General features: G+C 50.6%; 1 protein-coding gene across 2 annotated transcripts; it reads right to left on the reverse strand.

Moving 5' to 3' along the window:
• Positions 1 to 10,078: 10,078 nt before the first annotated feature.
• Positions 10,079 to 119,094, reverse strand: TET3 (tet methylcytosine dioxygenase 3). Of its 2 annotated transcripts, none has more exons than XM_056125718.1 (12): positions 118,903 to 119,094; positions 116,299 to 117,031; positions 99,752 to 99,811; positions 58,395 to 60,561; positions 39,761 to 39,851; positions 32,153 to 32,246; positions 24,865 to 25,073; positions 22,834 to 22,984; positions 20,487 to 20,576; positions 19,275 to 19,412; positions 12,798 to 13,134; positions 10,079 to 12,045 (listed from the first exon to the last, which is right to left on the reverse strand). In XM_056125718.1, the coding sequence occupies exons 2-12, from the start codon at positions 116,599 to 116,601 to the stop codon at positions 10,253 to 10,255; spliced, it is 5,433 nt and encodes a 1,810-aa protein (XP_055981693.1). In that variant the 5' UTR covers positions 116,602 to 117,031; positions 118,903 to 119,094; the 3' UTR covers positions 10,079 to 10,252. The 2 variants fall into 2 exon arrangements, with proteins under 2 accessions (XP_055981693.1, XP_055981703.1); XM_056125728.1 differs by lacking the exon at positions 118,903 to 119,094 and adding an exon at positions 118,025 to 118,073.
• Between the last annotated feature and the right edge of the window lie 9,255 nt (positions 119,095 to 128,349).

Consider the following 128,349-nt stretch of genomic DNA (forward strand, 5'->3'; position numbering starts at 1 on the left):
GATCCCTAAGCACAGACCCAGGAGTAAGCCCTGAGCCCTACTGGGTATGGCCCTCCTGGAATAAATACTCTAAAAACTGGGGCTGGTGAGATAGTACAGTGGATAAGCATGCTTGCCTTGAATGCTGCTGACTCAGGTTCAATTCCCAGCATCCTGGCCCTCAAACAAAAAACAAATCTTAAACTCTTCAAAAGCAAAAGTGAGGAGAGCATACGTTTTCACCTTGCTCATGTTCTTTGAGAGAAAGCTTTCAGTTTTTCCCAAATAAATATCATGTTAGCAATACGTTTGTCATATGCTCTTCATTCTGTTGAGTTCTTTTCCTATTGAGAGTTTTTAAAAAAAATCTCAAGTAGTTGTTCAATTTCTCAAATGCTTTTTGACTGAGATGGTCACATTGTTTTATCTTTTGTTAATATGGTTTCTCACATTGACCTCTGGGTACTTTACGAAACTATCCTTACGTACTTCAGATAAGTCCCATTTGATCTCAGTGCATTGGTCTTTGGCATATACTGCTGACAGGCTTGCTAACGTTTTATTTAGGAATTTTATTATATGTTTTTTTGGGGGGAGGGGCCAGGGGTACTTTAGGGATCACTCCAGATGTGGCTCAGGGGACCATAGGGGGTGCTGGAGATAGAATCCAGGTCGGCTACATGCAAAGGAAGCTCCCTACCCACTGTACTATCCCTCCGGCTCCTACCCCTATGCTCTTTGGGAACAGTGGCCAGTAATGTTCTTTGACCTTGATGTACGTGTCCCCCTCCATTCTTGTAATGGCTGGGCACTTGATGCTTGCACATCTGGTTCAGCACTCAGAGTGCTACACACTTTAGTTGTGCTACTTGCAGATCTTCCATCTTAGTGCTTGCACAGTTTGTGGTGGTATGTGAGACAGTATGCTTTGTTTTGGTCCTTGGACCCCCACTACCTGGGGTAGTGTCACCAGGGTCACAGTGAATCAAACTCCCAACCTCACTCCTCATGGCAAAAATTCTCTGAGTCTGCCCCAAAGCCCCCATAAATAAATTTGGAAATGTTCCTCTTACTCAATTTTTTTTTAATTAAGAAGCATGGGTATAAAATTCTGCTTTGAATTTTTGGTACATTTGAGAAGAAAAGCTGCTGGATGTGACCCCCTCAAAAAACCCCATTCCTGGTGGAGCTGGCCCTTACCCCCCCTCCCCCCGTCCCTATGAGATCCCGAGTTGCAGCCCATGAATGAGCCCTCTGACTGCTGATCGAGCTGCTTATCGGCAATGATTCCAGAGACTCAGAAACAAAGCTCAGAACACAGAGAGGCTTTTGGCTGAAATTCCTCCAGATTTAATGATTAAAACTTCAGAATTTCAAAGTCATCATATGCAATTTATCATCAGCAATAGAAAACAAATTGTCTAATGTTGCCTTTTTTGGCAGATCTGAGTGTTGGGGTAAAGTCCCAAATAATAATGGTGGGTCTGGTGTGGAAATATTGAATGTAATCAAAGTAGAGAGAGAGAGTAACGTGGAAATCGTCCGCCACCCAGGTAGGGGGAGGGTGTGGGATGAGGAGATACTGGTTTTTTTTTTTTAAATAATTTTTATTAGTGAAACACCATGAGGTACAGTTGTAGACTTACAAATTTTTGTGCTTGGGTTTCAATTATACAATGATCAAATACCCATCCCTCCACCAGTGCCCATTTTCCACCGCCACGGATCCCAGTATCCCTCCCACTCCCCGTTCCCCCATCCCACCCTGCCTCTGTGGCAGGGCATTCACTTTTGTTCTCTCTCTCCTTTTGGGTGTTGTGGTCTGCAAAAGAGGCATTTTGTGGCAATCACGTTCGGTCCATAGTCTACTTTCAACATGCATCTCCCCTCCTGGGAGGATCCTCCCAACACCCTTTATTTGGTGCTCCCTTCTCTATCTGAGCTGCCCTTTCCCCTAGAATGCCCGGCTGGCCTCTACGCCATGGGATACTGGGGTTTTTGATGGTGGAAAATGTGCACTGGTGAAGGGACAGGTGTTTCATCATTGTATGACCAAGACTTAAACCAAAAACTTTGTAACTGCCCTCACGGTATTTCAATAGCACTGCACTGTAGCACTGTCCTCCCATTGTTCATCGATTTGCTCAAGCGGGCACCAGTAATGTCTCCATTGTGAGATTTGTTGCTACTGTTTTTGGAATATAGAATATGACACAGGGAGCTTGCCAGGCTCTGCCGTGCGGGCGAGATACTCTCGGTAGTTTGCCGGGCTTCCCGAGAGGGATGGAAGAATCGAACCTGGGTCAGATGCATGCAAAGCAAACGCCCTACCCACTGTGCTATCACGTGCATTTATAGCAATATACAGAAAAAAAATTAAATAAAATTTTGGATTGTGAAATCTTACCGAAGAGGCTCTCTCAATCCTTCCCTGGGGACAGGCCCAGTATAGTGGCCATGGGGAAAGGACAGAAATTGTTCTCTTTTAACTCCAAGATGCTGTGGGGGGCCAGAGAGATATAGTATAGTGGGGACAGTGCTTTCCCTGAACATGGGCAACTGGGGTCCAATCTCTGGTACCCCATATGGACCCCCCAAGCCCAGAGCCAGGAGTAAGCCCTGAACACCATTGAATATGGGCAGAAGACCAACAGAAGGTGTCAAATAAGGGAAAAAATATACCCACTTACATAAAATGTATGTATAAGAATCTCTCCCTGTGCTGACACATTTCTAGAGAGTTTTAAATTATTTTTAAGCTTCTTTTTAGGGTCTAGAGTGAAAGTACAAAGTGTAGGGCATTTGCCTTGCATGTGGCCAACCCAGGTTCAATATGTATGGTCCCTCAAGCACCATCAGGAGTGATTCCTAAGTGCAGAGCCAGGAGTAATCCCTGAGCATCATCAGGCGGGGCCCTCAAAAACAAACAAAAAAAAATTTTTTTTCTAATAATTTCCCACTGGGCTGGAGCGGTAGCACGGCGGTAGGACGTCGGCCTTGTGCACAGCGTGCCCAGCCGAGCCGGGTTCTCTGCCCCTCTCAGAGAGCCTGGCAAGCTCCCGAGAGTATCTCGCTCTCACGGCAAAGCCTGGCAAGCTATCAGTGATGTACTGAATATGCCAAACACAGTAACAACAAGTCTCACAATGGAGACGTTACTGGGCCCGCTTGAGCAAATCGATGAACAATGGGAGGATAGTGCTACAGTGCATTTCCCACTGAGCTGCCAAGTGACATTTAGAAGCAGTAATTGGATTTCATTGACTTTTTGTTCGCTTTTTGTTTGGGGCCATACCTGGCAATGCTCAGGACTGACTCCTGGCTCTGCAGTCTGAGTTGGCAGACTTGGGAGATCCATAAGGGATGCCAGGGATCGGACCCAGGTTGGCTGCATGCAAGGCAAGCATCCTACCCACTGTGCTATCACTCTGGCCCCTCGAGAGAGTTCTTTTGCAAGTAGAAAATGAAGATGAAAACCTCCAAGCCTGTCATCCTGCACCCCGCTACAATTATGAAGTTGTCATTTGGTGGATGCGTTTCCATCAAGTGACCTGACAGGTGTCAGCATCAACTGGAGAGAGCACACAAATCTGGATTCCTAGCACAGAGCCAATTTCAATCAGACGTTTCAAGCAGAAGGAGGCACTGTCTCCTAGAATTACCACTGTATCCATGTCTCTTTTCCTTTCTTCAGCTCAAAATGCCCTTTTCAAGACCAGCCCCTCCCAGAACGGGATGATTCAAATGAAAAGAGACAACTCCAATTTGGACCACATGGAGGTGGTGGAGGGCAGTGGGATTGTGTCTCTATCACACCTAGAGCGGCGGAGGGAGGATGAAGGGGGGGAAAAAGGACCCACACTGAATTTTGAGTGCAAAAAATAAATATAAAATTTATTAAAACACCCACAATATTTTAAAGATACCAGGAGTAATACAGTTCACAAACCAGTTGTTTGTGTAAATTATAATAAAATACAAATCAAAAAAGGATACATACTTGCAATTTCTAGGCACCCTAAATTAAATTTACTGAAACACTGGGGGAGAAGGGAGGGTCAGGAGGGGTAGTTCAGGAGGCAAATCAATATAGTGGGAGAGAAAATATTAACAAAAAAAGGTAAAAATTATACAAAATAAAATTATCAGCATAAATTTACTGTACTAAGAATATCTACAGTTTAATAATACACATCCTATTGCCTTGAGACATTGCAAAAATCTACCATTCATCCATCAACCCCAGATAAACTTCATTTCAAGTAGCCACAGTTACAAAGTCAAGACGGAATATTCAAGTATGGTTGTGAAGTTCACCTCCATTGGAAGCCAAGTAACCAAACAGGAATTCAAAGAAGAAATGAAATACATCAGAAAGCTACAGGGGGTAAGTCTAAATGCATCAATATGCCACCAAATAACCTGCCCTTGTCTCTTTTAATTAGATTATGTGAAAAAGAAATGACACCACTCCTGTTTTTCTCCTCCTTTCCCCCCTCAAACGAAACAAAACCAAAACAAAAACCAAGTATCGGAATCAAGAAATTTTGGATGTTCAAAGGAGCCAAACAGTACTGTTTTCAATCCCCATGTGAATAGTGATGAGTTATCCCTGAATGATGGATGGTCAAAAATGAGGAGAGAGAGCAAACAACGTTACCACGAAAAGCATCCCTGATATCAGAAGAGAAGCAAGCGAGGAAGTAGGCCAAATCACTCACTGATTCTTAGGCAAAAGCAACTTTAACCTTGCATTTCTGTGCTCCAGTCTGCTCAGGGGAGAAGCCTATTGCTTTAGTCTTGTTGGAGGAACGGTGAGAGAAGGGGCTGGGATTGGGGGGAGGGGTGGCCACGACGGGGGCCGCACACACGGAAAACAACTCTGCACCCACCATGGGTGTGAGACTGTGTAACCTATGCTTGGGGTCTGCACCTCAAAAAAAATGTTCATTTTGGTCCAGGGTATGTTGAAGCTGGCCGTGTCCCCCAGCAGATGCAGCTGGTTCATGAAACGTAGGTTTTTGAGGGAGTCTTTCAAATGACAGCGACAATGACTGGAAAAGCTCAACAAGATGGGCACGAAGAAATTCACACTTCACTCTAAAGCAAAGCTTGAAAATGAAATAGAGTCAACCACATCCCTTCCTTTAGGCGCGCTGCCATTTGAAGTGCTGAAGAATGAGAATGCAAACGACCTTTGATTCCTCAAGGTCAACTACATCATCTGATGGATGGACAAAACCTTTGGGTTTCAATCAGACTCCCTGGGGGTGGGGGGTGTCTCCTGAAATTGTCATGATGTCCTGTTCTTGAGGTATTAAAAAAAAAAAAAGGTATCATTGTAACCGAGGATGACTCAAATGAAGTTTCCTGTTGCATTTTTGTTTTAAAATCAACTTTTGTGTGGACCCAAGAAGAAATGAGAGTAGCACCAACTAAAACAAAACAAAAACAACAAAAAAGCAGCCTCAGTGGCACCAAGTGAGCAAAAGCTCCTTTCTCTGAGTTGAACGTGAGGGGTTACCAGTGAGAGGCGGACAGAAGCAACACCGGCACCATGGCCGGGAGGGTCAGCGAGGCCCTGTCCACCACGGGCCCAGCCAGTGCCAGATGAGGAAGGAGAACAACTCCATCCACTGCGGCTAGCAAGCACCTTTGGGACTCTCAGACACCTACTTGCACCCTGGACTGCAGGAGGAAAAGCTGTGTCCTCAGCTCCGACAAGTGCAGCAGGACGGGAGAGGCAGGAGGACACCCTCCGCCCCTTTGTCCTTTCTTCTCTAGTAGGGCCGAGAGGACCAACACAGCACCCAAGCTCCTGCCAAGCCCGAGAGGCAGGCCTGTCCCCCACCCGCAGGAAGGGAGCCGGCTGCCTTTCTTGGTCTGGCCTCTGAGGGACGAACGATCAAGCACACTGCCAGAGCAGTTACAGTATGGTAAACAGAGGTCAAAGGAGACAGCACCAAAAAGGGGAAGGGGATGGGGTGTTGGGGCGAGGGGGGAGCCGAGAGAGACTGAGCCCACCTTGTTTTTGGTTGGTTGTGGTTTCAGAGCATGGATAGCACCTCAGCAAGACAGGATCAGGGACAGTCACATTAAAACGCCATAGCACCATTTTATTTAGACGATTTTTCAATTCATAAAAATGCTTCCTAGTCCATAAAACACACGTCAGTAACAAAAAGAAAAGTACTGGTTGAGGCACATCAGGGATATCATTTTCCACCAGCACTGCCTCGATATGAGATCTGGTGGGGTGGTCGGTTCAGCTCCACCACGGCTGCTGGACTTCTCTCCAGAAAATTAGGTTATCTACTCATCATCCATCCTCACACATCTCTGTTTGAGACAAAGCAATTGAGCACCACAACTTCTTCCCTTGCCTTTTGCATTTTAAACATCCCTTGCTCTGTTTCTGAAAGAGGCTGGTGGAAGGACCAAGGAGGGGCGGGATGCAGGGAGACACCTTTTCCCGACATCTGACATCTCGGTGAGGTCACACAGGACCCACAAAGCCAGGGTGTGGAGGAAAAGGCCCTGCTTAAAAATCAAAACAACCAAGTCAAACACCCACGAATTACCTCAAAATCCATGAAATACCTTCCGCCAAGATTTCTGATAATGGTTTCTTGAGCTAGCACCAGTTATTTTGTGAGAACCTGCCGGCAAAGCATTTTTTTGTTTGTTTTTTGTTTTTTGTTTTTTTAATTTTATTTCAAAAACTCCTTAGCACAAAACTTTGCAAGCACTTCCCTTGTGCACGAAAGGGAGGGGACAACAAAACAGAAGAGGAACCAAAGGTCTGCACTGCACGTGGATGGTGTCTGTGGACGGGGGGGGAACACCGGGAGGTGACTGAGACTCCATCGTTTTCTGTTGCTATGACTCTTAAAAACTTGGTCACGCTGTTAAGGTTCTTTAGTTGCCATGGCTTTATTTTATTATTATTATTTTTTTTCTTCTCATGATAGAAATGTCTGTTAATCATCTTTAGGACTTAAAAAAATGATAGTGCCAGTAAAAAATAAAAATTTGATTTTTCTCTTTAAGAAACCTTCAGCAGCAAGGGAGGGGGATAAAGAGCTGTGCATAGTTACTTCTTTTTTTTTTTTAAATATATGTCTAAAGCATGCTAATTTTAATGACTGAGATTTGAGGTAGGTTAGACGTGTAGTGTGTAAAGATCAGCACGGGCTACAGCGCGGCAACAGCACCACCTAATTTCTGGAACACCACTTGGAGGGGGTGGGGAACGTCCAATGGAGACCGGCTCTTGACTCACCTCTCAGCAGCCTGTTTGCTAATCTAGAAATTTATGAACCAAAGGCCATGTGAGCTGGGGGAGGAGGGGGGGAGTAGGGGTGGACAGACATCACATGCTTTTAGCGTGTACTGGTTTCTCCTGTTATTATCTAATGGCTTTTCTACCAAAGGGTGACGAGGGGGAAGGGGAGGGGGAGGGGGGTCTATTAGACACAGTCACAAAATTCACACGTGCCAGCTCTCAGAATCACCTGGGTTCCACTCGGGACCTTCCGAACCAACAGCCAACCTGGGGCTTTCACGGGCCAGACAGACGTCACATTCTCCAAATGTTTCGCAAAATATTGTATTTCTTGCTTAAGATCATTTAAAATGAAGTTTTCAAGGCACCCCCGCATCTACCTAAGCACGGAGTCAAATGAGACCTGCATAAAAGTACTGATGCGATAAGCAAAATAGCATTTAAAGGACCCAACTTTCCCTCAAAACTAGAAAATTTGCATGCTCATTAAAGTCTCTGCTCCCTTTAGCTTGTCACACTGAAGGTCAGAGGTTATCCTATAAATCTGAGTTCTGAATAATTCTAAATCCTGATAAGCTCTTGGGTATTTATTTCAAAAGCAATAATATTTCATTTTTTTTTGTCCTGTAAAATAAATGCAACTTTACAGAATATGGTAAAAGTGAAGGATAGACAAAGCACGTTAAATATTCAGCTACTATTTACAATTTCTCCCACAATTACATGTTAAAACATACTTTTTTTTTTTCAAGTTGCTGTTTAAATCTAGGCAAAAGTGCTTAAAAAAATCTTTCACTATTTACAGTTAAAACCAGACCACATAAATGCTCAGGACATCTTACAGCAATTCACCGCCAGTGCCTCTGGAAGAGTCACAGTAAACACCCAGCGCGTCAGTTCTCAGCTCTTACACAAGGCACCTGGAAGCTCAGGAACTTGCCTTTAGCATCATCATCTGATTGTTAAAACTCGTTTCACGAAGACCCACCTCTGAACAAAACTGCTCAATAAATATCTGATGTTCACCTCGGGGCTTGGCTGTCCTTCCCCCTGTGGCCACACGCCCCCTGTGCATCCTTGAAGAACAGCCTCCCAATTCACCACACACATCCACGTGGGTAGGGTAGCTCAGTAAGACCTTCTGCTAACACCACAGGGAAGGGGGAAAAAAAAAAACCACTCTAAGAAGTAGGACTTTTGCTGTCGACGAACGTCACTTCCACCTGTTGGGCCCAACCTCTCTCTCAACAACGTCGCAAAAAAAAAAAAAATGAAGCACCACATTCTATTTTCGAAGAACTGAACGAATGCACCAGAATTTTTAGAACAGGTGTGTTTACGTGGGTGGAGAGGGGGAGGAAGAAGGAAAGGAGAAGATGATCAAAGAGAGAAATGGCACCAGTTAAGGGGGGGTGGGGGCGTGTGGGGGCGGAAATCATAGCTACCTGTTGAAAATGACGCTTGCATCTTAAAATTGTTACATGGAGGCCCACAGCCCCAGAAAGGATATGGTGGAGGGGGTGGGCTTGGGCGTGAGGCATGCACCATTGTCCACTGTGGAAATCCAGGAATAAGGAGAGATGCGTTCACTGCTGTTACTCGGTTGTGCTGAGCTCCTGCAGGTGCCACCTGCCCGGAGTCAGAGAAGTCCCAGCACGATACTCACTACAGCACCAGGCTCTGCACAGCGCCAGGGCTGCCGCACACAGCCACAGCCACAGCCACAGCCGGCTGGCTTTTCACAGCTTGGGTTCAACTTCTTTTTAAAGTTACAGTAGCCCTTTTTTTTTTTTTCCGGTATCAGCATAGACTTTGGGGCATTTTCAAAAAACAAAACGAAACAAAACAAAAACAAAAAACTGTCACTCAGACAAAATTCCTTCAGCCCAAGTATTCATTGGCTTTGTCAACTCAGTGGAGGCGGCTCCCAAAGAGCCTCTCCCTCCTCCCGGTCCATGGGGAGGCGCGTTGCCGGGGGAACCGTGACATCGTGTGACTCGATAAATAAACGGACAGAGAGGATTCAGTGTGGAGACTAGCAAGCTCGAAGCTGTCTACTTCCAACCTGGTTTCTGGGGACATCAACACCAGCATCTCAGGTGCCTGGCCTGGGGCGCACCTGCCCCCCCTCACCCCCCGCCACCTCCCTGACTCCAAGCCAGCGCTGGCAAAGGGACCCCAGATGTCCTCGGACAGACGCTCCCATTCTGGAGAGGACATGAGCTGTCCTGAGGGCTCCCCTCCCTGAAGGGGAAGGCGGGTCAGCGAGGAAGAGGGACTGACCAGACGTTTATAACGTGCCCACGAGGGACGGACGGACGGTGGCGGGGACGGCTGTGAAAACCTCGTCAGCTCCCAAGCAGGCCAGCTGGAAAGGCCCGGCGCGATGGATGGGGCAGGAGCAGGCACCTCCGGCCCTTCCCGCCGATCCTTTTCCATTACTATTGTCGCTTAAAAAAAAAAAAAATTCCAAAAGAAAAAAAAAAAGAAAAAAAGAAAAACAAACAAAACCCCCAATAAATACACATTTTTAAATGGAATTTAAAACTACTCCTTTGTGAAAGGACACTATAAACTTTTCTTTCCATTATTGTGATATACAAGGATAGAGTTTTTAAAAACAAGAGAAAATAAAATCCTCTCCCTCCCCGGCCCCCCGCCTCCCCAAGAACAAGGAGGTGGGGTGAGGACCCCGATGTGGAGATATAAATATTAAGATCACAAGAAAAATCACCCGACAGCCGTAGTTTCTTCTTCAAAGTGCTGGGGGGGGGGATGGGGAGAAAGGAGTGGGGGGAGGTCTTGGGGGGAGGGGGGGCGGGTCAGTTCTGAGGTTTGGACCATAAATACATATATATGCTTATCTATATATGTAGATATAGATGAAGAGACTTCTGCACCCCCAACCCGCCCCCAGGTGTGAGGGCAAAAGCACCACAGAGCAGCTCGGGCCGGGCCCGACACTGAGGTACGCTGGCTCCCAGGCACCTAGATCCAGCGGCTGTAGGGGCCGGTGACCTTCGTATAGGCGTAGGAGGACACGGTGACCGCCGAGTCCGTGGGCACGGCCAGCGCCTGCCGCGTGGGCACCACCCCCTTCTTCTCCTTCTGCTGGGGCTCGCCCACCACGGCGCCACCCCACTTGCGCTTCTTGCCGTAGAGCTTGGCCTCCTGCTGGCCCAGGCCTAGGCGGGCCGCCTCCTCCTGCCGGGCCCGTGCCCGCTCCGCCAGCTGCTTCATCTTGGCCTCCCAGAGCGCCAGCCCGTGGTTGGGCTGGTTGAGGTTCTTGTGTTGGTAGAAGACCAGCGAGATGCGGGTGGGGTGGCAGCGGTTGGGCTTCTTGAGGGGTGTGGTGGCGTGCAGCTCCCGGCGGGCGCACTCGATGAGGATGGAGCCATGGGCCGGCGCCACCGCCACGCCGCCGATGTTCTCGTCCAGGAAGTTGTGTTCGCTGTCGGACCACAGCTCCTCTTCCTCCTCCTCTGCCCCGACGCCCCCCGCGTCCTTCTCCTCCTTCACCACCACCCCCTTGGTGGCGGGGGGCTCCTCGGCCGTGCCCTCCTCCAGGCTGAAGGGGTCCCACAGCTTCTCCTCGGACTTCAGGGCCCCGAACAGCTTGTCACCGGAGCCCAGGGGCATGCCGAAGGACTGCCAGGCTTTGTCCAGCTGGCTCGCCCCCGGCGTTGGAATCCGGCCCTCCTCGCCTTTCAGGGGGCTCCACAACTTGTCTTGGAACCCGGGACCGCCTTTCAGGGTGGCATTGAAGTCCCCTGCTCCTACCCCCCATGGCTTCTCCGTTAGATTGGGCCCTGCCAAGGCCGAGGTGCTGTTGCCAAACTTGCAAGGGCTCCACGCTTTGCCTCGCAGCCGCCCTCCGGCCTGGGCAGGTGGCTGCTGCCCCTCGCTGGGGAAGAGCCCCCACTGGCCATCTGCGAAGTGGGAGGGGGTCAGGCAGCTGGACCCAAAAGAACCGAGCTTCTCCGGGACGAGAGCCGAGCTCTCCCCGGAAGGGAAAACCCCCCAGCTGCCACTCACACTGTTAGTCCTTTTCGGGGACATGCTTGGTCCTCCTGAGTACTGTCCCCACAAGTGATTGGGTCCCCCGTTCTGGGAGGCCTCGGGCAAAGGCGTCTTGCCCATCTTTGCCGTGTCTCTGGGTGAAGGTTCGGCCTGGACCACGGGGTCCACTGGCTCTTGCTTGATGGATCTGTTGTAGCAGTTGGAGCTCTGCGCAAAGGGAGAGGGGTCCCTGGACGCTGGGTGGATCGAGGGGACCTTGGGAAGCAGGTACTCCTTGGGGCCTGGATAAGCAGGCTGCTGGTGGTGAGGAGTCGGGGGGTGGGTGTCTGTGGAAACAGCCTGGCCCGGCAGCTCGGCAAACTCAGCACCACCGTAGGCCGGGCTCAGGCTGTTGTGCAGAGCATGGAGGTCTGGCTTCTTCTCGAAACTGCCACTGCTGCCCCCGTGGCCCCAGGCCCCGGGCCCCAGGAACTGGGAGGGGAACACGGGGTTGCTGGAGGGAAAGCCGTAGTAGCCAAAGGACGGAAGTGCGTACTTGGAGTGGAAGCCGTTGACAGGCAGGCCAGGCTGTGCATAGTAGGAGTGATAGGAGTACACGCTGTTCATGCTGTAGGGGTCGGAGGGCCGGCAGTTGCCCAGCACCGAGTAGCTCTCCACCACCGCGTTGCCATTGTACTTGAAGGAGCTGAAGTGGTTTTGTGGCTCCACCTTGAGGGCCGGCTTCAAGCTTTGCTGGGACAATCCACCCTTGAGAGCCAGGCCTGGGAAAACAGGAGGGAGAGGAGTGAACCACGGTTGGCCAAGGTCTCCGGGCAGGAGGATGGTGATGGGGGTCGTCTCCTTTACCCAAGGAAAAGTGTCTGGTTGGATCCTCAGGAGAGGCAGCTCGGAGTCAAGGACACCTCCGTGCATATCTTTGCTGAATCAGCCTGCGAGGTACTGCCTGCCTCCTGCTCATGGATCACTCATGGGTCTTTATAAAGGCTTGGCCATGAGAGCTGTGCCATGCCCACCCATTCTGGCATCCTTGTTGCCCAACCCCCTCAAATGCCTGAAAAAGCCATGGCACCTCCCAGGCGAGCACAGAGCATGGGCCCATCGGGGAGAAGCCTAGCTCCTCATCACCAACCCAGCCCAGGGCTCTCAGTATCTGGGCAATGATACAAAACCAGAGGTTAACCAGATGGCTAAGAGGCCCTGGGATGTCTCTGTCTAGAATTTGTTCACAAAACAGGAAGGAGGGGCCAGGGTGATGGCACAGTGGGTAGGACGCTTGCCTTGCACATGCCTGACTTCGGTTTGGTATCCGGCATCCCATATGGTCCCCTGGGCACTGCCGCTGGGAGTTATTCTTGAGCACAGGGCCAGGAGTAAAGCCTGAACATCACCAGGTGTGGCCTGCCCCCACCACCACCCAAAAAAAAAAAAAATTAAAAACCTAGGCAGGAGTAGGAGGGGGGCTGTCTGTCCAGGGTCACCCAGCTTCAGGAAGGGGCCCCTTCCCGGCACATACCTGGGTCAGTAGGGACGCTGGCCAGCTCCAGGGCCTCCTGCTTGATCTTCTCGGGAGTGCTCAGCTTCTCCTTCTGAATCTTCTTCTTCTCGGCTGCCGCCTTTCTGGCTTCCAGCTGCCGCTGGCGGCATGACTTGGCCGGCTCGGGCAGGCGCCGGACCTCCCGGGGGAAGGCGGTGAGCACCTGGATGGCCCCGCTGCCCACCTTGGCATTCTGGTTCTCCTCGCTGCCGAACTCATCCGTGCTGGCCATCTTGTACAGGGGGAGCACGTGCAGCTGCTCATCCTCGGGGATCTTGCCCACACAGCGATTGTCTTCCTTGGTCAGGGTGCAGACCTGCCCCAAAAAGAGAGAGGGGAGTGCGTGGGGGGCGGGATGCTGAGCTTGGGTCCTCTGCCTTCTGCATACGGGCCCCCACATCAACACCTCGAAGCCCAAGGGTCCCTCCTGACTTCCTGGAGCATCTGGATAGTACATCATTCACATTTGGTGCCAGCTTGGGCAAACACCTCCTACTCTCTTTATTTTTTAAATTTTCTTAATTTTGTTTTCTTTTTGGGTCACACCCGGCAACGTACAGGGGTTACTCCTGGCTCTACACTCAGGGATTACTCCTGGGAGTGCTCGGGGGACCATATGGGATGCTGGGAATCGAACCCAGGTCGGCCACATGCAAGGCAAACGCCCTCCCCGCTGTGCTATTGCTCCAGCCCCACACCTACTACTCTCACTGCTGCCACGAGGGGATGAGAGCACGGGCCCAGGGTCCCTCATGGCTCAGGCTGGCTTGGGACGGGGTGGAGAGAGGCCTCCACAGAGCACAGTGCGTGGCACCCAACAGAACACCATAGCCCATGGGCAGCTCCCCCGCCATCGCCACCCTCCTGTTCTGAACACTTAGCCTCCATTTGCTGCTAAACATGTTTCCTCTTTATTAAAACTCTATGTGCCCGTTGCAAAGAACCTAGCCCAGCAAAAAAGGGGAAAAAATTACCTCCATAAATCCACCACCCAAAAATGATTACAGTGAACACTCTGCGCGCACACATACACACACCCTTACTCTTTGCTAATTAACTAGGATCATATTATACATTCAGTTTCATAACGACTTCACTTCTTTAACATACTATGAATATTTTCTTATGCACTAAATATTTTCTTGTGATTAAAAAGCTACATATTATTTTATTCTAAGAATGTTAATTAATTTAGCTAATTCCTCAATATTATTACCGTTTACACTTGTTTCCAATTTTTCTTTTAAACAGTACTATTATCCCTATATTATAGCTACAGTTTCTAATATACTTAACTCTTTAGAATAAACAGTGAAGCAGAATTGTAATATCCTACCAAACTCCCTTCCAACACCATTACATTTTCACTCATAATTGGCAGAATGGGAAAGCTTATTTTTCTGTACTTTTGCCAATACTTTTATCATTAATTTCTTAATCTTTTTTTTTTTTTGCTCATTATCATTGTTGAGCATACATCCTCTGACCACTAATGAGGTTCAGTTTTTTTTTTTCAGGTTTAGAAAATAAGTTTGTACTAACTTTTTCCCCTTCATCTCCTTCTTTCTAACCCAGCAGTACTTGGGTTGGAGGTCACTCCCGGAGGTACTCAGGGATTGAGCAAGGGCTTCTACGGGTAAAAGATGTGCTCCGTTTCCTCAGGCCTGACTGAGTTTCCTTCTATTGTATATTCTTGATACTCCGGGATTTGAAGCCTCGATCCTGACGGGACCATCTTCCCCAGAACAAGCTAATTCCTACAGAGAGTAAATCTCACACCTTCCAAAATAACTGTCCAATCCATAACTCACACCCAGTCATCTCTTTTATCCAGTTCTCATACAACAATCTTTCTCCTGCTGTAAGTCACCCCAGGGTTAGGCAGGGAGTTTGTTTTGGGGCCCACACCTGGTGATGCTTAGTTCTTTGCTCAGGAATCACTTCTGGCGGGGCTCAGGGGACTAGAAGGGGTGCCAGAGATTGAACCTGGGTCTGCTGTGTGCAAGGCAAACACCTGACCAGGTGTACTATGTCCTAGACCATATCCAACTCAGCTAATAGCTTTGACTTGCCCATCTCTTCTCTTCTCCTTCTCTCTCTCTCTCTCTCTCTCTCTCTCTCTCTGGTTTCGGTGTCATACCTGGTGGTGCTCTGGGCTTACTCCTGGCTCTGTGCTCAGGGATCCCCCTGGCAGGCTTGGGAGACCATATGGGGTGCTGGGGATCAAACCCGGGTCTGCTACATGCAAGGCAATTGCCCAACCCATTGTATATTGCTCAGCCCCCTAACCCATCTCTTCTTATGAAATTCCCAATAAAGATTCTGGGATTCTCTGCTCCCTTTCCCTCTCCAATTCTGACCATCCGTGCTCCCCAGCATCTGTGACTATCCCTTCATTTCTGACAGCCTTTTCTTCAATTAAACAAAGCCCAGTGATATTTAAGCACTGCTTTCTTCTCTTTTGTTGGGTACATTTTGCTCTTTTGCACATTTCTCTGCTAGTATTTCTTTAATCATCAGAAAGCAAGTGATCAAAAACCTTTGCATATTAAGGTTTAAATTTGTTAAGCAATACTGCTTTCTAGATTGTATTGGATTTTCTTTTCTTTTTTCTTTTTTAAATTTATTGGCTTTTGAGGTTATACCCAGCGATGCTCTGGGGTTACTCCAGGCGGTGCTCAGGGGACCATATCGGGTGCTGGGGATCAAACCTGGGGACAAGGCAAATGCCCTACCTGCTGAACTATCACTCCAGCCCCAGGTTTTTTTCATTTTGACTATGGCGTTTTAACAGAAACTCTACATTCTCAGGGAATTAACTGCAGGAAGTCTGTCATTTCTAGTTTCTCTTTGGGTGTTACTTCTACTGAGAGGATCCTTCCCAGAGTGCACACGGGTCTTACTCTGATTCAATCCTTGCTTAGTGTAGGGGTTCAACTACATAGGTCCATCAGCCCTGGTGCTTGTCATCTCAAAAACCCAATATAAACAGAGGAAAAGCCAAAAGCAAAGGATGAAAGGTGATAGATGTGTTTCTACTCCTAACTTCTAGAGACACCTTACCCATGTTAACAGATATACTTACCCCACTTAAAAATTAATAATGATGAATAAAGAACATCAGTTGGGGACTGACAAAAGGTGAAGTTTACATGGGCCAGAAAAACAGGAGAACTTCAACCTCTCTAGTAATGAAAGAAACATCAATTCAAAGGAGAATCTAGGTTTGTCACTCAGGCAAAAAGACTAAAAACGATGAAGAAAATGCAGTGCAGATGTGGAAAGGGGGGAGGTGTCAAGAAGCTGGGTGGCAAAAGGAGAAAGAGGGAATGTGCTTGCCTCAGAGGCAGGAGGTGGGAAGGGGTGGGGGTGGTGGGAGGGATACTGGGAACATTGGTGGTGGAGAATGGGCACTGGTGGAGGGATGGTGCTCTATCAGTGTGTGACTGAAACATAATCATGAAAGTTTGTAAGTCTGTAACTGTATCTCACGGTGATACAATAATAAAAAAAAAAGAAGCTGGGTGGTAGGTAGCATAATGGAACCTAACTCAGTCGTGAGAAATGGCAAAATCCTACCTTCTGCTCCAACATGGATGGAACTAGAGGGGGTCATGTTAAGTGAAGCGAGAGGGAGAAGGAAAATGGTTTATCAAGAGACAAAGGGAATGGACAATGGAGAGGGAAAAGAAAACTTTGGACTCTTACAATGAAAGTGAGGTACTGGGGCTGGAGTGTTAGCACAGAGGGTAGGGCATTTGCCTTGCACGCAGCTGACCTGGGTTCGACTCCCAGCATCCCATATGGTCCCCCAAGCACAGCCAGGAGTAATTCCTGAGTGCATGAACCAGGAGCAACCCCTGTGCATCACTGGGTATGACCCAAAAAGCAAACAACAACAACAAAAAACAAGTGAGGTACTGGGTGACAGCGGTGGGGATGGGATGGTGGGGGAGATGTGTGTGGGGGGGGGAGCAGCTGGGTCTGGCAACAGTATCACTATTGTAAACTATATGTATCTAATGTGGCTGTGATGGAGAATCCCGTGTGGTCAGGAGAGAGTAAGCACTTCCGGCCTCCCTGGCTTCACCTGGGACGTCAGGGATCCCAGACACTACAGGGTGTGCAGACAGTGAGCAGGGAGAAGACAGGAAAGTGCTGTCTGCAACAGAGCACAGGCCAAAGCCACGTATGAAAGCCAGAACCGGCTGAAAAAAACTTACAGCCTCACAAAGAGCTGTCCACCAGACCTCCTTGAGTTAAGAAAAGCAGGTCAGGGCCTGGAGCTACAGGACAGTGGATAGGGCACCTGCCTTGCACATAGCCGACCCAGGTTCAATCCCTGGCATCCTACTTGGTCCCTCGAGCAGCACTAGGAGTAATTCCAGAGCCCAGAGCCAGGTATAACCTCCCTCTTCCCAACACATACACACATGCACACACAAAGTAGGTCAGCAGACAGCATGTACTAAAACGTGTCCACACTGCTGTAAAATGTACAGAGCTGCCCACACACATGCGCGCACACACAGCTGTGAGAGTCCATTGTCTGCAGGGGCAGGTTTCAGAACGCAAACGATGCTGTGATTCCAAGGAGAACTCTCGGCCAGCTTCTTAGGTAGTTTCCCCACCAGGAATAGTCACTGACTTACAAGAAACAAAAGTGTACCCATTTTGGAAAACAAAACAAAAACAAAAACAAAAATACTACTTATTTCATTCCACACTTTAGCAGTTCTAGGACCCAGATCACCTCTGGGTGCCTCGAGTGTCCCATCTCTCAGGGTCTATCCTCGGGCCTTGCTCTCACCTTGCTCAGCCCATCTCCCCTTTCCGTCTCCCTGCTGGAAACCTTCACAAAGGCCGTGGGCAGGCGCCTGCCCACCTCAGTCCCGGTCATGGCAACGGGAAGGGGCCGGCGTGAGCAATAAATCCCAGGGTCAGGGTTCAAGCTGCAGGGACAGGCATGAGCCCTCCACACGCCAAAGCCTCCTCTCCAGGGGCATGTGCCATCCTGGGAGATGATGCCTGGTGCCCTCACCCCCCACATCCATCAGGACCTCCACCCCCACCCAGCCCTCTACACTGTCCCCTGGCTCCACCCACTCCAGGTTTCTCCAGTGCCACCTCTGGCCTTGCCACTCTGTCACTGCATGTGGAACAGGCTTCTTGGAGTGGCAGGCAAAACAGGGGAGTTTCACCCCCAAACTCACCTTCCCCTGTCATTCTACATCTCAGCCCGATGCTCACCTTCTCCCAGTTGCTCAGACTGTGAACCTTGGCTTGGTGCTCAAGGCCTCCCTCTCTCAACACCCCACACCCCATCTGCCCACTGAGAATAGGTGGACATTGAAAAGTATCCGAAATTCATCCCCACCCTCACTCCTGTCCTACCTTCCTCCTACCTTCAGTTTTCTTTCACTTACCCACGCTCCCAGCCACACTCTCTCATCAGAGAGACAGACTGACAGACAGATAGAGAGCTGCTAACCAGGTGTCCCCGGCAGGCTCCCTGCTCTTCTCTCCGACCCCCGCCCCGCTTTCCTGCTGCTTCTCAAACACACCCAGCGGCCCCCTCCCCCGAGCCTTTGCCTCTGCTGGTCCTTCTGCCTGCAGCAACTGTCCCCAGACCTCAGGTCCCCGCTTTGTCATCCGTGACTCAGCCCAGGTGGGCCCTCTAGCCACGTCACCCACAACAGCACTTACCGTGGCTCTCTCCTTTGCCCTGACTGCACTCACGGCTAGCAGACAGGAACACACTTGAAGCTGCCACGGCAATGTGCGCTAGTTAAACCACATCTGAGTGTGAGCCACTGGTGGTCTGGGCCTGCATCAGCCTTACAACACACACTCGTGGGCAGAATTTTGTTGCGTGTTTCCCAGAATCTACAGCAATACCTAAGGCACTATCAACATAGGATCAACCAAAAAAATCAGAAGGGTGAGGGGGTCATAACGATAGTACAATGGGGAGGGTGTTTGCCTTGCACAGAGCCAACCCAGGCTTGATTCCTAGCGTCCCATATGGTCCCCTGAGCACTGCTAAGAGTAATTCCTGAGTGCAGAGCCAGGGGTAACCCCTGAGCAATGTCAGGCGTGGCCCAAAAACAAAAAGCAAAGCAAATAAACAAAATCAGAAGGGTGTTTGGATTTAAGTGCAAAGGTTCCAAAAGAGCAGAAACTACACTGTGGAAATACTGGGGGTGGGGGCAGAAAGGGGGCACACTCCAGATGCCCAAGGAGACATATTCTGCAGCATCCACTTAGGGCAGAGAAACAAGGCCAGGCAAGCCTGGTCCACACATTCAGTGACATTTTCTAAGAAGTGGCCGGGAGCAGAGTGTGGCATGGTCCCCAGCCTTCCGAGAAGCCCACCTCAGCCCCTTCCAACTCCGAGACAGACCTCTGAACGCCCCCAGCAACACAGACCAGGAGAACACCCCCGAGTTTCCTTACCACTGTGCACCCATTGTAGAGGTTGTGCTGGTCCTTGTGGGCATGGGCACAGAAGTCCATGCAGGCTGTGACCCCCGAGAAGGGTCTCCCTTCCTTCAGTCCCAGGCGGCAGTCAATTGCAATTTCCTCATTGGTCACCTGCATGGATGCCAAGGAGAGCGGCAGGTGAGATGTAACAGTCCTGATTCTGGACCAGGGGCCTGAGTCTTGGGCAGAGTTCAAGATCAAACACAGGCTTCCTGAACTTGGGGTGCCAGTGTTCCCAGCCAAGGCACCCCAAGAACAACTTCCTTCTGGGCAGTTTCCTGTCTGTCCACCTTATCTGGGAGACCCAGCGGGCAGCGGACCAGGGAGGTAGGGGACTGGCAGGGAGGGGGGAGTGACGAGCAGGGATCGGAGACAGGGGCTGTAGGAAAGGGTATACCTGATGGCCTCTTGGTATCTGATTGTAAACCAGAATGCCCAAAAGGAGTGGGGGAGGGAAGGGGGGAGGGAGGAAAGGGAGAGGAAGGGAGGGAGAAAGAAGAAAAGTGCCTGCCATAGAGACAGGTTGGGGAGAAGGGCCCGGGAGGGTAACTGGGTCCATTGGTGGTGGGAAATGTACACTGGCGAAGGGACAGATGTTAGAACATTGTGTGATTGAAAACCAATCACGATCAACTTTGTAACTGTGTATCTCATGGTAATTCAATTTAAAAAAGAAGAAGTAGAAGAAGATAGGTGCAAGAATAAGAAAAGTTTGGGCCGGAGAGATAGTACAGTGGGTAAGGCCTTGTATGCAGCCAACCCGGGTTTAATCCCTAGCACCCCATATAGTGTCTCCCCATTAAGCTTACCAGGGGTCACCCCTGAGTGCAGAGCCAGGAGTAACCCCTGAGCACTGCCCAGTATGGTCCCCAAACAAAACAAAACAACAACAAGTAAGGAAGGGTTATTGTGGAGGGGAGAGTAGGAGAGGAAGAGGTGCTTGGAGCCACACCCAGCAGTGCTCAGGGCTTGCTCCTGGCTCTGGAATCACTCCTGGCAGTGCTCGAGGACCATATGTGGTACCAGTGATTCAACAGAGAGACTGGCTGCTCTCAGGACAAGCACCTCCCCCGTCCCCTATACTCTCTCTGAGACCCCCCGAAAAGGGGCTTGTATCAGAGACCATGAGTGCTCTCAGGAGCCCACTGTCCCGTCTTACAGAGAGGGAGGCCCAGGACACGGTACCTGGTTCTGGTAGGCCTGGGGGGCCAGCCGCTTGTAGAGGGGAGCGACCTCGGTGGCCAGGTCCTGGAAACTCTTCCGGAGTACTTCTTCCTGGAAAGAAGGGAGAGAGAAGCGGTTACCCGGCAGCCCGCCCTCGCAGGGGCTGGGGCAGGAGCGAGTCTGGAGTAAGGGCGGAGAGGTCAGAAAGGCCTGTGCTCTCTTGGCCTTTGTAATTCTGACAGGAGAACTCCCCTCCCGGGGGCCTTCACAGCAATGCACCTGTGTCTTGCAAGCCTGAGGTTGGGAGTTCAATCCCAGGGCGATGGAGGGAAGGGGAAGAAGACGAGGGTCAGGCCTGAAGCTCCTGGTTCCTACACTTCGAGCCCAGGATGCAGGGGCCCTACAGATGGGAAGAGGCTTTGGGTCTCCAGGCTGGGTTATGCAGGCATCACCCCAGTCACCAGGACCTGGCTAGGCTTGGAGTCTATCCCCAGGAGGAGACAGTGAGGGTCCACACGTGAGACAACGTATAGAGACACAGGCACACCCAGCACCAGGATGACAAGAGGTGCCTCAGAAAGTCCTGTAGAGGCCTCAAGGGACCAAGGCCAGAGCTTACTCTTCCTGCTACAGCTTCCACAGCCAGTAAGATGTCTCATGAGGCCTGAGGGGAAGAGAGGCCCTGAGACAGCCCAGTGGCAATGCACCTGCCTCGCCAGCCTGAGGCGGAGAGTTCGATCCCCAGCACCACCCCTACATGCCTGGGATTCTGGCACCACAACAAAATTAAGTATGCAAGGCTGAAGCGAGAGTACAGAGCACTTGACTTGCGTGCGGCCAACCCCTAGTTAGAATCTGATCCTTCCCCTCCAGGCACCGCCATCAGGAGGGATTCCTGAGCACTGAGTCAGGAATAAGCCCAGTGTGACCCCCATACAAAACAAAATGAAAATAAAAACGGGGTGAGGTCTCAGTGCCATGACCACCACGTGCGTGTGAACATCACAACTAAAGTGTGCTGTGAGGGGCCAGAGTGACAGCACAGCGGGTAGGGCGTTCGCCTTGCACATGGCTGACCTGGGTTTGATTCCCAGCAGCCCATATGGTCCCCCGAGCACCACCAGCTGTAATTCCTGAGTGCAGAGCCAGGAGTAATCCCTGTGCATCGCTGGGGGTGACCCAAAAAGCCAATAAATAAATAAAGTGTGCTGTGAACTGCACAACCAAGATCCTGCAGCCTACGGTCATGACAGTCCCCAAAGTGGGGAGAGTAGGAGAGGAGGGGCAAACTAAAGACTGGAGGGAAAGAAAAGATCCTCAAGAGGGGTCAAAGTTGGGGTCAGCGAGATAGTACAGTGGGGCAAGATGCTTGCCTGACCCAAGTTTAATCCCCAGCACCACATACAGTCCCTGGAGCCTTGCCAGGAAGAAGCCCTGAGTACCACCAGGTGTGGCTCAAAAACCAAAACCAAACCAATAAACCAAAAAAGAGAAAGAGAGAGAGAGAGAGAGAGAGAAATTTCTTTTCCTTTAGATGTTTGGGCTATATCTGGCGGTGCTCAGGGAACGAGAGGATGCCAGGGATCAAACCCAGGCTGGCCGCATGAAAGGCCAACATCCTACCGCTGTACCATCAATCCAGCCCTAAATTCTGATGAGGAGCTGGGGAGGCAGTGGGGTAGGGACGTGGGGAGGCGGGGAGTGTGTGTGTGCTGTGTCACTCCCATGGATCTCGGGACTCCCGGTACATTGCTCAGGGGTTGCCCCTCCAGTGCTGTTGGGACCATGTGGTGTGGAGATCAAACTAGGTCTCCCAGCCTTCAAAATACTGGTGAGGAAAAAAAATTTTTTTTTGGTCCCACCTGGCGATGTTCAGGAGTAACTCCTGGCTCTGTACTCAGAAATTACTCTGGCAGTGCTCAAGGGACCTTGTGGGCTGGCCGGGATCAAACCCAGGCCAGATGAATACAATGCCCTCCTTGCTCTCCTATCTCTCCAGCCCCCAAACACCCTACGTGCTGCATTATCTCTAGCCCCCAAATAATGCCCTGCCCACTGTATTATCTCTCCAGCGCCATCAATGAGGAATGTGAATTTTAACCTCAAAGGTACTCTTTCCAACTGGGAGAACCGAAGCTACCTGCAACTGATTAACCTTCCAGACCTCCAACTGATTAACCTTCCAGACCTCACACCCGTTCACTCGTACACCTCCACCCCCCTCCATAGCGAGGACAGTGACAAGCTCAGGGCAGGCCACAGACCACTTTCTGCACACCCACGTCGGGGTGGGCCAATCCCGCCTGGCCCCACCCCCCACTGCTCGGTGAACAGGAGGGCCCTGTTTCTTCCTTTGAGCTCTGCTCACCTCTTTGGGGTTGTCCCCTGTGAGGCGGAACTTGCGGGGGGTCTTGCTTCGAGCATATTTGCAGCCGTTGAAGTACATGCTCCAGGAGCAGCCGAAGGAGAAGGAGGCACCGCAGGTGTTGGGGTCTTTGCCTTGGCAAGCGCAGGTCCGGCTGCAACACACAGGCCACGTCAGACACGTGGACGCAATGTTCCTGCCATCTGGAGACGGCTTCCAGGGCAGCCCTCGGAGCGACTGGGGTATCCCTCCCAGTCCTCTCCCCCTTCCTCAGACATCCCTGGGCAGAGAGGAAAGTGCCCAGTCCTGAAATGCCTGCTCCGTTCCCATCCCCAAGCCTGAACATCCGACTGAGAGTCTGCTCTGGGGAGGGCCTATGGGTTGCTAGAGTGCAATGGGGAAGAACCCAGGGCCAGGAGACAGCTCGCCATGCAAAGGGGATGCTTGGCAGGCAGAAACCCCAAGTTTCATCCCTGGCACCCCCTGATCCCAAGCACTGCCAGGAGAAACCAACCTGGCCCAGGGCTGGGTGCAGCCCCTGATCTGTGTTGCATGCAGCCTCCTAACAACATCTAGTTGGAAATCCACTAAGGATTGTGCTGTGCCTTAACGCTAATGTCTTTATCACTCAGATGTGGAGTCCACACGCAAGGAAAGAAGGCAAGCCACAGGGCTGGAGCACGTCCACTTCCTGTCGGCCCAGGTGCGGACAGAACTTTAAGCAAATAAACATTGATATTAAAACTCAGTGGTCAGGCCAGCACGGCGCAGCACCAGTGGCTCACACCTGAATGTGGCTGAATTAACACAAGGTGCAGTGCTGGCATCAACGCATTAATAAACTCTGGAAACGTCCCAAATGCTATTGGCGAATAAACAAACTTTGACACATGCAATAGGTGAAGAGTGACAATGGAGCAGGTAGAAGGGAGGAATTGAGGTGCTCGGGAGAGGACCCAGAAGCTGGGTCCTCAGGGAAGAGCCAGACACAGAGCGTGTTTCCACTTATATGATGCTCGTGCAAAGGAATAGGAACAGGAAGCCCGGCTGGTGCTTGCTGCGGACTGGGGGATGGGGGAAGACGAGGCTGGTGGGGATGGTGAATAAAGGGACAAGAGAACATATGGGGGGATGATGGAACTGTTCTCTCTCGAGTGGTGACAGCTATAGAACCGCAAACATGTGAAACTCGTCACACTATAGACCTTAAAAGGATGAATTTTCAGAAAGAACAGAATCCTGCCCTTCGCAGTAACATGGATGGAACTAGAGGGCGTCAGACTTAGTGAAGTCAGAAGGAAAGGGACAGATACAGAATGATCTTCCTCATCTGGGGGAACGTTCAGATACACAGAGAGGCAGCAACAGAGACCCAAAGGCAGCAGAACGGGGCACTGACACACACAATTGAATTGGGGGCGGGTAGGGGCGCGAGTGAGAAGTGAGGTGGGTGAGAGGAAGGGGAGATGGCTACACTGGTGATGGGTATGGTGTTGAAATTATGTCCATGACAAATTATTAATAATGTTAATAGTATTATAAGCCAGAAATAAATGTCAAAAAAAACCCCTGCATTGTTTACCTTTTGAAAAAAATTTCAAAGGGTACATTTTAATTTCAAGGACATAGGTATTTCTTTTTTCGTGGGGGAAAACCTCCTGGGAACACCACTGCACTGTTGACATGAACTTGGGCATCTGTTGAGCACGGCTGAGCATCTCACAGAAAGATGCTCTGTCCTTGAGAGGCACTCAGGCTTTCCCATGCTGGCTCCCATCATTAGAACTCACGGCTGATCTGGTCCCAACAAAGCAAAGCCCAGCCAAGTCGATGGCCCGTTGTAGGCTGGTGGGAGCGCTGGAGAAGCTGCCTGTCCCACTATGGCTCTCTCACTCTCCAACAGGACAGTGGCGGGGGGGGGGGGGGGGACTGGACGGGTTGAGTATCTTCCCTGGGGTTGTTCAGAGCGCCCTATTTCTGCCCAGGGACCCGCTACTACCCCTCCCCCCCGTCCACAGAGACCCCACCACGTACTCATCGTTGAGGCCACATCTCCTGCTGGTGGGGTTCCCATACTTCCGGAGGGTGTCGGTGAGCTCCTGGTAGAGGGTGTCCCCGAGGCTGCGGGGAATGCCCTCCCAGGCCAGGATGAGGATGACGATGACAGCGTTCTGGCAGTGGTGGCCTGCCCGGTGCCTCACCAGGCAGAGCAGCTTCTCCTCCAGTGTGTGCCTACGAATCACCTGCAGGAAGGGGAGAGCAAGAGGGGTGAGGAGGGCTGCTGGGATGCTTAGGACCAGGTGCCTCACCCTGCTCCTGGGCACAGATGCCACATGCCCCTCAGCACTGCCACACAGACCTGGGCGTGCAATTCTGCAGGGACGTTTCCTGTGGTATCACCACCACACAGGCTAAGAGACAGTTAACAGGAGGAAAAAGCAGGGGGAAATGCAAATTGATTTTTCTAGGGCAAAATTTAAAACAGCAACAACATCTAATCTATCAATCATTTACATAGAAATAAGGAGTAATCAATATATAGATAAGAGTCGGCCAGAGGCTTGGAAATAGTACAGGAGTTAGGGCACGCGCCGATTATGCACCTGGCCCAGGTTCAACTCCTACTACCATGGGGGCCCCTAAGCATCACCAGATGCAGCTATGGAGGCCCCCAGGGATCCCCAGCACCTCAGGGTCCAAGCACATCAGCATCCTCAAGCTCTTGCATTGAACCACCATCCTAGTGGGCCAAGAATAGCTGGTGGGGTCCCCAGAGCTCCCAAGCACCACATGGGAGGGCAGAAAGAAAGAAAGAAAGAAAGAAAGAAAGAAAGAAAGAAAGAAAGGGAAGGAGAAGGAAGGAAGGAGAGAGAGAAAGAAAGAAAGAACAAAAGAGAGAAAGAGAGAGAAAAAGAGAGAGAAAAGGAAGAAAGGAAGGAGGAAATAAAGAGAGAAAAGAAAAAGAGAAAGAGAGAAAAGAAAGGAAGAGAAGAAGGAATGAAAGAAAGAAAGAGAGAAAAGGAAGAAGGAAAGAAAGAGAGAGAGAAAGAGAGAAAGAAAGAAAGAGAGAGAGAGAGAGAGAGAAAGAAAGAAAGAAAGAAAGAAAGAAAGAAAGAAAGAAAGAAAGAAGAGGCTAAAGCATCCTTGGAGCTTTTTCACACAATTGCAGAGAGGATGATGCACACATCTGTTTCTGATTAAGAGGGGGCATCAGTGTGATGGGAAAGTTTTGAGCAGCTCCTTAAAAAACTAAACAGATGCCCAGGATACTCTAGTGCAAGGACATCTACCCGTGGATGCAGAGAGCAGAAGGGCTCAGAGACACGTCGGCCAGTGTCCACTGCAACATTATTTGCCACAGCCAAGAGGGGGCAACAAACCCAGGGCCAATCAACTGCTCAGTGAATAAACAAATGCCGACGGCCTTACAATGACTCATTATTCAGTCTTAACATGGAATAAAATTATGACCTATTTGTCACATGGATAAACTCTGAGAATATGATGCTGAGTGAAGCAAGCCAGATGCTGAGCTGCAGCAACTTCAGAGGGACAGAGAGTCCATGGGGGTATCAGGGCCTGAGGGGGAGGAGGGAACGGAGAAAACGTAACTTAGTGGGAACAGAGTTTCAGTACCAATGGGAGGATGAGAAAGTTTTTAAAATACATTATGTCAATGACTGTAAAAAAAAAATGGAATATAGTAGAAACCTCTGGTATGCACATTTAAAAATGGCTAAAATGGCAAGTTTCATGTTGTGCACATTTTAACACAATTCTAACAAAGCAACAGTGTTCTCTAGGCCCACCCCCTCCCTGAACCATCGGATCATATAACTTTAAATGGGTGAATTGTCTGTTATGAATTATACCACAACACGGCTAGTGAAAAATAAAAGCCTTAGCCAGGAAACTGCTCTGCTCCTACTTCTCAACTCGCTCCAGAGCATAGTCCTGGCTTCAACTCACTCCCAAACTAGTCACAGCGCACAATAAAGATATGTGGGGGCCAGAGTGAATAGTACAGTGGGTATAGGTGCTTGCCTTGCGTGCAACTGACCAGGGTTTGATTCCCGGCACCCCATATGGTTCCCCAAGCACTGCTAGGAGTAATTCCGGAGAGTACAGAGCCAGGAGTAATCCCTGAGCACTGCCAGTGTGTGGGACCAAAATAAACAAACAAACAACAAAGGTATGTCAAAGCAGAGCATCTGGTGGCTGGTGAATGAGGTGGCTGAATCCGTCCTCAAAGAATCCCTAGTAATTCTGGGATGAGATGTGCCCGTGGAGAGCAGAGAGAAGGGCTGGGCTGGGAAGGGCTATGAGGAGCTGGCTGAGGATGGAGGGAGGTTGGGGAAGGTGTGTCCACAAAGGACTACAAGCAGGGGGCTTATGTACACAGTCTCTGGCTCTAGAAAAGGGGGGTAGCAGGTGGCTGGGAGAAGAGAGAGATGGGGAGAACACTGACTTGACAAGTGAAAATGGATCAAGTGCAGCCTGAGCCATAGCACAGTGGGTAGGACATCTGCCTTGCACGCAGCCAACCTGGGTTCATTCCCCAGCATCCCATATGGTCATCCTGAGCCCCACCAGGAGGAACCCCTGAGTACTGCTGGGTGTTATCCAGAAAGCCAAGTAATTGAGAGAAAGAAAAAAAAAAGGATCCAGACCAGACATGTTAGCACTGGGAAAGAAAGGGAAGTAATGGCATCCAAAGACATTTAGAGGAAGTTGCCTGACATCAGTGACAGGACAAGTCCTCAATGACCTCCACACTATGTGGCACTGGACAGTGAGTGGACACTGGCTGGGATGAGCAGGCTGGGATGCCAGGACACCACTCTCACTAGGGTGCCTTAGGGGAATCTGGAAAGAGACAACCACCAGGCTCTAGAAGTCAGGCAAATGGGAGTGGTGTGGACCCTGGCCGAGGGGGAAAGTCAGGCCTTTTCTCCGACCGCTGCCTGGGGCGGGGCTGGGGGCAGTCCACAGGATAGCCAATAGAGTGACTCCACTCAAGTTTGCAAAAAGAAATTGCAAAAAAAAAAAAAAAGAGAAATTCAGATTTTCACATGAAATACTTTCTTTAAAAGATGTAAGCACCAAACTCAATTTATTTTTACTGTAGCAGAACAGATCCAGAAGGTAAATCTTACCATTTTGCCCCCTTTTGAAATGTGTCATTTGTGGTACTAAGTACGTTGACATCACTGTGAAAGCACCTCCAGGACTTCCCCTCTTCCCATACAGAAACTACACCCTCAACCACACACGCGGGTCTGTGTCCCCTCTTCCCCAGCCCAGCCCTGGGCATCCATAATCTATCATGCTTCTATGACCCCGATGCATCCAGAGACCACCTGAAGTGGCACTGGACAACTGGTTCTGGGCCTGTCTCATTTCACTGAACACATATAATGTCCTCAAGGTTCGGCTCAGCATGTGATGAAATTTCCTTCAAAATGTGACAGGGTGCTTTGCAACTGAAACAAAACCCATCTCTGGAACACAGGTTCCTCTTCTGAGAGGTCGGAACGATAGTACAGCACGTAGAGTGTTTGCTTTGCATGTGGTTGATTCGGGTTTGATCCCTGGTGTCCCAAATGGTTCCCTGGGCCTGCCAGGAGAGATTCCTGAGTACAGAGCCAGGAATAAGCTTGAAGTACCACCGAGTGTGGCCCGGAAACAAAAACCAAAAACCAAGTTCCTATTCTGAGTCATAGCAAGAAAGGGGCCTCCCCAGGAAAGCAACCATTCTTTCGGTGTTTTGGGCGAGAGGGTGGGATGGGTAATCGGTAAGACAACAACATGCCAGTAACTCACGGGCCACACTAGAACTCCCGTGATTACCCAGCTGCCTACAGTCCAGGAATGTCACGGGCACAGCACTCATCGCTGGGACCAAGCCAGCAAGTTCAGCAATAGGCACTAGAGGCTCTAGTGCCAGCCTCTGTTCAGCCACTAACTGGGCTCAGACACAGCTGCCACTGAGGTCACATCCTCATAGTTTGTCTTTCTGAGTGACAAACATACAGACATGACCGGGAACAAGCAGACAGTTCTGCAGTTGCCCCTCAGAGGTCTGGAGAGGTGCTTACAGAAAAAACAACAGCAGGCTGGGGACAGGAGACAGGGCTCAGTGGGGGAGCACTTAGTGCGAGGTCCTGTGTTTGATCCCCGGCACCACTTGAAACGGACACAGGAGAGGAGTTGCCCACACCCCGTAAAGGAAGAAAGCGGGATGAAATGTACAAAGTGCAAAGGTCAAAGGCCAATGTTTGGCATGGACACCAATGCCTGAGTAGAGCACACACAGGGTTCAATCTCATCAAAGCATCCAACAGTTCACACTGAACCCAACAGAAACCAAAACCCATCCTCCCTGGGGACATCAGTGGCAGGAAATGTACAATGGTGAAGGGTTGGGTATTGCACATTGTATGACTGAAACTCAATCATGAACATATATGTAACTGTGTGATTGTCTCATGGTGCTTCAATTTTTTAAAAAATTTAAAAAAAAAAACAACCATCTTCCTATAATTCCCACTCTAGGTACTAAGTTCCAACTCCTGATCTCCCCACCAGACTTCAGAGGTTTCTGATACCTGCTTCTGATCTGTTACTGCCCCAAGCTCTTCTAACCGAAAGGTCATTTTTCCCATTTGCCTCTGGCACACCTCCATCCTGTCCAAGCCTTTGGGATGCTACCTGGGCCACACTCTCACCTTCATTCTTGACTTTCACACTCAACACAGGCTATCTTAGCCAGAGGTCAGTGAAGTGTCCTTGAGGTCACCTCATGGCTTTCCTAGGTCATTCTCCTGTCACACATTCACCAGCGCCCATGATATATCTCTACACAGTCATCAAAGAGCCTGGCTAATCGAACCTAGAATTTGGCACCGCCTTTGGTGGTAAAATTTGGCACTGGTCATCAGTTTGGACACTAACCCTGGTTGGAAAAGAAAACCCAAGCTCTAGACTAGGGGGTCTCAGACCCTTGCTGGTCCCACAGGTAATGGAAAGGCCAAGAACCACAGATCTACCAATGTGGTCATAACTGCTGGTCCATGGCCCCGAATGCAGCCCTGGTGCGACATGGTGACATAGGTCTCTGCCCACAAATACCACCCAGAATACTGTAATCCTGAACTCTCTGTGGGTCATTTGTGGGTCACTCTCCCACGGGGACAGGGAAAGGAAATACCTCTCCCTTCTCCAACTTCCAAGGAAGTAAGGCGCTTTTAGAAGAGCCTCAGCATCAAAGTACATCAAGTACTTTGGTTGGCAAAAACAAACAAAACCCAGAAAAGCAGAGTAGTCTGCCGCAGTAAGGGAAAGGGCAGAAAATAAACACCCACAAACTTGGCACTGCCTAGTTCTGAGTTCTGTGACAGAGGTCCCAAACTTACTTGACCTTTGCAGAAGAAAAAAATTATTCAGTGTGCCCAGAAAACCTACCTGTAAGGGGGCAGGAAGAAAGCACCCTTTCTTCCCCGCATTTGCACCCAAGGTCATTGCCACGCTTTGGATGGACTCAGAGTCCCCCAGAGGGCGACACTGCTCACTCTGGGAACCACTTCCAAGACCTACCACCATTTGCTCTTCTGAAAAATAATTTCTTGGTCCTTGGAGATGCTAGCTGGAGTCCCCAGCTTGACCCTCAGCGCCTCTTGGGCCCCTGAGCACCATCAGGAATAGTCCTGAGGTACCTCCTGGTACGTCCCAGAAAACAAGCAAAAATGAAATTTCCCAAACCCTTTCTTCTCGCCAGATGCAAATTTCCCCATCTCTGGGAATGCTAATGGTGCACTTCCATCTAGCTGGTCTTTTCCTTCCAAGCACGCATCACTCCCACGGCCTGGTGACACTCACCAGCTCTCCACTCCTGTCCTCTGGCCCGTCCTGGGTGCTCTGGGCTGTGTGCTTTGTTCAGGCAGCTGCCCGCAGGCCCTGGGAGCCAAGCAGAGAGCTCTTCCCCTTCGTCATCTGCCTCCCTCTCTTCCCTCTCCTGCTTTCCCACAGCACCTCCCTCCTCCCCTCTGCAGCTCAGCCACTGGAGCAGAGACACTCCGGGGTCTAGAGAAGGGTCACAGATCAATGCTTTTCCACGCAAATGCAGGAGATGAAAAGGCATGTTCTTTTTCTCAAAGCCATCCATGGAGCCTACTGCTTTCTTTCTTCGAGATGCCAACTTTTCCCTTGAAAACGCAAAAGTCCATCACCCCAGCTATGCTCAAGGATCTTGTTTCCTGCCCAAGACTGGGATTTTTTTCAGCAGTTACACGGTTAACAACGGACTGGGGGTGGGGGGTTAGGGGTGTATGACTGTCTTTTCCCAATGGCTGGTCTGAGGGTACAGTCCCACACCCCCACCCTGACCAGCCACAGGCCAACACCTTCTGCTTCAAGGACTATCTTGCAGAAAGGTGAGACAAGCTGTTTCCTCCTTACGTGAGTTCTTCCATGTGTACTCCCCCACCACTGTCCCCACTCAGCCCCCCCAGAGCCCTGAGCCGCTCCGTGCACTCAGCCAGCGGCAGTTCTAAGGATCCCCCCCCCCACCACACACACACACACACACACACACACACACACACACACACACACACACACACGAAAGGCAAGGTCAGAAGCCTCGTGCTGGCGCAGTCGGGGTTTGAGTCCCTGATGGTCTCTGTCCAAACACTCAGGCTGCTGATAAGAAACAGGCGCTCAGAAGCAAGGCAAAGGCAAGGCTGGTCTCCAAGCCTGCCCAGAGGCCTGGCCCCTTCCGGACTGGAGACAGAGACCCGGGCATCTCTATGGCATGCAGAGGGAAAGTGGCGTCGAGCTGTCTGCAGTGGGGCCCAGCACTGGGTAAGATAACATCTCCAGCTTCCCCCGGCCTTCCCCAGGCCTGACCCACGGGGACGGCAGGAGCCCTACACGGTGACTAGAGTGGTTCCCAGGGCAGGCCACCGAGATTGGCACGTAAACAAGATGAGGACGGGGCTGGAGCCATAGCACAGTGGGTAGGGTGTTTGTCTTGCACACGGCTGAGCCGGGTTCTAACCCTGACATCCCATATGGTCCCCTGAGCACCTCCAGGAGTAATTCCTGAGTGCATGAACCAGGAGTAACCCCTGTACATCGCCGGGCGTGACCCCCCCCCCAAAAAAAAACAACAAGACGAGGACAGATAACAGTGGAGGCAGATGAGTCTAAGTAAGTACTAGCTATGGGTGGCCACAGCATCCCGGGCAGTCAACACAGGGGTCTCCTCCGAGGCGGGGTCTGGGGGATGTGGGGAGATTGGCAGATACTGAGGAATACTTACCCACTTCGCAATGGGGCAGCCCCGTGAGCTCTTCCCCTCCTTCCCGGTGTAGATGACCTTCTCGATCCGGATGGCTTTTCCCTTCTCTCCATACCTGGAGATGGAGAAAGAAGGAGACCTTAGCCCAGGGGAAGCCTCAAGGAGAACAACTGGCAGGAAAAAGCCAATCCAGGGATGCTTAGTTTTGAGTTACTATGAGTGGAACAGAAAGGGCAGAGGGAAGGAAGGCTGCCTATTTTAGCTGGTGCTCAGAGTCCCTGGAGATACAGCGGTCACGTGCTAGTTTCCAGGCTCTCTGTGCCCCGTCTGCATCACCTCTGTTCCGGGGCAGAGGTGAGGTCAAGCAGAGTCGTCCCTGGTCCTCCCATCTACCGTTCAGGAAGTGGCTTCAACCAGAGGCTAGGGCAAGCACTTTATGTGCTGTCCTGCCACTGAGTAGCCCTCAGAGCTGGTTATTTATAAATTCAATAAACAAAAGAAATTAAGTGGGGGAAGCCCTTATTGTTCTCTTTCAACAATCCCCAGCTGACATTTGAACACAATCGGGACAAAGGCTGGCTCCCAGATTCCCGGGGAGTAAACACAACAGCACCCACACGCCAAATGCGCTCCAGCCCTGACCCACACACGCGTGCCGCCGTGTGGGGATTCTGAGACCCTCTACTCGCTGTGTCACCACCCCAAGGTGAGCGGTATTCCCCACAGTAGCTTCTGTGCAAACAGCCCGGGTTTGAGAAGCTGCCCGGCTACTTTCTCACTCCCAGACTTCTCTGAGCCCTAGTCTCCTCATCGTGGAGAGAGAAAATGGTTCCTACCTCCTGGACCTGGAAAAAGATCAAATGAGATAATCCACTGGGAGTGCATGATTTAAAGTGCTTTGAAGTTCCTGGCATGAAGGAGGAACCTAGTAATTATTCCTAATAACGTACATAGTCATCCGACGGAATTATTTTTAATAGCACAGAACCGTCTCATCTGCAAATCCTGACCCCTGGCCACTCCACTGGTAGCAGGCTCCATCCAGCTCTGCCCTGGCCGGTGCTGCCACAGTCCTGCAGGACCCTTCTCCTACCCTCTGACTTAACTGGAATCTGTCCAGCTGCTCATCACTGAGCATGAAACTCGCTGGCTTTGTGATCGATGCGGCAACTTCCTGATTGGAAGGGTTTTTCTAAGGAGCTCCTGTTCTAAGGACGCTTAAAAAAAAATTTTTTTTTAATGATTCTATTTTTCAAATACGTTTTTAGCATCAAAGGAGAGAGATGAATTACTGAATGGTTTTCCCCCTTGGCTCAATTATCATGGTATGCTTGCTTAACAGACTGTCAAACTATCTTTGTAGTTTTTAAATGAATCCAATTTGATCGTGGCATATTATTTTAACATAATGCTTAACTGAGAGTCATGTTATCCTACTTTTTGCAATTGCACAGGTTATCTCATTCACTCTACTTCGAGAAATTTCCACCTCAGAAATATACCAAGATTTAGTAACAAGAGAGTCATTGTTGCATTAACAAAAAGTTAGAAAAAATATCCAGGGACTGGAGCAATAGTACAGCACGTAGGGTGCTTGCTTTGCATGTGCCAGACCCAGACTCAATCTCTAGTATCCCATATCGTCTCCTGAGCTAGGAGTAATTACTAGGAGTAGTAACTAGTAACTAGAAGTAATTCTTGACCATACGGCCAGGAGTAATCCCTGAGCACACTGGGTATGGACCAAAAAATCAGAAAAAAAAAAAAAATAGCCTTAAATATCCAGTGCAGACAGGCTAAATACAGTGAATTTTCATATAAAACCATGTATTCATTAAAAAGGTGTTGGCAGGGCCTGCAGAGATAGCTCAAGGGCTGAAACCCACCCACTGCAGACAGAAGGTTTCATCTCTTGTGGGGATGGCCTTGCTGCTGGGTGAGACAGCTAACTAAGCTCCAAGCCAGGAGCAGCCCTTGACCACTGCTGGATGTGTCCCCCAAATAAAAGTATTTTAAAATTTAGAACAAGTTTTTTCTTTTTTTGGGGGGGGGTGTCACACCTGGTAATGCACAGGGGTTACTCCTGGTTCTGCACTCAGGAGTTACTTCTGGCTGTATTCAGGGGACCATATGGGATGCTGGGAATCGAACCCAGGTCGTCCACGCGCAAGACAAATGCCCTACCCGCTGTGCTATCTCTCCAGTCCCTGGAAAGTTTTTAAAAGATTTGATAGAAGATTATGTACCAACACGGTGGGTTTATGGCTAATGCCATCTAGCATGCATATTCCTTTATATGCATATGCATCTCTTTTTAAATGGGGGGTGGGGGATAAAAGGCAAGCATCAAACTTAAAAATGTTTCTTTTGGGGAGAATGACTGCTGGAGAGTCTTTTTTACTCACGCTCGTCTTTTGTAAAAGTTTTTTTAGGAGGTGGGTTTTGTTTCTGTTTTTGTTTTATAGATGTCTTATTTTTGTTAGGAGAAAAAAAATAGTATTTTTGAAATGCTGAGCTAAGGTTCTGTTGAGTGCAGTGTTCTCTCTTTCACTAGAAGGGAAGGGGAGGGAAGGGGCGAACTATCTGATAACTATTCAAATTCAAAGGCTGCATAGCAGCTTCCAGAATGCACCTAAGACTCGGAAGAGTTGGGAGTTGGTGCAGCATGAACTGGTGCAAGACGCAGACACCAGATAATGCTGCTTCTGGTTTTGCTCCTGGAAAACTTTCAATTCAACCGACAGCAGCAGGAAGTGAGCTGCCAATGTGGGCCTGGCTCTCAGTCGCTGTGCAAAGGCCTGGCTGCGGTGACCACATAGCTCTCACCCAGAAGGACAGGATATCATGTGATCCACAGCAGGGTGAGCTGAGGACACGGAGGCTTTCCAACCAGAACTGTTCCCCACCATCCTACCATTTAGAGAAAAGCTTCCTGCAAGTGAAGTTCCTACCTGAAAGCAAATAAAAGGGCAAACCCAGCACAGTCTCATGGGCTAGAACGTCTCTCTGTGTTAAAGACATCCAACCAACCACGAACTGAGCTCTTTTTTCTTTCTTTTTTCTTTTTTTGCTTGAGGGCCACACCCGGTGGTGCTCAGGGCTTACTTCTGGCTCTGAGCTCAGGAATTACTCCTGCCGGGGTTCAGGGAACTATAAGGGGTGCGCCAGGAATGGAATCTGGGTCGGCTATGTGCAAGGTAAGTGCCCTACTGCTATACTATCTCTCTAGCCCTTCTTTTTTTTTTTTTAAATTTAATGTCTTACTTCCTGGTGTTTCATGAAGGAACCCTTCTGGTACATAGTTAAAGTCATAGACTCTAAACTAAGCCTGCCAGGAGAGGCTAGAACTTTAATCTAACCTCAGGACTCTATCACCAGGGAACATGGGCAGGATCAGAGTCGTGGGGGTACCGGGTCAGATTCAATCCCTGGCACCCCATATCAGACTCATGGGCCACACCAGCAGCCGTCTAAACCATCATAAGCCCTCCGGGAGATTCACAAATTCAATGGAGTCTGAGAGTCACTGATTTATAGCTGTGCTTCCAGTCTGTACTCTATCACCAGAATGATATGACTTGCCTCAAATTTAGAATTTGCAAGCACATTCTTAGTGCTTTGTTTTGAAAAAGAAAATTTAGTGGGGTCGGGTACAGTAGGTAAGGTGTTTGCCTTGCATACAGCTGACCTGGGTTTGATCCCTTCCATACCATATAGTCCCCCAAGCATTGCCAGGAATAATTCCTGAGTAATGAGCCAAGAACAACCCCTGGACATTGCTGGATGTAGCCCCAAAAAAGAAAGAAAGAAAGAAAGAAAGAAAGAAAGAAAGAAAGAATGAAAGAGAGCATTTAAATTAACTCCTCCCTCCTGGGTAGAGAACGTGGCTCTCTATAGCCCACCGTCCACAAACAGGATTAAGCAACTGACTCAAGAATCTAAGGCAACTGGGGCTGGAGCAATAGCATAGTGGGTAGGGCATTTGCCTTGCACGAGGCCGACCTGGGTTCGATTCCCAGCATCCCATATGGTCCCCCGAGCACCACCAGGAGTGATTCCTGAGTGCAAAGCTGGGAGTAACCGCTGAGCATTGCCGGGTGTGACCCAAAAAGCAAAAAAAAAAAAAAAAAAAGAATCTAAGGCAACAAGGACCCCAGAAATCCAGGAGAGAAATGGGCATAATACATTAGGATTTGCTTTTCACCTCCCTCTCCTTCCTCCAAATCTTCCTCATTGAAGCTAAAATCCTAAAAGCACCAGCGACCTCAGTTTGCAAAGAGGCCCTCTGGAGAAGGAGAGGACAGTGGGAGTGGTCTAGGGGAAGACAAAGCTTGGGGCCCCGGCCGGTCACTAACCAGTCCAGCTGATCTTCATCACCTGTCTATTCTCTCCCTTGTTCCAGAAAAGAATGTAAAAAGATGTCTGAGGGATAAAAATAGCAGGTGATGAAATCAGAACAAACATGGGGAGAGGTGGGCATGATGGAGATCCACAGACTGCAGACTAGCAAGGCTGTGCTGCAGCTTTGGGAGAAGAACCGGGAGCATCTCTCGGTGCAGGGACACCCGGGAGCTTCTGAAGACGCCTTTAGGGCAGGGTCAGGAGGGGCCGGGGAGTAAACCCGAAGAGACTCCCACAGGCCAAAGATGGGAAATCACGTTCCTCCTAATGGGGTACACAAATCTGGCTCTGAGCTGACTGGCAGCCAGCATAAAGATGGAAACACAATCTGTTACATGATTTACAAGGTCCTTAAGATAAAAATAAACCAGTTGCTGAAGAGAAACACACAAGTATTCCTGGTCTTGGGAGGAATTCCTCCTTGGATCAGATTCTGAAGAACCTCCAGTAGCTGTTATTTTTAAAAGCAACGCGGGGGTGGAGAGGGGGCAGGAGAGGCGAGCCTCCACTTGATTACTATCTCAAATCCTTGTTTCAAAATACACTCCTCTATAATGAAAAGTTGAGGGAGCTGTCTGGATGGCTTACAAAACGGTGACCAAAAACTCATCTCGGATCAATCTGGACATCTGATTCTCCAGCAGTCCTCTGAACTTGTGTCAGGCTTCCTTTAAGAATCACCAGCCCCAGGACCCAGGAGAGGCAGCTTAGTGGCAGAGCGCCTGCCTTGCAAGCCGGAGGCCAGAGAGGCCATGGGTTCAATCGCCAGCACAGTCCCTCATCCCAGATTGAGATTCTGGAACTCTGCAGTTTGGAGCCACAAAGATGTGTGTGAAGTACCACCACCCCAAGGGTGTGTGACTCTGATCATCACAAGAAAAAGAAAAGGAATAGGGGGGAAAAATTTAAAGTTTTTGAAAAAACAATTGTTCAAAAAAAAAAGAAAGAGGGGCTGGAGCAATAGCACAGCGGGTAGGGCACTTGCCTTGCACGCGGCCAACCCAGGTTCGATTTCCAGAATCCCATATGGTCCCCTGAGCACCGCCAGGGGTGATTCCTGAGTGCAGAGCCAGGAGTAACCCCTGTGCATTGCTGGGTGTGACCCAAAAAGAAAAAAAAAAAGTTGGGGCCAGAGCCAACTAGTACAGTGGGTAGGGTATTTGCCTTGTACACTGTCATGGGATCCCATGTTTGATCCCCGGCATCCCATACGGTCCCCCAAGCACCACCAGGAATAATTCCTGAGTACAGAGCCAGGAGTAACCTCTAGGCAACAGCAGGTATGACAGAAAAAAAATCACCAGTATTTCTATTATTATTATTGGAAAACAATATTCCAATCATAGCTTGATACCACCACTCACATGCACATGCACAAACACACAAACACTCAAAGCAGGAGTGGGCACATGCAGCCCTCACCAAAGCACACATATATTGCACATATGCCACTGACACCTCCTCACAGGCTCATAGGCACTCATTCATTTCTAGAAGGCTTCCATTTATAGGCTGCATGCAACGCTGTTGGAGACGAGTTACTTAGAATGTCTGTATCTCCAGTGACGTTAACAGGGTCAGAGGAGCAGTTTAAGAAGGTCCCTGACCTCCACCATCTTAGCCTTTATTCACTCCGGCATGTTGATACTCATGTTCAAACCCATGTGCCATGTTATATTTAGTAACAACTGTTTAGGCTCCACTGTTCAGAAAAGATCTGGTTCCCAAGTTTGTGGACATTTTAAGGGGTGCCATATTCCATGCATCTGTATATGTTTAAGCAAACCTGTGTTTATGTCTACATGATATTTACCTTTTTGTTTTGTTGGAGGACATACGCATCTGTGCTCAGGGTTTACTACTGGCTCTGCACTCAGGGTTCACTCCTGAGGGGGTTCAGGGGACCATAGGTGATGCCAGGGTTTGAACCAGGTAAGTGCCTTAACTGCTATACTACCCCTACAGCCTCTGCCATTACTATTAATATATGAAATGAATGCTTTTATGAAAATGCCATCAGTAGGTATACATACACAGATATACACTACACACACACACACACACACACACACATATCCTTTCCAAATACTGGCACTTAGAGTATTTATTAACTTTCATACCTATACTCATTTGCATACTTTAAAATACACTGAAGTTAAAAATCCTTACAAATACAAATTTCTTTAAAAGAACCAAAACAGGAGCCAGAGAGACGATGTAATGAGCACATGCTTTGTATGTGGGAGACCCAGGTTCCATCCCCTGCACCATACGGTTCCCCAGGCAATGCCAGGAGTGACCCCTCCCACCCCACACACACCTGGGAGCACCTCCCAAGTACTGCTCAGTGTGGCCCAAAATTTTTTAAAAATAATTAAAGAATAAAAATTGTGGGGCCCTGGATGTGACTTAGTGGTAGAGCACATACTTTGCATGTGTGAGGTCTTAAGTTGGATCCCTATTGTCAAATAACCATCACCACCTAGAGTCTGAATTTTTGATGTACTGAGACACTAAACACTAACAAATTCAAAATCCCCAGATTCCTTGAAATGGCCTAGAAATAATAAAAATCCCTAGAACCCAGAATCTATTTTCTAAATGTTTCCCTCCATTTAATAAAGAGAAATCAGGACTTCTTGAGTAAATGCAGCATATAAGCCCAAACATCTGCCATACAAAACCAAAAAAAAAAAACAATGGATTTGTAGGATCATATTCGAAGAACTCAGGAGAGACCTGAATAGTGGCTGATAGGCCAAAGAAGAGACATTCCATTCCTCCAAGTGGAGGAACAAAACACCACCTGTGGTTTTGAAAGAAAGGAAAAAACAATCTGACTCCGACACACCTTTAGAGCTAATTGCTAGTTTGTCATATGTTAGAGTAGGTGGAACACGTTCAACAAAACCATAAAAAAAAAAATCTAGCAGCAAAATTCAGATTGTGGGAAACTCTATAGCACAAATAATCACTCAACACATTTTTCAATAAAACATATTTCAAGAGAGAAAGAATGGGGAGGGAAAATATAAAGGATGGACCTATAAATGGGAAAAAACCCAATGCTGGAAGCATAAGAACCCTCCTTCAATTGTACACTATCTCGTATGTGCCAGGCTTTCCTTTCTATAGGTTGTTCAGTAGGAGACAATACGAATGAGCAATCTTAGCTATATTCCACTAACGATTTGCCCATTTGCCCTGGAACATCTCAGCATCACTCACCGCTCTTCCATGAGTTCCCGGATGGAGGCAACTGTGGGTCCAGATCCCAGGTGAGTATAATATGGGCCTTCATCTTTTTCCACTATTTGTTCTGTAGGAATACAGAAGAAACATTATGTGGAGATGTCAATTTCCTAAAAGGTGGACCACCACAACAAAGCAATAATAGACATTATGAACTAGAAAGTCCAAATAGTTTGTAAATATGTAAAAATGTGCTCAAGTCCATAAGAATCCAGGAAATAGAAGCAAATACAATGAAATAGCATTACACACAGATTAGAGAAATCTGATAAAACCCAGTATTGTCAAGACTGGTCTTATCACTTTGGGATTTAAGTTTACAGTTATCCATATTCTAGGTGTACATATCCCAAGGAACTGAGTGCCAGGACACGGACAATGTCCAGTGTCCAAGCAGCAAAATCACAAGCGCCAAATGGTGAGAACAATGCAAGTATCCATTCCATAAAAAGATAAACAGAATAGGGCAGGTGTAAATTACTTTCCACCCTTTATACTGCACAGTCCTCCCGTTGCTCATTGATTTGCTTGGGTGGGCCCAGTAACATCTCCATTGTGAGACTTCTTGCTCCTGTGTTTGGCATATCGAATATGTCACGGGTAGCTTGCCAGGCTTTGCCGTACGGGTGAGATACTCTCAGTAGCTTGCCGGGCTCCCTGTCCACCCTTTACAATTACAAAAGAATTGCTTCCATGAGGATCTTTTAAATACCACACCATTTTCAAAACACATACAATTTACTCTTGTCCTGAAAATAAATGTACTTACTTAAAAAAAAAATCAGACATGACTAGTCCCTAAAAAATACTAATTGAGATTTTATTATAGTTTCTTTTTCTCCCAGTGCATCCTAGTACATAGCCTGCTTGCTTTCATTTTGGGTTTTGTTATTTTTTTCATGCCATACCCAGCTGTGTTCAAGACTAACTCCTGGCTCTGTGCTCAGGGATCACTCCTGGTGGGGCTTGGAGGACCATATGGGTTGCCGGGGATCAAATATGCACTGGCTGTGTGCAAGACAAGTGCCCTAACTGCTGTCTTATCTCTCCGGCCCTTTTTATTTCCTTTCCTTTTTATTTTTTTTATAATAGTACTACAGTACAATATGACTGACTGTTCTGTATGTGTTGTTCTGCTATACCAGACTACCAGTCACCTCCCCGCACCATTATCCCAGGTCCTCCCTATCCCTAGCATCCCTAGATCACAGTTTTGTTAATTATCTCGGGCATAGTCTCTTTTATTTTTTTTTAATTTATTTATTTTTTTGCTTTTTGGGTCACACCCGGCGATGCTCAGGGGTTACTCCTGGCTCATGCACTCAGGAATTGCTCCTGGCGGTGCTCAGGGGACCATATGGGATGCTGGGAATTGAACCTGTGTTGGCCATGTTGGCTGCGTGCAAGGCAAACGCCCTACCCACTGTGCTATTGCTCCAGCCCCCGGGCATAGTCTCTTTTAAATCCAATGCCCTGCTCTGCTTTCTGAAGACCCAAAGACTCCTATGAAACTTTGCACACTGTACCATTATACTACATAAAAAACCTGTTATCAATATAGTAAGTGTAATACATATATGCATATTGTGTATATAACATAATACACGCTATATAATATATAACATAATACAAAATATAGAATTATACATAAAATATAGAAGAATTCACGGTAAGAGTGGATTTGAGGCTGGAAGGAGTGGGAACTGGGGAACTATGGCTTAAGGGCTACAGAATTTCCACCAAGGGTGGTGAAAAAAGATGTCAAAGTAGAAGTGATGGTTGCAAAATACTGTGAGTGTAATTAATGCCACAAAACAGCACTCTTAAAATGGAAAATTTTCTGCTATATTTATACACTATTTTTTTTTGAGAAAAGAATTGCTTTTTCTAAAAATAAAAATGCTAAGGAAAAAAGTCTGTCACAGAAGAAAATATTTTGTCTGATTTCATTTATATGAAAGACCCAGAAAGGACTAACCACAAAAATGGAAACGTAGACAGACAGGTGATTCCCTGAGGCTGGGAGGAGGGGGAGTAAAGACCAACTGCTTACTTGGGTGCAGGTTTGATTTTGGGGTAATGAAATTCATAAGGAAACAAAGTAAATTAGAGGTGATCAGGAACTGGGAGGAGCAGGGAACAGGGGGTCCTTGCTTAAGGGATACAGAATTTCTGTCTTGGATAGAAAATTCTGGAACCAGAGGTGGTGGCTGCATGACACTGAATGGGCTACCCCATCTCTGGCGTGCTCATTTCACAGCAGTTAACTTTATGTCATTCCTTTTTTAAAAAAAGGAACAAACTTTCATTCACATGGATTAATTTTGTTTTTATTTTTTTTGCGTTTTGGATCATACCAAGCGATGCACAGGGGTTACTCCTGGCTCTGCACTCAGAAATTACCCCTGGCAGTGCTCAGGGGACCTTATGGGATACTGGGAATTGAACCCGGGTCAGCCACATGCAAGGCAAATGCCCTACCTGCTGTGTTATTGCTCCTGCCCCACATGGATTGATTTTAAATGATTTTTCCTAAGGAAAATAAAGACCCCAAAGAATTTTGTACTAGTCACTTGGAAAACAGTGTTTGATCAGATATTATAAGGCCAAATGAAAGCACTTTAGGTAAAGTACTACAAAACCATGGGCACATTTGTTTCAAGTATGAGACAGTGTGGTTTGGGGTCCAACAACAACATTAGCAATCACTGTCACTGTCCTCCCGTTGTTCATCAATTTGCTACAGCGGGCCCAGTAACGTCTCCATTGTGACAACTGTTACTGTGTTTGGCATATCGAATATGCCACGGGTAGCTTGCCAGGCTTTGCTGTGCAGGCAAGATATTCTTGGTAGCTTACTGGGCTCTCCGAGAGGGGCGGAGGATTCCAACTCGGGTTGGCCACGTTGGCCGCTTGCAAGGCAAATGCCCTACCCACTGTGCTACCGCTCCAGCCCAACATTAGCAATAAATTTAATAAATCTGTTTAATAGTATTATATATCAACATTAATTTCTTAGTTTTAAATTACCATAATTATGGAAGGCATATGCTTTTTTTTTTTCAAAAAAATACTGAGTTACAAAAGCTCCACCATTTTGTTTGATGTATTTTGATAGATTCTTACAGAATTTAGTAAACTCAGAGCATATATCATAAGCTGAATTTTTAACAAAAATTTTGCATTTTGGGGGGGTATAAATTTTATTTTTTTTTAAAGACCTAAGGTTAGGTAATAAATACACAAAACAATATGCTTGGGTGTGTGCTTTTCCACATAGGTATGTCCCCGAAATATGGTGGTGGGAAGGTGTAATTGTGGTGGGATTGGTGTTTGAATATTAAATGTAATAAAATATTGTGAACTACTTTATAAAATAAAAACATTATTAAAAATATGTGTCTAAAACACTTTCAACACTTCAAGACTAAGTATAAGGCATATACTTGAGGGGAAGCTGAGTAACAGGTATACAAAAAGTCAGTACAAACTTGGGAACTCTTCTATCAATGTAAAGTTATTTCAAAACATCACTTTTTTTTTCCTGGACCAGTGGTGCTCAGAACTAACTCCTAGCTCTGTGCTCAGGAATCACACCCAAGGGACTCAGAGAACTGTATCAGGTGCTAGGGACTGAACCTGGGTTGGCTACAAGTAAGACAAGACAATACCCACTATACTATCACTCCAAAAATCAACTTTTTTTTTTCTGAAAAAGAGGGGCAGAGAGATAGTATTGTGGGGAAAGGCTTGCTTTACCCATGGCTAAGCCAGGTTTGATCCTCAGCACCCCATACAGTCCCCTGATCCCAGGAGTGATCCCTGAGCACAGAGCCAGGAGAAGTCCTGAGCACCACCAGGTGTGGCCCAACAACCACCACCAAATAAAGAAAGACAAACAATACGCCCAAAACAAGCAGTGGGGTCCTAGTTTCTTTTCTTGCTGGAGAAAAATCTTGATCATTTATGTCAAAACACACACATAGGATTTGTATAACAAATCTTTGCAATAGTCAAAACCAGAAACCCATAAGTTAGGAACAGTAAATGAATGTATAAAACCTAAGTCAGAGGACCTATTCAGGAGAACTAACAACCTGCAAAAATTCCCTTGCACCAGTCTGTCCCTGGCACCTCCGTCCCACGATCCTTCCCTCCCACCGTTCCCCCGTTGCTTACGGGATTGACAACTATGGTTTTGGAGGATGCTGTTACTTGCCAAGCACCACCCAGGTGGTTGAGACTCTCCATCTATGTTCCCATGTGACTTCCAGTCAACCTATTCATTCCCTCTCCACCCCATTCCCCCAAACCTGGCACTCTCGGGACTGAACTCCATTATCAAAGGCTTAGTATCAATTGATATTGTTCATACCCTTGATTTATTTCTCTCTGTACCATAGACCAGTGAGATCATCCTGCATCTGTTCTTCTGCCTCTGGCTTCATTTGCTCACTGTGATATCCTCTAATCCCATCCAAGTTGCCAGAGATTGCATGACTTTATTTTTTGTTGGGGCTACAGAACACTCAGTGTATATATCAAAACTTCTTTATCCACTATCTGTTGTTGGACATCTGAGATTTTTGTTTTTTTAAACAAAGGTTCAGAAAGATGCACGCAGCCCAGATGAATGGATGAAAGGTGCCGACTTATAGAGCTCTTCCCTCCCACTTCAGGCACTTGCCTGAACTTTTGTCATCACCTCCTGACTGCTCTCAGCTCACCCCTGGGACACCCTCCCGGACCACAGACTTTGCTCAAGATACTGCTGCGGCTGATTCCATCTGGGGCGGCCGACTGGGTCCACAACGCTCGCAGGCGCTGGAGTCACCTGTACATGCACATTCCCTGCTTTGCATCTTGTGGCATACACAGAGATGCCTGCTACAACACTTCTGTGCACACTGCACGTCTGTAAATAAGTTTCCTTATGGAGCAACAGTGCCCTCCTTCAGCTCTTGCCTTGAAATTTTGATCTCTTTTGGTGGTGGAAGTGGTGGAAGTGGTTTCTGGGCCAAACCTGGCTGTGTTCAGGTCTTATTCTCAGCAGTTGTCTGGGGACCAGATACAGTACCAGAAATCAAACTGAAGTTCGCCATATGCAAGAGCTTATCCCTGTACTATCTCTCTGTCTCCTCATGACCCAAAAATTGATCCCTTATGGCCTGTATTTTAAATGCCACCTTCGCTGAAAAACCCTATTAGACTTCTAAGGCTCATTTTCTAATTCCCAGAGAATTTTGCATACAACACAGATATCAACACAAGTATCACAGTACATTTTTACAGTTAAAATGGCATAGAACTACGAAGATGGATTTTGCAAACAGAGACCCAGCCAACCATGAAGTTAAACTCCGAACCCTTCTAATCCTCATTCATGACTTTGCATATAAAATATATAAAGGGTTTCGTGCAGCGTCTGGTACCTAACATGAATTCAATACGTAGCAGTGATTCAGTCCCTTCAAACATATTGTATGATATGGTCAACTTAAAACTCTTACAGAGGTTTAAAACTACTAAAAAGCAAGTTTAAACTAGGTAAAGTGCAGAAATGTTGAAGATTAGATGAGACATCGGGCACAGTTCCCAACTTCAATGCTTAAATGTTTCATGAATGAACCAGTATTTTCCACTAGAGTATTAAGAACCACTGCTCCAAATATACATTTTCTTGAACCATCACAAAGATGATCACAGGAGAAACAGTGAGAAGGTGGGAAAGGGAGGAGAGGGAAGACAGAGAGGGAAAAAAATAAATAGGTAGTGGGTGTTGGAGGCAGTAGGAGAAAGCTCTTTATAGAAGCTCAGAGGCTACATGGTATACAGAAAATAGAACATAAGAATATGCCAAAACTTCTGGGCGCCAGTCCAGTTTCAACTGTCAGGAGAAAAGTTAAAGGAATGGTTTAAATGCAGTCTTACACTTAAACTGGAACATAATGCAGTGTTCTGCGACTACCTTTCCCCAAAATCAGAAAAATCCCAAACTTACATAGTAAAAGTGAACAAAAGGATTATCATTCATTTGTATTTGTTTTTGTGGAACCAGGGATTACTGAACCCAGGGCCTCACACACAAAGACCAGGTGCCTTGCTGTTGAAGCTACTCCCCTGGACAGAAAGATGGACTTAAAGAAGGCGCACACCAGATTTTGGCAACCTCATCCCAGCAGCTAAAGAAAAATGACATGAAAAGACCCAAGAGCATGTCAACCCGGACACTGGGTGTTGCGTTGCTGAGAAGTTCTGAAGCCACGATGGGCGGACACATCTCGAAGCATCAAAGAATCCACACTCAATGTCCTTTTAGCAAATTTCAAGGCAGCCCAAGGGGTCCTACAGAAGGTGTGCATACGTGCGTGTGTGTGTGTGTGTGTGTGTGTGTGTGTGTGTGTGTGTGTGTTAAGGGCGTCAGGGGTCCCTCCTGATGAGTGTTGAGACAACCAGGTGGCAGTTTGCATGTGAGGAGGCAACAGTGTGGTGCTGCTTGAATCTTGCAGTGTCAGATACTCCCCCTGACCTCAAGCCTCCCCACAGCTGCACCCAGCAATTCTCAGGGGTAATGGTGTTGGGGATCAAACCAGCCAGCCACAGGCTGAGCACGTGACTTACTCCCCCCTAGCCCCAGAAGTAGTGTTTCTTTTACGCATCCCTTGTCTTGATTATGACTGCAGGGGGAGAAGATACATTCTCTAAGAAGAAACTGAACACACCAACCATGCATACTTAGAAAACGAGCATATATTTAGAGCTGATAACTGGCCAGAGTTCAAAACTCGAGTCAGTTAATTATCTTCCTTCGGAAGTCTTTTGAAATGCTTTCTCATAAGTTTAGGGCCACCGCTGCTCCCTACATCTGTTCCTCTTTCTCCATGTCCTTGTCCTTTCCAACCAGCAGTAGCTGTGAGCACTTATGTTTTATGTGAGTTTTCCTTTGTTCTACATCCCTGATTTATGCATTCTTAATTTATCCCTTCTTTGGCTTAATTCTTGAGTCAAACTTTTTCACCTCAATTCTCTGAGAACTGTGATATCCGTATCCAACAACTCACATTCAGAATAAAGAATCCTTACCAATCAATAAAAAAAGGACAGTCCAGAGTGATAGTACAGCAGATATGTACATGGCCTCGCACAGGTAAACACAGATTTAATCCACAGCACCCTAAATGGTCTCCTAAACCCCGCCAAGAGAGATTGCCTAAACAATGAGCCAGGGATAAGCTCTGAGCACTGCTGGATGCAACTGATCCCTGGTTCAATCCCCAGGACCTCATATAGTTCCCTGAACTCCATCAGAACTGATCCCTAATCACAGAGTCACAAGTAATCCCTGAGCACTGCTAGGCTGTGGCTCAAAAGCCTAAATAAGATAAAGTATAAAGGAAGACAAATAATAATGGGCAAATGGCCAGAATAAGAACTCTACACAAGATGTCATGAGAAGTGCTTCATAGCAGCATTAGTCAGAGAAATGCAAACTGATGCCACAACAAGATACAATTATACAGCTAAGACAAAAGCAGAAAGACTCTTCCTCATGGTGAGGATGTGGAGGGCTGCCCCTACGGAGTTTAAACTGTTACAACCACCCTAGAGAATGGATAGTATCTAACTAAAGCTAAAGACACACAATTTCAGTCCTCTGTAGATAAGGAACAAGAAGTACTTATGTGTATACATAGGAGTAATAGCAAGTTGGTTTTGTATTTTTGCCACACCCGGGGGTGCTCAAGGGACTATGATGGAAGAGACACGTGGAGTCAGGAACTGTGCCCACATCTCCTGCATGCAAGGCATGTGCTCGGTCCTTTGCCTTATTTCTCCCGTTTAATTCCCAGTTAGAAACAATTTAAAAGACCATCCACAATCCAAGGGGAAAATTGTGGCACCTTCATAAGATGAAAACCCACGATAATGAGAATGAATGAACTACCAGCACTGCTAACACAGAGATGTCTCTACAAACATCCACTACACCAGAAAAGCGAGAACACAAAAAGATTATGATTAAGAAGGTCAATGGGAAAAAATGATCAGAGATGTTAGAAGTCAGAAAAACAGTTATCTTAGAGCAGTGGCTGGCTAATGTTGTATGCTAAGGATCATTAGTGTTTACATAAGGCCTAATAAAAGTATTTTTCAAAAAAGTAAAAAATAAAGGGGAGGCTGGACGGATCAATTTTAAGGGTCTGTGCCGGCAGGGTCCCCTCAAACACTGCCAGGAGTGACATCCAAGCAGAGTGGGGCTCAGCCCTAACCACCCCTGGGTGTGGCCCCCCAAAAAAAAACATGACTTTTTTTTCTAAGTCTGAAAAACCAAGAATGTGTGACTAATTTAATCCTTTGGTTAATATATTTGTAGGTAACAATTCATCCTCAAAATTAAGTTTATCAGGATCATTATTTGCCAATTTGTATTCTTTTAGATGCACTTCAGGAAAGGTTTCTGCTTGGCCCTTGACTTCTGCCTCTCTCTCTTTCTTCCCTTAGCTCCAGGCACTCTGCAGGAACACAGGGGAATGTTCCCAACCTTCCTAGAGGAAGCACCTCCAGTCTGTCCCTGTCTCCAGTGAGAACACTAACAGGTTTCTCTCTTCCTGTTTGGACAGTCATCTTTCCTCACTAGGTTTCTTTCCACCTCTCTGACTCTGCTTCTTGCAAGTACTTACGCAGTTGTATCTGCTTTGTGCATTGGCTGGCTTCTTCTGGAACCTAACCCATCATTCGTGGGAACATCTGTGCAACTGTACTCGAGCACCTCAGATTTTATTTCTGATTTCACAGCAAATATTTGACTTTCTTGAGGATGTATTAATCAGCTCCTTAAGCTCTACTAGTCTTACTGGTGTGCATAATGTTGGGTTTGTGCTTGTTAATGCATCTTCCATCAGAGGGAGCATTTATCTCCAGGGTTTCCCCCACCTCGATCCTGTCAACATTTTGGACCAGATAATTCTTCACTGCGGCAACTGTCCTGTGCATCCCAGAATGCTGAGCGGCAACTTGGCTTCTACCCACTAGATGCCAGTCGTACCACACTAGCCGTAAAGATAAAAAAAAAAACGTGTCCTACATTACCAGATGTCTGTCCCCTTGGGGTTCCAGGAAAAGAGCTCAAGCAGCCCTCAGCTGAAAGCCACTGGTCTATAATACCCAACTCCCCCAAAACAAGAGAAGAATATCCATACTTTTATTTACCTGGGCACCGCTCAAACAATTTTCTTAGGAATTAAACTAGAGATGTGGACACAGCCCACAGCAATTTCAGTTATTAATTCTAAAGTTCAGCAGCCTGACTGGGGAAGGGAGGAACTGGGACGGGTAGTAGACAGCTGGCACATTCTCTGTTCCCTCCCTTCTGGGGGCCTAAATGCCTCTGTGTGTGTGTGTGTGTGTGTGTGTGTGTGTGTGTGTGTGTGTGTGTGTGCGCGCGCGTGTGTGTGGTTGGCTCTATTGTGATGCTAGGATTTGGGTTTATTTCCTCACATGGACTGAGTTGGTCACTCTGAATAAGACATCAAGTTAAAATAAAATCAATCACAGTTGACAGGATTTTTGTTGGCGGTTCAGCAAATATTTTTCTTTGCATGATGGCCTTTGTTTGGTGCTGCCGGCCTTCAGCTAGGAGACTGGCTCCTTCCATTTCTTCAGGCAACTGTCCTTACCCCAGATCTTAACCCCATCAGAAGTTGGCGCAGGAAAGGAGGGCCTGTGCGCTCCCCAGAGAGCATGACTTTTGGATGCCTGGTCTCCAGCTCCATGGAAGAGGGGGCCCCAAACCTCCATTACTGGTTTCCCAACTCTGGGAATCCTATATCCCGATGTCATCCTTACTTTAATTTGAATTGGTTTTAAATTAGCAGACAGACTTGGAATTGTGGTTTAAGATTGGGGTGCTTCCCAAATTTAGTTGATGAAATTTTCTAGCTATTTGTCTTGGTTCCTTTACACCAATTTCAGAGACGGGGCATTTTTCTATCTTGCTGTTAAGTTCCATTTTTCCCTTTAGTTTTCTTTTCTTTTTTCTGTTCAATACTTTTTTTTAATTTCTTTTATTGAATCACTGTGAGATAAACCCTTACAAAGCTGTTCATGATTAGCAGGATTAGGTTTCAGTCACATCGTGTTCCAACACCTGTCTCTCCACCAGTGTACATTTCTCAGCACCAGTGTCCCCAGTTTCTCTCCCATCAACCCTCCCCCCCCCCCCATCATCCCCTCTCCCCCAGCCTGCCTCTATGGCAGGGGCTTCCCTTCCCCACCCTTTTCAGTTTTCAAGTCATAAGTCTTCCTTCTCTAAAGTGGTAAAGTGAGGAACCAACTTATTCAGGGAGAGTGGGGGCGGGGGACTCTCTTGTTTTGAAGCAACAGGAACAGAAATGAGAAGTGAAGATTTTTTGTTTGTTTTCTCACCTCATGCCCCCCCATGCCCCCATCCCTCCCAGCGCACCCCCCATCCCCACCCCCACACCCCCCAGGGTGTTTTTTGTTTTGTTTTTACCTCCCTAAAAGATGCAGTAGAAAGTTCTGGGGTTGACATCAGGAGAGCAAAATACAATTTTTAAGAAAATGCTAGTTATGTGGCTCTAGACGCTTTTTTCTTTTCCCTTTTTCACTTTCAGCAAGAGAACTGTCACTGTCCTGTCACTGTCCTCCCGTTGTTCATCGATTTGCTCGAGCGGGCCCAGTAACAACGTCTCCATTGGAGACTTTGTTGTTACTGTGTTTGGCATATCGAATATATCACGGGTGGCTTGCCAGGCTCTGCCGTGCGGGCGAGATACTCTCGGTAGCTTGCCGGGCTCTCCGAGAGGGGCGGAGGAATTGAACTCGGGTCGGCCATGTTGGCCGCTTGTAAGGCAAACGCCCTACCGCTGTGCTATCGCTCCAGCCCTAAACACAAGAAATCACTCCTTACTGTCTAAGGGGAAAAGGATGCTTCCTTTCTATTTTGTTTTTCGGTCACACCCCGTAGTGCTCAGGACTTACTCCTGGCTCTGTGTTCAGGGATCACTCCTGGCAGGGCTCAGGGGACCATACGGGGTTCCGAGGATCGAACCCAGGTCGGCCATAAGCAAGAGAAGCAACCTTGCCTGCTGTACTATCACTCAGGCCCCTGGATATTTCCTTTCCTAACGGAGCACCCACCTTACAGCTTCCTGCCCACCCACAATGGCATCCACACTTTCCCAAGGGGAACACCTCAAGGCCAGGTTCAGTCATAGGTGAAAGGATTTCTTCTCTTTCTGATTTGACAGAGATAAGGTTGCTAACTGGTATGCAATTAATGCATAGGTGTCAAGTTCACACGGAGGTTTCTTTTTTTATCGTACTATCTGCTTTTTTCCAAACAATCTTATATAATGCTTCCGTTTCCGGCTGTAATTTTAGTGGACTTGAAGCAGAACAGCTTAAGCTCATATGACTATTTGGACTCCACCTCCATGGCAACCAACCACTGACTACTAGCACAGCCCCTCCTGGCAGTCACAAATTCACAGAAGGCAGGTAGAGGTGAGGTCCCTCCCACCCTGGATCAGGTCTGCCAGATGAACTACTTCTTTCCCCCCCCCCTTTCTTTTAAAACTAAAATTTCAGGTCATTATCAGTGGCATGGGTGGTGGCATGGGGGGGCGGTGTGGCAGGCTGGGAGAATGAGCACCTTCACAGATGACAAAGACTACAGGTAAGGGCCAATCTGACATCTTAGTAGAGTTTTACAACAAGGAAGAATAAAGCTGACCAGTCAACCAAAAAGGCTGTACTAAACATATACTCAGCACCCAGTCTAGATACTTTTGAAATACAAACTTCAGCTCTTACTCTTTTGTGCTTGTTTTTTGAGCTACAACTGGTAGTGCTCGGGGGCCCATCCATATGCAGTGCCAGGGATCAAGTAAGTGCCTTACTACTGCCTCTGTACTATCTTTTTCTTTTGGTCACACCCGGCAATGCTCAGGGGTTACTCCTGGCTCTGCTCTCAGGGATCACTCCTGACAGACTCGAGGGACCATATGGGATGCTGAGGATCAAACCTGGGTTGGCCACATTCAAGGCAAGTAAGTACCCTACTTGCTGTTTTACTTCTGTTCTTAAACAACCTGGGACTTGACCGAAAAGACACATCCATGTAAAGCAGCAAGTAATGTAAGACAAAGAAAAACGCAGCCTGAATGAAGCCTGACTTTTCTTCAGTACTGAGCTCTTGGTTCTTGAGCCCTTTCTGTTTCTTTCCATATCATTATATTCACAGCCTGTTTGAGTTCTTCTCCCTTGTATATGAGCATGCCCCATTCTCAGGCCATTTCTTGATGCACATATTCAGCATGGTAAGGTGGCCAGTACAGAATTCCAACTGCCCTCACTTTGCCGAAGGTCCTCAGCTTTCAGAGCCATCCAGACACGCATGGACACCTCCAAGCCTAGAAGTCCAAACTTCTGAATCCTGGTAAATGGTTCCACCACCCACCTGGTCACCCACCCAACCTCTCACCTCAAGGGTCACCTGAGGTTGCATGTTCTCCCTGACTCCTACATCCAGCTGGTCATGGAACCAGTGTTTCCCACCCCCCCCTCAAATGCTCTGTTTTGTTTTGGGGCCACATCTGGTGGGGCTCAGGGATTACTGCTGGCTCTGCGCTCAGGGGACCAAATGTGATGCCAGGGATCAAACCAGGGTAGGTCACAAAGCCAGTGCCCTATGCCCTGTACTATCTCTCTAGCCTGGAACCATTAATTAAAAAAAAATTCTTTCTCACATCCGCCCTCTCCTCCCTCCTACTCAATGTCATTTTCTTAGTTTAAACACCTATTATTTCTTGTCTGTACTATGCCCAAGCCTGCAAACTGGTTTCTCCACTTTGGGTATCATCCTCTCTTCCTCTGAAACTCTCCTCTACAGCCACTCCCTGACTTTCGCCGAATACACTGATCACATCAGAAGTTACTTCTGTTTCTCCGTGTTTTCTCATCACCATGTCTTCACATGATTTTTCATCAGTTTTCCATCTCTATAACCTTCCTATTCGCTTGCTTGGAACCCTCCTCCTTCTATTACTCTGCTGAACTTCTACTTATCCCTGAAACTTAGATCAGATATCATCTCCTCGAGGAAGTTCTTTCTGACCCTCGTAGCAGATTCCCCACTCTTCGATCAGTGCCCAAATATTCTACTGTCTAAAAAGCATATGTAGAAGACAATGCTCCTCTTCATCTCAAACTGACTGCAAGCAGGAGAGAAATACATTCTCATGAAAACGATGAGATATAGAGGCTGGAGAGAGCGCTAAGGGCTGGAGCACGCGCTTTGCAGGCAAGAGGTTTAATTCCCAGCACTGGTTCCCGATTGCCCCCCCACCCCACCCCCCCCCCCCGGCCCCCAGCCACCATCATCACCAGAAGCAAATCCGTGAGCACAGAACTGGGAGCATTCCCCAAGCAGCTCCAATGTAGAGCTCAACAACTAAAACCAATAACAGGAAACGGACTCTACACGAAGTAAACAGAGCTAAGTCTTTGTGTTCTTATGCAGAATTGTGGTCTATACTGAAGTTACCAAAGCTTGGGGGAGGGGGACGGGAGAGGGGGGCACTTGCAACCAGTGATGTGCCAGGCAACATCTCTCACAGGGACTCTCAGCATGTTCTAGGCAAAGGTACCACTTTTCCTCATATCTCTGAATTTCTACGCCTTTGTTTGTTTGGCTTTTTGGGTCACACCCGGCAATGCTCAGGGGTTACTCCTGGATCTGCATTCAGGATTTTCTCCTGGCAGTGCTTAGGGGAACCATACGGGATGCTGGGGATGGAACCCAGATAGGAAAATGCTCTACCGGCTGTACTATTACTCTGGTCCCTGATTATTTCTTTAAGGCAGAATGATCAACTGTATTAAAAAAAAAAAGTCAGCATTTTTATGAACCCCGCCCCCCCCCCTCCTGCGAGCTGTTTCCTAATCTCCCTCTTTTGCTGTGGTTTACAGTCTCCAGCTGTGTGTGGACCCAACTGGCTCCTGAGAAACATCAGGACAAGCCCTAAAGTCAACAGGCCTGTTTCCTTATCTCTGGAATCGCAAGCACAGGATCTCAAAGGAGCTTTTCCCACTAAAAAGTCATCTATACCTCATGGTATTTCACTAATAAAAATTAAAAAAAAAAAAAGTCATCTGGACACAGTCTCTGTCCTGAACTGGCTCCCCTCCTCTTCTCTGAGAACAAATAAAATACAGACAGGGCGTGGCCAATAGTCATGGCAGCCTAGTATCCATCCTATTTCTGACAACGTAGGGTGGTTTTGGGGCAGTGAGGGAACCTTCAACATGTGCCTCAAAATATTCAGGAATATGCCAATACCCACAATACTGACAGAAACATATACAGATCTTTTTGGAGTGAGGCATTTCCTTCATGTCTTTTACATAGATAGTGGGAGGGGGGGCGGGGGGGGGTTGCCTTTTATTCTGCTGTTTCCAGATTCAGAAAACAAGTTTACAAGCTTAAGGAAGCTGAAGCCTTAGTACAAAGGCAAAACAATGCTCTTGGTGTCTGGGCCTTTGTCTGGTTAAAAAAAAAAAAAAAAAAGGACAACAAATCACCAGAAGTGGACTCTTGGGCTTTTCTTGCTATGCTGTATGACATTTTTAGGTTATTATAAAGTTGTTTTCAAAGTTTGTCAACAATGGTTTATTATGAACTCTCAATGACAACCTCAACGGAAAATTCTTCTGCATACCGACCTGCAATCTGCACCTCCGTGTCCACCAGGGATGGGTTTGAGTTTCTGGAACACGAGACGGCACCCGTCTGACATTAATCCCGGAGTGGGCAGCCTTTTATTCCTGCCCTGTGTCCTGAGCCTGAGTTCATGGGGACAAATTCTGCCATTCCAGCCCACGGAAAGTCTTTTCAGATAACACTTCTGGAGAAGACGGTGGCACTTTCCCGGTACCTCCATAGACTGTTTGCAAGCAAATCCTTTTCTTCACTGGCCCCACTCACTCCCAACACTACTGTTTCACTTAGGATTCACGTCCCCATTCAACATTCTCCAACACAATCTGGCACGGAGGTTTGGAAGAGCAACTGCGGAGGATTGCATCTCACATCCATCACCGCCAGCTCATTGGCGGATCGATCCTTGCTCTCTTTACCATTAAATGAAACTACTGGGTCAGGGAAATGGCTCATGTTTTTGCCTGTGGGGCCCCTGGGTTCAGTCCCAGGTCCCCCAAGCACTGCCAGGAGCAACCTCCCAAGCACCAAGGGATAGTCCTTGAGCACCCGCAGGTGACCCCCCCAAAATAAACGAAATCTAAACGCACTGCCTCATATAAACAGTTGGGAGGATTAAATGACTGGGTGACTATGACGCCCTTGGCCCTGGGCCCAGAACAGCGCAACTGCTACTATCACTGTTACTACTATTTGCAACAGCTTCCCCGGGGCTCTGCAGTCACAAAGTTAACACCCTTCATTGGTCCGTCTTCCACACTCTACTTCTCGGCCACACTTTCTTGACAACACAACTCACATCCCGTGATAGAAAACCCAATCGCCGTAGCCTGAACAGTCTACCACCATTCCTCCACGTCTCTTTCCTCTAACCTAGGGGCGATGACTGTGTACCATGCTTGTCCGTTCTCCCCGAAGCATTTCCCCACAAGTTACCACACAACTTACCCCTTGACAACACAGGCCGGTGTGATGCCAACTCCTGGTTCAGTCTTAGGGTCAACCACAGCACACAGTGAAGCCATCAGTGATTGGAGGGGGGTGTCAGGCCTGTCCTCCCGCTCACCTCTGCCCGCTGGCCACAGCGCAGAAGGCCTGCACAGCCCGGATGCCTTCCCTCACGCTGCCTGTCACTAACTGTGCTTCCTTCCGTTCACCAGCTCCCAGCTGACAGTTACTCTCTGCCCAGAGAACTCTTCAAATCGGAAGAATGCAGGCTGCGGAGGGCTGACGTCCACCCCTTAGGTCTTGCAAGCCTGCTCCTTGCTGCCCCTGAGACTATGCTCATGCATTCCTCAGACGGGAGTGTCCACCTTCTCTCTGTCCTGGCCCTACCCCCCACGCTCACTCTATTTCTCAGAGCCCTGCTAAAGCACCTCCTGCCATTCGGGTGACCAGCCTGATGGAGAGAGGGAGGGAGAGAGAGAGAGAGAGAGAGAGAGAGAGAGAGAGAGAAAGGGGTGAGAGGGAGGGAAGGAGGGAGGGAGAGAGAGAGAGGGGGAGAGAGGGGGAAGTGAGAAAGGGAGGAAGAAAGAGGGAGGGAGGAAGAAAGAGAGGGAGGGAGGGAGGGAGGGAGGGAGGGAGGGGAAGAGAGGAGAGGGAGGGAGAGACACAGAGAGAGAGACAGAGAGAGAAGGGTGAGAGGGAGGGAAGGAGGGAGGGAGAGAGAGAGAGAAAGGGAAGAAGAGAGAGAAGGAGGGAAAGGGGGAGAAAGGGAGGAAGAGAGAGAAAGAGGGAGGAGGGAGGGAGGGGGAGAGAGAGAGAGAGAGAGAGAGAGAGAGAGAGATCCCAAATGCGCGTCTGTCTCCAGTAAATCACAAATCTCCAGAGAGGGACACTTTCTCTTCATCTTCACTGGGATTCCTAGTTAGGACCAAACGAAGCAATCAATAACTGATGAGCAATTAGTAGCCAACACCTTTCTCCTTTTATAGTGGATGTTTTTACTTCTTTTTCTTGCCTGACTGCTTCTGAGAGGCGTGGTAACAGTCAACTCTCTGAGGGCTTCCTCAGTGCCAGACTAGGCTGGGGAGTGCTTTGACACGTGTTAATTCAGTCCTTACAAGCAGCCCTGCCTGAGGGGCATGCTATTACCATTTTCACTTAATAAATGAGGAAAGAAGTGATGGAATTAGAATGCAAATTAAAATCCACGTTTGTGGGCCGGGGAGATGGTTCAAAGGGCTGGGGCACAAGCTGTACAGACAGGCAGGTTCCATCCACGGCACCACATGGACCCCCGAGCACTGAACTGGGAGTAGCCCACAGCGTCACTGGGTGTGACCAAAAACCAAGCCTGACCAAATGTAACAGCTATATTGTTGAATCCGAAAAGTGGGTTATTTGCTCTGGATCAACACACAAGGTAAAGCTATTTCCTACTGCCTGGAGGGGAAGAGGAACCAGAGCCAAGGCAGACAGGACAGATAACCAACCGGAACCCTGGGGAACACAGGAGCCTCAGGAAGGACTGTCAGACACCGGGGAGGCAGCAAACCTTAGGAGAGCCACAAGCCGGCAGCAGGCCTATAAGCGTTTCCCAGGACAGACAAGTCAGTGGCGCCCAGACAGAAACACGTGCAGGGACCAACTTCTGCTTGTTCCCAACAAGGGGGGACGCCTCTGCCTCACACACCTCTGCTCTGTACCCCAGGAGTGTGTGGCTAGACAGCCTGGGCAGGACAGGCCCCAGCCCCTCCTGGAATGGTGGGAACACCCCAGCCCCCAGCAAGCACTCGCACCAGAACCCTACAATAACACTTTCTAGCAGGCAGAGGGGACAGCCTGCTTCTAAGACCTGTTTGTGTTCCCTCAAGTCACAAGAATTCCACGGGCTCGGTGCCAGCATCCATGTGGGCCTTTCTGTCCACATCTGACACACAGCGATCTTGTACACAAGGCTCCCTAGACAGCCGGCTGGAGCCTGGACTCAAGGCAGAGCCGACAGGGCCCAAGCACTGGTGACCCCCCCCCCCAACCCCGACCCCACCCCGCACCTCAGACTGCAGAGGGCTCAGCCAAGAGGGACCCGGAGCCTGCCTGTTCTTCCTGCAGAAACTGGGCCCACTGGGGCTGGAGCGATAGCACAGCAGGTAGGGCGTTTGCCTTGCTTGCGGCTGACGGGGTTCAATTCCCAGCATCCCATATATCCCCCCGAGCACCGCCAGGAGTAACCCCATTGTGGGGTGTGACCCAAAAAGCAATTAAAAAAAAAGGGCCCATCCCCTCCACGTCATCTACACGTGGATGCTGACAAGCCCAAAGCTCCCAGTCACTGTCTGACCGCCCGTGGGGCATGGGGGTCTTCTCTTGCTCCGCCCCCTCACGCCCCCATCAAGGGTTCACTCTTGGGTTCCCATGGCCCTAACCACATCTCTCTTCCCCTCAACATGCATCTTTCAGAAGCACCAAAAGACAGATGGTCACTGACATGAAAAGCCCCAGGTGCTCACTGGTACCTACAAGGTCAAGCCCAACTCCTGCGGCCACCCACGCTGCCTTTAGGTTTGTTCCCCACAGTCCTCCTCCCTCCCAACCACAGGCCAGCCACAGCAGGCCTGCCGCCTTCTCTTGAACCCCAAACCCTTCCCTTACTGCAGCAGGCTCCTTTCTACATTATAGCCCTGCAGCTCTCAGCGGGGCCACATTTCCCCCAAGCAGGCATTCCCACGGCAGCTGCCACCACCTCCGCACAACTGAACAGCCATCCACCGTCGTGGCCTTCACCGTAGAACATCACCATCGGCGTCCTTCCTGTCAGCCCGTGAGCTCGCTCCTGAGTTCTGCCCACCACAGCCACACGATAGAACCTTCTAGAAACCCCTGCCCTCCCGTTCCTTTCCCTGACCGCCCACCCCGCGGGTGACTTACCGACGCAGTCACAGGTGGGGAACTCTGCCTGCGCCCTCTTGGCCGGCGTGTCCAGCAGACTCTTGGTGGGCGTGTCCAGGTACTTCAGAGGTGACTCCAGGAAGCCGCTGAGTGTGGGTGTGAGCGGGTTCTCGGCCTTGGTGGGGGTGGCCTCCTGGCCTCCCTCCTCGGAATGGAAGCAAGTCGTGGACAGCACAGTCACGGCCCCTGAAGACTCTATCTTGATTTGCTTAGGGGAGCGGGTAGCAAACGGGCTCTCGGGGGGCGGGAGACACGTTGGCTGACTCTCGGGGTCCTGAACGGGCACAGACGGGGGGCCGGGAAGCCCAAAGCTATCCCCAAATTCGGCCTCAAACTGCCGGATGAGCTCCTCCAGCTTGTCGTCGGCAGGGGGGAGGGGGCCGGCGGAGCCTGACTGCAGGGCGGCCATGGGGCTGGGGGACCTCATTTCCTGAGTAGGGGGCAGCAGGCTGTCCCCGGAGGGACTAGGTGCAAATAGCGCAAGAGAAGGTTCTGGGGGCAGGGGGAGAGAAGGGCCCTGGGAGGCGGGGAGGGGGGCAGGCAGAGGCGCCTGAGCATCATCGGAGACAGGGGGCCGCAGCCCCTCCAGGACGATCTGCCGCACGGGCAGGAAGAGGGGCTGGGCCTCCCGACCCCTCGACTTCTTGATCTGCACGGGCTTGCGGACGCTGGGCTTGAGCCCCGGGGCGGCCTTCTCGGTGGTGCCCACGGGGCCGCCGGCCGGGGCCAGGGGCTTTTTCTTCTTCTCCTTGGGGGGTCTGTCTGGAGGCCGCGGGGCAGGGGAGCTGGGGGGTGCCCACCAGGCGGGGGCGGGGGTGGGGGACTCTGTGGGCGTGGGGGGCGGGAAGGAGGTGTCATGGGCTTGCTCCAGGAAGAGGCTGCGCTTATGGTGCAGGTGCTGCTGCAGCGCCGTCTGGGCCTTCTGGTGGGCGCTGGGCTCCGGGCCGCCCGGGGGGGTCTCTCGCGGCGGTGGGAGAGGGGTGGGGGCCGGGGCTGGGGCCGGGGCCGGGGCTGGGGCCGGCGAGGAAGAGGGAGCCTCCACCTTGACCTTGGGCTTGGCGGGCAGGGCCTCGGGCCGCTTGAATACTGACTGGATGTAATCGCTGGCGCTGCCCAGCAACTGCTCCAGCTCGGCCATGGGGTCGGGGCTCGGGCGGGGCGTGGGCCAAGAGTTGCGGGGGGTTGCTGGTGGGGTGTCGGTGCCCCAAGAGTCAGAGAACTCCGTCCTCGGAGGTGCGGGCGGGAAAGCGGGGCTCTCAGGAGCGAAGGGCGGGTGCTCTTCGGGGGGGACCACTGGCCATGAGGGAGCCCGGAGGTAGGACTGGGGGTTTCGGAAAGGGGCGGCGGGAGGGGACAGGGCCTCGGGCAGGGGTCCCGGGGCCTGGGAGGTGGAGTGGGAAGGCTGGGGCAGGGCCGAGGAGAGCTGGGTGAGGGCCTCGATGGCGATGGCGGTCTGCAGGCTAATGTTCTTCTCCTTGGCGATGCTCAGGGCGCTCTGGGACAGGGGCAGCCCCTCTGGGGGAGGGACCTGGGGGGCGGCGTCGGCGCTGAGCAGGGGCCGGGGCTGGGGGCTGGGGGCCGGGAGGCCAGCCTCCGCCGGAGGGAGCGGCGCCGGGAGCCGGGGCCGCTCCTGGCCCCCCTCCACGACCACGGACTTGATCTTCCCCTCCAGCCACTCGAGGTAGTCGGGACACTCCGGGCCATCGCAGTTGCAGTTGGGGGGCTTCATGCCATGGCGTGCGAGGGCCAGCGCCGTCTGCAGCGTGTCCAGGTCTTCGCTGCCGGCAGAGCAGCCCCTGCCGCCGTTGCCAGCCTCGCGACTCATCTCACGGTTGAAGGTTTCATAGAGCCGGGTGCTAAGGGCCCCGTACGAGGACACCGCTTCGGCCACCGCCGAGAAGGCCACCAGGTCGTGGGCATCTTCCAGGCGAGCAGTGTGAGCTGGGCCCGGGGCAGCGTCCCAGCTGGGCTTCTGGTCTACTCGCCACGGACCCCCGGCGCCCAGCAGACTGGGTCCGGCAGGTTCTCTAGCACCATTGACGGGCGCCCCGGAGGCGCTCAGCTGCAGCGAGTCCCCATGGAACACTGGCCCTGAGTCCATCTGACCTGGAACAGGTCCATCGACCGGGCTGAGCTCTGCACCTGTCTGAAGAGAGCAGAGGGGGAGAAACCAAGATGAGCTGCGACGTTCCACGAAGGCCACACCCCACCACTTTGCATGGCTCAGACACAACCCCCCAGACACACCCTGCTTTCCTGGGGAGACCTCTGCCGGCAGCTCTGCCTCCGCTGACCTCCAGCCCCTCCTCTGGGTTGGCTCTCCCAGCAGAAGGCAAGCCTTGAAGAGAGCCTCACACATAATTCTGAATGCAGCTCTGACTTTTTTTTTTTTAATTTTTATTAGTGAAACACCATGAGGTACAGTTGTAGACTTAAAAATTTTTGTGCTTGGGCCTCTTTTGCAAACCACAACACCCAAAAGGAGAGAGAGAACAAAAAGGAATGCCCTGCCACAGAGGAAGGGTGGGATGAGGGGATGGCGGGTGGGAGGGATTCTGGGATCCGTGGTGGTGGCAAATGGGCACTGGTGGAGGGATGGGTATTTGATCATTGCATAATTGAAACTCAAGCACAAAAATCTGTAAGTCTACAACTGTACCTCATGGTGTTTCGCTAATAAAAACTAAAAAAAAAATTTTTTGTGCTTGGGTTTCAGTTATACAATGATCGAGTACCCATCCCTCCACCAGTGCCCATTCTCCAGTACCACTAATCCCAGTATATTTACATACAAGTGGCACTACATGGAAAGTATCATGCTAAGCTCCTACTTTCTTAAGGCCTCCATTGATCTCACTAGAAGGCAGTTACCTCAAAGGCAAGCATGTGTTAAAACCATGCAAAAAAAAAAAAGTCTTTCCGAGGTGAAGACCAAAAAGGGACACGAGGACCCTGGTGATTTCCTGTTGATTTTGTATTTTGTCTGGAGAAAAAGAGTGAGCCGGGCACAGGACCACGAAGCCAAGGGTCGTGCCCAGGCAGAAGCAGCCCTGTCCCTGCACAGGGGGATGGGGAGGAAGGGGTACGAGGCAGCAAGAGACAGCCAGAGTGGCAAAGAGGCAAGGCACACAGTTCTTCCTCACTGAAGCCCAGCCCAAGCTCCGGGAGCTGGCCACAACCTAATGCTCCCACTCTCAGCCCTAGGGACCAGTGACCACAACGATGAGCTCCGGGAACATGTTGATGCTGGCTCACACTGGAATGTGGCCTTAAAAAAACTTCATAGAGGAAAAAGAAAAATCTTTATGAAAATACCCTATGTTACAATATTATCAACGGGCACTGCGAGTTACAATACTATGGATGACAGTTCCACAATGCGTACACCATTCTGCCACCACACCCTCCACCAGAGTCCTCACTTCCCTCCATCAAGGTCCCAAGGCCCCTCCCATTCACCCCCCCACTCGCCCCCACCAGCTCAACTCTCCAGTTCCCTAGCCCCTAGCCATTTGTTGCTCCTTTATTATGTAGCTTTAAAGCCCCCATAGGAGGGAGATCACTCTGAGGCTACCCCTTCCCTTCTGACTCACTTCACTCAGCATGATTCTCTCCAGTTCCAGCCATGCAGCAGCAAATTGCATGATTTTTGTTCTTTCTTACAGAGGCACAATATTCCATTGTGTGTACATAAATATTGAATGGGGTTTAATTAACACAAATTGCAGCACTGGTGTCAGCGTTAACCCTGCACAAAGCTGGCTGCTCCAGTGACAAGAAGAGCTAGGTTTCCCCCCAAGCCCGAAGCAACCAACACTGACAGGGAGCACACAGTTGAGAGTGCGAGGGGTCCAGGGGTGACCGAGAGCAAACGGCCAGGAGGGTCCAGCTCAACACATCAAAAGCCAAAACGGCAATGTGAAACTGAGGTTGCAAAAGTTCATCCCACTAGAAAGGAACTACTTTCCTTACAGTCGAATACTGATAAAAAAAAAAAATAGAGAGCGGCTGGAGAGATAGTATAGCAGATAGGGCGCTTGCCTCCTAAGTGGCTGACCCGAGTTCGATTCCCAGCATCCTATAGGATCCCTGAGTCTGCCAGGAATAATTCCTAAGTGCAGAGTCCTGAAGTAACCCTGAGTATTGCTGGATGTGACCAACCCAAAGTACAAACCAACCAGCCATAATTTAAAACACACACACACACACACACACACACACACACACGTGTGTGTGTGTGTGTGTGGAGAGAGGGAGAGAGAGAGAGAGAGAGAGAGAGAGAGAGAGAGAGAGAGAGAGAGAGAGAGAGAGGAGGATCCAGGGTCAATATTCAGTAGTGGAACAAGTGCCTTGCATATGTAAGGTCTGGGATTTGATTCCTGCGGAGCTGGAGCGATAGCACAGCGGGTAGGGCGTTCGCCTTACAAGCGGCCAACATGGCCGACCCGAGTTCGATTCCTCCGCCCCTCTCGGAGAGCCCGGCAAGCTACCGAGAGTATTCGATATGCCAAACACAGTAACAACAAAGTCTCCAATGGAGACGTTACTGGGCCCGCTCGAGCAAATCGACGATCAACGGGAGGGCCTTTACCTTTACCTTACCTTACCAACAAAGTATATTAATTAAAATCATACAAGAAATGGGCCCAAAAGGAAGTACAATGGGTAGGGTGCTTGAAATGCATGCAGTTGACCCAGGTTTGACATCACCCCCGCCCCCAGCATCACATATGGCCCCCCAAGCTCCTCTAGGAATGATCCTGAAGTAGTACAAAGCCAGGAGTAATACCTGAGCACCACTAGGTATGGTCCCAAATCAACAAAACAAAAAGTTGATATGAAATGTTGGATTTTGAAAGTCAATGAATGAGGCATGGGATGGACACACAGGCAGGCAGGGACACACACACACACACACACACACACACACCTCAAAACTATCTGTAGCACTGTTGTTCATCGATTTGCTTGAGCGGGCACCTATAATGTCTCACAACAAATTGTGAGGCTTGTTGTTACTGTTTTTGGCATATCAAATATGTCACGGGGAGCTTGCCAGGCTTTGCCGTGCAGGCAAGATACTCTCGGTAGCTTGCTGGGCTCTCCGAAAGGGGCAAAGGAATCGAACCTGGATCGGCCACGTGCAAGGCAAATGCCCTACCCACTGTGCTATTGCTCCAAAGAATGTGAGTTATTGTTAAACTGATTAACGCCTCAAAACACTGTCTCGAAAATTACAATAGTGACTTTATAGTGGTGAGGTCTGGTGGACATTCTCTTAGCAATCATCGATGTCACCATCAATGTCAATCAGGACAAACCATCACGTGCCGCTTTATATATAGTAATACACCAAAACAACATGACATCACTCACTCAGGCCTTCAGCCAAAACGCAGCCTGAATCTAGTCTCGCAAGGAAAGATCAGATAGACCCAAACAAAAGGGCATGCTAGAAAGCACACCAATTATTTTCTTCAAAAATCTCAAAAACAGGGGTCAAGGAGATTAAGGCACTTGCATGTGGCTGACCCTGGTTTGATTCCCAGCACCACCTTTGATTCCCGAAGCACTGCCTGAAGTAATCCCTGAGCACAGAATCAAGAGTTAGCCCTGAGCACCCCTGGCTGTGAAAAACAAAAACATTCAAAGACATTTCTTATAGATTATAAGAAACTAGAGGTAGAAGAGCCAGCAAAACACACAAGTTATATCTCAGAATAGAGGAAAAGAGTGATAAAATACATCATTAATGAAATGTATTTACATGGACAGGCTGGAGCGATAGCACAGCGGTAGGGCGTTTGCCTTGCATGCAGCCAGCACAGCCAAGCTGGGTTCGATTCCTCCGCCCCTCTTGGAGAGTCTGGCAAGCTACCAAGAGCAATCTCACCCGCAAGGCAAAGCCTGGCAAGCTACCCGTGACATAATCGATATGCCAAACACAACAACAAGTCTCAAAATGGAGACGTTACTGGGCCCGCTCTTGCAAATCGATGAACAACTGGAGAACCGTGACCATTTATATGGACAAAGATGATGTCCCAAATCAACTTTCTTGACTTTGGTCAAGATACCTAAAGTTAGGACACACAAACAGTACAGTACTAAGGTAAAGGGACAAGGCATTTTCAACTTAACCTTAAGTGGTTCCGAAAAAAATGCATATAAAAATGCACATAGAAGAATATAAGGTAACAAAATAGGAGACTAACACCCAAGAATAGTCAAGATCAGTACCAGGAGGTTCACTCCATGGCTTGGAGGCCAGCCGCACATGCTAGGGGAAAAGGCAGCTTAGATAGAGAAGGGAGCACCAAGTAAAGGGTGTTGGGAGGATCCTCCAAGGATGGGAGATACATGCTGAAAGTAGACTATAAAAACGAACATGATTGCCACTCAATGCCTCTTTTGCAAACCACGCACCCAAAAGGGGAGAGAGAACAAAAGGGAATGCCCTGCCAAAGAGGCAGGGTGGGATGGCGGGTGGATGAGGGGTGGGAGGGATACTGGGAGCACTGGAGGTAGAGAATGGGCACTGGTGGAGGGATGGGTACTCGATCATTGTATAACTGAAACCCAAGCACAAAAATTTGTAAGTCTACAACTGTACCTCATGGTGTTTCACTAATAATTTTTTTAAATGCACATAGAATAAAAAAGATAATAAGGCAAAATGTAAATGATTTAGGTAGGGGAAGTTCCAGGTACCATTTTTGTAACTTTTCTATCAGCCTTAAAATTCCACAGAATTAAAAGCTGAGGTCCAGGGAGATGGCTCAAAGGGCTGGAGCACTTTGCATGTGGAAGCCCTGGGTTCAATCTCTGGCATCTCTTGAGCACTATCAGGAAAAACCCCAGAGCAGTCAGTCAGGAGTAGCCTTTGTGCACCACCAGGCACGGCTCAAAAACCAAAAAATAGTAAAAGTGTTTATAAATGAAAAGTTAAGAGGTGAGAGAGTGTTTTGCTGTTGTTGTTTGGGGGTCAAACCCTGCAGTGTTCCGGGGTCACTCCTGGCTCTGTGCTCGGGGGACCATACAGGATGCTGGGGATCAAACCCAGGTGAGCTGTGTGCAAGGCAAACGCCTTATCTGCTGTACTATCTCTCTGACTCCCAAGAATCAGCATTTTATTCTATTTTATTTTATTTTATTTGCTTTTTGGGTCACACCCAGCAATGCACAGGGGTTACTCCTGGATCTGCACTCAGGAATTACCCCTGGCAGTGCTCGGGGGACCATATGGGATGCTGGGAATCGAATCCGCGTCGGCTGCGTGCAAGGCAAACGCCCTACCCACTGTCTTAACACTCAAGCCCGCTCAAGCCCCGAGTCAGTGTTTTAATAGGTAATTAGCCCGATGCTGCTCCCCAGGCGACTGTACATAGTCATCGCTGACTCCAAAGTGGTCCTGGCACTTGGGGTCACTCCGGGAGAGATGTCCAGGGCTCTCAGCCTGTGGCTCTGCCTCATCCCTTTCCACTGCCCCAGTTCTGCCACAGAGGACCCTCACTTCTCCAACAAGCCCTTCTGAACTTTGCACATGCAGTGCTCACTGCCCGGAACACCCTTCTGGCCCCTTCGCGAGGCCACTCTGGCTCATCCATCCAGCAGCAGCTCGGCGGTATCTCCTCCCCGACCTAGTTGGCAGAACTGCCCGTGGCTCCTTCCCCTGGTTCCCACGACACCTTGTACATGTCTTTATTTGCACTCATCACATGCCATTACGAGTATTTGTTTAAGCAGCTGCCTCCCCCACCAGATGGTAGTTCCTTCCACACAAGGTCCAAAATCTTAATGACTTTGGTGCCTCCCGCCCACAGCTGCTGCAGGATCACAACCCAGCCCAGCCCAGCGAGAGCCACCCCTCCCCCAGCCGCCCTCCAGAGAACAAGGAACACTGCTTCTCCCTCCCCCTCAGGGGGCCACCAGCATGCCTCTCCCACCTCCTGAGAAGCTGACTAGTGTGAATGCCACGGCTAGCCTGGCTAGCCAGCAAACCTGGGGGAGTGGTCAAACGTTTATGGGCTCATAGTACAAGAGACCAAAGGAGCAAGAGAGCCCAGAAGAAACAGGAACAAGCAGCACGAATTTATCTAACAGTGTCGGGAGCAGGACATCTGGGCTAAAGAGGGTGGGAGGGAGGCACTGAGTCAGAGTGTCAGAAAGAGGGATGTCAACTGAGCTGAGGTGTCCCCAAATGGTCAAGACCAAATGAAAACGGATTCTAAAAGTTACTTTTCGTGTGTGCTAAGAACAAGTAAAAGGCCAACGGCCAGGCCGACGCTTGGGTGTCTGGGTGCCCCAGAGAAGAAAGTGGTCTCAGACATCAGAAATGAGGACTGGGAAACCAACTGGTAGGGAGTTTTTTTTAAGAAACTCACTTCGACCTTCAGCACCCAGGGATGCGACTCTGGGGTTACAGTTATGGCAGGAAGCCCTGGAGGATACAGAATGTTCCACCAGGTGAGAAACAGTCCACAGTACTACCGTCCAGGTGAGATTCCCGAGGAGGGAAAGGAAGAGACTGAGAAAGTTAGATTCCACAAAAGCCATCAGCCATGGATGCCATCCCCTACTGCTTCTGTGACAGGATCTGAGAGGTCCTTCACTGGCCTGCCAGCTCCCAGACTCCAAACTGCACACAACGGCTCTGTTTGGCCTAGAAACAGTGAGATTTTTGTTTGACAACATTAAAAAATTTAAATCCACGTGATGTTCCCATATTCATGGAGAGCCACGCCACCGAAGTCAGCAGTACCATCCTGCTGCAGCTCACCCTGCCTTCACCATCTCTCCAGGACTGCTGCCTCACCCCGCTTCCTCCCTCGGCAATGCCTTCCTGAAAACATGGCCAGGTGGAGGGTGATTTATGAACTGCTTGAATCTGTCACTTCCTTCTTGTGCATTAACCTGCCCAGGCCCCTACCGACCTTTGGAGTTTCAACTCAGGCTGTAAGATGCTCAAGTTCCCTCAGGGTCTGCCAAGAGCGGTTTGAGGCCACAGGGCCAGAGCTACAGTACAGTGGATATGGTATGGGGCTTGCCGTGCGCACAGCTCAGCCAGGTTCGAACTCTGGCAGCACATATGGTCTCCCGAGCACCGCCAGGAGTGATCCCTGAGTGTGGAGCCAGAGGGTGTGGCCCCCAAACAGACAAAACACAGGGTCCTCTACCTGGTTTCCCAAATCCTCTGTGTACAAATTAAAAATGGGAGAAGCACAGAACAGTGGCAGCAATAAAGACGTCCTAGGAATGGGAAGAGTTAAAAAGACTGTTGGCACACTCATAGATTGTGATTTGGCAGCTTCAACTAGTCTTTTACAACCCAGGCTTTTTTTTTTTTTTGCTCCCCAAACTTCTTTACTATAATCCAAAATAAGCAATACATTTTGGTTGTGTAATGTATGTCTGCATTATTCGTGTCTGTGTGTGCTGTGTGTCTGTGTGTTGGTAACCGATTAGGTTTGCAAAATAGTTCCTTCCCCTCTGAATGTCCCCGCCTGAGTAGAACAAGGCCTGGAGCAGAGGCAGCAAAGACCAGGATTGTGCCCAGCTGAACATAAGCCTCCCTTTTGGGCTGCTCCTTCTCTGAGGACACAGAGGAGACCAACACAAAGAGAGAGACCGATCTCTTCTGACTCGGAGAAGACAAAACCCAGGATGGCCTCTGACCATAGGAAGGTCAGCTGTCGGGAGAAAGAACTAGACTTTCTTCCGGTGGTCCTAAGGAGTGCAATTAGAACACAGGTCAAGTTTGTGAGAGAAGAACTTAATGTATGAAGTTTTCATAAAACCTATGAGATACCATTTTAAAATGCAAAGAAGGGCCAGGGGGATGGCTCAAAGGAGGCCCCTGAGCACCACCCCAAAACCCAAACAAACAAAATGCACTAAACCTGGTCCCCCTAACACCCAGGAGGTGTTTTCAAAAGGTGACCAGACATACATCTCACAGGGAGGCAAGACCATGCGGGAGGGGCATGAAGGCTGTTCAGGTCCTTTCTGAAACCCTGCACACCCCATCTTCCTGGGCTTGCTCTCGGGGGGCGCTTCAGCATCTGCTGCTCTCTGACATCTTGACTGACTCAGCTCGGCTCCAGTCTCTGGAACCCACTGCAGCCCACTGAGAGTCAGCCTGTCTGACTGGAACTGAAAACCCTTCAGCCCGCCTCCCCCTCTCCAGCTCTGTTTTGGCCAGTGTTCCTGCTGGCTCCGATGTTCCCAACACAAACATCATCCGCTCTTCCAACACACTCAGTCCCCGGAGCTGAACAATCCTAAAATGAAGTGTTCCCTGTCTGGCTCCTCCCCTTCCTGCCTGTCTGCCCGATTCGGGCATCTGTGTTTGTGTACACTTTTCAACTGCACAACCTGACAGTGGTCCCTTAAAGCCACTCTTTGTACAACCCAAGTCCCTTTGCCAAACATAGACATAGAGACAGACACATACACACACACACACACACACACACACACACACACACACACACACAGAGTCTTCTTTCTAGTTGATAATCTGTTTCAAGCTTGAAGAGTGACTTCCAGCTATAACTCTTCTTCCTATTCCATGCTCGCTGCCTTCAGAATTAAAGAACAGCATCGGTGTATATCTCATGGTTAGCATGTGGGGCAGATTGCATTTTCCAAAGATGGTCACTATGATCCTTCCATCCAACATGCACTTTTTTGGAGGGGTGGGGGAAAGCTCCCAAGTGGTGTTGAGGGGGCCCTAGAGCCTCTCCCTGTGATTCTTGGCCAGCTAGACCAGTGATTCCATCGGAAGGTCTAAGGATGCAGTCCGCTTGGGTCTGTGCTGAAAATCACCCAGGCCACCTGGGGTGCTCAGGGACCTCCAGGGCCACTCCTTCCAGTGCTCAGGGGACCCTGTGTGCCAGGGATCACATGCTGGGAAAGCACCTTAATCTTTCTGGTCCCCAGCACTGTAGCACTGTCCTCCTGGTGTTCATCAATTTGCTCAAGCGGGCACCAGTAACATCTCCATTGTGAGACTTGTTGTTACTGTGTTTGGCATATCGAATACATCACAGGTAGCTTGCCAGGGTCTGCCGTGTGGGCGAGATACTCTCAGTAGCTTGCCGGGCTATCCGAGAGGGACGGAGGAATCAAACCTGGGTCCAGACCCTCTGGTCCCCTATATGTACTTATTAGCATCTGTCTCATGGAGAGGTGAACCCTCCATCTCTCCCCCCGCCACGCTGAGTCTGGGTGAGCCTGTGACAAATGCAGACACACACTGCAAAGCTCAATCACAGAAGGTAACAGAGCTTCTGCCTGGTTGTCTGGGGCCCCTAAGAGGTGGGGTCCAGCCACTACAGCATGAAGATGCCTACACTGCACTGTGGTGTTAAGGCTGACAGTCCCAGCCGCGGTTCCAGCCAACAGGTGGATCCCCTGTCAAACACGTGAGTAGAGTCCTCCAAGGACTCCAGCACAGCTGCTGAATTACCTCTAGCTTTTGGGCTTCCCCAGATGAGGCCCTGGACACCAAGAAACGGAGAGAAGCCAAATCACTCAATAATAAAATTACTAAATTTGGGGATGAATTTTTTTTTTTTTTTACCCAACAATAGCTTGAAACTACCTATTTCAGGAACCTCCACACATTTTTAAAGGCAAAATGGAAACACAGGTAGACAAACATGCACATCAGCCTGGAAGCAGGTTTTGCTGGGCCTGCGGGAAGAGGGCAGAGGGGAGGGATCACTTCCATTTTCCAGACAGGTGGACATGTACATCAAAGGTTTCCTCTCCATGTAAGCTTCGGGACGAGACTGACATTGACGGGTATTTTAAAGGCAGAGAGGAGAAAGAGAAATTCCAGATGGTGGGACTAGCATATACAGAAACCATTAGGCCTGGCAGCCTGAGCAGGGAGTGTGTGGCTCACAGCACATACCCAGAGCCACTTCCTCTGCAGGAGGGCACAAAGCACAGTCCACCAAGCACAAAATCAGTATCCTAAGGACCCACTAGGTGGATAATGCACAGTCCAGATCTGTGATCATAAACTTCATCATTGACTGAAACAGTTTCCAGAGTGACAGGGTGAGGAGTGGTGATGGAGATGAGGAAGGAAGCGTAGAGGGCAAGATGAGAAACAATGTGCCTGGCCCAACAGAGTCATCCTTTACCAACTCTGCACATTGGCCAGGCACAGCCTCCAGTTTTTTGTCTGTTTGGGGGTTAGGCCTTGCAGGGAACTCAATGGGTACTTCCACTGGAGTGACTTGGGTCCCCTCCAAGAGACCCCAGAGCACTAAGGTGGCTGTCAAGGCTGGAGCAATGTGGAACTCTACTCCTGCACCACACACCCCCCACCCCCGCCTCCTCACCTCCCAAATGCCTCACTGTGTCTGCACTGCCATCGAGCTAGAGACAGGAACACCAGATCAGCTCGGACTCTGCTATCAGAGTGTCAACACACTGGAAGGAAACCAGCGCCAGAGAGAGAGGGCAGTGGGAGGGGTTTGAGAGGACAGCAGGAGGGGCTTGCCTTGCACCTGGCCAATCTCAGTCTGAACCCCCAGCACCACATATGGTCCCTCGGGCCCTGCCAGGAGTGGTTCCTGAGCACCTGCAAGTGTGGAAGTCCTTGAGACCGCACCTTCTGGGGGAACTTCACTGGGGCCACTTGCTGCCAGCAGCAGTTACACGCGGAGGCAGGAGAAAGTTGTCCCTGAAAGAGCATGCCTCCGCCTGCCCTCCCCTCTGCTGGCTGTACTGGGCTGGGGAGTATCTTCGAGAATGGGAACCACAGAGGGACTCTCAGGGGACTCGGAGGTGGTGGTGACAGCTCATCAGCCAGAAACTCCTACCGGCTGCCCTCCACACCCACACCATTGGCTGGGCTTCGCAACCCTCCAGAGCAGGAGCCGTGGCCCCCACCTCTTCCCGGCTCCCCCTTCTCCACCTGCACACAAAGCCAATTCCTCCCTCCCCCAAAGAACACACGCTGAATTTATGGCCCTTTCTGTCTAAGAGTCGATCAATTATTCATCTCTGAAGAGGATTCTCCCCTCCTGGGATTTACTGATGAAATAAACCCAGGAGTGGGGAAGAGACTGCGTTCGAGGGATCCGTGCTCGCTCTCCTCAGGAGCGGTGAGAGTGCACGTCTGCTCTCTCCACAGCTCTCTGCAGACAATCTCGAGGTTCAGCTTAGTGCTGGGAAGTGTTCCTGTGTGAGGTCTGGGTCAGGGGGAACAGAGTTGGTTCTGGTGCTTACTGTGTATGTATCAATGAAACATTGCAGGGGGGCCTCCCAACGGGTGCTCAGGAGAATTGCCTCCTGGCAATTCTTGTCAACTGCATTGCAAGTGCAATGCTGGGCTGGAGAGAAGCTTCTATGACCACGCCTAATGCTCAACAGATCACACGGTCAGCCCCCGCAATGAAACCAGTTGTCAGCTGCATGCAAGGCATGCTCCTTGACCCCCCACAGTATCTCTCCAGTCCTTCAAGAAAACATGTTAATTTGTATTTGTTTTTTGTTTTTGTTTGGGGGCCACACCCAGCAGTGCTCAGTGTTTACTCCTGGCTCTGTATTCAGGAATCACTCCTGGCAGGGCTCTGGGGACCATATGGGATGCCAGGGATCGAACCCGGGTCAGCTGCATGCAAGGCAAGTGCCCCGCCTGCTGTATTACTGCTCCAGCCCCCGGTAAGACTTTTAAAAACCTTTTCTTTTTTTCCTACTATGAAATGGACAGACACAGCAGATCTCTCAGAGGCTGGAGCCACACTTTGGGGAAAGCTGAAATGAGGTGAAATGAGGCCAGCTTTCCTGAGGTCATCATAGCTGGCAGAGGCACAGGACTGCGGCTGTTCCTGCCCTCTAAACCAACAGACACTCATGTGGTTTTAGAGAAGAAAGGGAAAGAGGAGGAACTCACAGGAGGCTCTCTCTGAATCTCGGAGAGCATACACAGGGGAGGCTTAATATCCCGCTCATCGCCATACCTTCATTCAGTTCCTCCGATCTTCACAAGCTCCCCGCAAGGTACAGAAGCCTCACCAGTAACGAGGACACCAAACAGAGATTATGTAACCCTGCCAAGGTTACACTGCCATTCTCAGGTGCACAGCAATTCTTTATGCAGGGGCTCAAACCCAGGGTCTAGTACATGCAAATTACTGTGCTATAACACTGAGCTACTTTCCCGGTTGCCTACTGTGGTATTTTTTAGCTTCTACTCTTCATCACACATCAGAACATACAAACAAAATAAAACAACAGAATGAAAATGCTACCTGTGCCAAAGATTCTCCTGGAAGTTTTAATAAAGAATTATAAATAACCTAAGAGCCCCCAACAATAGGGAAACGGTTTTGAAATGCCAGGATAATTCTTCATGAAAAGAGAATGGAGAATAAACACGTGAAGAAAAAACTTCTTTAGAAACAGAAAAACACAAAGCTTACTTTGCATTGAAATTCTATTTTATTTTATACCCGGTACATTACATTACATCCATTAACATTTAAAAGCAAGAATGTGTAGCTCAAATGTTTGATTCCCCACCACTTATTAACAATGTGACCTTGAGCAAGTTCGTTCATTTCACTGTGCTTTGTTCCTTCATCTGTAAATCTGAAGTTAACAGTTAACCTCACTGTCCTTTTCCTCATCTGCAAATTGTGGGTTAATAAAAATATCTAATCTCACAGTGTTGTCATGAGAATTAAAAACAAATATATGAAAAACATTGATAACAGTACCAGGTACTGACTAAATACCATGAAAGGGTATTGAGGTTTAATCTCAAGGGCTGGTGGGTTTGGCAGGAATTTTCTTCTTCTTCTTCTTCTTCTTCTTCTTCTTCTTCTTCTTCTTCTTCTTCTTCTTCTTCTTCCTCTTCTTCTTCCTCTTCTTCTTTCTCTCTCTCTCTCTCTCTCTCTCTCTCTCTCTCTCTCTCTCTCTCTCTCTCTGTTTTTGTTTTTGAGCTACATCCACAGTGCTCAGGGCTTACTCCTGGCTCTGTAATCAAGGACCACTCCCAGGGGACTATGGGGCACCATAAGGGAGGTTTCGGATGGGTCCCAGGACAACTGCATGCAAGGCAAGGCAAATAGTACCCGCTGAACTATCTCCCCAGTCTATCACCTGTTTCTTATATACCACTGGCAGAGGGCATAACACAACCACAGTCTTGAAAGGTCTGTTGAACAGGCATGCACCCTTATAATCTAGCAACTCCACTTCCAGAGAAACTGCATTAAGAGATGTACCCATAATGCTCATAGCTGCAAACTGTGCAAACATTCTAGGATCCCGGCAACTGCAGCACACACAACAGAACACGGCAGTGCAAACAACACCTCCAACTACAGAGCCCAAGCTGAACACTCAAAAAAGCAAAAACAAGGAAATACAAATACTGTCATTTAAACGTGATTAAAAACCAAGAAAATGAGGGACACAAACTTCAAGGTAGCCGTTTGCCTCTTGGGGTGAAGAATATTAAGACTGAGGCAGTAGGGGGTGGGGTGTGGGGTATCAAAGATGTCCACAGAATCTTATGTGGACAGGGAGCTCGCCTGTGTTCATCCTTAATCACTGCTTATTTAATATATGAAACACGGGTGGGGAGAGTACAGGTTTGAAATGACCCATAAATTAGAATTCACAGTGTATCAATAGGTGTGTAACTACTTACAAATGAGAAAGAATGAGGAAACATAGAAACAGTCTTAAAGGACTGAAAGGCAAATGGAATGTGCTCAGAAACAGAGGCTTTCGGAGGGTTTGTGTGGCAAGGGGTATGTTTTACTATCTAAAGTGGAAAAAGCCAGCGCTGGAGTCATTGCCCACTGAAGCATTCCACTGCATTAACGACCTGTGTGAACAGGCGTGGGGAGCGGGGCACAGTGCTGGGGGCGTGGAGGGCGGATATTTTCTTCTACAGTCTCCAGATTTTGTTCTATGTGTATTTTAATTGGGGGGTGGGAGGTGGGGGCGGAGAGTCTGAGCCCAAAACTGCACCAGTGGCCACAAGCTTCTAAAGAAAAAGATTAGAAGGAAGCCTGCACGCGAGTGTGTTACTTTGTTACTATGCTAACAAAGTAAGAACTTCTACCAAAGAAGCAGCACTCCTGGCAAGAGGAAAGACTCCGGGTGGATCAGGGGTACTGAGCCTAAACACCGCGCCCCTTTAAATGTCCTCTTTAACTTCCAGCCCTGCAGCGGCCACTGACCCAATGACGCAGGCCACCCCTCCCACGCCCCCAGCAGCTGGGTCCTCCCCCTAAGCCAGCCCCGGAGGGAGGAGGGGGCGCCCCCGGCAGCCTGTTGGATGCCTGGCCCGACTCTCTGCACTCCGGATGGGCCGGCGGAGCGGAGCCAGCCGGACAGAAGCCCCTGTCTCCAACAGCCGGCGGTGGCCCGGCCAGAGGCCAGCCCCGGGAAGAAACCGAGCTGACCACATCTGAGGGCTGGCGAAACGAGCTACAGCTGCAGGAGTAGCCGCCAGCACATGAGAATCAGGTCAGGATGCGGAGGCGGCATCCCGGCCAGACAGTGAGAGCCCAGGCTCCTCTAAAACACGCGCACACACACACACGCACAGGCAGACGCACACACACGCACAGGCAGACGCACACGCGCACGTACAGACGGCCGGGGCCATCACCCCAGCCTCGCAGCTCACGTTCCAGGACCAGAAACAAGCCCCCAGCCCCACCCACCCACCCCCAACCCCCCAGGAGCGCAGAGGCGCCTCCTTCCCGCAGCCCCACCCACCGCCCCAGCTCCTTCTCCCCACCCACCTCCTACCCCCAAAAGCCTACAAAGCGAAGGAAATGAGAAAGCAAACATTACCCGCTGACACCCGTAGTCCCCTGACTAGGAGCCAACCCCTGACTAATGGACCCAGAAAACTTTCCCTAAAGGTGCTACCAACCCTACAAAAACCTGGCAGATCAGGTTTGTGAAAGAGGTGCAGCCAGGGCTGGGGAGAGAGCAGACTGGGTTGCAGCATCCCACGGGGGTCCCCCAGGGCAACCCCCAAGCACCTGGTCTGCGATCAAACACAAGACAAAACCAAAGCACTGTTGAGGCAAGGCAAGAAAATGATGACCAAGATGACAGCAAGGGACAGCGGCTGGTGCCGGGTGTGCGGTATCTCCCAGTCTCCATCAACTGTCCTCCAAACCCAACACCCACAGGAGGGGACCCAGAGAGGCTCAGGGGTTCACTAGCGGGCTCCCAGGCACATAACTGGCCAGTGGTACAAGAGAGTTCCCCCCCTCTTCCTTTCTACAGGATTCTAGGAGAAAAATACCTCCCGTTCAAAAAAATGAATCTCTAAGGTCAACCATCCCAAAATTCAAGAAGAAACCTAAGTGTTAGCAGAGGGCTCTTCTCTCATCCCTGATGAGCCTGACTTCAGAGTGAGCAGGGTGGGACTCGGGCAATATAGTACAAAGAGTAAGGAGCTTGCCTTGCATGTGGCCAACCCGGGTTCTATCCCCGGCATCCCATATGGGCCCCTGAGCACTGCCAGGAGTAATTCCTAAGCGCAGAGCCAGAAGTGATCCCTGAGCACTGCTTAGGTGGATGACCCCCAAACTAAAGCAGGGTCAAGGGGGAGTGGTGGGAGGGAATGAGCAAGGAAATGGGAAAGGGGCAGGAAGAAGCCACAATAACCACTACTGTCCAGAGGGCAGGAAATTTAAGAGCAAATGAGAGTCGTCTCGTCATCCTGAACCCCTGGAAAATGTACACAACACTTCCCAGTGCCAAGGCTCTATATCCACAATCGACTGGTCTGTTAGACCAGATAACAGACAAAAATGCCAGTGCCATGGCTCGTCCATGTTGATCTCAAAGGGCCATCTGCGAGAGAGGGAACAGGAAACTGAACCTCTCCTTATCCATTATCTGCTCCCCAAGAGGGCAGGGATGATAAGGAAGCCAGAGGTGTCCCTCATCCCTCTGACCGCCTCAAGGCAGACCCCCCTCTCCCCCAGCACAGCCACTTCCTGTGTTCCCTCAATAGGATGCAGCTCCCCCCCACCCCCAGCTGTCTCCCGAAAACCTCCCCTCCACCCGAGCCTCCTGCACCAAGAACCCAAAGGCTTCCTTCTCTGGCACAGCCCTCCAACTACCAGAAACCTCTCCATCAGGATACAACTGAAACCTGACAAAGTCACAGCCTCAATGCCTGCCCCGGGGGCCAGCAGCTCCCCCTCTACACAGCCCTGCTTTTGTGCTCATCACACTCCCGCCCGCCACCACCTCCAATCATCTCCCCCAGATTGCACCAGCAGGTCAGAAGGCCTGATCTCCTGTTCCTCTACAGCATTTCATGTCTTCTCAAGCCCGACCCAGGTTCGATTCCTCCGTCCCTCTCGGAGAGCCCGGCGAGCTACCGAAAGTATACCCACCCGCACAGCAGAGCCTCCCCGTGACGTATTCGAAATGTCAAAAACAGTAACAACAAGTCTCACAATGGAGACGTTACTGGTGCCCGCTCGAGCAAACCTATGAACAATGGGAGGCCAGTGCTATAGCGATACAGTGCACATCTGAACAGCGGAAGGACAGTGCTACAGTGCACGTCTCTCATGCAGCGGTCCCACGAGAGGCTCCTTAACTGGCCAGCGCACCACTGTGTGGGATCTTATCAATCCTATCCCCAACTCCCAAGTCAGGGCACTCTCTAATCTACCAGTTCACTCTTTTTTGTTTGTTTGTCTGTTGGATCAAATGGCAAAACCAAGCAAAGTAAAGAGAGAGAAATATAACAAGAGCATTAAATAAGCTTTCCATCTCCTGATGCTCTTCCTGGAACTTAGGGATTTGCACTTTTAAAAAAATCTTATCTTTTAAAAAATGCTTTTCTTGTTTTATTTTGGGGGTCACTCCCGGCAGTACTCAGGAACCACATGTGATGCTAGGATCAAACTGGGATCAGTCACCTGCAAAACAAATGCCTAAACCCCTGTATGGTCTCTCTGGCAAAAAAAAGAAAAAAAAAAAAAAGAAACTTTTCTGTGCAATAGTAAAAGCTGGATAAAAGCTGGAACTCAGAACGAGAGAAATGTCAATTATGATACAACGCAATCAAATGTCATATTATCATCAAAACCCGTAAGTTCTGACGCCAAGGGGAAATGTTGATTAAAACAGGAAGTATAAATGGCAGAATTTGATCGGAAGATTAAAGTTACAGCTATGTAAAACCATCATGCAAATGACAAAAGAGAAAAGGTATTGGAAAGATAGTATAGTAAGTGAGGTGTTCACCTTGCACACGGCCAACCGGTGAGGTCCCTGACAGTGGGGGAGTGATCCCTGAGCACAGTTACAGGAGAAAGCTCTGGGCATCAATAACCCAAACCCTAACCCCAAAATAAATTCTGCATTAATTTTTTTAGAAAAAGGAAACTTGCCTTGTGGGGGAAAAAAAGTGAAAACAGTTGTAGAAGAACTACAGAAGTAAGAGATTTCACGGAAAGATGCCATTACATATAACAACAATCATGCCTTTCATCATGCATAGATGCCCAAGTGCATATTCACTTCCTTAGTCTTCCAAAATGCATGTCTTCCACACTTACTACCTGAGCATCACTGCAGGGCAACTGGGAACAGAACCATGAACAAGCCACCCTGCCCCACAGGTAAAGATTGTGTGGTCAGTGTGTCTTGGATCAAATTCAAAGGTAAATTTCTTTCTCTTTTCATTTTTGTGCCACACTGGGTGGCGCTCAGGGCAAACTCCTGGTTCTGCACTCAGGAAATACTCGGGGCACCATATGGGATGCTGGGGATCAAACCCAGGTCAGCCGTGTGCAAGGCAATGTCTGCCTTACCCACAGTACTGCTGCTCCAGCCCCTTCAAATGTAAGTTTCTTTAGGATGGACACCATCTCTAGAATATGTGTGGCTCAAATCTGTGTTACATACTCTGTGGGTGTAAGAATGCAATAAAAGTTATAAAAGCTGATGTACCTACAAGTTTACCTCCAAGTGCAGTTGCGCTGTGTGGAGTTACTACAGAACAGCCAACGCATACTGCAAATTCATTAAGAGTCCATCAAACCCTGGAGGATGGCCCAAAAGCACAAGGAAAGGTCCTAAGAACAGAATGATAAGGAAGACAAAGAATAATTGCAGAAGCTGCTGAGGGAGATGGATGAAAAGCAGGTTCCGGGACTGGGCAACATGGAAAAAAAAAAAAAAAAAGAGGTGAAAAGAAGAGACTCCCATTTCCCAGGGAGGACCAGGGTTGACATTTGCACTTTATTTCCCTATGAACCATGCACTTAAAGTTTAAAACTGGGGCGACTATATTTTAATGCTCTTTTGTTTTTTTTCTCCCTGAAAGTATCACAAGAATGTTCGCATTTGTAGACTCATGACGAATTTCATTTCCACAGCTATACCACTGTCTCTGGCACACAGGAGCCCACACAGAGCCCTGGGAGGGGAATGTCCAGGTCCCTCCGGTGCTCACTCTAGGTATTCCCTTTCTTCCTCCTCCTCTCACCTCCCTTTGGGCTTGCCATTCCTGTGGACAAAAACGGAAAACTTGGCACCCAGTTAGGGCTCTGGCTGTTTAAATGACAAGAACTATCCAGTTCCAGAGACTGCAAGGGATTCCCGGTATAAGAGCGGGGAGGCTCCTACAGCCAGAGCAAAAGGTCGCCATCTCACTCAGGGCACTACAGAAAGGGGACATGCCAGTCTCCCCGAGTTTTGGGGGCAGGCTCCCCCAAGACTGAAGCACGATCAGAGGTGGCAGCAGCATCTGCTACTTCAGGGTCCGGGTGTCAAAGGTGAAGCCCTCGTAGGTCTATCTTTCAGGAAACGGGTCTCAGACAGAGCCAGCAAGGGAACAGCAGACTGTGTGTGAGCCCAAGGCCAGTCCTCTCTTAGGTCCGGCGGCACTGTCTGCGATCCATCCGTCCGTGCCAGGTATAGTTCAGAAACAGTCAGGACTTTACAAAGTGGTGTCACAGTTTGACACGGCTGTGGCATCTAGTAAGTATATGATCATTTTTCTAGTAACTGAGTAACTGATATTTGTTGAATTTTATAAAACTATCATCACGGTAATCATGAAAAAATTTAAACACATTCACTCACTGAAAATTCAGAGAACCACTGATTTGCATTTAAATGTTAATGCCAGTCAATTCATGCAGATAACCAACACAAAAGCACGGTCAACCAAGCTATCTCACTTGGTATAAACATTTCAAAAAAATGATTAGAAAGTACCAAGATCAGGGCCAGAGCAATAGTATAGCAGATAGGGCACTTGCCTTGCACACATGGCTGACTGGGTTTGAGCACTGGTAACCTTTTTGGCCACTTCCGGTAACCCCTGCCAGAAGTGATTCCCCCATGGAGAGCCAGCAGTAACACTTGAGCACTGCTAGGTGTTGCCCAAAAAACAACAACAACAACAACAACAAAAAGAAAGTACCAAGACCACCTAAGGTGGAAAATTTCAACAAATAGTGGTGGAACAATAAGCCAGTAATTTGTGCCCTCATATGTACACAAAAACTCATTCAAGATGAATGAAATATCTTAATGTAAAAACCAAAGTTAAACATTGCCAAGGATGAGATGATGGTTGCTTATTTGTGAGACTAAAAGAGCAAATGACCAAAAAAAGAAGGACAAATTGAACTTCAGCAAAATTAAAAGCTTTCACACTCTGAAGGACACCATGCAGGAAGGGGAATGAGCCCCCTAACTGGGAGAAACAGTTTGTAATATCTGATAAGGGCCTTTTATTCTGAACATGTAAAAAACGCTTACAACTTACTCATACTGACAATCCAATATTAAAATGTTCCTTATCACAAAACACTTCTAATGAGTTTTCATAGCAGCATGATTCATAATAGTCAGAAAAGAAGCCCTCATGTTCATCAACTGATAAATGGATCAACAGAATGTGGTACATCCATACAACAGCATATTACACAACCATAAAACTAAGCGTTGGTACTTGCTTCAATACGGATGAACCTTGAGGACATCAGATTGCGTGAAAGTCAAACACAAGAAACTATATATTGCACAGCAGTCTTGATAAGAAATGTCTAGAGGAAGCAAATGCATAGGAAGAGAAATAGTGATTGCCAAAAAATGAGAGAATTGGGGGCATAGAGAGGGTGAATAAAAATGTTCTGAAACAGTGATACTGGTTTCTTAACTCTGACTATACTGAAAACCACTGAGCTGCACACTTTAGGCGGCAGCAGCCGTGACCCTTTGTTCCTTGGCCCTGCTCTCAAGGGAGAGGCAGTGGCTCAACCAGTTTTAAAGCCCCTGATCCTAGGCCCACACAAAACCAGGGAAGGGCTGGGCAGAGGGAGTGCTGCGGCTTAGCTTGTCCCTGAATGGAGCAGAGTGATGAGCAAGGGCAGGGCCCAAGGCAGCTCCCTGCCCCCAGGAGGAGCCACCTGGCATGAACGTCCAGAGAGGAGGGTTCACCTGGGAACTGGGAGACTGCGCCGCCGACAACAGTGCCCACATTCCCAGTCTCGGCAGCTCTTAAGACTGCCGTGCTCTAGGTTCCCCAAGTCGTTTCACCGAACCAGGACTCAAATCCCTCATCGACTAAAAACCAAACAAACAAACAACTTTTAACAATGCCAGGAAAGGACCTAGGAGATGGCTCAAAGGGCTAGCACACAAGCTTCGCAAATGGGAGCCCTGGATTTGATCTGTGGCACCACAGGGTCCCTCCCAGCACCACAGACCACCTAACCACTGTAAAAAAAAAAAAACATTTATTATTTATTTGCTTTGTGGGGTCACACCCGGCAATGCTCGGGGGTTACTCTTGGCTCTGCACTCAGTAATTACTCCGGGGGACCATATGGAAAACCAGGGATTGAACCTGGGTCAGCTTTGTGCAAGGCAAATGCCCTACCAGCTGTACTATTGCTCTGGCACCCTGTGAAAACAAATCAATAAAAATTTAAAGAAAAAAAAAACCAAATAAACACCAATCTCACCTCTGAATACAATGTGTGACCTGAAGTTTTTCTTCCTATGAATCACCTGAGAAAGTTTGAGTTAGGGGTCGGAGCAATAGTACAGCAGGTAGGGTGTTTGTTTGCCTTGCACGCAGACAACCTGGGTTCGATTCCCAGCATCCCATATGAGTCCCCCAAGCACCACCAAGAGTAATTAGTGTGTGCAGAGTCAGGAATAACTCCTGAGCATTGCTGGATGTGACCCCCTCCCCCCCCAAAAAGAAAGTTTGAGTTAGGTCTGTATATTATTATTGTTAATGTCAGTAAAATGTGTAGAGAGTAAGTCTACACTGGTGGCATACCTGTTATGTCCCTGTTAATTTTCTAGTTTAATCTTTCCACTGTGGCTACTTAAATAGTTTTTTTTAAAAAGAAATCTATATTCAAATCCTGGCTGTCACACCCACGAACTATGTCCAGGTGTCATTTAAGTGCATCAACCGGCCTTCATCCAGAGACTTATGAATTAATCTCGGAACCGATCAGCTGCAGAGATGTCTCTGGACCCCAATTATTTCAAATTTTAGAATTCCAGGAGCATGCAGCCGCAAAAGCGGCTGCACAACATCTCATGGTATTCCTAACAAGCAATAGAAAATAAATTATCTAGCATCTGCCTGTGGCAGGCAGGCTTAAGTGGTGGTAGGAAAATTCGAAATAATGGTGGTGGGAAGGTGTAATGGTGGTGGGATTGGTGTTGAAATAATGAATGTAATCAATTAATGTGAACATTATGAAATTAATTTTAAAAGAATTTTTAAAATCTATATTCAAGTACATGTTTAGGCATTTAAAAACATTTATAGTTTAGTAACATGGTTCTAACAGCATTAGTAACTATAGTTCTAGTATTAATAATGGATGGACAATATTACCTGGTATTCTTAATTCTGTAATCCAGTGCCCAGAGTTTGTTGTCAGTTAATAGTCTACCCCCTTAATTCAATTCTCTAAATACCACAGACGTACACTCAAGTATTTCTAAGCACAGGATATCAACATTGCTAAAACCACCTCAAACAACAACCAAAGAGAAAGGCATAAAAAAAGAATGCCAGTTCAGCCAGCCATTACCATTCGGAGATCAGGACAAAGCAAATTCTTTGTACTATTCTTGCAACTTTTCTGAAATTGCACCAAAATTAAAAATATTCTTTTGGAAACAGTATGTTACTAGATAATGTCCAAGACTCTGCCAGTTTCTGTGCAAAGGCAACATTATCCGCATTCCCCAGATGAAGGAAGGAAAGAGAATGGTGATGACTTGCGGTCAGCAGCAGCCAGAGGCCTGGAACTCAGGTTCTGCTGCAAGTTCGTTCTCTCCCCGAGACCAGACCCACACTTCCAACCACTGAGGGACGGGTGAACCCCAGGCCACACCGCAAGCCGGACACAAGCCACAGGGCAGAAGGCCATGAGGAAAGGCCCCCTGGACAGCAAGGAGTCTCAGAATAGAAGCAATCCCGTTTTACCAGACTCCTCCCCTGCACAGCCCAGGGCCTGGCCAGCTCCTAGGGCACAGATACAACCAGAAGCTTCAACACACATTTACAAGCCCACCCAAATGTGCCAGTCCACTTCAAGCTCTGCTCCCCAGCCTGGCCTGACATAGACACAGCCTCTCTGGCCAACAAGAAGACTGCTCTTGGGAATCCTAAGTCTCCCCCAATACACAGAACCATTGGCACATCACTCTACAGAGCAGTGGCCGAAGACCCAGCAGCAGATCCATCCTCCAGGGGTAAGGAGAGACTGCAGATGCAGGGGGGCCTCAGCCTACCCCTCGAGGGCCCTAGTCCAACCACCTTACGGGGGTGAGGGTGGACACATCAAAGAGGAGCATCTCAGTCACCTCGGCAGACTGGGTGAGCCACGGGTCTGAGAGCTTGGCGGGGGCAGTAGGCAGCTCCCCAGCTGCCTGAACATGAGGGCCTGGCCAGACAGTGAGTGGCCAGTGCCTCTGCTCTCTACAAGAGGACAAGCAGGCAGGGAGGCAGGAGCGGGCAGGACTTCCTTCAACAGGTGAGCTGAAGTGCCCAGCAGCCTGGCGCGGCAGCCTCCCTGCCAGCACGCGCGCTGCTCCAGGAGCCAGCGTTTGGAACTGGTCCACATGCTCGCACAGACCCATCTGTCAGAACTGCCGCTCAGCACCCCAGGACGGAGGCGACTCTTGCGGCGCTGGCACCGACACAAGAGTGGCTGCCACCGGGGGCCTGGCGGACTTGGCACCACAGTGCTCTCCCTGTGCCCAAGGGCCGCTGCCCTGTCCCTGCAGCAAGCATGGGAAGGTGAAGGAAGAAAAGGAAGGGGGAGCCCCAGAATACGCCTCCCAACACCTCCTCCACCTCCCTGGTGGGCCTGAGGGATTCCCACCAACCATGAGGTGCTTTCATGTCCCTGCTGCATGGGAGGAATGGCGAGCAGAGCCCACCAGCTGACTAAGTACAGGTCACGCACGGTGACACGTGGAGTCAGAGGCACCACACACTCAAGCCCAGCTCTGAGCCACCTTTTCATAAAAGGCAGAGAGAGGCAGGAAGGCCAGCCTCCACCTAAGCTGCAGGAGGGCGTCCTGTGTTCCTGGCTCCCCAAAGACCCAATCTCCGAGGCAGGTAGGCAACTCAGAGCAGCGGGCATTGGGGAGTTCAGCTCCATCACAAAACGGAACCTTGAGCGGGAGCCATAGCACAGTGGGTAGGGCGTTTGCCTTGCATGCGGCCGACCTGGGTTCGATCCCCAGCATCCCATGCGGTCCCTCAAGCACCACCAGGAGTGATTCCTGAGTGCAAAGCCAAGAGAAACCCCTGAGCATCGCCAGGTGTGGCCCAAAAAGAATAAAATAAAATTAAGAAACGGAGCTTTCACCAATGTGATGGGGTGTTAGAAGGCAACCAATCTCGATCGATCAGCCAATCAATAAATATTAGCAAACAAAGCTCAACATGTAGCAAAATGTTAGTAATCTGTTATCCGAGGACTCAATGGCTCCAAAGTGAGATGGAACAATCTGCACACATTTTCCTCTTCTAAAAAAAACTTTTTTGGATCATTTTTAATGGATAATTAATAATAAGTAATACAAAATGAGTTATTTAGGACCTGCTTTGGGGGCAGGCTTCTGTGGTTGTGGGAAAATTCGAAATAATAGTGGTGGGAAGGTGTAAAGGTGGTGGGATTGGTGTTGGAATATTGAATGTCATAAATTATTGTAACAACTTTATAAAAAAAATAAAATAAAGTTGGGGAGGAAAAAAATGGTGCCTTTCCTTCCCCAAAGTGCCAGTAAAAGCTTAAAATGCAAAAACAAGGGGCACTGGGGGTGGTGGGGAGTGGGAGTCATAGTTTGGTGGGAGGGCATTTGCCTTACAAGTATGAGGCTCTAGGTTGGGTCCCCAGCATCACAATAAAAAATAACTAAGAAGAAAACACAATGGAAACGAAGGATAGGGATTAACACTGACAGGGATTAAGGTCACCCAGAAAACAGTGCAGGGAGGATCCGAGGTAGGAAAGAAAAAGAAGAGGATTACTTTGAACGGAGTGGAGTGGAGGGCCGGGGTTATAGTACAGTGAGTAGGATGTTGGCCTTGTATGTGGGCCATCGGGGTTCAATCCTCAATCCCCAGCATCCTATAGGGTTTCCCACTTTGTCAGGAGTGATACCTAAATGCAGAGACAAGAGTTATCCTCGAGTACCCCTGGGTGCAGCCAAAACTGAAAAAGGAAAAAAAATTAAGAAGGAAAAAAGAAAGGAGGAGTAGAGACAATTTCACCTGTGACTTTATAAGCATCAGTGAACCCTCATCCCAGAGGGGCAGCATCGGATTATGTCTGTCTCAGGCTACCTTCGGGTGTCTGGGAATCAAGAAGGCAGCTCACCCCATCACTTAGCACTAATGAGGGTTAATGACAAGTGGGCTGTCGGTCCCAGGGTAATTATGAGGTATGGGTTCAGAGGACTCCTCCCTGATGTCTGCCTTGGGGAAATATCCCGGGACCTTCTTTTGACTGACAGTAGAGCCGGGTCAGGTTCCCCCCTTCAATGTTCTCACTCACAGCCTGCAGGCTCAGAGCCAGGGCTGCTTTAAACTCTGCTACTCACACTGGCCTGGGCTGTCACCCTCAGAACAGGGGATGCTCACGGTCACTCTCATCAGTCCCATTTGTTTAGTACAAGGATTTACTGCGCGCTAGGCTCGCTGCCAGGTACTGGGAAGTGGACAGTTACAGTAAGGGGCCACTTCAGCACCCAGAACTCACGTCAGGTACTGAAAGAGTCCCTCCATAGGCCCCACAGTGTGTAGGACGTGGGGGACCCAGAGACCAAAGGGCAGCTTGGCCCCAGGAGGGAGCGTGTCAGAGACAGTATCAGAGCAGCTGACATAAGCCAAAATATGTCTAATCCACCTGCAGGGACCAGTGACAACGTACAACAGCAAAGCTCTGAGAGGCGGGGAAGACCGTATGAATACTGAAAAACTCTGAGGAGCACACAAAAAGATGAGAATAAATAGAAAGATGCTGCTTAAGTGGGTAGACTCTTTATATAGCAGTCCATCCTTCCCAATTCCAACTGGGAAACCCATTCACCATGCAATTTCAATAGAAAAATTCTCTCTCTCTCTCTCTATATATATATTTTTTTTCCACAAAACTTGATAAATTGTCTCTCAGCTTATTGGGGAAAGGGAATGCAAAAGAAAGCAAAAAAAAAGTCATGGGAAAACTGTGCTTTTGTTTTTGTTGTTGCTTTTTTTTTAACAAACTATTTTAAAACCTGTAGCAATTAAAACAATACAATACATACATGAATCAAATAATTCAAGGAGCTGAAGAAAGACCCTAAATTTCCATAAATTTATAAAATGTGTAAGGTGGAATTAGGACCTGAGAGAGAGGATAGTTGGTAGGGCGCTTGGCTTGTACATGGCTAACAGAGATTCGATCCCTGGCACCCCATATGGACTCCCAGGCACAAGCCAAAAATGATTCCTGAGTATAGAGCCAGGAGTAACCCCTGAGCATTGCTGGGTATGGCCCCCCCAAAAATAAACAAATAACCCAAAAATGGTTAAGGTAGAATTATAAACCACTTGGAAAATGACATTTAATAGACTGGAGCTAATAGACTTAATATGTGTTTCTATTTCTACTTCAAATTCTATTCTAAAACATCTATAAACACAAAATTTAAGCTTCGAGATTTAAATAACTTGAAACTATAAAGTAAAAATTCAGAAGCCAGAGTATTTATGAGTTCTATCTAAACTACACACATACACACACACACACACACACACACACAAATTTTTATATAATAAAGACAAAGACTATTTATTTTCTTCGTCTGAATAGGAACTTTAATGGGATTGGAGAGATAGCTCAATGGGCTGGCCACATCTCTGCATGCAGGAGGGCCTGATCTGAGCACCCCAGGAGCACAGAGCCAGTGACACCTCCGAGCACCACAGGTGTGACCAAGAAAAAAATCAAACAAATTTAAATATAGGAAATTTTATGAATCAATATAAAGTCAACTTATTTTAAAATGGCCCATAGATTATAACAAGACATAGAATAAATGCAAAATGGCTAGTATTTGAAACATTCTCAAGTACACCCACAAAAGAAATTAAAATGAGGGGCCCGGAGTGATATAGTACAGCAGGTAGGGCATTTGCCTTTCATGCAGCAGACCCAGGTTCGATCCCTGGCATCCCATACAGTCCCCCAAGCACCACCAGAAGTAATTCAGGAGCAACCCCTGAGCATCACAGGGTGTCACCCCCCGCAAAAAAAAAAAAAAAAAAAAAAAAAAACAGAGCTAGATCTTTGCACCTACCAAGCTGGCAAAATTAATGAAGGACTAATTAAGTCCCCATTCAGTATTGGTGGGAGATTAAACTTGATAGATAGTATCAAATTTTCTTATGGAAGGATAATTTGGTAATGTCAACTTCAATATCATTTGTACAATTTTTGTACTACATTAAAAAAAATCAAACCAAAGAAATAGGTGAAATATGTCACGGATATGTCATGGAAACCATGTCATGGATAACTGCAAAAAAAACTGGAACTATGTACATCAGCGGGAACAAATTATAGTAAACTCATAAAACGAAAATATTCTAGTGCTTAAAAGGCTCAGATAAGACTGAAGAGGCAGCTAAGAGACCAGCACATGCTGTTCATGCAGGGGCCCTGGGTTCAATCTACAGCAACTTGAGGCCCCTGGGGGCATGACTGGGAGCAGCAGCCTCTAAGCACAGAGCCAACAGGAGTCCCTGGGTACTGCCAGGAGGAGCCCCCAAACTAAGCCCCCAAAAAAGGCTAACATAGTACTGGCATGAAAGATGTTCGTAATATATAATTTTTAAAAAATGACAAGAATTTAAAACACACACACACACACACACAAAACATGGCAGTAGGAACTAGGAAAGGCAGTAGGTTCATGAACTAGGAAAGGCAGTAAGTTCATGTATGCAAATGTCTGCAAATCTATGTAAACACTGTTAACTTACACCGGGATGGAGAGGAAATAAGGATTTTCTGCTTCCAACCTATATATACTTTTGTATACTGCTGTTTGATTTCTTTAAATGGGCATGAGTTACTTTGATTTAAAGTTCAAACATTCAGGGCTAGGGAGATAGTTCAAAGGGACGGCATGCTGTGCCCCGCAGGAGACCTGGGCAGGACCCTCACCACAGCAGGGTTACCCCCAAGTACGACCAGAGGCGGCCCCCTCCCCCAAATACCAAAACTCAAAGCAAAAATTTCTTTTCCCTTCTATGTAGGAAAAAACACTACTATTGATTTTGAAAACTGTGGATTGTCAAAGTCCACCCCATCATCTGAAGTCCACCCCATCATCTTGGGTCCCTTGCCCTTACCCTCCCCCCAGGCCTTTAGTGTTCTCAAGATAAGAGGTAAGAAAATCTTATCTCCTAAAGATGTTCACCTTCTCCCTAGACTGTGACCCAGGACAGGCCATTTCTCTGCTGTCCTGAACAAAGGCAGGCTGGATGGCAAGGGTCCCCCCGCTCCATACACACACACACCATGCTCTGCTGAGACCAGGGGTGGGGTGGGGGTTGGGGGACTGTGCCTTTACAACTGGGATGGTTGTTATCCTACACCCTGATGAGGGGGAACGCAAGGAAATGAATTCTCAGGGAGCACTGAAGGCTGAGCCATCCAAAAGCCCACGGCTGGGTTTCCTGGCACTGCAGACCACGATGCCCATCCTCAGACAACAGCTCAGGAACAGGACAGGCAGGTCTTCTACAGGGATGAAATGAAGTGTCGGACACTTGAGCTGAGCTCAGCTAGACCAAAAGCTTCCTCCCTCTCTCACTATCTTTAGCTTCATTCTCTCTGGAGCGAATGAATTTTTCTAAAACCTTCAGTTGGGCTTAGGATATGCAAGGTAATAAATCCAAATTGATTTTGCTTTAAAAATAAACAAACAAAAAATAACCAGTCCGTTTCCTCTGATGTTAGTGGCTAAGATCACCAGCAATCACTGCTCCCTACCTACAAGCTTGAACACAAAGTCCCCCAAAGCAAACAAGGACCACCTAGAAATGACCTGGCCTTTGTTCCAAGAACATGACTGGGGTTCTCTGCAGGAGAAGGGAAGTCAGGCTATTCTCAGGTTGGGCACCCCATGAGCTCCAGCAAACAGCAAATATCAAAACCTTGAGAATGAGGTCACAGGAAAACTCAGAGACAAAGTCATTTATTAATATTGTTATGATCAGAGAAGGAAAAAAGTGTCACCGAGATCTAATTGAGAGTCTAAAGGAAGTACACACCAATAAGCCAAAGGAAGGAAAAATGAAGACTCACACAAACATTCCTGCCTTAAAAAACAAAGCACAACTGTAAACCCGTGGACTTTTACTACAAAGTTAAGAGGAAAAATTATACTATATTATGGGCCAGAAACAGAGAACAGCAGGTAGGGCATGTGCCATGCTTGCAACCAACCTTTGTTCAACCTCTGGCACCACATATGGTCCCCTGAGCACAGTCAGGAATGACCCCTGAGCACAGAGCCATGAGTAAGCCCTGAGCACAGCAAAGAAAGGCAGGAGAAGGAAGGAAGGAAGGAAGGAAGGAAGGAAGGAAGGAAGGAAGGAAGGAAGGCAGGCAGGCAGGCAGGCAGGCAAGCAGGCAGGCAGAAAAAGACAGAGAAAGAAAGAAAGAAAGAAAGAAAGAAAGAAAGAAAGAGAGAGAGAGGGGGGAAGGAGGGAGGGAGGGAGGAAGGAAAGAAGGAAGGGAGGGGAAGAAAGAGAAAGAACTAGAAAGGAAACATGAAAACAATCACAGATACTGTAGAAACTGAAAGACAATAACTGTACATGTATTATGCTAATAAACTTGAAAACAGATCGCTTTCATGAAAAACACAAAGCAAGCACTTCATACCAAAAGCCACAAGAAAAAAATTAGAAAGCTACAAATACCCTGCCCTCAAAAAGGACCAGGCTCAGATGGTTTCATCAGGCTTTTTCTTCTAATCCTAAAGGAATAAAATTATTTTAACTTGTATTTAACTGTTCCAAAGTTAAGTTTCACAATCTATCTTATGAAGGTACAATTATTCAAATGCCAACATCTGAATGGAAATATAATGAAAAGGTAAATTACAGGTCAATCTCGTTCACAGACACAAAGCTACCAGATTTATAAATCAGATCAAAATAGCATGTTAAAAAAAAAAAGTATGTACGGCATCATCATCAGGTATAGCATATTCAAAGAACACAAAAATAGTTCAATGTTAAGAAATGCATTAACAATTCATCTCATTAACTGGCAAGGAAGGAATATTCTATTTTCAAACCAAGTTAAATAGGTGTCACAAGATGAAACATTTCTCTCTTATGGGGATGGGGGGAAAGCTTCTTATCGATATAGAGTCAATGAGCCAAAGAGATGGTACAGCAAGTAGGACGCTTGCCTTGCATGCATCGGATCTGAATACAATCCCCAGGAGTGATCCCTGAGCACCACCTCCCCAACCACCCCACTCACACACACACACACACACACACACACACACATACACAGAGATACACTAGGAGACATGGCCTTCACATGCACCTCAATCAGCAATACTACACAAACATTCACCTTAAAATGAAAAGGAGAGAGAGAAAAATTCCGAAGGAGAAAGAGATACCTTCTGCTCAATAAATACCTGCAAAAAGAACGTAATGTGGAAGGCTTAGGAGAGGCAGCTACCCACTGACAAGGACACCAGCTCTCAAGTCAGACACGTCTGGCCTTCATTCCAGCCCCACCCTGTTGTGAAACCACCCTGGGTCAGGCCTCCAAATCGAGTTTCCTTATCTGAGAGGTGGGGCCAGCACCAAGGGCTGCAGAGTTGCCCTGGGCAATGGGAGAAGCAGGGAAACTTTGCCCTGCACCTGGTAAGCAAAGCACAGTACTGGCAGTTACCAGGCAGGGTCACGTGGGGTCTCAGGGCAGCAGGACTCCCTCCCTACACACACACACACACACACATAAATATTCAGGGGTCACACCTGACTCTGTGCTAAAGGTGCCTTGCATTTGAACCATTGTCCCAATCACTACAGCTGCACGCAAGGCAAAATGCCTTAACCTCTTTACTATTTCTCCAGCCCCATTTTATAAACACAACCAAACAAAATGTGCGCCCAGAATGAGGATCAAATTCCTCCCCTCCCCCTAAACATTTCTAATCCCCCCCCAAAAGCATGTATTATCTCTATTATCAAAATTAAGAAGAGGGGCCGGAGCGATAGCACAGCGGGTAAAGCGTTTGCCTTGCACGCGGCCAACCCAGGTTCGATTCCCAGCATCCCATAGGGTCCCCCGAGCACCACCAGGAGTAATTTCCTGAGTGAAGAGCCAGGAGCAAGCCCTGTGCATCACCGGCTGTGACCCAAAAAGAAAAAAAAAATATTAAGAAGAAAAGGAAGAGTGGGGGAGGAGGATGCAGATTTCTGGGATTACCCAAGATTGAAGATGAAAAAGATCTGAAGTCCAAGATGGCGAAGGAACTAAAGGTAATGGGTTGTGAGTCACACAGAGGGAACCCATGTCCAATCTATGTAAAACCCACTCAGCTGGAGGCCCCCCCTCTCCCCAGGGGATAAGTGAGTTGCCAGAGGTGATCCTGGTGGGGCAGGCCAACACTCATGGCTCTTCTCTACAAGACCAAGCTGACTTGGCCCCAAAACCAGCCAAACTCTGAGCCATGTGCAGGGCTGAGGGTCTCATGTCCTGAGTGTGCTAGCTATGTGGGGGTGATGACTTTGAGAAATGTACATGGTGTGGCCATTTTTGGCATGCATTCTATTACTTCAGCCAAATGTTTTCTGTACTCAGTTTCCCTTCTATTACAGTATTTACTCCCCTTAAATTCTGGTTTTAATAATTTTTTTTTTTTTTTTGCTTTTTGGATCACACCCGACAATGCTCAGGGGTTACTCCTGGCTATGCACTCAGGAATTCCTCCTGGCGGTGCTCAGGGACCACATGGGATGCTGGGAATCGAACCTGGGCTGGCCTTGTGCAAGACAAATGCCCTACCCGCTGTGCTACTGCTCCAGTCCCTGGTTTGAATAAATTTTATCTCCCAGAACATTTAATCCTGCATTGTGCCCGACACTTCCTTCATTTGTCGTGTCTGTTCTGATGATCACTGTAGCTCCTGAGTGAGAGAAGTCAACTCGGCAACAGGCCCAAAAAGACACAGGAAGAACTCAAGTGGACAAGAGCACCTGCTCCCCCTCTACAGGCAAGCTGAACTCATACCTGCTTGGGGCCAGAGAGATAGTACAGAGGGGAGGACATCTGCCTTGCGGCTCACAGTTGACCTGGGTTCAAATGACAATATCCCATATACTCCCTGGAGCACAGCCAAGAGTGATCCCTGAGCACAGAGCCAGGAGGAAGCCCCGAGCACCACTGGGTATGACCCAAAAACAAACAAAAAATAGAGCTTCAGCTCACACCTGGGGGTGCTCAAAAACACAGTGGAAACAAGCTCCAAGCTCTCTGGGATCCCGGTCGGGATGGTTATTTTTCATAAAAGCTCCCAGATGATTCCAATGTGCAGTAGAACTAAAAAAAAAAAAAAAAAAAAAAAAAAAACCACAAAACTAGTTGAACCAGAGGGACTGGCCACTGGAAACACTGGGCAAGTTGAAACGTGGCCCCTGCCTACTCTGATGGAGGCTGAGGGGGTGGGAGCAAGTGTTTAAGACTCAAGTGCCCTGGCTCCCATCCAGGTCCTCCTCCACATCCTGCTTCCCTGGGACCCTGGGCAGAGACTCAGTGAGGGGCAATGCCCCCCACAGAGAGGCAGCCTCCAAGGGCAGGGAGGCAGGGGGCAGGAGGCTTCCCCGAGGTTGTACACAGAACCCCAGACGCTGGCTCCCCGCCAGGACTGCTGCCGAGTCTGCTCTGGACCACTTGCCAGTGCAGCCCCAAGACATCACCACTCCAACCACACAACCCCACGGCTAAGCCCTAACTACTACCCAGGGTTCAAATGACACCACTGGGAACCCACGGCTGGAAAACAGCAAACCGAGATGAAATAATAGTGGGGGAAAGGCCACAAGACAGAGGTCGGCGTATAACGCAATCGGCAGGTAGGGCTTGGCACCAGGACAAGTGGCAGGACCAGGGAGGAGAGCAGTGCCAAGGGGCCTGCATGCCTGGAGCATCCAGCACTCCTGACCTCTGGGGCCCCCTCACCATCCTGTGACCATTCTACCTCTGTGACAGGAGCCGGCATCGGAGCTCAGCAGACGGTTCCCTGCCCGGGAAGTGCCACGGCATTCTGTGCACTCCTGGGTAATTCAGACATAAAGAGTCCTTGGCCCATACTCCCAAAAGCCGTGTCCTGGGAGGCCCTTTCTGCTGGTGTCCTGGTATGCAGGAAAGAGTGGAGGAGAAAGATCTGCAGGGCCGGGGCCAAGGAGGAAGAGGGTGTGGGCAGTTCTTGGGCACCGCCTCCAGGTCACCACTGAAAATCCAACTCTGCATACCCAGCACCCACCACCCAGGGCTGAGGGTGGCGGGCAACAATGATGCCAGTCGTGAAGGTGTGGTCCCCCTCCCAGGCTGCAGCAGGGCATGGAGTGTGGGGTGTGCGCTTGTTCAAGCTAGCAGGGAAATGGTTTGGCCCAGCATCACACTCAAGGGAGAAGGGGCAGCAGGAGGAGTGTCTGGGAGTCCAGAAGGGGCTCTCGGTCCAAAACTCTCCCAGGGTCTCCACTTCTGCCAGGAGTTACAGCCTCCTGGGCAATTTCCCCTTTGTGCAGAGTGATGGGGCAGGAACAAGAGTTAAAGCCGTCAGAAAGTATGGGAGTGAGGCTGGAGTGGTGCTACAGTGTGGGTGTGGGTGGGGAGGGAGAAGGGGGCGCTCCCCTTACATGCAATGGACCCAGGTTAAATCTTCAGCATCCTAGAGGCTGGAGCAATAGCACAGTAGGTAGGGCATTTGCCTTGCACGCAGCCAACCTAGGTTGGATTCCCAGCATCCCATATGGTTCCCCGAGCATCACCAGGAGTAAATTCCTGAGTGCGTGAACCAGGAGTAACTTCTGTGCATCGCCGGGTGTGACCCAAAAAGCAAAAAAAAATAAAAAAACCTTTAGCATCCTATATGGTCTCCCAAGCCTATCACCGGTGATTCCTGAGTGCAAAGCCAGAAGAAGTAGCCCCTGAGCACCACCGAGTATGGCCCCCAAAAACAAAAAAGTATGGGACAATGTGTCCCTCCCTCCACACCCACCACACAAAGAGTGGACTCCTGGGAAGTGGACACTGAGAGCTGGGGAGAGGGGACCCAGTAGAGGAGAAAAAACAGCAAACAGCAGTGGGGTGGGGGGCGGACAGGGCAGGGAGCTTAGGAGTCCACAGTCTGGGACAAGTTGCAAACTCACTCAATGTCTTTGTTTCCTTTGCAAAGCTCAAGGGGTTAGGATTACACATGAAAAATGCTTGGAGGCAGGGTTGAGAAATCCAATTACTTAAAGCACCCAGGGCACAAGCGCTCCAAGTCACAGAGTAACCAGGCTCTAATATTCTGTCCTAGAGATGTCTGCCTCTTCAAGAGTATTTCTGGTGTCAAGGCAGCATTGCCTACCCTCTGCCCCTTTCTCCTTTCTTAGGACGGAGTCCTGGGGCAGAAAGGAAACCAGTACTTTTTACCTTCTGATCTCATTGTGAGCCTCTTAAATGAACAGGTCAAAGATCCTCTGCAGTAGAAAACCAATAAAGCAGATTTACAGAGACCCATCGGAGGACTGTGGGATAAAGGCAGGAAGGAGGAAGAGGAGGCACAGCTGTCCTCAAAGAAGCCAGGCGCTCTGATCAGTCTCAGAAGAAGGAGTTACACCTCCACAGTTCTAAGTGGGAAAAGCTCCCACTTTGTGGTGCCCTACCTGAGGCCATGGAGCTTGACTTTCTGCAGAGGAGGCTCTGGTCCAGTTAGTTCTACGGACTGGCCCCGCGCGCCACTGTTCTTTCTATTAGTCATGCACATACCTGCCTCTCCGGGGACTCTGCAGGTTCTGACATTCCTCCTTGGGGGAGGCTGAAGAGCAGGTAGGAGGCCTCAGCCTCTCTGGGAGAGGACGAATCCCTCAGGCGGGAGCTCTGGCCCCCCGGATGGAAAGCATGGAAGAGAGGGGAATCCTGTGTGTCCAACCATGCATGGAGGAGTCAAAACACACCAAATGCTGGCTCTGACAGATGCCCAGCTTCCCAGGAACACTGCCTCGGCGACGGCACCAGTCTATCAGCCCAACAGCACAAAACAAGAACTTCAGAACCCATCGCGGGGTCCAACTGGTCCCGGACCCTCAGAGCAGGCTTGCTGGATTCTTTTTAGTAGGAGCACATGGACCAGCCAGAAGGGCCCTGAATGCCTGCAGTGAGCTACAGGAGTCCTACAAACTAGTAGTTGAGTTTTGCTCGATGTGATGTTTTAGAAATTCAGAAAAGCAGGCAAAGTGATGCTTGGGGGAACTCTAAAGAGAGAAGACTGGCCTTTGCTCACATTCGGCTTAAGCAGTCCCACCTATGTTTGGAAGGCAAAACCCTTTATTTCACGGAGGAACTGAAGTCCAGGGACATGAAGGAACTTTCCAAGGGCCAATGTCAGGACCCAAGAGAAGAGGCAGAGCAGGAGACAGAGACTGGATGTCACACTGTTCGCCCACTGCTTCTCGGCCACTGGTCCTACAGAACACCCCCACCCCCAAAGCAAGCGGGGCTGCAGAACCCACCCCAAATAAGGAGAAGGTAATCTTCACGGTGAATTGCACAGATATAGAGTATTTCCACGGGCTTTATCTGACACTCAGCCCAACACACCTCTAGCCAACGCTTTCCTTTCAAAAGGAACCTCTTTTCCTGATGAGCCCATTTCTGACCCACAACCCTAATCTGTCATCACCCCCAGTTCCCAGAAACAGTAACTTAATGAAAGCAAGGTTCTGCTGCTTCCTCCTTCAAGGTGCCTTGGGGTACACCAGACCATTGCTAGGAGCACTAGGTCACTGGCAGAAAGGGATGAGTCTTCCGTGTGCAAAGGCCAAGAACCCAAAATGTTCACTGTATGAACTGCCTATGCCCCCAGTCAGACCTAAGACTGTCAGTGATTCCGTCACTGGCTCTTACTTGCCATGGTTTTGTGGGAACCCGATAACAATGACACTGGCTTAACTCATTTCTGACGACCTAGTCCTATCACTGACATTTACTAGACCTGGAACAAATCCAGTAAATGATTTAAAAACAAAACAAAACTTTTTTTTTTAAGAGGAGGAAGCGAAGAAGATACAGCCAACAGGCATGAATGGCCCTTGGTCCTGTGGGGCATGATCCAGGGCTGCAGATCTCAATCACCTGAGCCATCCTAGCCCCACAGCTGCGCTAAGACTTCCTGAACTAATCCAGAAAGTCATCTCCTCGGAAAAGCCGGGAGGACCCGGGCAAGCCCATCATCAGCTGACTGCCAGACGCCAGGCGAAGAGAGTGGAGGGTGAAAGGAAAGAGAGAGCTGGAGGACTGGGACGCCCCAAAGCTAACCCAACCCGAACTCTCTTCTCCCTGCTCCCCACACACCCACCCCCTGCACGCCCCGAACACCATCCAGTCAAACCGTTTGCTAGCCTTGGGGGTAGGGAAGAGGACCAGGTCAGACTACCAAGGCCATTTCAATCAAAAACTGTTCATCTGAAGCTGGCGGGAGCCGCGTGCCGGGCCAGCACGGGAGCCCAGAGAGAGGGCGCCAAAGAAACCGTGTGGGATTCCCCGCGTCCTCCCCACCGCGTGGGAAAGCTCCAGCGCTCAGCTCTCTCCCGTGTTTACCTTGCAAAGCCCCCACCCCCCACTGCCCCAACACTCACTCGGGATATGAAGAAAAAAAAAATCATTTAAGGGGGTCCCTGAGAAGCCAGAGCTGAGCTCTAGGAAACTCCAGTTCTTATCATGCATGTGACAAGGACCCTCTCTCCATCCTCCGACTCAACCCTGAAATTCTCCAGACTGAAATCCCACTCACCGGCTTCCCGCTCTCCCCAAGTTCAACTCCTGCTTGTACAAGCAGGAAGAGAGAGGGACGACCCGTCACAGGTGGCCGGGAAGGACCACATCTCCTCACACAGAGGGGGCATTTCTACAATTGGGCAGAGGAGACCCAGGAGGCAGAGATCTTGGGCACAGTCCCAAAATAACTTCCAGACATCCTCAGCCAGTGGAGGGTTCCCATGGGGAAGAGCGTGGGAGCAGCGTGGGATTCCACAAACAGGACAGCCTGGTGCTCTTGGCACGGGGTACTCCCTCCCATCCAGCCTGCCAAGGCAGCGGCAGAGGCAACAGGGTGCACTACGGCACGCTCCTTGGCGTGAGCACAGGTAGACACAGAACACACCGGACAGAAACAGAACGGCTGTGCTGGGGCACAGGAAGAGGTACCAGGAAAGGGGGAGGTGAAGTTCAAATCCGAGTGGGGGCTAGCAGGGTCCCGGGTAGACAGTGGAATGCGTGGATTCTCCGACGGACAAGTCCACACTGAAACCCAGCAAGGACACAACCCCAGAGCTTTGGAAGGGCTTCCTTCATTTGTTTTTCTTTTTTTTTTTTCCCCCTGTAGCTCCTTCCATGGGCCTACAAGGCAGGCGGGGGAGGAGGTATTGGGCCAGGAGCTTCTGCAGGGCCAGCAGAATGCGGGCAGCAGGGAGAAAGAGAGAGAGAGAGAGAGAGAGAGAGAGAGAGAGAGAGAGAGAGAGAGAGAGAGAGAGAACACGCTGGGAAAGAGCCGCAGAGAAGCCATCAGCAGTTGGGAGGGGGTGCTTCCAGGAGTAAACAAACCTGCCAGCATCCTTCCTCCCGCAGCATGGAGGGAAGCTCTGGCTCACTGGGCCGGAGACCAGGGGAGGAAGGAACTGCCCCTCCCTCCCAGGGTCCATCTGCCCTCGTTCCCCTGGTCCTGCTTTCCCCAGGGCGGGGGCAGAACAGGCGCAACCCTGTGTCTGCAGCCTTCAGGGACATACCCACAGAGTCAGTTCCCCACCCCCAACCCCACCCCGACACACACACACACACACACACACACACACACACACACACACCCTCGTTGGCAGTGGGAGGCCAGGGAAGGAAGCGGAGGTGGAACCTGGGGTGCAGCCCGGTGAAGAGCAGGCAGTGAGCTCACAGGCCTTCCCCTCCCCACCCACAGCACTGCTGGCATCAACCCCCTCGGCCTGCCTCAGGGGCCTCCCACAGTCTCTTCCCAGGTGATCACCCCTCTACTCCTGGGTCCCCTATTCCTAACCCCCCATGCCTGCCCAGCTCCTACCGGGAGCCAGTGCTAACAGGACTCTCTTCCTTTCCCCAGAAGCCGCTCCAGAAGGCACAGTCTCCCCCTTGCCCGAGCACTGCCTTACCTCACATTTGTTGGGAGGCAGCCAGGGAACCAACCTACAGCCTCACCCTACAGCCCCCTTCCCCCCCCCCAGCCCCATCCCACACGGGGAAGCAGAGCCCCTCCCTGCCAGCGTCCCCAGCCAGGAGTGAGGCGGCAGGTGCCACTTCCAGCACCTCCATGCAGTTTCCCACGGCTTTCCCAGGAAGCAGGAGGGGGGTTTCCAGGGAGCATTTGGGGACACGAGCAGCTCAGTCACCTGCTACCCAAGCAACCAGGATCCCCGGCGCCTCACCGGCCCCCGGGGCTGAGGCAGCCGGCTTCCCTCCACAAGTCTGTCTGTCCTATCCACACCCTGTCCTGCCCACCTGCCCCCCATACTGTTCCCCAACCACATGGAGTGGCCTCCGGCTGTTTTCTCCATCCCGGGCCCACAGAGGATGCTGCTGAGTAATCCCCAAATCCCTGTCTCTCCACCCCCAGCCCTGAAAAATGAGGGCAGAACCCCACTGATGCTGACCCTCACCCACCAAAGAGAAATGCCTGCTTCTGAGTGACACCCCTGCCCTGTCCCATATACCCCACCAGGGCCATCAGACAACCACCTGGAGCCACCAAGGGCCCCTTCTCCACTTCCCACACACCTGGTAACATTCCCTTTCCAGGCCCCCAGACACCAAGTTGCACAGAGTAACAGCAGCCACCCGCCCAATTCCCAGTCATGATGTTGCATCAGCCCCCACCCTACCCAAAATATCCTCACCCCCCACCACCTCCTTTCCTCTCCAGCCATCTCCATGGTGACAGCAGCATGACTAATGACACCCTATCAGCTTCAGACTCAGAAGTGCAATTCCCCCTCCCCCTTACACCCCCCCCTCAGGGATTTCTGCAGATTGGATGCAAACCAACAGTGCCAGGGACATTCTCCAGAGACTTCCTGAGGCACGGGTGGGGAGTGGGTTGTAGTTCTTTTTAAAAAAAAAATTTTTTTTAAAAGAAGAATATGAAACGAGAAAAATAAAATAAAATAAAAACAGTTCCACAAATCTAACCCCAACTGCACCCAAACCATCCAGCTGAGAAAGCAAAAAGAATCCAAACAAAACCCACACAAGGCCTGAGAATTCATTGGCCGCCCACACCCCGCCGCCCCTCCCCCTCAGCTGCTGCTACACACAGTGGGAGATTAAGGGATCACCAGCGGAGACCCTTTATTTTTATCCAATCCAGTCAAACACTTCGCTCCCGGCGCGCGCATCACGCACGCGCGCGCGCGCGCACACACGCGCGCACACGCACACACGCGCGCACAAACACACACACACGCGCGCGCACACACACACATACACACAAGGTACCTTGACAGCGGCAGCCCCTTGTCCCCACGGCCCGGCTCCTTCAGCTGCCTTTATTTCCACCTGCAAGAGAAGCCGGAGAGGCGGGTGAGCCGGCTGACAGCGGGGCGGCGGCGGCGCGCGGGGAGGGGGGCCCCGGGGAAGAAAGGCGAGCGGGGACCATCTTCCTGCCCCGGCGGCCGCGCCGGCTCCGGGTGGCGGCGCTCGGGAGCCCCCCCGGGACGGCGGTGCGTGCCATCCCTCCCCCGGCCCGCCCGCAGCCCGCCAGGCCCCGGCCCCCCGCGCGCCCCGGCCGCCGCGCTCTACCTCGGCCGGCCTCCTCGGGCGCCCGCCGGGGCCGCCGGGCCGCGCATTCTCCCCGCCGGAGCGCACGGAGGGCGGCACTGCAGAGGAGGCGGCGGCCAGCTGCCGGCCTGCCCGCCCGCCTGCCCCGCCCGCCCGGCTGGTGTGGAGGGGGCGGCGCGCGCGCCAGCCAATCCCCGCGGCCGGCCGGGCTGGACCTGCCCAGCCAGGGGCGGGGGCGCCGCCCAGGGGGCCGCCGAGTGTCGCTGGCGGCCGCCCAGGCCCGAGGCCGCTCCCTGGCCGGCGCGCGCGGGGCGGTGGGGGTAGCGGTGGGGGCATCCCGGGACGCCCCGCGCCTCCTCGCGGGCAGGGGACCCCTGAAGGTAACCCGCCCTCCCTGCCGAAGGTCGTCTCCGGGGTCGACTGGGACAGACTGTGTCCCGAGTGGGGGTGGTCGACGCTGGTGAAGAATCGCTCCCCCCTACCCCCCCCCCCGCCCCCTGCAAAACACACACACACACACACACACACACACACACACACACACGCCTCTCAAGTCCAGTAAACAGCTTGATCCAGGCAGCAGCGGGGACAGGGCGCATGAGGAACGGTCACCTGGCCACCTTCCAAGACAAACACACACCACCACCACCACCAAAACAAACAAACAAACAAAAAAGCGCTATGCACTGGGCACCCTTACCCCATTCTGCAGATGTGGAAAAGAAGTGAGCGGTGCGCGCGGGAGCACACCCCGAGGCTTTCCCGAGGCTACGAAGGGCAGAGCTCGGGGCTGGCTGTGAAGCCCAGACTCCTCACCGGCGCACTATATATACATGATCCCCGGCAGCCGGCCCTCCCCGAGCGCCCCGCTCAGAGCAGGCTCTGCGGTGCCAGCCTCCCCCTCTTGTACACGCCGTACACCCACACCTCACCCTAAGATCCCTCATCCCTCCTGGCTGGAACATACCCCCGCACACATCCACACTGCCCACCCACCCCGCCACCCCTTGCCACTGACACACCCGTCTTTGCTCCTCTCCCAAAGGCGTTCCTTGCCACACCTCTGTGCCTTCTGTCCCTGGGAAAGCCGAGGAGGGCAGGAGGCTGCTCCCGTCTCCAGTCGCCTCCTGCTCTCCTTTGAGCCTGTTTGAGCCTGTGAAGGATGCTGAAGGAAGGGCAGGATGAGGAAGGAGAGACAGGTGGGGGGGGGCAAGGAAAGCCCCCAGCTCTCTCCCAGACGTGGTTCCTGCACAATCTGCTCCGTCGGGTTCCCTGCCCCGCAGTTTAACGCGGCAAACAGCTCCTGCTCCCTGGAGTCTAGGACTCCGTCTGGGTTCAGTTCCCAGCTCAATCGGCAACTCCGGTGCAAGGGGCTGCTGGTGGCCCCTTCCCTTCCCAAGCTCTGCTATGCTCTTCTGATAAATGGACCCTACAGCGGCATGCTCCGGGCACACAGCTTTCAAGTCCTGGGCGGAAAAGCCGCCACCACTCCAGACCTCTGGGGACTCCTTGGCTTCTGCTCCTCGGGCTCACACTAGCAACCGTGGAAGCCAGAGGGAAGAGGCTGGTCGGATCTGAGCCACTTAGAATGTCTAAGTGTCCCGGTGCCAGGGATGCAGGTTACTATCTGCCCAACGGGAGCCCCACTGCTGCCGTCCACCTGCTTCTGTGGGGCCCCAAGGTAGGGGGGCAGGGCAGGACAGGACGAGCAAAGCTGGACTCTGGTGACACGACTCCGGGATACACACCTACCTCAGCCCCCTGGACAGAGGGGCAGTCTGCTGGGCTCTTCCACATGTCAGGAAGGAAGGGAGGTGACAACGGCAGATCCACCAAGAACACTGTCCCGGACTCTGGCTCAGGATGGGAAACTGCCCATCCGCTGTCCACCCTTCAACTCGTAGCTTGGCCAGGCCAAGTGAAGTCCCTCCTGATCCCCACAATCCCTGCTCCCCCACACACCGTCAGCTGCTGGATAAGAGCCACCACGGATACTGCTTGGACAGTAACAATTACTGCTGCTGCTGAGGCTGCCACAGTTTATCAAGCCCCCGCTAGGTCCCAGGCCGCGTGCCAATGACTCTCTGTGGGAGCATCTCCTCTGACTGACTCCACACACGACCTCGTCTCTTGCAGGAGAATGAACTAGCCATGTGAAGTTACTAGCCCATTAAGACACAGCTGGTGTGTGTGTGAGGGGGGTGGGGGAGCAGCAGAATTCCAGTCGAGGACTTTCTCATTCTGCTTCTCCACCCTGCCACCTCCCAACCCCAGCGAAATGCGAGGAGCCACTGGCCTCCCACCACTTCCCTTTCAGCTCTGTGTCTGAGAAACATTTTTTTTTCAAGCCTCCAACACTTCCTCATGCTGGTCTCCCTCTCCCGGGTGCCACCGGCAAGTTAGCATGGTGCAAAGACTTAAAATCCAAAACTCCCTTCCCGGGGCCAGAGAGAGAGTGTACAGCAGGTAGGGCGCTGGCCAGGCACGTGGCCAATTCAGGTTCAATCCCAGGCACCCCACATGGTCCCTCAAGCCCCTCCCTTAGGAGGGATCCCTAAGCACTGCACCGGAAGTAAGCCCTGAGCACTGGGGGTAGTACCACCCGCACCCCCCACACTCCAACAAGAGAAAGAAAAAGGCTCACTTCTCTGTGCTGCACTCACAGCTCACCCACCCCCATCACATCACGGCCCGGCTCTCCTGGCCCCTGTCTGCACTGTGGTCTTCCCACGTGGGTGAGGCTCTCCACTGAGAAGGGGTGGGAAGGAAGTGGGGGGCGGGTGCTGAGAGTCAGAGGCCACCCTCCTCTTGGCCTTCTGAGTCTCCCCGAACCAGGGCTCTCCTCAGAGTGCAGGGCTGGCACAACCCAGCTACCACCCAGCCTTCTTTGGCTCACTCACCTATGTCTCACCCCCCTGACACTGGCACCTCAGAGGGTTCCCGTTCCCCTCCCAACCCCCCGTCCCCCCAGCATTGGGGACCTACAAACCTCACCTACAAATTCCACCCACACCCACAACAGCCCGAAGATGCCCTGAAAGCAGAGCAGGGCTTCTCTGGCGCTTATAATCATTGCACATTCAGAAACCTTCTACTGCTATCTTTCTATTTTTTTTTTTTTTTTTGCTTTTTAGGTTACAGAGGTTACACCCAGCGGTGCTTGGGGGACCATTATGGGATGCTGGGAATCGAACCCGGGTCGGCTGCGGGCAAGGCAAATGCCCTACCCGCTGTGCTATCACGCCAGCCCTGCTACCAATTTCTCTGGTGACCAACTTTTGTGTGTGAATTACCCCCTCCTCCGAACACACACACACACACACACACACACACACACACACACACACTTAGTTATGTGATCACATGGTGGGGGGAGCCACATGCAATTTAAAAAACAAGGTCTCCAGCTAATGCATGGGTTGCCTCTCCGCCCCCACCCCAACCCCCCCACACCTCCTCTGAGGCACCTTTAGGGCCAGGGCTCCAAGAGCTCACAAGGTACAAAGTGGGACTGCGTGGACCTCTCACCTAACTTTCCTCCCATCCCTGCTGCCCCACATTCTACAGTTGGGGCTTCACTGTGGACCACCAGGGGTACTTGAGACCCCTTGACTAGGGGGTGGAGAGTCTCCTCCCACCTTCCAGAGGTCCTCCTCGCCCACCACCACCATACCCAGACTTCAGCAGAAGCAACAGGGTCACAGCCTTCTCCCGCCACAAGAGGCAAAGAACACAAAAGTGCCAGCACCAACCAGCTGGGGGTCTGAAAGTCAGAGGCCCCAGGACCCGCAGGGGGATCGGGGAATAGGGACACATCAGGAGCATCAAGCCACGACCAACCCCACGCTGGATGCCTTATGAGGCACAAAGAAGCACTGCCCATTTGCTCCTTTGGTCAATGAAACATCCATCAGAAGGAGAAACGGGGTCACCGGGAGGTGATACCCTTGCCCCGGGTCACAGAGCTAGAAAATGGGGGGAGGGGGCAGCAGGACCCTCCCACACACACCTGCGGGCAATCGGAGGGGACTTGTGTCCCTCCCCAGCTGAAGGTTCCCAATGAGGTCACTCCCCAAGGGGTCTGACTTCAAGCCCCATAAGCCTTCTCTGGTTACTCAGCCCAGGGCCAGCTGACAGCACCCTAAAGTCTCTTCCTCTGTCTGTGTGTCCTGCCTCCGCCAGCAGAATGACTAGACTCATGACTCTCCGAAGGCCCTGCGGGGTTCTGCCCAACATCCCACACACCCAAGGTACACGGGATCCACCAAGAGGGAAGTCTGTGACCTCCTTCCTTCCCTTCCCCATCGCACAAAGAAACCCTACGCAACCCACGCGCGCGCGCGCACACACACACACACACCTCCAGAGACTACATTGGAAGTCCCTGGTGTCCACGCATCAATTTCCACCCAAGTAATTGCAGCCCATCACACACACATCATCCCCTATATTTGAAACTCTTTGCGGTTGTCATGGGAACTGCCTGTGCCTTCATTCACTGATCAGGCTTCACAATTAGCTTTGGCAGCGGAAGTCTGTGTCAACGGCAAATCTCTCAAAGGGAGGAGGAAGCTGAGGAGGAAGAGCAGCAGTAGAGATTAAAGGGGGAAAAAAAAAAGATCCTCCCAGGAGAGGCAGCAGAACAAGACTGACTGAACCCAAGCAGTCAGCCAGCTCCAAGGGATGCTCAGCGCCAGCAATGGCCCCGCCTGCAGGTGCCCACACCAACACAGAATACACATGGGGCCCCCCACCCCACCCTAGGGAGCCACTGGGGTCCTACTCAGACCTGGCATGCCCTCCTCAATGCTTGTAAGGTCCTATATTCTATGAACCCCGCTGGAATCTCCCCACCCCCAAACACAACCACCTGAGCCCACCACCTAACTGTTCCAGAACCCGAAGGAATGACAAATGTCACTGGGAAGGCAGAATGAGTATGCTGGCTGAGACATTTTGAAACCTGGGGCAGCCCCAGTAGATTTCCAAGATGAACAAGCATGAAGCATGCTACCTTCCACCCCGAGGATCTGAAAGAAGCCCAGGGGGTGCCCAGAAGCCTAACTCCATCCACCAGCCCAGAGTACCTGAGTAGCACCACTATACACCTCAGTGCCAGGAAAACACTCACCGCCGCCGCCCCCTCCAAGGCCCCCTTCACCTCTCACTCCTGGACCCCTCAGAAGGCGTCCCTGCCCCTCCAACTCTGGGCTCTTAGGGGACCTTTGGGTGGCCGAGGCCAGTCTCTGCCCTTGAAGCGTTCCCCCCGCCCCCCACCCCCCAGCCGCCCAAGCAGACTGCACTGTAATTGTTTGTTTCCATGCTGTCTCCCTCCCCAGAGTGTGAGCTCATTAAGGACAGAGTTAATACTGCCTCCACTCCCCTTCACGCTCGGGCTCAGCGTGGCGCCTGGCGCAGACAGTCCCAGGCGAGATTTGCTGAATGAGGCTGGGAAGGCAACACGCGGGTCTTCTGTGCGTCACGGCGGACGATGTCCTGCCTTCCAGAAACGGCAGATCCTGGGCTGGAGAAATGCTCCGGAAAGGCGCTTCTCCTTCTCATACCCCCAACACCCAGCCCTGGTCCTTCTGCACCCACGGGAATGCCACCCCCCCCTCCCACACACACACACACACACATATACGCACCTAGGCACAGCGTGAATGCAGAGCAGACCAGAATCTCCCTCTCTCGGGGGTGGGGGAGAGAAAGCCCACCAGCCCTCTCTCTCCCGGGGCTCCAAGGCCACTGCCAGCATTAACCAGGGAACCGGGGCACCCAACGCTCGCCATCCAGAGGGCAGAGCAAGCAGTCAAAAGGCAGAAAATCAGAGAAGGGTCCCTCCACAGACCTCCCACAGAAACAGCTCAAGAGGAGAACTAACAAACGCAGGTCCTTTCCACTGGGGTTTCGCCCATCGCTGCCACACCCCTTCCTTGGGCTTCCTCCAGCAGGAACCAAGAAGGGTGGGGATCTGGCGCACACCATCTACTAAGTGTCCCGAACACAACTCCACTTTCATTCGGAAAATCCGTTTGTTCTGTCCTCCGAGGGAGGTGCATTCTCCTGTCCACCCGCTTCCAGCCTGGGTGTGGGGAGGCAGGTGCATTGGCCAAAGCCGGCAGTGGATGAACTTGACCTACTGGAAGTGGGTAAGACACACACACACACACACACACACACACACACACACAAATAACCCCCACTAGTCTGCTTCCCTGCCTGCAGTCTGGCCGGTGGGTCCAGTCTGGGCTCCCGGGTTTCTTTCTTCCTTCCTCTGGGACTGAATGAAAACCAGGTTATCGGAATTTCTTATGCAAATGACAGGAGTCCGTCCAGGTCACAGAGAAGCGTGCCCACCCCAGCTGCGCCCACAGCATGGTGCCTGCAGAGACACTTGTGCAGAGGCGAAAGGTCTTGGAACTGCAAAGGCTCATCAGAAACAGGCTGAGCAGGACACGAGAAAGATAAACGCCTGGACCAGACAGACAGACAGACAGTAGGGCAGGTACGGGCATCTGCCTCACACGCAGTTGGACCGGGTTCCAACCCCAGCACCACTGTGGTTTCCCTGGCTCTACAGGGAGTGATACCAGCAGGGTGTGGCCCCCCCCCAAAAAAACAAACAAAAGGATAAAGGGGTTCCTTCTCTCTTCCTGGCATCCTACCCACAACTCTCAAAAAACAGCTAAAAAAGAAAAGACAGGGAGTGGGGATTTAGTGCTGATAACCAAAACCCCCAAGGTGGGCTTCCAGCCACTCCGTGGTCCCGGAACAAGAGCCCTGAGGCAGAGCAGGTGACTCAGGTATGATACAGGCAGGAGAGTCAGTTTGGGGCCAGAAGTAAATAAGCATAAGGTTCATCAAAGCTGTAAGTCATTGGGAGAGGCCACTTGCCCCCCAGGGAGCTTCCAGGAGAGCTGTTGGGTGCTGGCTCCAGTTGGGTTGTTTTTCTTGAGTGAGAGCAGGTCATTAAAACAAGGCCCAGCCCTCGGGGAGGGGCAATGAGTTTCTTGGTGGGTTTGAACCAAGGAAGGCACTTTCTCCTTGGGGTGGGGATAGGGATTCTTTTCTCTCTTTTTTTTTTTTTTTGCTTTTCAGGTCACACCTGGCTATGCACAAGGGTTACTCCTGGCTCATTCACTTAGGAATTAATCCTGCCTGTGCTCGGGGGACCATATAGGATGCTGGGAATCGAACCCAGGTCAGCTGTGTGCAAGGCAAACGCCTTACCCGCTGTGCTATGGCTCCAGCCCCCTGGAGCTAGAGATCCTAATTCCCCAAATCCTGCCAACAGCCAACCTAGACTGCTCTTCTCCCATCCCAGAGACAGGCCTCAGCGAGACCACCCAGGGGCATGCTGGTATAGTCCTGCAGATTGGAGCAATAGAACTCCCCATGATGAGGAAGAACGTTCTAGTCTACACACTGTCCCCAGCACAAGCCACCAGACAGGAGCCGTTGTTACTGACCTTGGAATGACAGTTAGTTATAAGTACTTGTTTTATTGGAAGGAAGAGTTGTGTTTTTTTTCTTTTAAACTCTACAGTATTAAGTTACAATAAACTCTTTCAGATTTGAGGGAGTCACAGACCTTGTGATTAAAGTGCATTGAAACAATAGGTTTTCCACAAGAGGGTGTGAGCCCCAGCACTGATCACTTTGTTTTCTTCCCCCTGGCTTTCCCCACCACACCCCACACTGCACCATGTCCTCTTCCCTGCTGCCTCCTTCGGCTTCTCTAAATCATTTCATCCCCACCCCCAGCCCAATCTTAACCTCCAGCTCCTCCAGGGAAGAGGTCATTAGCTATATTCATTTCAAAGTTTCCTATCATTAAACACTTTCAATCACCTTTAATTCCGGTATGGAATATTCAGTTCTCACCTCAGCAGTTACTTCTTTCTTCTCTCTGAAATCTGAAGGAGGTTCTGGCACAACACACTGTCGAGTAAATGCTAGAGCCATATACTCTCCTGAATTTACTTTTAAATTAATTTAAAAAGTAAATATCTGGGCCAGAGATTAAGGTGCTTGCCTTGTATGCAGTGGACCCCAACTCCATTCTCAGTACAATATGGTTGCAGTGGACCCCAACTCCATTCTCAGTACAACATGAGCCATGCTGGGAGTGATCCCAGGCACAGAGCCAAGAGTAATCCCTGAGCACAGCCAGATGTGGCCCAAAAACCAAATAAATAAATTTAAATAGCTAATGGCCACCGTATTGGCCCCCCTCAAAGTATGTCTTTGAATTTGGGGCAGTTGTGGAAATTCTTTAGAGTCTACTGAAGCATACAACTGAAAATGTACAAACCTCTGATGAGTACGACGTCCAAATGTGCAAGCACCATTACAAATGTGTGTATGTGTGTGTGTGTGTGTGTGTGTGTGTGTCAGTCATTGAAACAACAATGAAGGGAAGGGGAGTAGAGAACCAGTCTGTTGAATACAGATAAGTAGAAATCAACTTTATGAATTCACTCATATTTGGAAGGTAAAAAAATCCTTAGACAATATAATGGTGGTTACCAGAGAAACAAGGGGACAGAGGCTGTGCAGTTTAGGTAAAAGGAATCCAACCTGGGGATGGAAACCAGACTTTTGGTGGTCATCAGGTAGTATAAGCATTCAAAATAGTGTTGTACACCTAAGAAAGAAATTTTTTTTTTTGAAACAGTCTAGTGTGGGCTGCAGAGGTAGTACCGCAGGTAAGGTACTCTTTCTTGCAGCTGGTCAACACGGGTTCTGTTTCCAGCATCACATATGGTGTCCCAAGCACAGAGTCAGAAGTGATCCCTGACTATAGACGCAGGAGTAAGCTCTAAGCACCACCAGATATGGCCCAATCCCCAATAAAATGAAATAAACTGAGTCACTGAAAACTAAGGACCTCTCCCCTGAGACAGTCCTACATATCATACGTTTGGCTGAAGTTTTCAAAAAGTTCAGACCATTCCAACACAGGTCAGATTAGGTCTTGATAGGAGATTAAATTCAGAACCTAACAAAAACTTTATTTGACATAAGAGACATTTTTCTACAAGTACCTAAGAAATATGAACATAGACCTGACATTATACTTTACATAGTTTCTGCAGGAGAATACCAATCTTCCCAACCCCACCCCTACCCTAACAGTGCTCTTGTAACATGGCTGGCACCCAGCCTCCATGCAGCCACATGTGGGCACAAGCAACACTTGTCTTAAAACAGCAATAAATATTAGACAATTATTTCCTTAAACAAGGGACCAGTCTACCTGCTTCTAACTTCCACCTACTAATAAAAGTCCTACACCCTTCATGGCACACAGGAAAGTGACTCCCTCTTCCCCACTGTTGGCCTTAACCCGCCCAACTCCTCTCCACCCCTCCAAGCAGAAACACCCTGCGTCCCGCGTCCTCCGACAGGCCAGCCACTAACCGCTGACCGAGCATCTCTCCCGAGGTGGCCACATCACTCACAGCATTCCAGCTTTTCCACCTGCCAGGAAGCCCAGGGTCCTTACTTATATATCTATTTCCTTTTAAAAACAAATACAGGATTTGGGGTTTACCATAACTAAATTCCATCAAGTTTGGTTAAGGCCAGTGGTCCCAGGCTGTCCCAATTTCCTCTACCCAACTAAATAGTTACACCACCCCCAAATCTAACCAAGCTGCTAAGCTGCATCCTTGAAAGGGGGGTGACATCTCTTCCGCTCCATAAGCCCCCAGACCCTCCTCTGAGACACAGACATCTGTGGGTATGTCCCATTTGACAGCCACAAAAGGCTTGGGCACTGAGCAGCAAACACCTTCCAAATGCTCTCTTCTAATTCCTCGTGGCATAGGTTTTTAGGGGACTAACAGATAACCCACAAGGTTAGAAGGAAATGAACTCCAGAGAAACAAGGATAAACAGAGTCCATCTCAACATCTTGTCTCCCTGGCAGACAGGGCAAAGACTCGAGCTGTGTCGTCTTTCCTCCCCTGCCATTTCGGTCCCCTTCTCCGTGTCCCACACCCCCTGTCTTTAGGTCACAAAGATGCTGGAGATCAGTTGCTGAAACTCGTGAGCATCCAAGTGACCTGGGGATCTGGTTCGAGCACTGAGTCGGACACGGCAGGCAGGGATTCAGACTCTGCCAGGCGTTCACACCTTCACCTGCAGAAATTCCCAGGCGAGCCAGTGCTTCTAAGCAAGTGCCAATCAGCAAGCTGGGTGTATGGCTGTGCTATGAACCACCCAGCCCCACACGGGTCCTGACTCAGGGGAACGGGGAGCAGACAGAGTGAGTGCCTATCACCCTCGTCTCCCATCTGAATCCAAGTGGTGCCTCTCCACAGCAGGTATGCCTGGGGAGCCCCCAGACCAATGAAGCCAGAATCCCTCGGTTGGAAGCCAGGTCATCCCAGTAAGGAACCCCTAATACATGCAACTGATAAAAAAAGACTGAACAGGGCAATTAATACCGATGCCCTCTCCTCAGCAGACCTTCAATCAAAGACTGGCCTCTGACCTATCCAAGCTGGAGGATGGTGCCATCACTTGTCTGCAGATGTCAGATTGAGCTGCTTAGTATAGAACTAGAGGGAGCCCTGAAACTCACCATTTGCCTTTCTGCCATCTCACAAAGCACCTTTTAAAGCAACTTCCTTAAAACTGTTAAAAGTTGATGGCTTGGGGCTGGAGCAACAGCCCAGAGGGAAGGGCGTTTGCCTTGCACGTGGCTGACCCGGGTTCGATTCCCAGCATCCCATATGGTCCCCTGAGCACTATCAGGAGTAATTCCTGAGTGCAGAGCCAGGAGTAACCCCTGCATCTCCGGGTGTGACCCAAAAAGCAAAAAAAAAAAAAAAAAAAAAGTTGATGGCTTGCATGCAGCCAACCCGGGTTCGGTTCGATCCCAGAGAATCCCATTTGGACTTCCGAGCAATGCTAGGAGTAATTCCTGAGTGCAGAGCCAGGAGTAACCCCTGAGCACTTCTGGGTGTGGCCCCAAAACAAAACAAAAGTTGATAAAAGTGTATATCTGCAGTCTTTTTTTTTTTTTTTTTTTTTTTTTTGCTTTTTGGGTCACACTCGGCGATGCACAGGGTTTCCTCCTGGCTCTGCACTCAGGAATTACTCCTGGTGGTGCTCAGGGGATGATATGGGATGCTGGGAATCGAACCCGGGTCAGCCGCGTGCAAGACAAATGCCCTACCCGCTGTGCTATCACTCCAGCCCCAGTCTTTTGCCCTCGTTCCAGTATTCTGATTCCTTAAGGATGCCATTCCATTGGCATATCTGAAGGTGTTGGGGGCAGGGGACAGCAAATGACTCAGACCAGGGCAGAACAGGCCTCCCGCCCTCCTCCCACCAGCACACACTGCCGTCCTTCCCAAGTGGACACTTCCCATCACAACCGGGACCAGTGGCTGTTCTGTCGTGATTATGCTCCCTGCACTTAGGAGTCTACCACCCCCTCTTCCTCCTCTTCCTTCTCCTCCTTGCTGGGAACAGACAAAAGCCTTTTATTGTCCTGTATATTTTCCACCAGCCTCAGCATATTCTGGCCACTAGACCTTCTGACACTTGGCTGAAGGAGACACGCCACCCAGGACTCTGCCTCAGAGGCTCCCAAGTCCTTGCCACATAAGGCGTGTGCTGGTCACCATCTGCACTCAGGGCAGCCAGGGCAACCCTACAGATGGCCCGTTTTGTGCCAGTCGAGCCACCACCCTCCGCAGGGAACCACTTAAGCCCGTCCACTCAGCACTTCCTCTTTAAAGAGCAAGGCGCCCCCTCTAGCTAACTTCCCCTTTGCAGTCTGTGGCCATGGGATCAAAAAACATTCGACTCTGAGCAAGGGTTTCCTAAAGTCCATGGTGTGCGGCCTCTCCTTGCTCAGCACCGGTGCTGAGAGCGGCTCCCTCATCTCCGAGAACAGAATGGGCCATCAACCCTCCCTCCCTTTTGTTGCTTAGGACAGATGCAGCCTGCAGCATTCCCCCCTGGCCCCCACCTCCACACACACACCTCCACACACCTCCACACAGCCAGCATCTCTGTGGACACAGAGGTCAGAATTCATGGGGGAATTCTGAGCTCGCCAAGTAATATGCCCCAGCCCAAGATATCTGGTCTTAAAAATGGCACAGAGGAGAGACAAGTGGGTAGGGGACTTGTCTTGCATGTAGCTGGCTCAGGTGTGGCACTACCCAGGCCCCACACCTAGTCTCCTGAACCCAGAGCCAGAAGTGCTGAGCACTGCGGGTGTGGCCCAAAAAACCAGACAGGGGGGAGAAATAGCAGAGAGCGATTTCAGCCACCCAACTCACTTAGCTGAGGGCAAGGCTGCATTTTCACATCAACTAGAGCAGTATTTTTCAACGGGGGGCTCCGAGGATAGCCCAAAGTGGCCACAGATGAATACAGGTAACAGGCAGGTCATAGCGCCAGACCAGGAAGCCGACGCGAGCAGGACAGAAGTAAATAAGGTTGGAAGGGGCGCTGGGTCAGAAAGAGGCTGAGAAGCACTGACACAGATGGAAGTGTGGGCACCATGAAAGTTCTCTTACCTGCCCCCACCACCACCAGTCCAGACCCCCCCCCCCCCCAACACAGCTCCTAACTGACTCCAGTCTCCCCACCCCAGAGGGGGAAGAAGCTAGCAAACACTCCCCCGACCTCCATGGCTCCACTGTTCTTTATGAGCCAGCGAGGGGAAGTCTTGAGACAAACACTTCATGGGCATTTCATCTTTAAAATCACCACTCAGGCGGGTAGGGCGTTTTTGCCTTGCACGCGGCCGACCCAGGTTCGATTCCCAGCATCCCATATGGTCCCCCAAGCACCACCAGGAGTGATTCCTGAGTGCAGAGCCAGGAGGAACCCCTGTGCATCTGCTGGGTGTGACCCAAAAAGTAAAAAATAAAATAAAATCGCCACTCAGACGCTAACACAAAGAAGTGATGCCTTTTCCAGAGGATGGAGGGAGGGAGCTTTGCCTCCCAGGCTCAGAGGACCTACTGTGTGGGCCATGCAGGAAACCTGCTTCATCCCAGTCCTCACAACAAGCCTGCCAAGGAGGCTGGCCTCGCCCGACAAAGAACACCGCTGCTCAGGCGAAAGTGACGGGGCACCGCTGACAAGGGCTGCTGCATCTCCACAGCCCCCAGATTCTCCTCTTCACTGGGCGCCAAGCCACGCTCAGGTACAAAGAGGGTGGAAGACAGCTAGCGCCCAACAACAGCGGCGCTCCTGGCACTGGAAAGGATGATTCCTGTCGGGTGTGTGACCTCGCTTATTGATAGGACCCAGAGCAGGAAACACACCCACCCCCACCCCCACCCCCATCCCCATGGCAGCAGGGCGCCCATCCTGGACTCTGGAAGAGAGCTCTAGCTTTGCAATGCTGCATTTCTTTTTCTGAGCATCAAGGCCCCACAAATTTGGCAACCCTCCCCCCGCCTCCCCCAAACACAGAGTCAGGAACTGTGAGGAAAGGCAGACAACCCAGAAAAGGGTCCCCCCACTCTGGGATGACTTACAGCTGCAGAGGGCTGGAGGGAGCCCCACAGGAAGCCGGGGGAAGGTGGAGATGGAGAGAAGGAAAGGGGTGCCTGGAGGAAGAAGCCCAGAGAAGTGCCCAGGAAAGACTGATCTTGCCCCAGCTGAGGAGTCGGGACCCAATTTGAACGTTCTGCTCCTAAACCTGAACCAGAGAAAAACACAGACAGCAGAAATGTCTGTGTCTCTTCCCACCCCAGGAGATGTTCCCTCTGCGATGTGGTTCAGCAATAACGGTTAAGAGATCCTAGGAAGGGGCAGGGGGTGGGGGAAGGGGGCTGTTTGCTGATAAAGACTGGGCTGATCTAGGGCCCCCTTCTCTCAGGCAGAGCCTCTGGGGTGTGTCAGCCCTGTGAGGGATGTACTTGTTAAAGAGTGTTGCCTGGACAGGGATTCCCATGCTTTTAGCCCGCAAAGACCAGTGAAAATAATAATAATAATATTAATAATAATAATAATAATAATAAAATTGTGGAGACAGACACTAGTTATTTTGTGTTTTTATCAAGACTTTAAAAAATAGGTGTAGCTTCTTCTGTCAACACCTTTCTTTCCTAAAAACATGGCAGGTAGAAAGGACCGGCCCTGGGAACAAAATGCCAGTTGGTAAGTTAAAGGCAATGAGTTTTAAGAAAAAAAAAAAAACTGACTTCCTTGTCCCTTTGCATCATTCCTCCAGGCCATGGGCCAACACTCCCGTGAGCCAGCCCTGGTCCACACACAAGCATGGGCACCTTCCTGCCTGGGATACCCCAGGCCCCAAGTGTCATCTTCCCCACTTTCCCAGCCCTGGGGTCCAGTAGGGCCGCCAGCAAGGGCAAGGTCCGTGTGCATGCAGGCAGCTCCCAGGACAGGCCAACCAGACTCCCCGGATCTTAACCATGACCACCTGACAGCCCAGACTGGCAGTGTCCACAGGAGGATGTCAGGACCCTGGCCTCACTCCCAGTCTCTCGCACGCATACACGCTCTTCACCGCCGACAGAAACCGACAGAAACCCTCCACAGGGTTCCCAGGGGCCACAGGCACACGACCATCCATTCCAGAAAGCTGAGCTTCCCTACCCCAGGGGTTTGACTAGGGAGGAACTGGGCCAACACAGCAGGGCAGACAAGGGGTACAGAGAAGGCAGTACTGGAACCGAGCTTCATAAAGCAGACAGGTCTTCTTCCTCACACCCAAACACCAGGCAGCAGAGAGGGGACCTCCCCTAATCTCATTCCCCTCTCGGAAATGATGCTGGGAACACTGGGCCAACAGGCCACCAACTCCCCGCCAAGGCCAGCAATCCAAAGAGGCCAGACACTGTGTGAGGTGGCGAACTGCAGATATGATCGAGGTATTTGCTTTAACCAGGGAGGGGGGCTGGGGGACAGAGCGTCCAGTAGTCTGGGCATCCTTGGACCATGTTGGGCAGCTTCCAAGGGGCGTAGACAAAAAAAAAGGTGACAAGGGAGTAGAAACAGTCCGACAACGCCCACTTTCCTGCCCCCACACTGGCGCTTCCTCCTCGGCCACAGCCCCACCGAGCTCGCTCTCGGCACAGTTCCGAGCTCAGCGGTCATGGAAACGGGGAACGGGAGCCGCCAGCGCATCGAAGCCACAGGTGCCCGAACCCGCTGCAGCACAGCAGCTCCCAGCTCAGCTGCAGAGGGCTTCAAAGGCCATCCAGCACAAGCCCTCTGCTTCCCCCGGGGAAGAAGAGGCCCAGGGAGGGAGGCCCGAGTTGTCAGAACCCGTAGACAAATCAGTGGCAGAGCCCGGAGCCCCACGGACCGCGCAGGCCTCCGGCTCTGTCCAGCGCCAATTCCGCTGCCTGGAGCGACTTCAGCCGATACACGCGCTGCTCAACTCCGCGCGTCCCCACTTCTGCCAACTCTCCGCTGTCTCAGCGGCCACCAACCTCGTGCCGGCAGCCCGCCACGGGAATGAGAGGAGATGACCGAAGCGGGGTCTCTGCCTCTCCCATTCCCACTCGCCTTTACCTCAATTTCTCCTTCCCTCCATCTATATCCCTTCCTCCAAATAAAAGGGTCCTCCTCCCTGGGGTGGACAGCTCGGCACAAAAGAACCTCATTCGTTCATTCATTCCATCTCTAAACGCTTACTACACGCCTAGGAACTGAGCCAGGTCCTGCGAAGAGGGAAACACCAGCCTTTGACCCCAGAACTACTCTGATGGGCAGGGAAACCCAAAATCACCGATTTCTCATTCAACTCCGTGGAAGCATCCACTCGCTGCCCTGACAGTCTTCCTCCGGGAAAAATAATGGGATCCAGGAGAAGGTTTAGGGAAAGAAACAGTCTACCCAGGGCAGCAAAAAAAAAAAAAAAATCACCCTTTAGTCCCAATCTTCCCAAATCCATCAGCCTCTCCTTCCCGACACCCCATCTCCAGACACATGCATCAGTGTGACCTTGAAACAACATTGGAGGTGTCAGACAGGACAAGAAGCTTCCAGAGACTCAGCAGGGGGTCATTGTCCAGTGCCAAAAACTCACAGAGAGGAGACCAGAGTGCCAGCTCTGAGCCCTCCGAACCGCGTGCGCTCACTTCGAAGGCTGCCGGCTAGGCTAAGGAGCTCGAGCCAACTTCCCCCCAGCCACCTTCTTCCTCATGGCCCCTCCACGTGGGACCCAGGAGAGTCCCGGCATCCTGGGCAAGTCCCCGGAGAACGCAGGGCCTCTAGGAAGGGGAAAGGCGCCCTGCGAGGGGCCAGCTTACCTCTTGGAGCAGCCCCACTTTCTTCTTGAGCACCTCACACTTGCGCAGCTTGCAGATCTGGTGCGTGCGGCGGTTGGTGCAGCTGGTGCAAGCCCCGCAGTTTTCTAGCCGCCGGCAGGGCTCACAAGTGCCACACCGTTTCCGCTTCTTTCGCCCATCTGCACCCCCTCGGAGCTGGGGTTCACTTCCAGTCATTGGGAGTCCTGGTCCCTGGAAGTCCCCTACCATCACCTGGCCCTGGGGGAAGTCGTAAAGGCCAGGCAGGTCTGGCTGAACGGCCAGAGGCACCTGGAACTGACTCATGATGCAGCCGTGGTGGGGTGCATAGGTGCCCCGGCAGAGCCACAGTCCCGCCGCCCACCTGCCTGCCCCGCCAAGGCCACCAAGAGGTCCTTCTCTCCTAAAACAGTCAACAGTCTACAGAGGGTACCGGCGAGTCGCTTCCTGCTCCAACGGGTGCCTCTGGTCAATGCCCTCTTCACCTCCTCTGCAGCAGTCTGATGGGGCTGAGCAGGAGGCCACTCTGGAACCCGCGGGGGCCCGGGATCTGGGGCGGGACAGCACCAGCAGCGCCCAGCGAAGGGATCATCTTGGCTGGGTGAGCTCTTCACCCTCACCTACCCCGGACCCAGGCATGAGGTGAGCAGGTGGGTTGGGGCCAGGCAGGGCTGGGCAGGGCAGCCCCCGGGTGTCTCTCCTGGGGGGGGTGAGGATGTGGAGAAGGCAGCGCTGCCTGCAAGACACACAGAAAAGGGAAACGCATCACTTGGGGGCTCGGGGACAACTTTCACATGTCACCTCTTCCTGCTTCTGGGAAGAGGAGGGAAGAAAAAAAGAACAGAAGAGAAAATGGGGTTTGGGTGGGGCTAGGGTGGAGAAGAAGGGCCTCGCTCAAATGAAGTTCTACCAAACCCCAGGAGGACAGGGCAGCCCCCAGCCCCGCCCGCACCGGCTGCACGTCGGAGGGAGGAGGCCTAGGCGCGACCTCCCCCCCACACCGCTCTCCATCAGGGGTAGCCTGGGGAGTCCACAATTTTAGGAGGTGGTCAAGGTGAGATTCCCGAGAAAGTTGCCCTCTGCCCCTCCCCCGCGGGCGTGAGAGAGTTTCCCCGGGATTCCCACACACCCTTTCACTGGAGGTGGCCCGGCCCTCCCCGGGGGCAGCAGCGCTGTGCACATAAAGTTTGCGGAAAGCTAGCCCAGGCGGCGAGGCGGCGCGCTGCCCCCGGCACGGCGGCGGCGCGGACTGGGGGTGCGCGCGCCCCGGGCTGGGGGGGGACCCCGCGGCGCCCGCTCCGCCAAGGGGGCCGCGGGGAGGGGGGGCGCGCTCTAGCCGCCGGCCGGGCCGCGCGCGCGCCGCCGCTCCGGCTCCTTTGTTCTGGGGCCTCGGCCGCTCGGCTCCGGCGGCTCCGCAGCCCCCGCCCCGCCCCGCCGCCCCCCTCCACCCCCACCCCCGGCTCCGCTACACTGTGACCCGTCGCACCCCCGGCCCGCTCCCCCGCAACAAAGTAGTAGCGGGGCCCCCCCTCCCCCGCCCGCAGCAGCAGCAGCAGCAGCAGCAGCAGCAGCAGCAGCCGCAGCAGCAGCCCCCCCGACACCTCCGTGCGCCGCTGGTCCCCCCACCCGAGGCCGTCCCCTCCCCCTCCCCGCGGTCCGGGCCGCCCCCCCCCCCATGTCTCCCGCCCCTCCCCCACCCCGGACCCGGAAAGGCACCGACTGCACCGACCTGCCGGCCGCCTCCGGGGCGGAGCGCACAAAGGGGCAAAGTTTCCCCGGCCCGCGCCGCCGCCGCCGCCACCGCCACCGCCACCGCCGCCGCCGCCGCCGCCCGGGGCGCGCGCGCCTCCCGTGGAGCCGAGCCCGGCCGAGCTGGGCGCGCGGAGCCCCCCGCCCGGGCGAGGAGGGGACGGCGCAGGAGGAAGGAAGAGGAGGCAGCGGCGGCCCCGGCGGCAGCAGCAGCAGCAGCAGCAGCAGCAACAGCAGCAGCAGCAGCAGCAGCAATGAAGGCGGCCGCGGGACTCCCCGCCCCCCCGCGCGCCGCGGCACGTGCTCGCCCGGGGACTCCCCCGCCCGGGAGGGCGCGCACGTGCGGCCCCGCCGAGCCCCGCCGCCCCCTCCGGCCGGCCCCGGGGGCCTGGGAGGTGGGGGGACGTGCCCCAGCGGGAGGGGATGGAGGCCGCCGCCGAGCGGGTAGCGGCGCAAGGGCCCGGCCGGGCTCCGAGCCTCTGCACCTGCAGCACCTTCCCCGCCGCCCCCCCTCCTCTCCCGCCCCGCGCGGGCCGGCCTCCCTGCACCCCGCCGGCCCCCTCGGGCGGGCGCCCCTCTCTCCCGCCCTCCGGCGCCCGGTCGTCCCCCCCCTTCCCGGGGAACCGAGCGGGCCGCGCCGGCGAGGGAGGGCACTCGTCCCTCCCAGCTTAGGCCCCGGGCTGAGCCGGCCTCGGTGTCCCCACTTCCTGCCACTCCCTGTGGACCCGGCGCGGTCTGGGGGCTTCCCCCGGCCGCCCCGAGCCCCAGGCCCGCCTAAGCCCCCTCTGTCCGGGCCGCCGCGCTCTCATTTCCCCCAGCAGGACAATGGGGGGGAAAAAAACCATCGCGTTTGCGTACCGAGTCAGCCTGGCCCGCAGAGAAGGGGGCCCCAGCGGGGAGGGGGCAGAGGCCACGGGCTGGCGGAGACCCGGGTCACGGCCGAGCGCCCGGCCCAGGCACACCCCAGGGCCCTGCCATCGCCAGCCTCCCCTGCGCCGCGCTCGGCTCTTTCGCGTCGAAAACAAAGACTAATCCGATACCCCCGCCCTGCCTCCCGGAGGAGGGGGAACGGGAGCGTCGCGCAGGGGAACGAGGAGGACAGCGTGCGGGCAGGGTTCGAGCAGTCCCCGCAGGGGCCGGGGCGCCACCGAGCCCTCTCAGCCCGCACGGGCGCTGGGGAAAGTCACCCCCAGGCTCTTTTCCAGGCAGGGGACAAGGAAGGGGCACGCGGCACAAGACTATTCTCCAAGTTGCCAAGCTGCCCGTGTTCGCGGCGGCGGCTGCTTCCACCCTCGCCCCCACCCCCCTCACCTGTTGTGCAGGCCAAGTTGAAATTCCAGGTTAGATTAACCCAGCTCCACCCCTCTGGCTTGACTGCCAGGGTGATGGTGCCCGGAGCTGCCTTCCATCTACCTGGGTTGCTGGGGAGCCAAGGTGGGTCTCTCAACACACGCATAGACACAGACGCGGGCAAGTCCTGGCAGAGCGGCCACAGGGGCAGACTGGCCGGACCAGTTTGGGCGGTGCTCTCCTGAGCTAGGTGCCTGGCAGGAATCCCTGCCCGGCTGCTGAGGCTCCCGGCTCAGCCAGAACTGGAAAAAGAGCATTAGGCCGGCTATTTAGAGGAAGAAGAAGAAAAAAAGTAACTGATCTCAAGTAGCACCGCTTTAGAAAGCCCTAGGCGGTAAGAGAGGCCGGGTGCCGGCTGGAACTTCCTCGGAGGCCACATTTGACAGCCGGGTCCCAGTGGCCAGGTACTCAGCTGTGGCACGTGGTGATCGCGCGCCTGCTGCAAAGGCGATTTCCTAAGGCAGGGCCTCTGAGTGGACTGCAGAGTTTGTTCAGGGAAGTGGATCTAGAAATAAGAAGAGAAAACCACCAGGAACTGTCATTTGCAAACAGAAAACAGGCCGTGGGCTTGTCACTGTGTTCCATGGAATCCATGTTTCGTGGTTTACATCATTTAAAAAAAAATATGTCCAGAACAATAGATTTTGCACACCAACATCACGCAAACACCCATACTTAACCATTTGCTCTATTTCCTTCTAGCTTCTGTCTATTTGTAATTAGCTCCCTTTTTAAATAACATAGCTGTACTCATCGATGATGCAATTTGCTGTCCTCTTTTCACCTAATATCTTACTGCCTGCATGTTGCTCGTTTGCTGTACAATCACAGCTAAAGAGACAGTGCGACAATGAGGTGAAGAGGTGACACGATCTGCTTCTGCCACAGGCACACAGAGCCTTGCTGGGCTGGGCACCCACCACACCACCTCCGAGAGAATTCAAATGAAGTACTTTGTTGAGGGTTTCATGCATGGCCATGATTATAAATGTTTCATCCAGAGAACACATTCCTGAAGTGGCAACCATCATGAAACCCACTTTACAGATACAGAAGCATTACATCACTTGTTCAAGGTCCTCCTCTAGCAAGCTTAAAAAGACTTAGGATTGCAGCCCAGTACTTCCCCTATGTGGTCTCTCTGAAGGAACAGTCCTGGCAGTGGACTGTGCCTTACATCCTTCCCCGCTGCTCTCTGGGAGATGGTCACTTCACAGAATCCTCTGGCTTAGGGGGCTAGCAGGAGGCTGGGTGACATTTACCACCATGTCCAGGAGTAGGAGTAAAACGTCCTGGGGACATCCCTGTGTTTGCTGAGGGGGAGAGGAATACAAATGTGAGCCCCATCTGTGAATATTTAGATGCAGAGAGTAAGAGGAAACGTAGTTGGACAGAGGCTCCTTCCATCCCCAGACCCCCCCACCCCCACCCAAGCATCCAGGAGGGGCAGCAGATGGCAGACAGGGAACACAGCTGGACCTGTTGGAGAAGGAGGTGGGTCAACTCAGCGTGGTGGCTTCTCCCTAGAACCCTGCCCAGCAGCAGCCTTTAGAATCCCTTCCTTTTTCTTCCCTCCTTCTTCCAGTTGCCCCTTCTACCTGTCAAACTTCCACTCAACTTACACTTCTTGGCAAAAACGCCAGTTCTTCCGTGAAACCTTTCCCAGTTACTCAGAACGCAGTTGGCCACACCCTCTGGAGGGACCATGATCTTATCAGTGGTGTTGGAATTGTTTGTGCAGTTTATCTCCCAGTTACTATAAGCTCCCGGAGGCCTGGAACCCTGTCCTGCCCCACCTTTGTCACCTTAAACCTAGCACCCTAGCACCCAATGGATGTGTTAAGTGAAGAATAGGCAGAACCTACTCCATGCATATCACAGTAACGATGACAGGCAATAACAAGACCCACAGGCTTGGGGTGGGGGGGTTCCCTGTCTGTGAAATCTTTAGGGACCCCCAGGATAAATTCCTAATTCTTCAGGCCCTACCCCAGGGGAATCTTCAGCCTGTTAGCTGCAAGGGTTCTTCTCTCCTCCCTCAGGACTTGCAGTGGGGTAAAGAAGTTTGCGGGGGGGGGGGGGGGGGGGGGAGGAGCAGACGTGCTGAACAAGACACTGAAGAACAGCTCGACTAAGTTAGTGGAAGTGGGACCTCAGGGTACTTGTTAGAAAAGGCAGACTCTTGGGCCCCACCCTAGCCCTACTCCTTCAGCAATCCTGGGGTGGGGGGTGCATCTTGGCCGTTAGAACATTGCCCTGGGGGAGACGCACGTTCAAGTTTAAGAAGCGTTGGACTGGAGAGCTGGCTGGAGAGAGCAGATAGAGAAGCAAGTTCAGCAACCAGTGGGGCGGCCAGAGTGCAGCCCCAGGCACTTAGAGGCGCAGGCACCCGCCCCGCCGGCCCCTAAGAGGCAGCCCCACCACCAGTGGCCAACTGACTGAGCCGTCTCTCCCCCCCTCCTCACCCTACCCCCGTCACAGCAACCACTGATGCATAGTCACGACCTGGCGGCCGCCGTTCCCCAAGGACTAGAAAGGGAAATCGCCTTTGGAGCGGCCAGCGCCCCAGGCGCTACAGAAGCACACGGGCTTTCACCCGAAGGTGGCGGAGGTGGGGCCGGAGAATGGAGCTTCCAGCTCCACTGAGGCACTGGTGTGGCTTCAGCGTAGAGCAAAAGGCGCAGGAAGTCTAATTGGAAGCGCGCCTGCGGCACTTCGGGAAATCACTGCCTGGAACCCACACCGCGGTGTTTGCTGAACCTGCAAATGATTGAATGTGACTAACCTCCTGCGAGGTGCTTGACCCGGGCCTTCTCTTTAGCTAATTAGCAATTTGTCCTGTTTGAAGAATGAGCAGTGGTACTACCGGGGCCTTTTGGCATTGCAATGTCAATATACACCCATGTCCGCACTAAGGTTCGATTTTTTAAAGATTAAGGATTACAAAGTTTGTTTGATTCTCCCACCCCACCCCTTACTTCCTCTGTCTTTTTGTGGTGGTGGTGGCTGTTGTTGTGATGACAACGGGGATCACACACTTTAGTTGCCGGGTGTGCTGAGAGCATGGCTGGTAGAGCTGGCAGACTCTAGGGCAGAACGGGGGGGTGGGGGGGTGAACTCGCTAGCCTGTGCTCTTGCCACTGAGCTATCCCCACTCCTAATTTCATTTGATCTTGGATGTGTCTATTTGGAAGTTTTTTTTTTTTTTGGGTTGTGTAGGGGTGGAGAGATAGCACAGCGATAGGGTATTTGCCTTGCGCGCAGCCTGGACGAGCTGGGTTCGATTCCTCTGCCCCTCTCGAGAGCCCGGCAAGCTACCGAGAGTATCTCGCCCGCACGGCAAAGCCTGGCAAGCTCCCTGTGACGTATTCAATATGCCAAACACAGTAACAAAATGTCTCACGATGGAGATGTTACTGGGCCCGCTCGGGCAAATCGATGAACAACGGGAGGACTGTGACTGTGACTGTGGTTGTGGAGCCATAGCACAGCGGTAGGGCATTTGCCTTGGGCAAAGCCAGCCCAGCAGAGCCAGGTTCGATTCCTCCGCCCCTCTCAGAGATCCCCTCAAGCTACCGAAAGTATCTCGCCTGCTCGGCTAAGCCTGGCAAGCTACCCATGATGTATTCGATATGCCAAAGACAGTAACAAGTCTCACAATGGAGACGCTACTGGGCCCACTGGAGTGCAAATTAATGAACAATGGGAGGACAGTGACAGTGACAGTGATTGGTTGTGTAATGATGAAATATAATACCAGTCATTTTTGCCTAGAAATGGCCTTTTTCAAAGCACTTCTATGCACATTATCATTTATCTGCAGAAAGTAGTAGGAAAGTAGGTAATATACCAAATAACCAAATGTCCCCTTCTTTTCCATTTCTGTTGGATTTTTGTTTGTTTGTGGGGCACATCCAGCAATGATCAGGGATTACTCCTGCCTCTGCATTCAAGAATTGCTCCTGGCAGTGGTCAGGGCTATATGGGATGCAAATGATCAAAGCCCCTGCTGTATTATCACCTCAGCCCCTCCTTTTATCCCCTATGACAGAATTCTTTTAAAAAAATTAGTATCGGGGCTGGAGTGATAACACAGCGGGTAGGGCGTTTGCCTTACACGCAGCCAACATGGCCGAACCTGGTTCGATTCCCAGCATCCCATATGGCCCCCCGAGCACCGCCAGGAGTAATTCCTGAGTGCATGAGCCAGGAGTAACCCCTGAGCATTGCCAGGTGTGACCCAAAAAGGAAAAAAAAAATAGTATCACCATTTCACTAAATAAGGGAACTTGTAGGAATATGTTCAAGGTCATTCACTATGAAGATTCAGACATATAATCTAGGACTTCTGAAGTTAGCCGGCCAGTGGCAGGGTTGAGATGAGCAGAAATTGGCATTTTGTTCTTAGGGAAAGGGCAATTCATTAGTGGATGCCCTGGGGCATGCATTGGTGACTATGATGTGTATAAGGTATCTAGACAATGCTCTTTGAATAGCTCTGCAAATGTTTTTCATGTCTGTAACAATTTCTGTGATCTATTTTAATTTGTCATTGGTTTTGGTTTTCCAAGAGGTACTCAGGAGCCCAGGGATCCCGCTTGCTGATTCTCAGCTACGAGGCTCAATATGAGGGTCCTAAATGCAGTGCTGTACCCTCAAGGATGCTGGGGGTTACCCAGGTCAACCTGGCAGTGTTTGTTGGGAGGAGTCCCAAGACCACAACTAAGGTGCTCAGTGTACCATGGCAGGGTCTTGAACCAGGGTCAGCCACATACAGGTATGCACCTTAACTCTTCAGATCTCACTTTAAATTTAATTTTAATCCCTTAGGCTGTATTATTAATTTATAAGTAAACTTAAGGGTCCCCATTGTAATGGAAAAGAGATGAAAACAAAACAAAAGCAAACAGAAATCTTCCAACCTAAGGAAACACACAGGGATTAAGAGTTTTGTTCAATGACTCAGGTTGCTGAGTAGCATCTACACAGATCTTGCCGTGCTCAAACATTAATTTGATGGTGCAGATCAGTCAGAATCAGTTACTTTGTGCTGCAGTAACAAACTATACCCATAGCATATTGGTTTGACATAATGATTTTTCCCCCTTAATCATGAAACACGCCCACTTCGGATATCTAGTCTCTGAAGCACTCAGGGACAAAGGCTCCTGCAATGAACTAGTATCTTCAAACCTAAAGGCAGGAGATGAGGAGAGGTCAAATCGGACACTGACCTTTACCTGGAAGCAATACACACAGCTCCTGCTCACATTTCACTGGACAGAGCAAGTCACATGGGGGGCATGAAATAAAATGTACACTACTCCCATGTGCCTGAAAGGAGATGCAAAAATATTTGGTGAACATCACTAATACCTACACACAGGGAATGTGGATGTATAAGTTGGGGTTGGCGGTGGGGGGGCTGTGGATGGTCCATTGGAAGTATGTGTAAGTGCAATGATTTCTGTCCATTTCTAGGATGCTTCACTTGGGGACATATTGCTAAGATTCCTACTATGAAGAGTTACCACTCCTCACACGAAAGCTGGTTCAGAAATGTAGATGAGGGAGAAATAAATGAGTAGAAGGAGCATAATAGTGGCTGGAGAGATAGTAGATAATATAGCAGCTAAGGCATTTACTATGCATTCAGTTGACCCGGGGTTTGTTCCTTGTGCCCCATTTGGTCCCCTGAACATGCCAGGAGTGATTACTGAGCACATAGTCAGGAGTAAACCCTGAGCACCACTGGATGTGATGAAAGGCAGAAAGGAAGGAAGGAAGGAAGGAAGGAAGGAAGGAAGGAAGGAAGGAAGGAGGGAGGGAGGGAGGGAAGGAGGGAGGGAGAGAGGGAGGTAGGAAGGGAGGGAGGGAGGAAGGGAGGGAGGTAGAGGAAAAATGACAACGGAGGGAAGGAAGGAATGAAGGAAGGAAGGAAGGAAGGAAGGAAGGAAGGAAGGAAAAGGACAGAAGAAAAGAGAAATATGAAGGAAGGAAGGAAGGAAGGAAGGAAGGAAGGAAGGAAAAGGACAGAAGAAAAGAGAAATATGAAGGAAGGAAGGAAGGAAGGAAGGAAGGAAGGAAGGAAGGAAGGAGAGGCACTTAACTCTGAACAGATTAATGCAAATGAAGAAATTCTGGACCCACAGGAGAGCTCAATGGCTGAGAGCACCCACCTTTCCATCACACAGCCACGAGTCAGATCGCCAGGACTATGCCTGGATCCTAGAAGCTCTGGGTTTTGTCTCCCCAGCACCAATTTCTAGTTGCCCAGAGGCCAAGGGTGTGAGCACCACAACTAAAGGGGTGTGAGCCCTGGCAAGCACCCCAACCAAAAGCAGTCGAAGCATCAGGCTTCCAGGAAGTGTGAGCATTTGTGTGAGTCCAGGTGAGCACGACCGCTGTGGGCATCCCCCGTGGCTGGAGAGAGGACCCACAGAGAGTGTGCACACTGCCACTGCTGACGGCTGAGTGTGTGAGCTCTGATGTATGAATCCCGGCCAGGCATGTGTGTAACCCGGTGTCACCAGCACCGTGACATCAACAATGAAGGGAAGGGGGGTGGGGAGGGGAGAGTGAAAGAAAGAAACGCAGCAAAGGAAAGGACTTGGGGTCTATGGTCCCCAGGGGCCTGTCTGTGAAAGGAAACTTCTAAAACAGCACAGCTTGGGCAGAAGCATTTCCTGCTGCCTTGCCATTCACTCCCACTCATCTTCCTGGCTAAATGCGGTGACGCTCCAGGAAGCCTTTGATGGTCTCTCAAGATAGGGCCCACCAGTCACACAGTGCAAGCAAAGACGTCTGTCCCCTTCAGGGAGCTGTGGCCAAGGAACCACATCTATCTCGGTGCTGTGGTGGTGTGAGGATACAGCATGCAGGCAGGGACCAGCCAGGAGGAGACTGCTGAAGCCCAGGGGAGCAGAAATGAAGGAGAGTTGAGATGGGGGCGAGAACTTTGAGACACATCTAGGAAGTGAAATAAACAGGATGGAGGTTGATTGAATTGAGGGGGACAGGGAAGGTTTTTTTGGAAGAGAGTTTTGTTTCTTTTTTTTTTTAAGGGCAGGGATGGTAGTGCTAAGAGGCCAGCAAGAGATGCATGCTGATGTTTGAGCCAGAACACATTTGGGTTGAGCGGCTTTTAGGAAACACCCTGAGGGACCCAGGAAGCTGCACATCTAGGGGCCTGAGATCATCTGACTGGACCCAGTCCTGTGATCTACTTCTTGGTTCAATTTCAACATCAACTCCTCCAGTAAGATCAGTATTTTTATAAAGGAACTTGTAAAACAAAACCAAAAGCAAACAAAACAGACAGGCATAAGGGAGAGAACACCACAGAATCATCTAGAGAAAAATAAAGGTGAATGGTCTGGACTACAAATTCTAAGGATCCAGTCAGCATTGTCAAGACTCCACAGGAAGAGCTGAGCATCCCTTGGCTGGCTCCCATCCTTCTGCTACTCCCCTGTGAAGGTCCTGCCCCATTCCCGCCGAGCCAGAGCCTGATTGGCCCACCTGACATCTGAAGTTGATATCAAGCCCCTTCATTCTTGGGGCTGCCCTGCCCCGCATGGTGAGAGTCAAGTCCCATTTGTAGGAACTGTACAGTCTCAGGGACTGGGGCTGGAGCGATGAGACAGCAGTTAAGGTGCTTGCATGCAGTAGATCCCTGGCATCACATTTGGTCTCCTGAGCACTGTTGGGTGTGCCCCCACCCAAGGACAAAAACCTCCCTTTTCACAGAGGAATTTATCCTCAGAGCCGCCCCCCTCAATACACACACACTAGGGACCCTTTTCTTCCAACTTACTCATTGCACTACCCCCTCACCTCCAGTAAAATAGCAACAAAAATCTCCTTGTTCTAATCTGAGATGTTTCCTGTGGACTCTCCAGGGCTGCAGGTACTGACCAACGTGAATGAGGGAACTCCCCTCTTTCATCCTCCTCACTGGTAAAATGGAAAACAGGACCCCACCTTTCCATTCCATGCCATCCATTCTGCAGCTCTTCTTGACAGACCTCTTTGCAGAGGAACAAATGAGCCAACTCTGGGGACTGAGGTTGCCTGGCCGGACCCGGTCCTGTGATCTACTTCTTGGTTCAGTTTCAAGGTCCTCTCTCAGATCTTTGTATACAGCAGGTACTCAAATGGTTGCATCCTTACATTCTTACCCCTTCCCCTGATTGTTTTGTGCACCTCGCAGCCATCCCTGGTTCCATCCCCTGCACTGCAAAATGATGCCCTGAGCACTGTCAGGAGTGATTCCTAAGCACAGATCCAGGAGTAAGCATTTGGGTGTGGCCCCAAAACTAAACAGAAAAGGGGGAAAAAAAGAAACCAGGGGGCTGGATGATAGTGATAGTACAGTGGATAGGGAGTTTGCCTTGCATGTGGCTGACCCGGGTTCGATTCCCAGTATCTCATATGGTCCCCTGAGCACTGCCAGCAGTAATTCCTGAGTGCAAAGACAAGAGTAATTATGCATTGCCGGGTGTGACCCAAAAAGCAAGAGAAAAAATAGAAAAAGAGACCAGAAAGATTGTACAGGCAGTAGGGGTCTAGTCTTGCAGGTGAGTAACCCAAGTTCGATTCTGACCACCCCACCCTATGGTTCCCTGAGCACTGCCAGGAGTGATCCCTAAGTGCAGAACTGTGAGTACACCTTGAACACATCAGATGTGGTTCAAAAACAAAAAACAAAAACAAAAAACAAAACAAAAAAAAAAAGGAAGAAGAAAGGAAACGGTAAACACCCCTATTGTCTTCATCCAAATAAACATTTTTTTCCCCCTGCAAATGGGCTCCTGGGGAGGTAATATGACCATTGCATAAACTGTCACAAGAATTCTTCACTGAAGATTGCCTTTGTCTGAATTACAATTTTTTTTTGAGCATTTTCAATCAGCGAACTTATTCTCCATCCTTTGAGAGAAGATTTATTTTAGA

This window comes from Sorex fumeus, unplaced genomic scaffold (assembly GCF_029834395.1).
Source record: "Sorex fumeus unplaced genomic scaffold, SorFum_2.1 ptg000006l, whole genome shotgun sequence".
Lineage (NCBI taxonomy): Eukaryota > Metazoa > Chordata > Mammalia > Eulipotyphla > Soricidae > Sorex > Sorex fumeus.

Coding starts and splice junctions, on each gene's coding strand:
- TET3 (XM_056125718.1), bottom strand. CDS start 116,601: ATGAGTCAGTTCCAGGTGCCTCTGGCCGTTCAGCCAGACCTGCCTGGC. Junction 39,852..58,394: donor CCCCACCTGTGACTGCGTCG/GTAAGTCACCCG, acceptor GTATTCCTACAG/AACAAATAGTGGAAAAAGAT. Junction 20,577..22,833: donor CAGGGGACAACCCCAAAGAG/GTGAGCAGAGCT, acceptor CCTTCTTTCCAG/GAAGAAGTACTCCGGAAGAG.